The sequence below is a fragment of the Drosophila hydei genome, unplaced genomic scaffold (assembly GCF_003285905.1).
Source record: "Drosophila hydei strain 15085-1641.00,03,60 unplaced genomic scaffold, DhydRS2 tig00000063-arrow-pilon, whole genome shotgun sequence".
Classification (NCBI taxonomy): Eukaryota; Metazoa; Arthropoda; class Insecta; order Diptera; family Drosophilidae; genus Drosophila; species Drosophila hydei.
This window is the reverse complement of record NW_022045657.1, coordinates 4170624-4314802: the sequence shown is the minus strand read 5'-3', so window position 1 is coordinate 4314802 and position 144179 is coordinate 4170624. Positions and strand designations below refer to the sequence as shown.

Here is a 144179-nt window from a genome sequence, read left to right as displayed (position 1 = left end):
ACTCGCTTTCCTCCCCAAAGGAAAGAGCATTTGCTTTTCGATGGTTGAGTCGCTTGCTTAGGGGTTTTTTGTTTTTGCGGTTGCTTTTGTCCAATAATTTGGTCTATCTAATGGCAGCACAAAATGCATTTTGCAACGTATCTGTAGCTTGGCAAATGGCCTTAGTCGCTTAGTTTGCTCTCTGCGCCAGTTAGCCCCAAATTCCACAGCTGCCGCTGCCATTCGCCACCATTCCGCCCCCTGCTGTGCTGAGTCTGTGCATAAAATAACAATATAATGCTGTGGCCTGAGTGCCAGAGAGTTCTTCCATTTTTGTAGCAAAGCCAGGCAAGTAGCGACTAGAATTCGACTTATTATGCATTAGCAGATGTCAAATTTGTTGCCAGTTTGTGCCACTGAAAGCAACAAAAATATATATACATTTTGTTTTTTTTTTCTATATAAATAGTTCAGCTTACTTTTTGTTGGCAAAGCTTTATGGCTTATAGCTCTTTTTGATCTGCTTGCTTTATGCTGTGTCTCGACAGATGCAGACGTCTGATGTGTGTCTAATATAATATGATATCAAAGTTATAAATCGTTGTGCGTTTTGTGCGCTTATCTGCTTTGCATTTAGTTAATTAGTTTGCTGGCGCTTTAAATCATATAATTCATAAGCCCTATGGACAAGTTGACAATGCTGTTGTCCAACAAAAATGCCTAACCGCCTACGCGGACTTCGACCTTTGTCCTTCGGTGGACAGCCTGCTTGTTCCAATTACGATAATTGTCGCGTTCATTTTTCATTTGACAACGTGAGACAGCTACACTTACAGTTACAGCCTTGACAACTTTCGCGCTATGACAGTTGCCATAAGCAGAGAAGAAAAGAAATTATATTATATATTAACTCGGTGAGAAGAAATCACCCCCGCATACATACATGTATACAGAGCGATGCAATAATGTTTGTAATAATTCATTAAGAGTTGGTTCATTTGTCATATTGATCGTACGCCAAGTGCAGCGGCAACGGCAACGACAACGGCAACGGCAACGGCAACGGAAACGGAAACGATGGTGGGCAAGTGAAAGCTCTCATTACCCATACATTACCCCACTTATGCTCGCATACCCCATTATAATAAATATTTGATTACATTTTATACTTTGCGAGGCTTTAAGTTGCAAGCTTGTTTCAGCTGCCTTTACTGCTACAGCGTTGACCCAGTTGGCCAGAAGCTGAGCTGAACTCGAATCAACTCGACTGAACTAAAGGTAGAGAAGAGCAAATTGAATGGCTTTGCCCTGAACTCCAGATAAGCAGCTGTAGTTCAATGTACTTTTCTCTGCCTACATATTAAATTAGCCGAGGGCGGTTAGCTGAGTTGTAAAAGCTGAAGCACTGATCTCGCAGTAAATATTTATAGAAAATAGAGTTTGCCTAATTTCCTGATTTACAGGTCATCCGTGCAAAAGATAAGGCTAGAAAATGGCAATTTTCTTAATTTGAGATCAAATTGAGTATACTTTAATATATTTATTTGATGATATTGATATTTTCTGGCTGAATCATGACATTCTCGGCAGCCCATGCAAATTGTCTCTTGGCTCTTGGTTCGTATCACACATTGAAGAAAGAAAAAACACGTAGACTTCATGTCAATGCATTATTAAGACAACTGTGGAGCCGTTGCAGTTGCATGTAGCTGGCATCCGACTGACATGCGAGTTGGCCGAAATATGCAAAAGTGCAACGTTTTGTGGCACACTTGGCTCGGACTTGCATGTGTGGAGCTCGCGTCTAATCCCAATGCAATCACTCCTGCACCCCCAGGCTATGCTTGTGGTCAAAGTGCGCTCAACGCATCTCGACTCGGGTTGAGTTCAGTTTAAGTGTTGAACGCTTTTAGACTGACTTGTTGGTGTTGTTGTCAATCACTTTGCAATTTGCAAAATGCACTTCCAACATCACAAAACCGTTAAAGTAGTAGAAAAGCTGGCAATTGCCCAACACTGCCTGCTCATATGATAAATGAGTAGTTGCAACTTTATTGCAGGCATCCAGCTCTATTTTAGAAGCCGTTGGCTAGTAACTACTCCAAGGCATACTTCATTTCACTATCACTTGAGCGCTGACAAGCGACGAGTGTCGACCTGTCGTGTCGTGTTGCATGCCACTCGAAGTGTGGGCCGCTCGGGCTGTTGCTTTTTTCAGCAATTGTCACCGGTCGGGCTGGGAGCGGCTGCCAAAGTCTAGACAAGCGCCTGCTCGGTGCCTGCTAGGCTTTAGTTTGCTGTTCCGAACAAAGCCAGACACCTTTGTATCAGTCAAGTGGTTTTGGCTCGACGGAAGTGCTGTCAAAGCAAGCGCAGATCCCAGATTAGTTAAAGGCCCCATGTGTGTTTATATCCGAGTGTGGGGACGAAAAAATTAATGTGTCGACAGCACGACCCAGCCAACTTTACTCCTAACTATTATACTACTATATCTTCTATACCTTTTGCTGTGCTAGAAGTGAACAACAATTCATTTGGGGCGTTGGCGTGTAGTTTAAAGTTTGACGCGTCGCTTGACACTTAGACAGCAACAACTCATCAACGTCATGAGCAGGGGCGAAAAAAGCGCTGCAAAAACTGAAATAAAGTGAAAACTGTGAAACAATATTAGTCGTTACACAGTTGGGAGACGGCATCGTTTTTGGATGGGTTACTCCTGCATCCACACACACAGACATGTGTGTGAGAGCGAGTGTAAAATGTCTGTCAGTTACAGCAGGCGAGAGCAAGCGACACTTTCCAGCAGCATGCAAACACCGACTGGAGGAAACACTAGAATCAGCTGCCGACTTTTAGGCGCTGCGACAATGAGCCCACAAAAAGGGCTCATCAAGTCAGGCGTCCCAGCTTATTAATGTGGCATTACGTTGATCTCGCAAGTTGCTGATAGTGACAGGTTAGAAAGTTCAAATGCAGTTGCTCTACGTGATTGAAAGTGGTTAACGAACGTTACTTAATAACGTTAACGTGATAGTTAATATAATTGAATATTTCTTGGACTTATGACTAAATTCGAAGTCTTTTGACTTCCACCTGTATAAAAAAGGGTAAAAGGGAATATAAATAGACATTTATTACATAAGTGAACAAGGAAACTGACCAATAAATTTAACACTTTTTAAAACCTCTCTAAATAATTTAAATCTAGCAGGTCACAAACTTTGCCACCTGCCCCCAAACATAATAAACTGTAAATTGACGTTGTCTTGAGACCTATAAAATATGTATAATACGCGCAGCTATTGGCTACAAGAAAAAAAAACAGGAATTTCTTGGCATTTTTTGAAACGCCCCGTAAATAATTATTGTTAGTGGAGGTTCTGTCAGGTCGTGCGACGACTGTTGACATTTGTGTCTCTGCTGGATTGTCAGCTTATTTGACTTGGTCTTGGGGTAGGCTGGTCGTAAGGCTGCATGTCAAGGGTGAGGCGTGGGGCACAGGGCTGGTCTGGCTGGGTCGCTTAGTCTGCAATTTGAGCTGTGCCTTGTGACATCTACTGGGAGTTGTTGTAGTTGTTGTGCCTGCAACAGAGACGTCAATTTTTTTTCGTTGCTGTAGCTGCTTCGCTCATTGTTGTTGTCGTCTTGCTTGCGCGCTGCCATTAAGTTTTATTTAATTCTGACTTTTGTTTGACTGTTTTTCTTAGCTGCGCTGGTAGTTCCTTTTTATTGTTGCGACAGTTTTTGCTAACAAATTGCTTAGCGTCAAGTGTCATGTAATTACGCTCCTACACACCAATACACACACATCCATTCACACACATGTGCACACACATGAGGCGAATAGCCAGAGGGAGGTGTGGAACAACATGTTGTTATTAGATTGCTGCCAGCAAGTCGCTTGGGAAAGTTGCTTTTAATTTTCTTTCGCTTTTGCAATTGTTGCTTGTCATGTTCACTGCTGCCCCTGTTGTTGATGTTGTTGTTGTATCCGTTTTGTGGCCCATAAATTAATGCCATAATAATAGTTGGCCGTTTTACTGTTGGCTAATGATGCTGAACTTGAATCCAGCTGTGTCCCGCCGCCAGCTGCTAATTATGCGTGGATTTGTGCTCTGACCTCAATTGGGAATTGGCTAATGATAGTTCAATACAAAAACATAGCCGCACAGCAAGTACCAAGCGCTACGACCCAGATCATTTCGTTCAATATTGTTTTACGTTGAGGTTAAGTATTTAGTAACTGTATTAAGTATTATTATTGCCTGTGTTCGCAACTAATTGATTAAATGCTTCATTCAATTTTTCTTGAAATATTTTTTATTATAACTGCAAGAAATTAATGCACATTATAGTATATTGTATATCATAGCAAGAAATTAATGCACATTATAGTATATTGTATATCATAGTTTATTTATATTTTTACATAAATTATATTTATTTACGAGTACTTATTGAATTCTTTTGATAATCTTCTTTTTTAATTTTAATTGGTTTTGTTTTTAATTTAATTATAACAATTATCATAATTCACTATTTTATGATTTATTTCTTTTAGTAAGAATTCAAAATATCAATAAAAACTTGATACTTTTTTTATAACATAATACTTAAAAAAAAAAGAAGCATAAGCAGATGGAAGATATATATTCCAGGTCAAAGGCTGACTACCTAGTTGCTGATTAAAGTTATATAGCTGCAAGACAAAAAGTTGCAACAAATTTAATTAAAAAAATATATAAGAATAATTTTATAAAATAATAAATTTAATTTTTGAGAGAAAGTTTAAGTTGAAGTTCTACATACATATTCTACTAGATCCGTGCATTTTATTTCACACTATCAGCTCTTGTCTATTGAGAACTGAAATATGCCAGCTTACGCTCTGTATGCAAATTTGTTCAGAAAATTCGTTAAAAATTACAGACTAGAACTAGAATTTGTATTTTTTACTTAAATAACAACGCACACTTCCAAATGCTGCACTAAAATGTTGGGTGGCTGGGTTGGGGCAGGTTGGCTATAGTCTAAACTGTTTGCGCGTCCCTGGCCACATAATTAGAGCTTCGCTGTAGCCGTGGCGCCATTTTAGAATTGGCGCATAAAATGTCAATTTGATGTCATTGGATCAACTTAAATGCGCTGCCCAGAATGACGGTAGCTGTTGCAGTGTTGCTCTGTTGCTCGGGGTCCGATGTACTGACTTTGCCCATGTGTCCTGCCTGGCAATTTACAATGCCCAGAAATGATTTCCCGGCTGATGTTGTTGTTGCGGTTGCTGCACTTGCGGGTTAATTTTGGCATCGCGTTTCGCGGTGACCTCGCAACTTTTCCATATGGAGCAACGGCAGTTGCCACACCCACAACTGGTTCGCTGTGTTCCGGCGGCTGTTCAGCCCGTCTGTGTGTCTATGACTCTGTGATGTGTTGGTGCTTCATTTTGGAAAGCTGCCCTGTGTTGTGGCCGTGTGTTGACATTCATGTTGTCGCTGTGCAGCTACTGCTGCTCTGTCATGTGTTGGGCGGGGTCTGGTGGCTACCTGTGCAAATACGTGTTTATGTTATGCCTGCCACAGCAGCAACACATCAGCTACAGCAACATCAACCGTAGTATCAGCAGCAACAGCAACTGCTGCCGGCCTCGTCAGCAGATTAGTTTGCTTAAATTGATGGCAACTTAGCGCTCATAACAAGGACCCCGTTTCGCCTATGTTGCTTGTTTCGCCTATGGGTGTTAAAATGTTTGCGCTGCATACCTTGAGGTGCCACCGAATGTGCCAAGTGGGTCAGCGTTGCCAACCAGCGTCCAGAAATCACTTCAAAATGCAACCATTTGAGTGGCTCACTGTGCGCTGTGCAGCTTAATTAAATGATATGGCCAGTGCATTAATCAATTGTTTTTTGTTGAGCTAGCGTCGTACTGTTTTCTATATAAACTTCGCTTATTTCCCACGTGTCCTGCACAGTGTGAGTGTGTGCGCGTGTGTAAGCCACGCCCACCACACACATGCATAATTTACCATTCTTATGGCGTTTTGGCATAACTTTTGCTTACTTTAAATAAATCAACGTTGGCCATGTGAGCGCCAGTGCACAGCGCGGCTTTGAATAACTTTTTTGATATATGAACAGTACTCCAGCGACAGAGTTTTGGGGGCATTACAGCAGCAGCAGAAGCAGCACCAGCACCTGTAGGGAGACTCGTAAAGTATGCAACAGTTAATAAAAAATGGGTATCAAGATACACATATACACACACACATGCATATGCAGGTGGACTAGGTGAATTGCTCTTCAAACATTTTTCCTTGTAAAAAGGAAACAAATTGATTGTTTCAGAATTGATTAAAGTGAGTAAATTCAGTTTTGAATAGCATACAATAGTTACCAACACCCAGAAAATGTTGTAAGTAAGAAAAACGATGCTTATCTCTTATATTTTGAGGTGAATTTTAATTTTTGAGCTTCAATTATAAATAAACAAACGATGCTTATCTCATATATAATATATTTTGAAGTGAATATAATTGTTTGAGTTTCCATTATGTATACGCTTAGAATTCAGTTTGAGTTGTTATTTAAAATGGAATTCATAATTTGTGTTGATACTTGCAGCAATATAATATAAATAGTAGAGAATAAATATATTTTATTATTTAGAACTTTACAAACTTGCTTCAATAAAATATCTAAAATTATTTCTGTGAAGTGCTGCTTATAAACTATTACAAATGTAAACATTAGTTTGATTGAGTGATTTGCTGAATGGATTCGGAGTTTTAAAATAATTTAGATTTTATTTAAATTTAATTTAAACTTATCAAAATAATGATGACAGATAAGCGTTGATTGTTGGTTAGTATAAGCCATTGGGGAACGATGAGTCAAAATTAAGCTTACTATATTTTTTGCTTGATTTTTCAAACAAAATAAATTTGCAGCTCATGTTTTAAGTTCATTTATAATACTTTTTTTTATTAACAAAATATAATTTTATAGGCCGCCTCCATCTAAACCAAATTCTTTGGCCTCACACTTTAAGATGCTGCCGCGATTCGGACAGCTTAATTAATTTGTGTAAAATTTATAGAAAATTTTAAAAGCTGCGCCAAATTATTCATTGGGCAGCTTCGGTTGCTCATCAGAAATTTACAGCTTGTGCACTTTTTTAGTCCAAAAATAAGCCCGGCAGGCCCGGTAACAACGGCTATTTATAAAATGTAATTTTCGTACAAGCGGCCAAGATTTTGGCACTGACCCAAAACGTGGCCGATGGCCGTGCTACTACTTATCAGGACTCATCGGCCTTTTGATGGGCAACAGCACCAGTTGTGTGTCCAGCCTGGTTTGAGGCTTAATACAAGTTTCAGCTTCTACTCCGCCTGCATGGCTCTCTGTGAGCATCTGCCGTTTGCGTTCCTTTGGGGTGGGTAACTTTTCATTTGTGTCTCGGGCGCACAGGTTGACACTCGGTGTCAAATGATGTGTCAAAATGTGCGCAATTTACCGTATGCTCAGACCTATCTCGTATACAATGCACACCCAAGACCCAACTTGGACTAGGAACCGTGCACGAGCATGGCTCTGGTGTTAAATGTGTGCGGGATTAATAGCCGCCACACGCTGTTGAGTGGGTGACAGGGTGGTCCTGATACCTAGATGCAATGCGGCACGTGGCAATCGACTTCTTAAATAACAGGCACAGTTGATGATATAAAAGGCTTGGAGATATGTTTCTTAAGATATACAACAAAATTAATTCAATCTTAGTGTCAGATGAAGGTAAATTATCAGTGAAAGAACGAAGCGTCTTCGTAACAGTAACAGTAACAGTAACAGTAACAGTAACAGTAACAGTAACAGTAACAGTAACAGTAACAGTAACAGTAACAGTAACAGTAACAGTAACAGTAACAGTAACAGTAATAGTAACAGTAACAGTAACAGTAACAGTAACAGTAACAGTAACAGTAACAGTAACAGTAACAGTAACAGTAACAGTAACAGTAACAGTAACAGTAACAGTAACAGTAACAGTAACAGTAACAGTAACAGTAACAGTAACAGTCCAAAACATATTTGTGTACTTATGTGAAGTTAAAACTTAACTAGAGACAGCACTTCCCATCAAAAAGGTCTCATGTGGTGTGATGCCATCATGGCACCCCGAGGTCGTAAATGTTTTGTCAGCTTTAATAGGCATAATTTCAGGGCGAGAGAATTTTGCACGGCACGTGTAATTGCCCCCAACACTTATGTTTGTGTGCCCTATTCTGGCCATATCTCTATTACCATATTTGGCTCTCTGCTTTTGACTGACAGAAGTATGTTTTATAAATTATGCTCAGCTATTTGGGGAAAATTAAAAAGCACACGGCACATGGCACATTTTTAAATGCATGCACGTGCATGTTGTCGTCACCTTTCTGTCCTCGGTCTGCACTCTTTGGCAACCCCTTGCCAGACATTCATCTGATGCTGCTGCTGCTGCTTTGTAACCGGCGTCAATTTTTCACATAAAGTTTGGCAAACGCTTGACTTGCATATAAATGACTTGGCCGTATTTGTAAGCTGCTTTGGGGGAACTGATGAAGCCTGGGAACTCTGGTTCTTTAGGGAGCAGCATTCGAGTTGTCAACTCTTTCAACGTGTTTTACATTTAAAGCGGCAGAAAGAAAAATGCGAAGGTAAAGGTACAAAAATAATTTCATTTTGCGTAACGTGTGTGTGTGCTGTAAGCAGAGTACTGAGAAGCTCATAGGAAGGCGTACAGTAAGGCCTTGATGCGCCATTTTTCGTAGCATTTCGGTTAACTAGAAAACGTAGTGCGGTATGTTTGGCATAAATTTACTATGTGCTCTGACTATAGTGTTGACTTAATTTTTCAAAAATGCCTAAATAAAATAAATCAAGTATAAACTTCTTTAAGCGTTTATATTTTGTTTTTTTTTTATAATATTTTTTTTTTCAAATGTTTTTTTTTTTCTTTTGTTCAATATCAAAGCCATAAGGGATCAACGTATCATTCTTTGTGTAGCGCAGCACAAAGTGCGCTAAAAGCAGCGTCTAAAGTGAAAAATACTTTCGCAACGTGCTGCCATTTGCAACTAAAATAAATAGATAAGTAAACATATATTTACGTCTGCACTTCCGGTACATTATTCATAAATAGTATGTGTATTACGTGAGTATGTGTATGTGTATGTGAGGTTTGATTATATATACATATTCAGTATTTGTTAGCGATCAAATTTGACGTGCACTTATATACAAATTGGCATATGTATGGTTAGCACTCCATGCACGTCGCTTTCCATGCATAAATATGTTTTTAACAGCTATTGAATTACATTTGCGCATATTACGCATACGTCACGTCGCACGCAGCTCAGACTCGAGCCATATGCATGGGAGACGGTAGTTCCAGTAACGACAGAACTTAATCAAACAAAATTTTCATTAAATGCAATGAATAAACGTTTTCGCCTCTTTTTCCCAATGTAATTTTCTTTGATAGACAAATTTTTCGATTTGTCTCCGTGTGTGTGTTAGTGGGTGGCAGGGCGTGGCAGCTGCGAGACCGGCATCTGCCTGTGTCAGCATTATCAGGCTGATCAAAAGGCAGACTCGCATTTGTCATCCATCAAAGTTAAATCACACTTTTTATTATTTCTGCCACTCGATGGCATAAAATATGCCAATCGACCAACAACAACAAATCCGCAGATGAAGCCCCAAAGCGCCTAAATACGCGTAAAAATTGTTTGTGGCACTCTTGCTTGGATATAAAATATGTTCAATTTCTGTTTGGATGATTGTGGTTGGCTGTCTGCCTGGGTCTGTGTGTGTGTGCGAATGACAGAGCTGCAAATTATCAATAAATAAATAAAATTACGCGCACTTTGGCTTAGCGTTTGGATTTCATTTTGATGTCTGGCATATGATTGCTTTTAATTTTTGATATAGATATATATATTTTTTTATTTTTTTAAGGGCCAACAGATTAGCTTCCAGAATTGCTGGAATGAATAAAATTTGGAAAATGTTTTATTTGTACATATTTTTGTTTATTAAGCGAGGAGTGTCTAGGGCTCAATGATGCACAAGCTGAATGTAATCAAGACGCGTTTCAATTATAATATGAATATCATTTTTGATTTAGTTGCTCTGTAGTTTTGACACTAATATCCATTTATTAAAGCTTGCTTAAAATGAGAGATATTTGATTTTTGTTTAGATTCTAACATACAAGTCTGAATTCAGTTTTTTTGTTGTTAATAAATCATATATAGTTATAAAAAATTATACAAATATTTCTTAATCTTATATGTTATTATAGCATGTTATAACAGCACAGACAAAAACCTTTTTCAGCTTCTAGCAATTCAGTGAAAACATAATTATTCGCTTCTAGTGAATAGCTTCTGGCTAAAAACTGTAAAAATATTATTTGAAGCGTAGGCGCTTATCTGAAATAGCTAATTTTCTTAAGAGTGAAGCAAGTTGTTGGTAAACTTAAGCTTAAGCGCCTCAAGCAATATGAATATATCAATTCTGGTATTAATTCTCGAAAGTAGTTTGCTTAGTATTAAGCGAATTAATTATGCAGGAAATCCCTTGATAATTATGCTTGGGAAATTGCATTTGGACAGGATGAACTATCATTAGGCCATAATTGATGGCTGCGTGTTTATCGTTGGCTAAACCGCGCTGTCCAGCGCTGGCTGCATCCAATAGCTTGACATTCATTATGTTTGGCATTGTTTGCTGGCCGAACTCAAGGCAAGCATATTAATTGCTCATAAACAAAACGGCAGCGCCCCTGTCAGTGTGTTTCAGATGGCTTGTTTATTATTCAATGGCACTCGCCGCTAAGCAATTACGCGTTGTTGTGCGCCATAAACACCTAAAGGCTTAGACTGCAAAATCAAATCACACACACACACACACAGACTAACACGTCTGGTGCGCTGAACTGAATTTAGCTGAGCTGAGCTGTCAGCAACTTTCTGTTTTGTGTGAAACTTTGTTTAGCTTTTTTATGTGCCTCGTGTCTCTTTCGGGCATGTGTTTTGTATCTGTCTCTCTCTCTTTCTCTCTCTGTATGTATGTGTATCGACGGGCTTCTGCGATTCCTGATTTTCCCATGCCTTTTCAATTTCTTGATGCCGCCGACTCTTTTAGCAGCGTTATCAAAATTTATTGAGCGCTGTCATGAAGCTGTCAAAGTCGATATCAAAAACATTTGATTTTTGACTTTATTTTGGCAGCCAGCAGCAACAAGCACAGCTACAGCTACAGCCCAGACCGTTTCGTCCTGTCCCGTCCCTGAAGTCATTGGTAGCGGTCCTAGGGCATTTGCGATCCACGCACATTAGAACCACGCGCCGTATGTGATTTTTGTTTTTGCCCAAAAGCCAAAAGAAAGAAATAATCATAATAAAAAAGCACATAAAAAAGTCGTGAGCGTGGCAGCTGAAAATTTTCATGCGCTCCCTAAGCGCTCGAGATTGATAAATTAATGATTGCCAAGTCGAGGACAAAGTCGTCAAAAGGCGAAACAGTGAAGCGCGTAAGGCTTCAAAGGTGCCGTTGAGCGTTGAAATATTTGGATGAAGTTGGGAGTGGCCAGCCACACAAAAGCCAACCCATACCTTCCATTGAATCGGTTTATGTGAAATCAATTTATGCGAACAGGTTGCATAAAACAAATTCTCAAGAATTTCGCCAAGTTTTCATATTGAAATTTCAATTATTTGCGCGCCTGCTAGATAAATTTTGTATATGACATACAGAAGTCGAAAAAAACTCGAAAAGAAAAATAATAAATTACTGTATTTATAGAAGAAGCAACAAGCTCTAAGAATATATTTGGTGAAGTTCTATCAAAAAAAAATATAAAATAAAAATATTTTCAATGAATTTAAAAATACTTATATAAATTTATTCTTCTTTTTGCTGAATATCTTATCGAAATTCTAGAGAATATCCTTTCGGGAATATCTAAAGTCACATGATTTGCAGCTATTGTAAGCTTTTAGTCGCATATGAATTTCCGAGCAGCACCCCCTAATGAATATTAATGGCTGAACTGGCCAGGAGACTGACTGCTTGGCATACCTGTGCCTATTTATTAAAGCGCCAAGCTACTTGTCTTATCAGTTGTGCAGACTTGTGAGTTGGACTATTAACAAAACAAATACAGTTGGCGCATGAAAGGCTGCACGGCGGCTGACCACAGTATAATAGGCCTTAGGCCAGCGGCCACTCTTGCTTGGCGGTGGGTTTTTGCCCACTTGAATCAGTGAACATGGCGGATTAATGTCATTTATCACGCGCGTGTGGCGGTTGTATTCGAAATGTGCAAAATAAATAAAGGACTCCGTGTACCACCATGCTACCCTCCCCCCTTTTCCAAGCCGCCGCTTCAGCTCCTCAGACCCTCAGCCGTAATGCGCATGGCACGCTCAACTTTAATGCGGAGATTAGGGCACAGTTGTTGCTGCGGTCTGTATACAAAAGGGATAATGACAAATAATCAAGGATAAACGCTTTTGATTGATCTTTAATGGCAGTTGTTATTCGTGGTCGTTTGACAGCACAACCAATTGTAAATGTAAATCATATTAACTTCAACCTACCATATAAAATTGTCAGTCGGGTGGTTGGTTATCCCGATACATAGACATATGTATATATATAAATAGTCCTAGATATATGTTGTATATATGTATATATATATATTTATATATATATATATATATATATATATATATATATATATATATATATATATATATATATATATATATATATATATATATATATTCTTTCTCACTGTTAAGCCTGCACACACGCATCTGATGTGCTTGCTGCCACATTTCCTCACAATTGTGCTGCGTGGCTGCAAATGCTTTTAAATATATCAAAGACAGGCAGAAAATAAATAACAAGAGGGAAAAAATTAAAGGGCAAGGCAACGACAAGCGCTTGCCCTGTAAATACATAAAATGTTTTATAATAAATATACTTAAAATATATTTTAATCAATATTATCAATTGTATTTCAGTTTTGAGGCTGTATGAAATGTTAAAAAAATAGTTATATCTTTTTCAGTTTACTGTGTCTATAAATATTATTCTGAAAGTCTAAAGTCTAGAAGACTAATGACTAAGTTAATTATATCGTGCAATTTGTAACATTTTTCAATTCTCTCAAACCGCATCAAATAAGACAGACGCCCGACTGAATACATGTGTACGTGTAGCATACCAAATCAAATTGGGCAACAGTTCGTACAATTCTTTTGTAACGTGCCGTTTGATAAAATAGTATTAGTACAGAATTTTCATGGAAACGGCAATTGAGTCGAATTTCGAAGGAACAGCAGCAGGAGCTGGCATCGAAGCAGTCAAAGGCAAAGAATGGCAGCGAAATAAAGCAATTAAGCGGCTTACAAATGTCGGCAACTGACAATGAGATGAGAGAACGTCACAGCATTGGCCTCAAATAAGCCTGACAAGCAAAAAGAAATTAAGAAAACGGCAGCAAATTAATTTACATGTGCGATTCATCAATCAACAGCGGCAAGAAAGGGGCGGCGTAGGACGAAATTGAGTCCAGCATAGAGTTCAGCTTCAGTTTCAAGCAATTCAAGTCCGAAGATGCGCAGCCGTTCAACGTCAGCAAAAGTCATAAATAGCCATGTGTGTGTGTATTTGTTAGTGTGTGTAGCAGGCCGTGTGTTGATTGATGATAAATACTCGATGCCCCTACAATGGCTACTTAAGATAAAGCGTTTAAATGCGCCGCATATGAAAAGATGCAACATGAAAAGTGAAAAGGATCTGCTCATATCCATAGCAACCCACTGTGCTTTGGCAAGCGCCTGCCTAAGGGTCTCTCTTTTTGTGCTCAGCTTTATTATTATGTAATGCCCGGTCAAAGTCTACGGACAATCATTATAAATGACCCTTGGCGCGGATTGTTGCCTTTGGCCAGTTGCGTCGCCCTCGTTGTCCTTGTCAGCTTTGCTGCATTGTCTGCCAGCGATAACATTTATGCTATTACATAAATAAATATATAAATAAATCAGTATTAGTGTAACCTCTCTCTGTTGCTATGTGTTTAAATGTTTAATATTTCATTTAAGTGGGGCTAATAAAAAGTATATAGGAAAACATTTTGTTGTTGAGCCACGATTTGAAAGGGTTTTTCTTTTTAAATGTAAAATAATTGAATGATGCTAGTTGAAATTCGTATTTGTTACATAAGAAATTCATGGAATTACAAATTGAGAGTTATTAGTCTTCCCATAGCTGGAAGTTATTAAAACATATAAGAACCTGTGGCGCTCTGGCAATATATACTTCTATATTAAATAAAAAATATATAGCATATTCCTAAACTTATATATTTCTATAGCTTTAAATATATCGCTGACAATTGTATTATTTAAGACTTTTTAGTTTTTCTGTTGATTTCATTTGTATGTTTTCTATAAATCGAATTTTAGTTTTACTTACTCCTGACTGTATTGTGAATGAAGTCTGTGGCAGAGGAATGACTTTTACTTAACACATATTTATATTGCTCATTTGTATAATGCGTCTGGTTGCAAATAATTGGTGACGGAATTCTCTAGGGAGTCTACGTGGCACCAACAAGCATGTGGGCTACGCCTTTGAAGCTTAGCCTGCACTGAAGCCGCTGCGGCAAGGCGACGTCTCCGCATACGCCGAGCTAAAGGTCACAGACATTTCAAGCGTTTCATTGTCGTTTAATTTTGTTGTTTGCTTCACTCTCAAATGTCGTTGTTGTCCAGAGCTCACATGCATGCGAATGCAAGTCAGCTAGGTCGTGGCAAGCACTCGGGCTTGAGGGTCGAGTCAGAGCCTGTCAGACCGCGTCGCTGCTCGCCAGACGATGCCTTTTGACGTCGCTTTGTCAACGCCTGTTAGCAAATTTCATTCACATAGAGCTTGACACTCACAGTCACATACGTATTCGTATTCACATTCATGATTCCTATTCACATGACTCTCACATTTGTGCCAATAGGCCCCGCTGCTATTCACAGAGCGCAAATTAAAAATGGCCCCCGCTCATGACCTGAGAACGTCGCTGTTTCGTTGCTCGTATTTGCATAACATTGCCGGGCTCCCACGTGTTCCATTCATAAATTAAAATGGAAAATTTCTGTAGTGTACTTTGTGCTTGGGGGCCAACAGGCCAGCAGCCCTCAGCCGGCAGCTACCAATAATAGCTGTGCCTGATGCTAAATACCTAGCTGCCGCTGTGTTTGTGTATGTGTGTGTGTGTGTGTGGCAGGCGAGGAGTACAACAAGTTAATTATGGATGCATGTTGCAGTCGCGGGGCCGGGTTGCCATAAATTCCGTGGGCTTCTGCGGGCGCTCTGACGACATTTAATGAGTGTGCAAATATTGGCTGCACCTCTATGAGTGTGTGCCTGTATGTATGTATGTATGTATGTGTGTGTGTGCGTTTACACTTTGAAGTTTTGCAGGTAAATGCTGGGCAACTATTTGAGTATGAAACTTTCTTCAGCTTGTTGTTGAAGTTGTCAATTAAACTCTGTTTCAACTCGCACGCGAACGTAACTTGCCAAGCATTTTTGATCAATGAGAAGTGCTCTCAAGTGCAGCGCTCTAAGCACTTCACATAAGCTTTGATTTTACGGAGTGTTATTTGAAATGATACATTTTGGAAGGCTGAGTACGCAGCTTGGGTAGACAATGAAAATCACTGTACTATCTCAAATATATGAACTTCTTTTTAGTTGCGAATTGCTCTCTGATTGAATATCTTCAACTGACTGTAGCTTAGGGAAATTATTGAATATCAAATGTCTTGGTTTGTGGTTCAATTGCATTTTCAATTTTCATATACATTTTTCCATTTCTTTGCTTGTTAAAATAATATTCTCTGCTCGAATTTCAAGTTAACAGGATTCGATGATGCTGCATAAATATAAATTTCTAAAATATTCTCCAGCTTACATATTTGAATGGAAACGCAGCACTGGGCCTAATTGTATTAAGGGCCAGTAACCTATTTGTGTTTAAAGCCAACCACATGCCAAGTGGGCATCAAATCAGCAGTACCCTGTGTGCATTGAAACGAAAGTGTTTTGTATTTGTTGGATGCTGCCATTGAAAGCCTAACCGGTTGCCCGGGGCAGCGGCAAGCTTCGTATTTCTATTAAATTGTAGTTATATATTTCGAGTGATATGCGAAGTATAGAGCTACAAATTGAATTTAGTAAAGGGTGGGCTGAGTTTTTCCGAGCGAGCAGTGCTGCTGCACAAGAAATTAGCGTAAATTACAAGAAAATCATGCATACGGCAAAAAACATTAAACCATAAGCAAAAAGCAAGTCAGAGCAGCTGAAGTGTGGCACATTCATTGCGCCCCGCCCGCATGTTGTAGTTACAACTACTGCGATGAGGGGCACAAAAAACTTGTGAGTGTTTGTCATATGCCAACACTTTGAGCTCAGCAAAGTATGCTATGCTTTTTGCAGCCCTTTTGTTGTGTGCCTGCGTGCGTGTCTGCGTATGTGTGTGTGTGTGCGACTAATTTGCGCATAATTAAATATAAATTGTATACGCCGACTGTTTGTTTTTGCCGACTCGTTTTCTGCACTTGCTGGCAACAAGCAATGGGCGTAAATATATTAAACAAATTGCAGGGCGATGCGCGTTACGTATACGCCCTGTATGCCGCGATTGTAGTCGCTGTTGCTTTTGAGCTTTGGCAACTGACACAGCGTCGACAACTTGTCGAGAGGGTTCAGCAAAAATAGAAAATTAGAGTCACAGAGAGACAGAGCGAAAGAGAGAGAGAGAGAGGGAGAGAGAGACAGTGAGAGCGAGAGGAATGCGCGTATAGCAAGCCAAGAGCAATTGCAACTGTTTTGGCAACAGCACAAAGAAAAAGTAATTATTTACGCTCTTCAACAGACGACGACGGTGGCGGCAACGATGGCGACAACAACTTCCGCTCTTGTTGTTCTAGCTGCTGCTGTTGTTGTCGTTGTCAGCGTTGGCGTCGCGTCAACAGCAATTTATTTGAGTGTGAAAAAGATGAATTAATTTTACAGCATTGTGCAGCACAATTAAAAATTATTTGCTCTGCTCAGCTCGTCGGTCCACTCGTCTACTGGCAGACCATAGCTTAATTGCTGTAAAGTTGTTGTGGCATAGCGAGGTTCTTGTATCCCAGGATTGCCTATGCTGCTGCTGCTGCTGTTGCCCTGCAGCAATTTATGTTTGCCAACTGGCCCAAGGGCCGCTTTTGGACTCCACTCGGAGGCATCGTTTTTGGTTTTTTCCTCTCTTCCTTAGCTTTTTTCATTGTCGAGCGGCTGCTGCTGCTGTTGTTGCTATCCCTTCGCCTTCTATTGTTGGCTTTTGTTTGTGGTTGATGATGAGAAAAGTTTTTGCCTGCTGGCAGCTGAAGTGTTGGCGACGTTGACGTCGACGTCGGCATGTTTTATGCATTTTCTTATGACTTTACTTTTGGCGGAGATTTGTGCGTTTGCCCTCTCCCAAAAACCTCACTTACTTTTGTGGCCAGTCGCTTGGCAGAAGAGCGTGTGAATTATTATGTACATTTGAAATGTGTGCAGCACGCCAAAAAAACAACAGCAACAGCAACGGCAATGGCAGCGGCAATAATATCTAAAACAGTAACAACAATTACGGGAACAACTAAAAGCAATGCCGTAAATTTGTTTTGCTGCCAAGTCTACAATGAGAGGGGCACGCAGCACAGTGTCTAGGGACAGGCGGGCTTTGCCGGACAGGAGGGGGCGGTGCGTTAAGCAAAGTGAATCCCCAAATAAAAACTATGACCTGTTCGCCATGTTGTAAAGTTTTTTGTGTTTTTTTTTTTGTGGGTAGGCGGTTGCCCGGACATTTGTCATTTTGGACCAACAGGGGAGGCAGTGCCAGTCATGCTGGCACATAACTTAATTAAAGTAAAAGTGTCAGGGGACATAAGAAGTTGTAATTAGTTGGGCGACCGAGTGTTTATAATAAACTCGAGCTTAAAATTGTGAAGGCGACTCGACTTTGATTTGAATAACATCGAAAGCACAATATCATATTATTTTAATTAATGGAGGCTGTATTTGAGCATTATATTAAAGAAGCAGGGGATTCTATATTCAACAATATAGATATTACTATACCTTGAAGCTTATCAGTATGCTTGGCCGAATGGTCGCCAAAACTTATCAGAACTAGAGAAGCGTTTTACTCTGACAAATTCTTAATTGTTTCTAATTTAGTTATGCATTTTCCTTACTAAAGACCTGGCTTACCTTAACTCTTGAGCTGTTGGGATCACGACCACAAATTTTGCAATATATTTAGCATATGTTATTACATTATTACCATGCTTTAATATATACTCCATAGATTAAAGTTATTGTTTGAGTTGAAGCGACCTGCGCAAGCAGCAGCAAGCTAAATATGAACTTTGCTTGTTAGTTGTTGGTCGAATGATTCATTGGTTCATTAACTTCATTGTCGTCGCTTCCTTAATAACTTATGCATTATGTCTGCTGTTCGTTGGTGAGAGGGCGACTTCATAAGAAATGTTGCACACTTCCGCACAGTGAAGACTCTTGTGCTGCCTCGTCTGCTGTTCCTGTCTCGCTCGCTTTTGTTTGCCAGTTTATAGATTAAAGTCTGTTCCAGTAGACTGCCACTAACGATAAGATGTTGAAATCGCGAATTTCAGTGAAACAGGTCGCCCAAACAGTGTCCTGCAGCTGCTTAGTGCTCATTTCCTTGAGGAAGCGGCCACAGTGTGTTAAGAGCCAAACTTATTTATTTCATTTCATAGCGCGTCATTTTTTTCAAGTTTTATTTCTTTTGATCGTTTTTTCCCCCTACTGCTGTTGTGTGCTTGTTGCGCTCAAGTTGACTTCCTTTGCACTTTGGAAACAAGTTTTGAAAAACAGGATTTAACAATGGAAAATTACATTCAGCAGCAGGACCTGCCGCGTGCCGCTGAGCCGAAAGCAAAAACAACGGAAACAGCGAAGCGAAAAGACGAAGGACACGAGCTGGTCCAAGAAAACATGAATAAATGAAATGCGCTAACTTTGCCGGAATGAAACAAAGGAAAACTAAACAGGGGGTAAACGCCCAGTTGCAGTGGGCACCATGCTGCATAGGCTCAACAACTGCAAGAGGATTGAGAAAAGAAGAGAATCAGGCAGTGAGAGGAACGGAGGGAGGAGGCTAGGACAGAAACTGCAGCTAGCTTCCGTTTCCGGTTAGCGTTGATTGAGGTCTCTAATAATGCATTTAAGTAGCGTGAAAAAATACTAATTGAAAGAGAAGAAAATGAGTTAAATTTCCACAAGGCGACATGGCCACAGTGCACACTCACAGCATAAAATCTGGCAACCACAATAAGAGATTGTTACGCCTGCATAGTTTTGAAAACTACTTAAAATTAATGAATGAACCGTGACACATTCAAACCGCTTGGCTGACAGCATAAAAACATCACGCGACCAAAGCAAAAACTCGTTAAGCATGTGTGTAAGAGCTTTAAGTGTGTGTGTGTGTATGTGCGGGCTGTGGGGACTCATATTGAGCGCATTAAAAATTAGAGCATTGTAAAACATGAAAATGTTATCATTATAAAATAGACAAAGGGCGCAACGTCGCATTGACTAGAGCCAGGGGATCCAAAGGGTTGGCAGTGGCTGGCTGCCTACTTTTACGCTTGCCAGGGGCTGTCATGAATTAGCAGAAATTCTGTTCTGCCAGACAATTTACTTGGTAGCACAATGAAGTTGTTAGCATGTGCGTGTGCGCCGCATAAATGCCGTGAATATTATTTTTATATATTAAGCTGCGAACACATAGCGCATATAAATTGTGTATACGACGTGTGTACACACACTGAAACATTCAAAAAAGTGTCAAGTCATTAAGTTTATATTATTCATAATATTTATTTATATATACGCATATATGTATATATATAGTTAAAGTACAAATAAGCGGAACCCACATGAATGTCGTTACCCAACCACATGTTTAAATTTCACTGCACAGTTCTCTGTGCTAAAGGCCAATGGGAAATTGGCTGAGAGTGTATAAAAAGCGTAAGACACAAAACAGTTAAAGCTGATTAATGATATTTTTAAATGATTTATGGCATAATAACAGCAAAGTTTGAGATAAACTTAAAAAATAAATATAAATGCAAAAGGAATTCGAGATTCATAGACATTTCACAATACGATATTCTATATATATATATTTACATCAAAAGATGTATATAAATTGGAATATTTCAAATGATTTTGAAAGTCGAAGGTCTGATCGTGACGTTCAAGTGTTGCAGCCAATTGGCTAGCGGGTCTAACGACAACATTCACAATATGCCCGCTGTTTGTGGAAAGCAGCACGTCAAGCTAAACGCTATTTCACACGCCTCTTGTTTTAAAGCGTCACAACCCCTTACTACCCAATTCAAGCACTTACTCTGTGCCACGCCCTTGCTCCCATGCAGCCCCTGTCTAGGGAGAGACGCTCGCATTGCCTTTCGCAGCTGCTTGGCAGTGGCTGGCTGCTGTGTTAAGCAAAACAAATGAGTTAAAGGGTTTTTACTTGCTGTGTGCTGGCAGCTAACTGGTTACGCCCCCTTGGCCCACAACAAACTTATTGTGCATGGTCTGGTGGGCAAGTCCTTTTGCGCCACCGCCTCACCCCTCACCCCTCAATCCAACAATCCTTAGCCTTTGGCTTCGGTAACGGCAGCTCGCATAATGTGTGCCTCAACATAATGTGCACATTAGTGTTCACACAGTTATAGATGTGTGTCTATGTGTGTCTGTGCGACTGTCCTTGAGTGTGTATGTGTGTGTGCGAGTTGCATGTTTATGGGCGTCTCCTTGTAAGCGTGAAGCAGCAGCAGCAACAGCAGCAGAGCCGAATGAAAAAAAATCACATACAAAATATGTGGCAGGGAATCATGGCACATGTGCAACAGCAACGACAGCAGCAGCAACAGCAGCAACCGCATCCGCCGCATTTGTGAGCTAATGACATTATAAACATGAAAACTCCATTAATATTTTTTGCTGATTATGATGTTACTGTTTGTTGTAGCTGTTGCTACTTTTTATGCTGCTCGGCTGCTGCGGCTGCCTCTCCCTTTCTTCTCTTTTCGCTGGCAACAAAAATTGTACTCTTTTTTATAGCGACTCATGTGAATAGGCCAGCAGTTAGAACCGAGCGACGAATGACATTTCTCTCACTTTACCTTACCTTTTACGTTTTCATAATTTATTTCATTTATTTGCACGCACAGCACGCGAACGCTGACAACGACCTGGCGGTGTTTGACTACGATTTCAACTCCTTGGACGCGTTGCGAGCATGTCCTGGCCGCCTGCCTGCCAAGCTCTAAAAGTATTTTGATGCTTGACAATTTTTTCAAATTAAAAAAGCTAGCAAGCGCTTAGTTTTTTTCTCTTACTCGAGACAAGACGTCAGGTGCTTAACTCATTTTTCGCCTGAATTTTCGTTTAAGTTTGTTTCTCGTAGGCTGCTTAGTGCTGATATGCAGAGGAGCGCTCCATATACCCGCTGAAACATACTAAATACGCGCTGAAATACTTAAAGTGGTTGCACGTCGTAAATATTATATTTAAAATATTATTCACATATAAATATCTTTTTTTTTTTAAAATAATATTACTGTTTTATATAAATTATTTTTACTGGCATTCATTGACGTGAGTTGAAAGGTAAATTATTGAGAAATAAGTCAACTATATGTGGGAGAAAAAAAATTTTCTTAAATTAATCCTAAGCTTTATAAATATTTCATACTTAAATGCACTGCCTATCACCTGTTTTGTTTGCGAAAAGTAAGAATTGAGTGAAGGCATTTAATATTTGATCGAAAATATATCGTTAGAATTAATAGGCCATTGGGTGGACAAGTAGCCAAAGCATAAGCTCAACTGTAATATGGAAAGGCACCAGACAACCAGCCGACCTGCTCGAGGGCTGGCAGTTGAATTTTGTGAAACGCTTTTCATACAACTACAAATTGAAACTGCCCTTTGGTTGAGGCTGTGATTGAATTGGTTGCGGAATTGGGCTGCTTTTCGCCTTGTGCTGAAATCTCTAGTTAATAACTTTGAAAGCGTGCAACGAGCAGCCGATTGATATTTGAGTTGAAACCTTCAGTCGTCTGCTGGTTTTGAAATCACTGAGCGGTTAGGCAATGCCGGGCCCTGCATGGAAGCTTCATTGGCGTTTTTATTACATTTTCATTGCGTTTCCTCAGATTTGCACACACAAAGCGACAGCCCAAATGCACAGGCAGTAAGTTGCACTCTATTACGCGGTTTTTAATATAAAAAAGCAGAACCGAAGAGGGACAAAGAGTGTAAGAGACGACTAAAGACAGAGCGAGGGAGATGAAGGACGCTGCAGGGGGCTTTACTTAGGGTTTTACTGCATTTCCTTAAGGAAAAAGGCAATTTACTGTTTTGAAAAGGCAGCAGCTGCAATTGTTGTTGCTTTGTGCGTTTTCGATAATAGCAATTGAGTATTGCATTCGCTTTGATTTGCTTTCGGCTTGCTCGCATTTCGCAATCGCATTTGCCATTTCCTCTGCGTGCGTATGTGTATGTGTATTTTTTTCGCTATTGTATTGCTCCTGTTGCAAAGCTTTTGTTTGCATTGCTCTGCTTGGCTTCGTTCGGCTTGGCTTGTGGCTGTTAGCGGCTTATGCGGCTTGCCCTTGCCACGCACCACCTCGCCTCGCATCGCATCACCCAGCTTTCTATGGCAATGTTTGAGAAATGTTATAAAGGCTTGGGGATTTGCGGTTTGTGTTATTGCCGTTGCCACCTTGCCGTTGCCGCTTGCAACTTGCGCTTGGCATATAGTGTGTTGCGCAGCTTTTGCCAATGTACTTGAGCTAAAGCCACATTAAGCATACGCACTTTTCAACTACCACAAAATTCACGAATTTCAACTGTAACAAATTGGAGTTTTTCATTGAAAACTGGGAGCTTGTTTTAGCAGCCGATTTGATTATAATTTAGTTGCCAAAGATACAAATAAATTACGAAGCAAAGCTTATTAAGAATTTAAATTACGAACTCTACAAGAGATGTCTCATGTACATTTCAAACTTTCATATATTAGTTCGAATTAATTAAATTAATATCTGTTGAATAGATAAGCTCAACAGAGGTTTCACTACGAATATATGTAGTAGGCAGACGTCCTGTTGCGTCAGTGAATATTATGCATTAACTAGCCACAATGCATTGGTGTTGACAGCTGCTGCTAATTGCAACTTTTCACGCTCAGTGCAAGTCCTCATGCTTGACAGTAAAGCTGTCGCCTTAGGCAACGGTCCTCCTGCTTCACCACCACCACAAGCTGCTTCCATAATAACTAAGACGCATTGCGTCAGCCACAAGCATTAATACAGTTTGAGCTGTGGTAAGTTGGCTTGATGTTGTCGTTACAGTTGATGTTACTGCCCCTGCTGCTGCTGCTGCATTTGTGCGTGTGGTCAGGGCGTGCCAACTGCAGCAGTCGCTGCAATAATTGTTATCGCTGCAGCAAGCTGAAGTTATGTCTTGGCTTTGGTTTTTATATGTAGCGTGCTCTACTCCAAAATTCTCCACAATTTGTATTGCATTGGCTTCTGCGTTTATGTGTGCGTGCTGAGAGCTAAGCATGCATGTGCGGCATTGATGTGGCACCTATTGGAAATCGCTTTCTGAGAAATATGCGAGTTGCATGGCAAATCAGTACCGAAAGCGAGTAAAGCTTGAAAATGTCAGATTATATAAATGGAAAATTCTCAAATGAATAAGCAAAAGAAAACTATGAACTACAGCGAATTATCGATATTGAAAGCTCATAATCAATTTGTGAACAAGTTTGGACTACATAGAATTCTTTCTGCATTTCCAGGCTGAAAAATATTATTCTCTGTTATGTTACAATGTGGGAGGTATGAATTTAAATATTTACAAACTATAACTTGCTTTTACATAAATTATTAAAATATATTTTTAAATAAATATTAGATATTTGATATGAATTTAAAATAGTACAATTGTTGATGAAATGGCAAATACTTAGGACTAATTTTCATTGAAATGATTACTTCACAATCCCACAAGTTATATATACTAATTACCTCATGCTGTGCATTTATATTTGAAGCCAACAAGACTTGAACTTGTCAGTTGATTCAGCCGCAATTAGCTTTCTCATGGAGCTCGAATTCAGCCTGCAATTGAAACACGAAACACGACCATAAATGGCTTTTATAAGCTTTGTGCTGAGAGGCACCTGCCCCCAGTTATCGCCCACTAAAATGCTGAGGCATGAAAACTGAATCTAAATCAAAAGGAGCTTCATAAAGAGGCCAAGTGAGCGAGTCATCTGCACCTACAACAACGCCCTGCAGCAGGTCAATTGAGCTTTGCTGTTCCACTTTCTTTGCCCGCCCCTAACTCGACTCGAGCGCAGCGGGTCGCCTTTTTTCTTTTTTTTTATTATTTATATACATATATATAAATATATGTATATGTATATGTATATGTATATGTATACGTATGTATGTATATGTGTAGCAGGACTAAATGCTGGACAACACAATTCATTGTGTGGCATGTCCCGCTGGTAGTTGCTGCCAGCCTTTGCACAATATCATGCACGACCATCTGCAGCACCACCAGCACCACCCACAACGAATATTTTGGCCTTTTGGTCATAGTGTTTTCTATATGTATGTGCGTGTGTGAATCTGTGTGCTTCGTTTTTTTTGACCGCCTTTCTGGCTTTGCCCATTTTTGATCTGCTGTAGTAGCTGCTTGAGCTGCGGTTCGCTTTGGTTTGCAGCCATTTTGGTTTTATTGCGCGCTTTTTGTTGTTGTTATTTTTTTTTTTATATATTTACAGAGCTTATCTTTGACCACACGTATGTTGGCAGAGCAAAATTGTTTTTGAAATTGAAAAATTGCAATACAAGCTGAGCTCGGGGGTCAGCCATAGAGTCGCTGTAATACAAAATAATGCCATGACTGCCCTGGCGTAGCCAGTGCAACACTATGCCGCCTCCTGCTCCGCCACTTCATCACTTCTCCATTTCCCCACTCTCTCTATCTCTCACACGCCTACTCTCTGCAGCGGCATATTTCTTTTTAGTTTTTTTTTCGTGGCGGTGTTCGCTTTTATTTTCTTTGTTTAGCATTTTCATTTTTCTGGAAGCGAGCGCTTATACTTTTATGATAGAGTATAGCAGGCCACATATTTATATAACATTTATATATATATATATATGCCGGTGGTTTTCCATATAGAGGACTGCTCGGAGAATGCTTTGTGCGCCGTGCGGGCTCTTTCAAGGATCTGCTGCAGGTACTTAAAAAGCTACCTGCCTTCCTTGGCTTCAAGTTGTGCACATATTTAAATTATGTGCTCTAAAATATATACATATATATACATGCATAGAAAGCTACACAGTCATTCATTTATATATAAGTGTATGAAAATATACATTCAGATAAGCTAGCAGCATTAATAAGTAATAGCTAGAAGCGCAACACTGAAGTGTTATTAGCCGTTTAATGAAATAATCCCCTATTATAATCATAAACTCCAGTGTTGCGGTCATCATTGGGGCATCTTTAAAGGGCATTTCTGTTTGGGAAGGCTTTTGTAAATAGCTTGGAATTAGTTGTCTGATCTATTAAGTGTACATCTAATTTCATGGAAAGTGGCCATTGAAACATGCTAAGAATATAAATAGATCGAGAATTCAAATTAAAGCAGAGCATGCGAGATTGACTGCTATATTTTAAGCTCTTAGAATACAGTTGTGTCAAATTGAATATTTTTTAAATAAATAAACGAACAAGAAAATGAATTCAGGCTATGCAAAATGGGCAAGTTGTACAGCCGATGGAATTGCCTTAGTTAACATAATCAGCATTAAAATGAATTAATTTTTTAGATGCTCAATTGAAACCAAGGAAGTGCCCCAAATCCGGATTCATTCCAACATCATGCAGTGATCGAGTTCTGCGTTCGCGTGCAAGGATTGAAAGGCAGGAAACTAAAGAATCAACAGCTATAGCAAAAGCAGTTGTCAGCAGACAGGAAATTAGCAAATCTGCTCTACTGATCTATCTGGACTTAAGTCAGCCAACAGCCATTGTATGCAGTGAACCAGTAGCTGCAGCTGCAGTCGATGAAGATATTGAACTGAAAAAGCGCCTGGACACTTTTCTGGGACTCAATCAGGCACGCCGTCTACTTTATACTCCTTGGGAAGCATTTGACGACTTAGAAGACAATGATGTGGTGCAGGATAAGGACGTGAGGCCAGAGCTACCAAAGCTCGAGCGACAACTATTGTCTCGCGTAGGGCTGGAGCTGAAGTTATTGCCTTCGCTTAAGCAGAAACTATTTGTGGAAAATGTACAGCGTCTCAATGCTAACTACTTTCAGCAGCAAACACCGAGGCAGCTCAAAGAGCCAATCGATCTGAGTGAGCTGCCCGACGAGGAGCAACGCACTCGAATCTGTCGCGAGCATAAAGCACAGGTGGAACAAATCCAGAAGCAAGAGCAGGACCTATACTGCTATAGTTTTCTCAGCTCTCTAAGTCGTGAGTAACTATTTCGAAGAATATTGAGTTGGGCTGAGATTGTTTCTGCAGCGGAGACACCTCTATCCATGTGTCATCCACTTTCGCTTACCTATCGCCAGCAGAGCTTTGACAACTGCAAAGCAGCTCTGGCCAAGTCTTTGTTTGGCCTGCTCAATCACTTGATCTTCCATTGTGGCCTGCGGCAGAGGATTGAGTGGCAGCAGCTTAGAAGACAACCCGGCTGCTGTGTGCTGAGCATTGGAACTGACTTAAGGCGCCGAGCACGGTTCAAGCTCTCTCCGCATATACGAGAGACAGGCGCACTTGTTGAAACGCTACTGCATGAGATGTGCCATGCAGCAGCCTTTGTCTACAATGGAGAAATGGCGCATGGCCTTAACACGTGCAAGTGGTAGGTGCAACAATCATTTGCTATTCTAATTAGCTACTCTCGTAATTCACTTAGGGCATACCGTGCCAAGTCCTTGCTGCCTCAGCTGCCTTTGATTAGCGACTGCGCTGCCAGCTGTACGTACACTTGTCGCCTGTGCCGGCGCAGCGCTTGTGGCAACATTCGATTCCGTGGCAAGCAGCAGTTGCTCCGCTGCTTCTACTGCCAATTCGAATTGTTCGTCAGCGACTGCAGTGCGGACAGCGCACACGAGCTGCGACTCACTGCTCAGCCGGATACGTCCTACACGATCTACATACGCACTCACTATATGCAGTGTAACCAGAGAGGACACAGCTCTAAGATGCGGTCACTCAATGCTCAGTATTCCCGCACGACGAAGCTGTAAATGTTCATTTAATATTTTTGCTAAATTTGTTTCTTTATTTCTTTTATATTTATATATTTCAATAATTTTATTTTCTTGGAGAGATACTGTTTGATTACATTCAAGCAAGGCAAACAGTTGTCTTATTGAAACAATAGTCGATGTTAATTTTGGTTTTGGTTTATGAAAGCTACGCTAAATATGTAAATAATTTCCTACCAAATGTGGAACATTTTCCATTCAAAAATATAATTGACTATTAAGAGTTCAGCACAAAATTAATTTAGCATTTTTCAAAAATCAATTTGTTTAGATTGGTCATGCTTTTGTAAAGCCTAATTATTTAAAGTCGCATAATCGCTTCACGTAAACACACACACACGCAGACTTGTATGCATACAAACCGTATCAGATATATACCGAAATTGTGAAACCACATGCATTTTGGCTTTAGTGTAAACATGGATATTCAGAGCAGAATTTTTAGGGAAATCAATTCGCTGACAATTTGTTGATGGTTTTTCGGCCGTGGCTAAAAATGAATATCCAATGTCGATGAATAGAGGCAAACATAGGTCGAATTTTAATGTTTGGGCGTGTGCATTTATGTAAATTAAAAATAATTTTAATTACGTTTGCGCATGAAAATTGCAAATTGCAACATTCGCGACGAGCAACGCGCAACATGCAACGCTCCATGCCCATAATTATGCAATGATTATTCGATGCGCACATCCGCCCAGGTTTGAGGACCACCCTGATTTGGCATTATGTTCTAAGCCCCGGCATTTTAGCAAATTGCTACACTATGCGCTTTGCTCTCTCTGTGTGTGCGTGTGTGTGTGTGTGTGTGTATGTGTGTGTGTGTGTGTTGAGAGATAACCGGTAACATGTCAAAGGCGACAAAGCATAACGAAATTAATTGTGCGCATTAAAAGGGATTGCGCAAACATTAAAAGGGATTGCAAAAGCAAAAAAAAAAAAATAAAATAAAATGAGCAAAAAATACATTAACATCTACAGACTAACCAAATGCGATAATCAGCATTTCCATTTAATATTAGTTATAAGCCGTTTTTTTCTTGTACTTCTATCCTCACTGCGGACTTACAATATTATTCTGTGTATAATTGGCCACATAATGGATTAAACTTGTCTACAGGTTGTAATCAAAAATTTATTTAAGTAGCTATTCGACTTTTAATTAATAATTAAGTTTTGTTTTCAATTAAAAATATAAAACAGAAATGCTGAAATTATATATTTGATATGCTTTATTTATATAGTAATGTAATAAGATAACATAATTTAACGTAATATATTTTTGCTAAAAAGAGTATTCAATGTTTTTAAGGAGTTTAAATTATAATAAAGCCAAGAAATGTATTTCGTATTTCGAGTTCCATGTGATTTCGGAGGGTCGTCGTCTATTTAGAAGATCATCCTTACTTGATATGCGACAATTCTATTTATTATATTTATTACTTATCTTTTATTTTAAATATATTTGCGATAAAATAAACTAAGTGCACAATCAGCTTGAGGAATGATTTGATCACAACATTTCAGTAATTAATAAATGTATTCTACACTGTCGTGTAGAATTATACAAATGTTTTGTTAAACCAAACAAAATTACCAACTTAAAGCTGTAAGCCTCTAAAAATGCATTATTTACTTAGCTATATAAATGAATTTCAAAATTTAATATTTAACGCAGTTTCCTGTCAGTAGTTGTTCCTTTAGAAAATGATTTATTTTGGTTTTGTTTCTATTGTTCGTTAACGGCATGAGATGTCGGAAAGATCATTGCATGGCTATTTAGCAACTTGATGTTATAGTTTCTCAATTAAGCAGTCGAGTCTAGAGGCTGTGATGAAAATTGACTGATTGTAAGCGGATATGCAGCTTCTCACTGTTGCGTACTGCTGAGAGCATCTATTTGACTGCAGCAATTGCTCTTGACTGTGCAACAGTTGGTACTGTTTGCTTGCACAAGTGTGAGGCGATGCGCAAAGGATGTGCCCAACCGTGGCGAATCATAGCCAACGAGAAGGCTATAGAGTGCCAACTATAAATGTGAATGGCAGTTGAAACAATATAAACGTCGGCATCGCAAGACAGCAGCGGCCTCTGTCCTCTCTGCCAAGCCCTCTACTCTCACAGTGTGTGCTGACAATTGGGGCTTGCCCGCCAATTAACGCATTGCGATCGCTGCATAATGTGCACACGTCTCACTGTCCCTCTGAGTGTGCGTGTGCGTATGCATATTATCTGCATTTCTGTGTGCACGCCACTGGGTGTGTGTATGTATGTGTGTGTAGACGCCATACACTGTCTGTTTTCACAAGGGAATGCAATTTAAATTGCATTAAAATTGATTGAATTCATGGAGCGCGTTCCACCAGAGTCTATCTGTGTGTGCGTGAATATATGTGTGCGTGTATGTGTGACTCTTATGCTGCCACGCATAGCGCACGTTTGTTTTGTGCACAGTTAAGTGGGCAGGCGTGCTTAAAAGGTGGCTTATGCACAGATATCTTTACAGAGACACAATACAGAGCCTCTGCAAATGACAAGTTCTTTAAAGTTAACTAGTGTTTTTATTATCATGCAATTGGCTTACTTTACAAATGTAATTAATTTTTTTAAGGTCAATTCCTTGAGTTGCAAGTCAAATGCCTTCATCATTTATAGACTTCATGTTTATTGTGCATATTAATTGACTTAATATATGGCTACATTTAAATTTAAATTATTAATATAATATAATATATATTATATAACAAGTACAATTTTTAGTTTATTATTATATTGTTCAAGCACTTTTCCCATAAAATCGAGACTAGGGCCATACTGTGGTCAGCATAGATCGCTGTGACTCAAAATATATATAATTCTTCTGTAATAATATTAACAATATTAACACAGATTGTATGTGAATTAACCGAAAGGAAAAATTGATTTGAGTTCTTTACTTAACTTATATGTATAATGTATATATACATAAAAAATATATATGACTTACTTACATTTAAAACAGAAATACTGTATTTATTATATAATTATTAATTGTATCAATAAGTATAAAAGCAGTCAAAGAGCCGGCAGTAGATCTCTGATCTGAGAGCGCAGCAAAGGTTGCAGTCAGGTAAACACAAAAAAAGAAAAGGGATGTTGAAATATTTATTTACATATATTATGCGCACACTTTAAAATGTATATTAATTTCATGGCCGACAAAAAATCAATTGCAATAAATATTAACGCAGCTCGCATAAATTTGCTGCTTTAAATCTTTTAGCATTATTTTCATTTTAATTTTTTTCCGCTAGCCAACTCAACAAAGGCTGCAATTAATTTGCCAGCGTTTGGCTGGATTACAGGTTGGTTAAAATGAGTAAGTAGGGGCGTGGCAGGAATGGATATGGGTCTGGTTATGGGTGTCAGCCATTGAGCCAATAAGCATATGGCATTTATTTGCAGCTATTTGTTGCGGGTTTTTGATTTTGCTGCTGTTGCTGCTGCTGCAGCACGACAATTAATGCGCATTAATGAATTATTAATTTGTTCGTGGCACTGCCACTGCGCTCGAAAGTATGCAATTAAATTCTATTTGTTAATTTATGGCTGCCGCCAAATATGCATTGATTATGCAAATGGAATTGGGCCCGCGTTGCTGGTCGCGCACGGCCCAGGTCTTAATCGAGCCTTTATCTCACACGCACACACATACGCAGAGACGTTCGATTAAAGCCTTTTGGATAACCTGTTAATAGTAAATTGCACCTTTGATGCTTATATATAAATATATATATATATATATATATATATATAAATATATATATATATATATATATACTTCAACTGCCTTAATGGCCAAAGTGACGTTGCGTTTAATTCATTATAATTAGAGTTAATCTCGCGCTTAATTACATTTGATTGCCTCTGTTGGCTTTGTTGTTGTTGCTGCTGTAGCTGTACTTCGCCAGCAATGACCTAATGAGCTCTAATGAATAAATAGCCAGCCGATTGTGCGACAATCCGATAACGGATTGAAAACAAGGCACCACTCCTCCATAAACTTGTTCAAAATAGTGAATTGTCATAGACGTGGCTTTGGACTTATGTAAATAATTAATTGGAAGAGGATACTCACTACTGCATCATGAATCATATTAAAATATTACCTCAAAGTTCATACATAATGCATAACTGACTTTGACCCTTTTCTCTCTCACAATTGTGTATAACCATTTAAAAAGACGACGATGAAACGACTCAGCATACACAACAGGCTTGAGTATCTGCCTAATTCTAATGGCATTTGGGCAATGCACTGCATGAATGTTCGTTTACCCAAAGAGTTGACTCAAATATCTTAACTTTACAAATTAATATTTAATACTTAAGTAATAAACTGTCTTTAAATATTTTATATATATTTTTATAATTGTTATTTATAAGCCAATTAATAGTGATAAAACCCAGAATGTGAGTGGAGACTAAAACAGGTTTAGGGACTGGCTTTATTATCATATGCTTTGGCATAGAAAAATGCTTTTGCAGTTAAGTGCATAATGCTGGGGCTCAAGGTTGACGCTCCCTACTCCCTGTCCACTGACCAGCTGGCAGTTAGGCCATTAGCTTTTAGCGCTGTTTCGTAATCTTTTCGCAAATAGAAGCAAGCAGAAGTTTGAAAGTTGTGTTTGTATTGCTGGTGGGTGGCTGTAAGCTGACACTCGAAAGTGCAACATCGATAACTTTTGGCCAGAGTTTTTCGGAGCTTCCTTTGTCGTCAACGTGGCGACCATAAAATTCCTCCAGCTGCACTGCCCAACTAAAAGTTGCTTAGTGCTAAAACATTTGTAGGTGTAGCCGCCGTGTCCGATGCTTCTTCTTGAGCGTGTTCTTCTTCAGATGCTGCTGCTGTTTACTGCTAAGTTACATGTGGTCGTACGTATCTACGTATCTCTTATTCACATGGCCACATTGAAATTGTAAATTCGTTGTTGCTCTTATGCGAAGCAAAACGAAAAACGAGTAGAAAAATCAACAAACATAAGGCAATGTGCGAATGTGCTCTTCCTGCTGTTGTTTTTCTTGTTGTTTGTTAGCTCAAAAAAACTGTTACTTGTTTTTTCAGGCAACCATTTTGCTTACTTTAGTATATATCTACAAATACACACACACACACATACATTTAGCTGAAAGGTAAGAAAGAATAGGCAAAGAATAACACAGTATATAGCCAACTCTCTCCATCTCTCTTTCTCCTTTTTTGCAATATATTTGTCTGGATAATGGCAAGAACGCGAGACGCCGACTCGTTCCGTAAAATATATGCCACTCGTATTTGTTTATACAAATTTAATGAATACACATTGTACGTATAAGCATCACATATAGATGGTTCTATATTTGTATCCATGCCTGTATGGCGGCATGTTTTGATATCGTCTTCTACAATGAGTACGATTACAACTCGACTCGACTGCAGAAACTACTTTGCATATTTACAAATTTAAGATGCGAATATCTGCGGGGCGCTTAAGAGTAATATATTACTCTACTCCTATAGAAATTGACTTCGAAGATGAAAGTCTTGTATTTGTTAGAGTTAATGAAACTATCATAATATTTACTATATTTATGCAGACACAAACATATTAATTAATAAGCTCGCAAAATGCATAAATGTCCTTCATGCCGATCTATATAATATTTTAATATATGTTTATCTTATGTATTTATACCTATGAATAGAGAACTCTGTTCAATTTGCTTATGGCCCTCACTCTTGTTCTCTCTTTCTTTCTCTTTTTTCTGTCTTGCTTTCTCTTAGTCCTCTTTTCTCTCTTTCAGATTGTTTCTCTGTCTCAGACTCTCTCCCTTTCTCTCTTTTTTGTTTCTCCTTCTCACACAATTGCTATCTCTGTCTGTCTCACTCTCGCTCTCTTTGTCTTCCTTTTTTAATTCATTTTAATTATTTTTCGGTCTGCATACGTATTTTATATTCTCTCTCTCTTTCTCTTGTTAACACGTTCGTTGCGATGTTCGTAATTTTTAATAAAGCTTCCAGTTTTTCGCTGTTATTTTGCTTATTTATAATTAATTTCCTCTGAATATACTTAAATTTTTGTGCTAGTCTCGAATGGAATAGCTATTTTGAGTGCTTACAAAATATTTCATTATTATTCTAACATACAAATATTGCAGCTTAAATAGTTCACTGCTAACTAACCTCGAAAAGCAGTTTTGGTTAGTCGCAAAAACTTGGCAGCGCGAAGGAATTTTTTGTTAATTTTCTGAACACGTTTTACGGAAAAACCCAAAAAACTGTTGCAAGCGAAAACAAATAAAAACTCGTGGCAGCTGGAGAAAAAAAGAATTTACAGTAACTAAGAGCGTAGTTTGTTTATGTTAAATGCGCGACGCAGCTCAGTGTGTGTGGGCGAGTGTGACAAAAGTTTTGTTTAGCTTAACGCGTGTCCTTGTGGCATGTGGAGTTGTTGGTGTTGTTGCAGCTGCTTCGTTCAGTTGCAGTTTTTGTTACTTTAAACAAAGACCGCAAGCGAGGCGAGTTGACTGACAGCCAACTGCCAACTACGAACTGCGCGCAGCGTGTTGCAAGTTGCGCTTTGCAAGTTCCCAGTTACCAGTTGCAAGCAGCGAGCACAAACTTTGCGTTTTGCTTAAGTGACGACGTGCGACAAGGGGCAAGCCTGACCAACTATATTCGAATTTTTTTATCGGTTTTTGGCCTAGACTTTTAATATTTAGGCAAGTCAACCAACAAGTTTGACGGAATGACTAACGGCCAATATCTGCAGCAACAGCAACAGCAGCAAGCAGACTAGTGTTTCTTGCATTATAAGGACTTGCCACACCACGTGCATGAATGGTTCACCAACGAGGAGTCACTCGTTGCTGTTGCTTTTCCAAAGATGCTTATGCTATTGTCGCTTTAAGCCTGCGACCAAGCGACACAGCTGCAAAGCTATAGAAACTTTCGTATATCCATATTTATAGCTATGGAATTATTATAGTTGAGGAAAATTATTTTATGCAATTCAATAATTATTGTTTAATCAGGTTCTTAATGTTCACTTGAATAATGACAAATATATTATGTTGTGCCTCAAATGTATGTTCCATAAGTTTCATAAAAAGCTTTAAGCGCTGGCTTTAGCTAATATAAATACAATAGTAATTTAGAACAAATAATTCTTTATAAGTTTTTATAATTAAATTAAAATAACTTAATATTTAAAATTTTTAAAAATTTTCTTAATATACAAAATTATCTCTATATATCTCTTTTGCTCTGTCTCAGTCTCTTTTCTTTTGTTTTTCTCTTCATTAATCTTTTTCACCAATATTTCTCTCTCTTTTATTATCTGCCATTTTTCTTTCTTTACCTCTCTCTCCTCTCTTTTTCTCTTTGCCCATCTCTCTCTCTTTCTCGTTGACTTCCTTTCTCTGTCTTTGACTCTCTCTCTCACTCTGTTTTGCTTTCTCTTTTTCTTTCTCTTTCTCTCTCTCAATTTCTCTCTCACTCTTTGTATCTCTCCCCCTCACTCTCTCTGTCTCCCTCTCTCTCTATTTCTTATTTCTTTATCTTGCTCTTTATATCTCTCATAGCTGGCATTCTACAATTCTCTCATTGCTGTCCATGCGTGATCTCTCTTCCCCTCTCTTGCTTCCTTTTCAATATGTTTTGAATAATTTAAATGAGAAAAGTTTTAAGTTCTAGCTAGCGAGTTAATTTATAATTAAATGAAATGAAAACTTGAGTTTTGACTTCAAATACCCATAACATAATTTTCATATTAAAAGCAGATTATTTACACCTAGAAGACAAACACAACAAAAGAAAAGGATGTGCTTCCGCTGTGCTGACCAAACGAGCATCCTTTCACTAAACGAACTCTTGTGGGTGTTTTTGGGTGTATGTGTATGTGTGGAGGTGTGTGTAAGTCGAATATTTGCTGTGCTTCACATAAATAACTTTCAATAGATACTAAATAATTAAATTATAACTTTTTAGCAGAGTTTCTATTCAGGTCCTATGAGTCTCCTGCAGAGCGTTTCATCTGTATTTGTGGAATTAGGGGGAGTGTGTATGTGTGGGCATGGTCAGTCGAATATCTTGGTCAGTTTGATGTGTTGCGGCTGTAATTAGAAGCTTGATTTATTAGTAAAAAGGTTTTTTGAGAAGGGCCATATCTATTAGTAATATATAATGCCGGATCCATTAGCTCTTCATCAATAGGCCCGTAAGCGTGTTCGAATCACTTTAAAGAAAAGCCAGTTGCTCTAGAGTTAGCTGTTTTAATTAGGTGTTTGCTTTAATTATGGACCAATTAGGTTTCGCGTCGTTAAGCATTGATTGCGTAGCCTGCGTAATTAGCAGACCCCTGCACACACACACATAAGCTTACTCATATGTAATTGTATATTTCTCTTTGTTAACGTTGCATAAGTGCGTCTAATTATGTAATTGTTAGTTTAATGTTTCACTATAAGTATAAGTTGGACAAGGCATTTGTGACTTGAAATTACCCTATGATTATTTCAATTAAGTTAAGTTAAGTCAATTTGAAGTATAAGCGAGACATATTAGTATCAATCAATCAGGTAATACGATCGGTCGAATGAAATGTGTTAGTCGATGCAGATGATAGTTTTCTGTTTTCTAATCATAAATTAAGGGTAATAAGGTATTACTGTCTTGGTTTAACTTTAAGTTAACAAATATTTTCCTTTAAAGGTCCAGGCATGAAACTTACCGGGTATGAGAATAATCTTAGCGTTGTCTATCCACATAATGTTAAATGCCTATGCCTATAAAAATTGTGCTCGTATTTTGTATAATTTCTTCTACAGTAAAGACTGTCAAGGTCTACACATTAATTATATATCACCTCTAAATTTGAAGCCTTTAAAATATACAAACATACATATCATATAAGAAAAGTACCACTCCACCTTTTCTTCAAGGATCCATTTTTTACAGGGTATTCAAATTGCGTCAAACAACCTTTGAGCTAAGTCAACTTTTAATGACAACATGTTTAACTGCGCTTAGCCGTTAACTTTCGCAGTCAGGCAGTCTGTTAACCAGACTGTCAGTCATTCGAGCAGTCAGTCATGCTGTCATTCTGTCAGTGATTCTGTTTATCACTCTGTGCGTGCGGCAGCCGCTGGCCACCAAAACCGCCGTCTCATGATTTAAATTTAATGTAACTTTTGCTTTACAGCCAAACTGACGTAACAGTGACAACAACAACAACATCATCAACAGCAACAGCAACAACAAAGGCAAGAGCTAACGTGAAAGCTATAAAGTCATGTGCAGCAGCAGCACCACATCCGGCGGTACTGGATCAGGACTCAGGACTTTTGCCAGCTATTTGGTCACTGCACTTAGGGCACTTCCTTTGCTCACACCAGCAGCAGCAATAACAGCAACAACTCATCGCATTGCTGGTGTTTCAAAGGGGTATCGGGAGTGTGTGTATGTGGCGTGCAGGTTTGGTTTTTTTGCCTCCCCCACAGCTGCGCGCTTTACTTTGTGCTGGGGCTGATGAAATGCCATGCTTAGCGGTTGAGCGCTGAGATTTTCCCGCAGCTGAAGCCCCTGAACTCATCAGAAGAGTAGTAGAAGAAGTATTAGAAGAGTAGCACCCATGCGTCCGTGTTTGTGTGTGGGGAATTTCAATTAGTTGCACTTAATTCTTTACGCATATTTCATTTTAGTCCCAAATAGTTTCATTATCAATATATTTTTGAATGCTTAAGCATGTTTTTAAAGCTTTCATTGGACGTTGCATGAATACAGCCTGCAAGCAGTAAAGGTTAAAGGCTAACAAAACAGAAAGAAATCACTGAAACTGGTAAATGACAGAAAAAAAATCAAACACTCAATATGCCCACGCATCTGAGCTTTGTTTGAGTGGTATAAGAGTTAAACCGTTACGCAGCGCTCCAAAAGGGTTGTTCAAAATGAATGCAATCCACAAAGCTGTGTTCCACAGCGGAGCTGTGGCGCATGCGCTAGTTCGAAAACTCGGCGTGAGAGCGTTCGTGTGGCGCTCTCGCCTCGGCTGCGGCTGTGCCTGCTTCGGCTTTGGCTTCGGCTTCGGCTTGGACCATGCCTCTTGTAAACCGTTACACGCACCCACTGCCGTAATGGGGGCCAGTCGTAAGTATATAGTACGATAGTTTTTCGGCTTGTGCCTTTTTTGGCATATTTCGAATCATAAAGAAAATCTTATTAATGAATGGGGGGCTTAGTGAAGCGAATTGGGAAGGTGCAAAAGGTAGAAGCCGAAGGGAAGGATAACTGCGACAGGGAAAGCGGAGCTGCAAATGGGAGAAGTGAGAGATAAAATTCAGCCGAAACTCATAAAAAATATTTATTTGTGTTTGATCTAACAGTATTAATTAGGGTTTAGAATTTCTTTTGTTTTCTTTCAGCAAAAAATTTTTTTTATATATAATCTTTATATCATCTTTGTAGACCCTGTTCTTGGGTAAGGTCGTGATATTGGGTGCACGCAATGTTAAGGGCTCGCTTTGATGTCACTTTTGGTGCAGCACACAACATAATTTTCGACTTGTGAACGAACTAGTTGCAGCTGTCGAGTGATTTGTGCGTCTCTTTGAAAATTTGAGAGAGCCGGACTCCTGAATTACATTCGTGTTAATGGTAATAGGATCCACTAGTCGTGTCATTGGATGTTGTTTCAGATGTTGTAGTATAAGAACAAATTTTGCATTGAGGTAGGCCGGTCCTCGGTGTCCTGAACCTAATAGATAAATAAAATTTATGTGTTATTATTATTATTATGGAAAATTCATAATTATCTTTCTACGATTTAAAAGCTAGATTTTGTACAATTCCTGACATTGCCCAAAGTATATATATATTTTCTATTATATACGATATTTTATTAATTGTTCAATGGTGTCAAAAACAATTCAAGCTGAAGCTTACAATCCACAAACAGCACTCGCTGTCCACACGAAATACGGAATAATGGTTACAGCGCTTCGGCACGCAGTATTTAAAGCTTCGCCAATATGCAGCGTAAAGCGTGGCACAGTTACAAGTCCACCCCAAGCCTACTCCAACACGAAGCCGCCCCAAACGCCGCCCGCTTCATACACCCTCACACTGAATGCTCGCTCTCTCCCACTCAACGATGCCATTCGCAGCGTCGATTCGTTGTTTCGTGCTTTTCGAACTTGCGCGAGTGAGCCGAAAGCGAAGACGAAAACGAGTCGAACGAGCAGCAACTGGCAGCCCCATAGCCATAGCCAAGTCAAAGACAAAGCCGCAGCCGCGCGTCGTCCGTTCGAATTGCACGAATGGCAATGAATGAAACTCGGTTTAGTACTGAAAAGGTCGTGGATTTGTGTAGTTGTCGTAAGCGCTGCGCTGCGCTCTGTTCGGTCGTGCCGTGCTCTAACGCTCACACACAGAATATTCAAACTGTCGTCGCGTCTTTTTAACGTCAAAGCGCGTTAAACGTTATAGGCTGTGCTCTGCTGTCCAATAGCCGAGAACCCTGTAAATCGAGTGTGCGAAATCAGTGTTGCAAAATCATTAATAACGATTGTGATTGATTGTTGCACGTGTGCATATTTGTGTATGTGAGAGTGTCTAAGTGGCCAGCTCTGTGAGGGTGTAGCAAGTGCACATGCTAAAGCCAAACATTCATTTTCTTACACTTTTTCTCGGTGTTGTTATGCAAATTACGTCCGACGCTCGCTTCGGGCAACAACAATAACTGGGCTTATGAGTGTGTGTGTGTGTGTCTGGGGTGTGCGAGTTCTTGTGAGTGTGGGGCGCACCCACAATGCATAAATCAAAATACACATTATTGAGTCATAAATAAAGTTCGCATCGCCCGCGCTTCGCTACTTTAAATAAAGCCGAGGGCAACAAACGCTCCGCCGCCCCCTTCGCCAACTCTCGCTGGCAGCCGCCAAATACTTTGCCATATTTTTTGCTCAATTGTTTGCTATTGATCCTTGTTGGCTCGTCGCCTCGCCCCCTCGACAGACATTTGCCTCGCTTGCTACGCCTGCCCAATTGATGATGCGTGCGTCTCGTTTGTTGCATAAAACTTGCTCAATGCTTACACGCCCTCAAAAGCAGCAACAGCAGAAACAACAACACTCGCAGCCAAATCGACAGCAGCATCAAGCATAAAAACAACAACAACAACTACGCTCAGCACAAGAGTCCCTCGGGCTGGTTTTATTACAAAAGTCGTAAAAAGCGCCCAAAAAAAAAAACAAAACCTAAGAGAAGTAAGCGCCACTGAAAAGGATACAACGCGGCATCCTATGTAAGTGCATGCACCCAGCATATTATATATATGTACATAAATAAATATATACAAATATATTTATTTATTTATATAACAAATAATATATGTATATTTCTTAGTTGCATATTCCAAATTATCCTGTCTACAGAATATTGACAATGCTTCCGAATAAGTATGCAGCACACACTCAGGCACTGCCTCGAGTCAAATATGCTGAAGCGAAATATAGACTAGAAGAGATTAACTGTAAATTGAGTGTTGAATAGCGACCAATATGAAGAGAGTGCTGTAAAGTGGGCTACTTCAGACTCTTATCGCTTTTAAATTTAATTCCTATCGAGTAGAAGGTAAGCTACCCAAGTCCCTTGGAACTCTTCAAATACCTTTAAGGGTGTATAAATGAATCAAAAGCTACTTAGGTATGAAATGCATTGAGTCGGCTCTGTAGTTCTTAAAGAGACTTATAAAGCTTAGGTTGCATCTCTCCTAGAGCAACTGCAGAGATGCCTAATATATAGAATATGACTAACATAAATATCATAAGAATTATAAAGTTATTTCAAGGCAAGTCAAAGTTAAAGTCGGATAAGTAAAGAAATAATCTGAAAGGTATGCATAGGACTGAAATCCAATTTTTACTGTAAAGGAAGACTATAATAAATGGAAATAATTGCCTGACAAAATGTTAGGGTTTTTATATTACTTGCTATAATAATTCAAATATAATTATTAACAAATAAATAATATATATAAGACATATGTGAGTAATTCAAATAATGAAATTATTTTTAAATGAATTGTTAAATTGTTTGCATGGATTTTAGCATATTTTAGTTATAAAAGAATTTGGTGAATCGCCTACAAGTATCTTACGAACAACGTTCTTTTCAAAGCACATATATTCTTAGATGTGGAAAGTGATTTTAGCTAAGACATATTACAACAATTGCCGAAGGCAGAAGACCCAACGGAAACTTTCATCACATATGAGCTTCTTACCCGAGTGGAAGCCTTAAAAGGTAGTCATTGCACAAAACTTTAGTTAATTTTAAAGTTGGCTCCACGATGCCTTAGTTCTACTTCCTATAAGGTTTTCGCATTTTCTGCCATAGTTTTAATCATCTTTGTGACTGCGCACACTTGGCGTATGCGCTATTTGTGCGAGTTTCTGTGTCAGTCTGTCACTGCATCGAATTGAGTCGGGGCGTGCGAATTTGTGGCAGCTATTTTTTTCGTATCATGTTCTTGTTTCTTTAATGCGTGAGTCGTCGGCGTCTGGATGAAAAAGTAAGCCATGAAAATCATATTAAAACGCTGTCTGTGCAGTGTCCTACTTTTTTATGGCTGCTGCGTGAAAGTTGTGCTCTGACTGTGGCTGTGGCTCTCCATATATTGTTGCTATTTCACTTTTGCTGAGCACACACACACGCAAATACGGACACAAAGACAGACACACATGGTGTGTGTTTGCATTGCTGCTGGCGCTTGCCAAATGCGCTTTGTGTTGGCGCCATTGTCAACATGCTGGGGATATTTTTGCATTTTTTTCGGCTCAGTCAGCGCAACGTGGCTTGGCAGGCGGCCAGCGTCAGTGGCAGCGTCAGTAAGAGGACATGCAGGACATACCCTGCGTCGTCGTCTCTGATTTTGTTGCTTAAATTATTAAAATACCGCTGAAACTTGCACATAAATCACATAACTGGCCAAAGGAACAACCTGGCGTATGCGCAACTTTAATGCAAAGCTGCGCCCGGATTCTGGGCGCGGGTGCTTGGAGGCTTAAACTTTGTGCCAAAACGGGGCACATAACTTGAGAGCAAGTTTAATGCAGCATGTAAATATTGTCGTGGCACACGAAAACTTTCACTTTGCTTTCCTTTTGTTGACAAGCCTCGAGGATGAGGACGATAAGGATGTGTGGCCCAGTACCCAGCGGCGCAGGGAATAGAGAGAGAGAGGGCGCGAGAGATTTATGTGCGATGGGATATGTTGACACGTGTGCTGACCGAAACTGAAAACTTTTACAATTAATTTGAATAGCTGATGAGCCATGCGAGCGGTTGCCTCTAAAATCGATAGTCAAGCAAGTTCATGAGTGCCCCGCTCAGAGCTGACTGTGAGTTCTGTTTAGCCAGTTGGCTGCTTAGCTGCTTAGCTGCTTAACTTACCCAGTAATAAAGAACCCGCTGAGCAGCGCAATTGCGAATGCTTCAAAAGTCAATTGTTTCCCGGGACTATCACGTTACACAGCGCCAGCTACACAATGGCAAGCAGCAAAGGCAACTGAAAGTGAGCTTAAAGCGAAAGAAGTGACTATCAGAATACCCTGTAACTAGATAAGTAGTAGAAACTTGTAAATTATGAGAAATAGAAACTGAAAAATATTTCTCGAGAGAAAGATTATGAAAGATATAACTATTATTAACTAATAATAATAATAATAACTAATAACTATTATTAGACACTACTAAAATATATTTCAAAATCGATACATACAAATATAATAGATCTCTTGTCTCTGATCAGATCTTAATTGTACAGCTATTTAGGAATAGAAGTCTATAGCACATTACTTAGATGCTTCATCATATTAGCTCAAGAGCTCTAAGCTGTTTCGAATGTTCGTCAATTGTAAATGCGCCTTGCTACTTATACCCCTTTTTATTAATTGTGTGTGCATAGGGTATTCAAAACAGCAACAAAGAACCGGCAACAGAAATCAAAGTGGTAGATATAAGCAAATAATCCATCAAGTGGTATTAACTTGAAACAATAAATTTCACACAGTTGCCGAGTTGAGCTTTGCACGGGCAAATGTGGGCGTGGCAATTGGCTTACTCGCTCGCTGCAAATCCGAGCTACTGCTCAACCTCAACCAGGACGGCACTTGAAGTGCTTGCCTAATCAGGTTTCAAATGGCTAAGCATACCAACACACTCATACACACACCCACTCACTCACACACGTATTCCGATTCTCGGCTCGTGATTGCGCTTGTACAGTCAAGCAGCAGGTGCTTCAGGTAGCGTTTTCTCGGATTGGTAATCAAAGCTGCTTGGGGCTTAAAATCTGCGCTTTGATTGTAGTTTCTCTTATAATGAGAAGTCGTTGTCGCTGACTGTCCTGGCGGCATTTGTATACCTTGCACTCATTGTAAAAGGCAATTCAGGGTATAACGGTTCTGCTAAAATGTGCGTAAAAGGTAGAAGCAGGCGTGGCTTTATCTCATCTCAGAGCCTATGGGAGCAAGAGTTGCATTTTTTTGTGAGCTTAAAAATAGAGTCTAGAGCTATAATCTCAAAATTTTGCATTTGGTTTTATGCGTTGCTTAATTTATTTATCTTTTGGATATCGGCCCACGAACGAATCAGGGTATCTGCTGTTTGATCATTGACGACGGTCATTGCCTATGCTTTTTAGTCTAGACATTCGACATGTTCTTTATGTTTCCCTTAAAAAAGTTTTTTATTTTCTTTTATTTTTGTAGTCAGTTCGAGTTTCCGTTTAATACGTGTTTCTACTGCTGCGTGTATTTTCGAATGTTCATAGATAGTCAAGAAAAAAAACTTCTGATTGAGAATAAGTCACTTTTTGTGTAGCTGAAAATGCTTAAATATACTTACTGTACTTTGAAATATTTATGTTAAACAATTTGCTAAAAATATTTTTATGTACGTAAATTATCCAGATTTGTTGTTGTTAAGCTATTTGCAAAGCTTTGTCTTCATTGAGAAAATTCAGTAATTTTATTTATGCTTTTCCTGTCATCCTGCCATTTGAGCGTATCTGAATTATTTTTATGTAAATATTTAGGATTATTAAATGTAAACGGAAGTTTGACATTTCAACATGAACAAGTATAATTCTCTGAAGAACTTGATTGAAGGTTTAAATATAGCTGAAGTGGATTTATTAGGCTCTGAAGTGGATTTATTATTATATTCATAATTTACTCGACAAATTAATTTTAATTGAATTATGATTACTCAATTATTTGAATTAAATATTTATTAAATGTTTAAAAATTCTTTTAAGTATCTTATTGCATATGAAATAGGTATAACCGAGAAAATTAGCAGTCTTAATTGATTTTACGTAGAGATATTATTTTACAGTTTTAATCTTTATTGTCGTAGATATAATTATTATTTTAATTTGTTCGTTTTGTTCTTTATAGTTATGTAATAAAGAATCGTTTCGCCCACTTTTTGATTGAGGCCAAATTAATGAGGGCTGCTTGCCAATACCTGCGCGGTGGCCTTTAAATCTATCTGTGTGGGCAGTTGTTGGCCTGGGTTACTGAAATTGCAGTCATTTTTTGAATTTCTGTGCTTGTTACGCACACACACACACACACGGACACACACATACACCGTTTGGCCTTTCGAATTGTTGTGCTTGGATTTCACTTGGATTAGGAGGAATGGCCTGTCATTGTCTTTGATTGGGAATGCGAATGGCAAACGTTGGTCGAGGCTTTTCAATAGAAATTCGAATTCTTCTTTCACTTTCGAATCAAAAATCAACAGTATTGCGAGGCTTTAGAAGTTAACTTGACTCGCCATTAGCCCGCAAACAGTCTGTGATATTCTTAATGTTGGCCCAGGCGATGCGAATAAGGCAAAAAACAGGAAAATGAAAATATATAAAAATAACAAAAATGAAGAAGCGAAAAACAGCGACAGCACCAGTTAGCAGCAGTAGTATCAGTGAAAATGGCAGCTGCAACTCTAAACTGTGAACTCATTCAGATACTCGACCCAAATCAGCGCCCAGCTAACAACCACACCAGCGGCAATAAAATGCCAAGAAATGCAACAGCAGAAAAACATAGGTCAGCCAGCAGCTGTCTCACTCTCTCTTTCTCTGCCTCTCTCCATCCCTCGCTTTTTCTCTCACCTACACTCTTAACCAACTTGCAGCCCAAGTTTGCTAACCGACTTTGCTGGTCAGCCGCATTTATATATACATATAGACATTGGTACCTGATACAATGGGTATATAAGTTGAATTAGTTAGCAAAAGTCCTGTGCAAACAAATTTTAAAGGCATTAAGTCTAAAGGAAAGCGAAGAAACAGCAACTCTTATATAACCAAAAACTTAAAAACATTGAGAAGCTTTACAGTTACTAATAGTAGTTAAAGCTTTGCATTAAAGAACGTGTAAATAAATTTAAAGAAATCACTTTCAAGCTTATTTATTTTATTCATGATGATTCTGGAGAAATAAATAAAGAGCTCAAGTTGATTGGGAACGCAAATACTTACAATAAATGTAATATATTGTATAGATTAACTGAGCTATATGTTTTTGACAGCATTACCGTGCATATATAACTTCACATAGTATTGTGTACAGGGTATATGCTCGGCTAATATATTTTCAAGCTGCAACTGTGCGGCACGCTTTAGTGACTTTTCCTTTTTGCGGTCTGTTTCCCTGTTTGCTTTCAGCGAGCTTCTTCATGGCTGCTGCGCGCCGCTTCTCTCTGCATTTACCACTGCCATTGTGGGCGCATAATAGCCAGAAATTAAATCAGCTAGCGCGTGGGCAACTTAAAATAATAGCCATTGCTTATATTTAAGTAGGAAAAACGAAGTGAAATATGTACGTTACTTGTATATACGAAACAGCTGCTGCTACGGCTGCTCCTTCAGTCTCAACTGCAACTTCAGTTCTTTATAATTTTTATTTTGCTCTTTTGTTTGCTGTTTTCATTCAAGCCGCCTGCCTATGTATTTCCGTTTCCGCTTGGCCCGACGTGCTGCATTTTTTATGAGCATTTTTTACTCTTGAAACTTGCTATTTCCTAGGTGGATTCTCCCTCGCTCTGCATTCCGCTCAGCCTAAGACATTGGCTCAATATTTGTGTATACGAGCCCCAACCACTATTAATTCGAACAGCATGTTTTTTTTGCAGTGCGCAATGTTTAACACACTATATTATCAATACTACTAAAGATAACACATACCAATGCATTTCGTCTCAAAGAGAATTTTATTCTCTTCACGACGAAAAAAAAAGTTTTGCTCTATTTCCAACAACAACAAAAATATGAGTAATTTATTCAAACGGTTTGCTTAAGAGATAAGAAAAAAGTGACCACTATTAATTCGAACGCGGCGTAAGCTTACCTTAATCTCAAGAAGAGCAAAACAAAAGCAACTAATGTAACGGAATCATTATCTAGTTATGATCTGCAAATAATGTCACAATACAGCATGCAAAAAAATTTTAGAATTGCTGCAGATCAGTAGAAGTTTAGCAACGATGGTTCGTGGTAAACCTATTTCTAAAGAAATCAGAGTATTGATTAGGGATTATTTTAAATCTGGAAAGACACTTACGGAGATAAGCAAGCAATTAAATTTGCCTAAGTCGTCTGTGCATGGGGTGATACAAATTTTCAAAAAAAATGGGAATATTGAAAATAACATTGCGAATAGAGGCCGAACATCAGCAATAACACCCCGCGACAAAAGACAACTGGCCAAAATTGTTAAGGCTGATCGTCGCCAATCTTTGAGAAATTTGGCTTCTAAGTGGTCGCAGACAATTGGCAAAACTGTCAAGCGAGAGTGGACGCGACAGCAATTAAAAAGTATTGGATATGGTTTTTATAAAGTATGTTTTGTTATTACCTGTGCATCGTACCCAATAACTTACTCGTAATCTTACTCGTAGGCCAAGGAAAAACCCTTGCTTACGCTTCGTCAAAAAAAGAAGCGTTTGCAATGGGCTCGGGAAAGGATGTCTTGGACTCAAAGGCAATGGGATACCATCATATTCAGCGATGAAGCTAAATTTGATGTTAGTGTCGGCGATACGAGAAAACGCGTCATCCGTAAGAGGTCAGAAACATACCATAAAGACTGCCTTAAAAGAACAACAAAGTTTCCTGCGAGCACTATGGTATGGGGATGTATGTCTGCCAAAGGATTAGGAAAACTTCATTTCATTGAAGGGACAGTTAATGCTGAAAAATATATTAATATTTTACAAGATAGTTTGTTGCCATCAATACCAAAACTATCAGATTGCGGTGAATTCACTTTTCAGCAGGACGGAGCATCATCGCACACAGCCAAGCGAACCAAAAATTGGCTGCAATATAATCAAATGGAGGTTTTAGATTGGCCATCAAATAGTCCAGATCTAAGCCCAATTGAAAATATTTGGTGGCTAATGAAAAACCAGCTTCGAAATGAGCCACAAAGGAATATTTCTGACTTGAAAATCAAGTTGCAAGAGATGTGGGACTCAATTTCTCAAGAGCATTGCAAAAATTTGTTAAGCTCAATGCCAAAACGAGTTAAATGCGTAATGCAGGCCAAGGGCGACGTTACACAATTCTAATATTAATTAAATTATTGTTTTAAGTATGATAGTAAATCACATTACGCCGCGTTCGAATTAATAGTGGTCACTTTTTTCTTATCTCTTAAGCAAACCGTTTGAATAAATTACTCATATTTTTGTTGTTGTTGGAAATAGAGCAAAACTTTTTTTTTCGTCGTGAAGAGAATAAAATTCTCTTTGAGACGAAATGCATTGGTATGTGTTATCTTTAGTAGTATTGATAATATAGTGTGTTAAACATTGCGCACTGCAAAAAAAACATGCTGTTCGAATTAATAGTGGTTGGGGCTCGTAGCTAAAGCTATAGCTGTCTATAATTTGTGCCAGATGTACATTTGATTGCCCGTTCTCTACGCTCTCCCTGTAATTTGTTGCCTGCTCGCATGTAAGCGATATTTATTTGTACTGGCTGCCAGTTGTCTGACACCTGCTGCCAGATACTAATAATAACAATTAACAAAGCGAACTAACGTCTATTTAGGTGTGTGTGTGCGTCTAGCCCTCAATCTGAACCCATGTTGTTATTGATTAATGGCTTTCCTAGGGCCTGAAATCGCTACTTAATCTAATTGTTTGTATGCCTCTAGAGTTGACAATGCGATTATCGTACACACACACACACGCAGTCAACAAATGATGTATAAGTGATTAGCATGCATTTTTTTTGTATACAATCTGTTTGTTAGTGGTTTATTATTTATTAAATTGGTAATGAACCGTGCTATTGCTCGAGTAAATTATTATTGAGCAATGCTCCTATTCGAATTTGGATATATGGGATTTGTGATTTTTAATTAATTATTGCGTCAGAGTATAGAATACACATACGAATATCTGAATAATATATTATCGAAAATTTTTCTCAAAGTATATTAAAATCGAAATGAATGTACTGTAACAATTACCAAACCATTTGGCCATAGTAAATCGTGTAAATATCATTCATTATCAGTATAATTTATGTAAAGCTTACGTAGCTTAACTGTGATAAGCGGTTCGAGCTAGTCAATATTATTATTAGAATTATAAATTGCTCAAATGCTCCTAACGTAATAAAAGCAAATGTATAGAATATAGCTTACCTTGTTAATAAATAAATTAAATTCGTAAAATAAATCCTTTCCATTAATGCCGAAATTATCATATTCAACAATAATTCAGTTAAATGTTCTCAATAAACTGTATGTAGAACTTTCACATAATTGTACGATTATAACTAAAAGCATATAATTATAATTGTAAAAGCTTGAACCACAGGTGTGTCAATTGGCTTCCGTCTATTCTATTTTAATTGATATTTTGGAAGCTTTTAGAAGTATTGATTGATTTTATAAAAATGCAAGGGCATGTAGGGGAGATCAACATATGAAAGGGACCAATAATAAAAAGGGCATTCAATTATCTAAAAAGCAAAGCCGAAATGCTATGAAAATTAATTTGACATCTTTGACATTTTGGGCAAACACAAATATCGGAATCAAAGGCAGAACAACAACAGAAATAATAAATAGGACATATTCTAGATGAGTTGATGAAGTAACAGTGTGTGTATGTGTACTTGCTGTGTGTGTGTGTGAGTGATTTCTGAAGCAAGCCAAGCAAACATTTGGCTGGTAAATAAATATTATATGTGTATATACTATATAGAGGAGCATGTTACGGGAAGTGGCGTGACAGTCGCTTAACTCTTTAATCAGCATTGCTTTATATACTACTTGCTCCCAGCTTGCCTTTCAGTTACTCATTTTCAAGGCGAATGCGCATATTTTTCTCTTTTTTTGTTGGTATTTTTTCTTGTTTTTTTGGCATAATTTGCGCAACAGTCACGCAAACTTGTGCGTCTTAAGTGTGTTTGGTTATATATTGGTGTATGGATATGTGTGTGTGTGTGTGTGTGTGTGTGTGAGTGTTGTTGTGTGTTTGTTTGTCACGCATAAAACGCTGACAGCAAGGCAAACAGATGGCTATTAAAAGCAAACACACGTAAAAAACTAAAAACGATTCGAGCCTAAAAGTATGCAGCAGCAAAGTCGTGCAAGGACGCAGAATGTGTGTGGAAAATAAAAAGAAAAGGATTTAAGCAAGGCAAACAGCAAAAGCCACAAATGATAATCAGCGTTGCATAAGGCTCATCATGATGATGACGTGTACAAAGCGAGTAAAGAAGCGAGAGAGCATAATGAACTTTCGATTACCGAATAGTAAATGCTCTTTCTGACTTCTATATTATTATGAAGGTCATATTTGCCAGTTGTATTTATAATTGTTTATATTTGCTTTAACTTGATTCTTAATATATATTTCCTATTTGATTGTTTCATTTCTCTATTTGTTTTTTGTTATAGGTAAAATTCTATTCGATTTGTTGATTTGAAAATTCTTTTTGTTTGCTTTGCAATCTTTGATTTGTCGAAATGCATGAGATATATTTACTACCCGCGGCTTAATAGAGTATGTTGCTGATAGTAACAGATATTTCCTGTCTGCGCTTTAAGATTTCCTAGACACACACGCACAGGCACAAACACACATATCCTCACATGCTGAAATTGAAAGCCCATTGCATGTCAGCGACCCCTTGCCACGCCCCTCTCGCGAGCTACGCTTATGTGACGAGCATACGAAAAGTTTGCGCCTCATATGAAAATGATGCCAACACACGCAGCATAGGTGTGTGTGTGTGTGGATGTGAGGGTCTTCGTATTGGCTTGCTGCTGCCTTTTGATATTTCCTTTTTAGATTTTTTTGCGCAATTTAGCGCGCCATCAAATTGAAGTAGAAGTTGGCTGTGGCGCGTATGCCAATGGCAAAAGTTATATAAATCTATGTCGGGCTGTGTGTGTATATTTATGTGTGTGCTAAATTATTTGCCTAGCAATTTGACTTCCTCACCTCTCAGACAGTAGCCTAACTATTTTGTAAAAAATGATCTCAAACTTTAACATTTTTTTTTGTGGCTTGCTTTCATTTTGGCCATAATTAACAGCTCAAATATTGCCTAGACAGGCTAAACTTTGTAGTTTGAAATTTATGACATGAGCACTTAAAATGTCAAAGCGAACTTTGCATAAAAAATGAGTGCTGTCCACTTTTTTTGATGAGCTATACCTAAGCTAAGAGCAGATTAGGCACATAAATTGCGCGTTGGCTTAATATATATTATGATACATATATGTATATCGGCCTATGAAATAGAAAGGTAAATAATAGTTCTGTTGCTCGGGCAACTTTCGATAAGGCATATAAATAAAGTAATTTAGACTGTAATACCAATAAATAGCATATGTTAATATATAGATATATATATATATATATATATATATATATATATATATAATATGTATTTATATATATAAAAGAAAAACTAAAGAAATGGAAAAGTTGGATAAACTTTTCTCAGTACTGGCAAAAATCGAAGCGTAATCAAAGCGCTCGAATGCAAACAAATGCCTAACTAAATAAGTGTGTGGGCTTGTGCGCTATATAGTGTAGGAGTGCCTCTTTGTGTGTGTGTGTATGTGTGTGTGGTGGAGGCGCGTGTGCGGCGTAACCGGAAACAACAACCAGTTACGTGACTTTTATATTTTGAACGCATTTTTGCTAAGTCTGATAGGATTTGCATGAAGTGCGATGGACGGAGAGAGGGCCAGCATGACTTTGAGAGCAAATAGAGAAAAAGAACTACAGAAGAGAGAAAGAGAGAGTGAGAGAGTAAGAAAGAGAAGACAACCTTTCCGTGCGGCGTACGCTGCAGCAGAAGGTCAAGATAGTGTCGTCTGCAACGCATGCTTAGACACGACTGTTGTCGTTAGGGTATCCAATTATTCGACTAATTAAAAAAATGCCTGCGCACAGCAACTCAATTAGGCCAAATTGGCGTGTCATTAATGTCAATTGGCTGTGGAGTGGGGTGGTGGGTGGAGGGTGCTGTGTGCTCACAGTGTGGCAAATGACAATGAATAGGCGAATTGCAAATGGCAAACAAGAAAATTAGCGCATGACTTTCGCGCGTAAAATGGAAAATCATTGCAGCAACACCTGCCACTTCAGGCAAGCAGCTCACACATACGGACACACAGACGCTTAAACACATACACTCACAAAGGCATTACGTGATTTTCGTTTATGATTTCTGCTTACAGCTTAAGCACTTCCGTTTCCGCCACAATGAACACAGCAAGCTGCCGCCATTTTGACTGCAAAGCGCACACCCACAGACACCGTTACACACACTCATAGCCACACACACATACTTACATATGAGCGTGGCCCTTGTCTTTGCCATAAAAATGAATATTTATGCTTCACATTTAGGCGACATAAACATGCTGATATATAAGTATTATATATGCATGGCCATGATCTGTAGCGGAGTGTGTGTGTGTATGTATTATACAGTTGGCATGCATCAAATCGCATCGATTATTGTATACGTGGCATGTGAAGCCAAATACTATGGTATGCAGCATCTCAGGGGCCTTAGCACGTGGCGCTGCGTCATTTGTCATGGCCAACAGCAACAGCAGCAGCAGCAGCCTTTGGAGGGTGTGGCGATTTATCATATTTACTTTAGATATATTCAGCAATAGAGTATAGAGAAATAGTGAAAAGGGACAAACAGAGAGAGAGAGAGAGAGACAGGGATAGAGAGGTAGATTGTCAGATGTAGGTTGCAGCACAGGTGCAAGAGTTCAGCGTCGTAACGCAATTTGTTGCTTAGCTGTCGAGCAGTTTTATGATGGCACGAGTAATAGGCGAACTGCCAGGTGGACAGTCGGGAGTCGGGAGAGAGAGCAAGCACTCGTTAGTATTTAAGTGTAGTTGTAATGCATATGTGTGCTTACCTTACAAACTGGCTGCAGCCGACTGAGTGCGTTCGCTTGTGTGTATGAGTGCTAAGTCGCATTTAAGTGCTTTGCATAATATTCGAAAGTAAAGTAAACTTACGTAAAGTGAAGCTCATCATATCGTTTTATACTAGAAGTAAAGTACGAATACTTCAATGCTCATCACAAAGTCGAAGCAATCCTTCATAGTTTAATGAAGGCAAGCGCAACTTTAATGAATTAATAATATTAATTAAATGAAGAAAATTTTTTTGAAATACTTAATAAGCCGATAAAGACTTGAATTTAAATAATTTTCTATCTAATAATATACATGAATTCATATTTAATTTGTAAAATTTATAATACTCATTCCAAGTTAAATACTCGGAATCCACACATTTAATTTCAAATCCCTTTTCAAATCGGATTGCTGCTCATCTTGTGTCTGCTTCAAAGGTTTTTAGCACGGACTTGTGCGAATTATCAGCACTAATCACTTGCCATAGACACACACAAGTACAGCTGTATATAAGCCAGGCAAAGCAAGCCAATTTCATATACCACATAATAATGCGGCTGTCATTTTGGAATTTAGATTTGTTAATGAAATGCCATTTTGAAATTGATTTAAAGTCTTAGCTGAAACTATAAATTCAACCAGCCCCAGATATACACACACACACATAGATAACCAAACGCACGCACAGAGTGATTGATGCGTTAACATTAATAAAAATCAGCAAACAAATCGCATAAATTATTTATGAAAGATATTAGCTTGCCTCTGGGCTCTCGTTGCTTCTACTGCTGCTGCGGCTGCTTCTGCTGCCGCCGTCTAATTTTCAAACGAAAAGCGCACATCAAACGCTTAATTGCGCACACAAAATGGCGTCGAGCACATGGAACCATTTCCTGCAATGCCATTGCCCGCAGCTATTTGAACAAGCTGCAAAACCAAGAAAGAAATTCTTTCTCCGAATACACCGAAACGTTTTGAACCCTTTCAAATTGGATTCATACTTAAAAAGTTCCTTATTGAAACATCAAAGATTATACTTATTTTGATTTGAATATATCTTGTATAACAACTTATAGGCTCTTATATTCATACCAAAATATTTGTCGAGAACATAAATTATATTCTAAATCAAGTCATATTTAGCACAAAAAATACCTTTGGATTTATTCAATATTAACTTTAAAAATATCCCTTTTAATCGACATATATAAAATCTCCAAAAATTTGAATATGTACCTGGAAATTAAGGAGGTATATTGACTAAGCGGCAGGGTATATCAAAATCAGATATGACATAAATCAAAAAAAAGAAAATATATTGCTGTGGAAAAAAAACATATAAATAAGTGACTGTAATCAGTGGATGGGAAGCAGAATAAACTCCAATGTTGTGCTACAGTTGATTGCTTTATGTGTGTGCGTATGAAATAATATAGACGATTAAGCGCTATGCGAGCCACATACGACACACTCACACACACATACGCACCCTGAGAATTGGCAGTGAATGGCAATGTGTTTGCATATTGAGTGCTTGAGACGATTTGTGGCCTTTAATGTGGCAGCGTGGCGCTACATAAGTATACGGTAAATGTAAGTGTAATGCTGATGTATAAGTACGTTCTGCGTGTGTCATCCTGCCAATGAGTGTGTGTGTGATTTGATCGTCAGGCACGCATAAATGGCAAGAGCTTTGTGAATCCTGCGTACGGAGGCGGCGTCTGCTCGCCGCTGCTTATTTATTTATTTGCTGCTTGAGAGCTGCCTGTGTGTATGGGTGTGTTGAGGTACGCTTTAATCGAATCAATAATTCAATTTGCGGCATAATTTTCGACGCTGATTTTGATTGATTTACATTCATTGCAGTTGGGGCGCGGCACAAGCGACACAAGCGGCGTATGCGCAATGCGCCAAAACCAAATCCAAAGTATCATGTGACACTTTTTGTTGTCGAGTTGAATCGTTTTCTAAAGCGGCCCTCAACAAAAATGAATTTGTTTGCTTAATGTGATCGATGTCTTTGTGGTTGTTGTCGCTGTGCGAGCAGCGAAAAGTTAAAAGGAAAAAATACGAAATACTGAAGAAAAGTGGGCGATGCTTTTTGTGCGATTCGGGCGCTTGTTAGTCTGAGGCGCAGGCAGCACCTACATCAAAGCACATTAGTTTGTATGGGCGCACAAATTGGTTAGGCAGGCACTTTACACACCAGCACACCCATACACCCACACACATGCGAGCTCACACACACAGCTGCATGCATATCAGCATCTAAATCTGCCGTGTGCTCCATTTTTCGTTTGGCAAAAACAAAAGCTGACGAATATAACAGCGTTAAAGTGGGCTAACGTTGAGTGCAAAAGTCCCTCCTCCCACCTTATTTGTACCACCTGCGCTCGTCGCCGCAAGCCATTGCAAGAGCCGTTTTAGAGAGATGTGAGTGGTGTGGGCTGGAGCAAGGGGCTTCGAGATAGCGCCTGATAGGTAACGCTGGTTTTGACGGCGGCACTTTTTGTCTATGCCCAATCAAGGCTGAAGTCCATGTCACTCCAGGCGAAGCAGCCTTTGCTGCCGCGTGTCGCAGCTCATGCTATCATGTTCCACATTCAACCGGCGGCCATTTGGTTAGCTTTGACATATGACAAAAGCAACAATTTACACCGTTGTATACCGTTGTATTTCGTTGCCTACGTCGCTGGGATTGGGATGAGTGCAAAGCTCATTTGGCTTAGACGCCACTTGCTTAATTAAACATACCGGGAACATCTAGAACCGTAGGCTCCAGTTGCCAGCGCAACCCGACTTGCCCGTCTGCTACGCCCCAATATTAAGCAAATCATTCAAATTTAATGGGTAAAAGTTTGGCGCTACGCCCCTCATAATTGCAAAATCAATGAAATTCGAAACAAATTTGCTATCCACTAATTACACAAAGTTTCCTCAACAGCTGCTAATTATTATCTCAATCTAAATATAGATTTAATTGAAATTCTGCCTCATAGCATGCGCAGAAAACTTGTAGTTAAATGCTACATCGAACTGAAGAGCCTTTCAATCAGTCAAGAGTCGATGCTGCTAAACCAAACGATTTAATATCTCTGACAAGAAAAGCGACAAACAAACTGAGAGCTTGCTGCTGCTTGACAAATAAAAATCGATTTTGTTTTGTCGCTGGCAGCAATTGAGAAGGGGGACACAAATAAAATAAAGGACACGTAACATGGAGCGAGACAGATTGAAAGACAAAGCTAATAAAAAAAGGCAGCGCTAGCACAAGATGCCAGCAACAGTAAAGGCAGTCAGGGAGTTGCGGCTGCAGGATATCGCAACGTACACATAGACAGCATTCAATGTTTCTATACTATTTGATGTTGTGTTAAGGCTTTGCGTCCTGTTTGCCATGCTCCCAGTTGCCAGACAGTAAATACATACACAAATAGACACACAGCCACAGCCACAGCCACGGCCACAGCCATTTGAGCTGTTGCAAAGCGCCAAAGGTCATGGAATTTATTTATTAGCGATTGCAGATAAAACTGCGCACAAATGTATTAACTAATTGACAATGACCGTTGACTGGTGCACTGTGGGGCGAAATCTGGATACTGATACCAAATTCGGGTTCCTTTTTGGACAGTGATTAATGAAACCGTAATGCATCCCAAATACTTTAATCAACATCTTCAAATGAAAACTCTTAGCGACATTCAATGTTACCTTTTTATTTATTTATTCAAATTAATTTATATAATACGTCTTTTGTGTGACCTTGAAGTGTGCGTATACAAGAGACATTTGCTTCACAAATTTTCTTTAAAACCATGTAGCCTGTAAGCAACGAGTTCAATATTTGCATTTTGATGTAGATTGAGAGTGGATTGGCACCATTCATCTTATGATATTAGTAATTTGGTTTTTTTTACTTGCAATTTCTTTAAGCGATGCTTAGAAATATCTGCTCATACGGGTGACCCACAAAATATAAGAGTTTAAAGAACTGTTCTAAAGAGAAATATTTATTATTTTTGTTGAGTCGTTAATTCCTATTGATCTACTGATATAGACTGTGTATTTGCATATTTACTTTCTTATTATTAAAATTGATGTTAAAATAAAATAAAATATGCCATAAAATAAAAATAAATAAGATAAATTTTAATTAAATGACTTTACTGATCAACAAATGATCTACCAATGTTTTGTGATTAAGTTGGTTAACTGCAATGTGCAAGACAAATTGAGTCGCATTGGTCATTAGTTTAGTTGGCAATTACATATCGATATGAATATACAGAAAATAAGAGAGAGATAGTGATTACGTAGAGCTCATGCTTCAGTGACACTTCACTAGCTCACTGTAATTAATGACAATGTTCACTTCTCGTTCGATTCCACTTATTCGACTAATGGCATCATCTACAAGCATATTCTTTTCTTTGCACACGTCACATATAGTTGCCTGAAACTATCGACTATTTCAATGTCGACCTCATTAGTAATTGCAAAATTATATCACTGCCTGAATATAGAGTTTCGCAAAGCGTAACTTTTGAGAGCAACGGAAGCGGTTGTGCTCTGACTGATGTCTAGTTATATGATCGCCTAAACGTAAACTTCAAAGACAATCACCAAAGTTCAGCGAGATATTGAAACTTAATAAACAGTATGCAGGAGTGCATCGTGGTTGGGGTTGAATTTGAGCCAGCAAAAAGTGCAACCAAATGTATTTTAGGCAGATGGGAATGTGTGCTCTATGTGTTCGCATGCAAAATATGATCCTTAAGCCGCGTGACTAGTTTCAAAGGCTTACAACCTGTACTTTGGCAGCCGAGAGTGCCTGCCAATGGCCACCAACAATGGTGCACATAGCTAGCTGACAGGGCAGAGAAGCTACGTTGTGCGTGGGCATGGCACAGCCGTTTACATCTATTTAGCCTATGTAAAATAAGTTGCGTAAATCCCAACACGAGAACGCACTTGCCTCAACCGACTAAACGTGCAGCAGCCACAGCAGCCGCAGCAACAAATTAGCCAAAAAACAGAAGCAAAAAATAAAAAGTTATATATAAAATAAAGGGCATATAAATAAAGGGCAGAACGAGATGAAGGAAAGATGGGATAGAGAGAGAGAGAGAGAGAGAGAGCGAGAGTGAGTGAGACAGAGAGAGAGAGAGAGAAAGAGAAAGAGAGAGAGAGAGAAGAGTGCGCACACTGGGGAAGAAAAACGAAAGCAGCTTAAACGACGGCTGCTCAACTATGCGCTTAACACGGGACGTATGTGTAATAAACCAGCACTAACACATGTCCCAGCTCTACTGCATACACACACGTAGACGAATGTGTCGCCTTGCCTTTTGGGAAATTAAAGCGTGTGGGGCAAAAAGTGCCAGGCTTCATGTTAATTTTCATTAAAATTATATTAACTTGTAACGTGGCTGCTGCTACTGTCGTACCACATAGCACACAGCACACAGCACACAGCACACAGCACACAGCACACAGAACTCAGGACGCAGCGTGGCTCAGGCTGGCGACAATTTTTTTAGTGTCCTTGCAAGTTTCATACGTGTGGTTGTGTGTGTGTGCAAATCCTGCGGGACACTTAAAATATTTAAATGCGCAAAATAATAAATTAGCAATTTTCCAAACTAAACGACAAACACAAAAACTTTGCCACTGCCCCAATTTTTGGCTTCAGCCATATCACATGTCCTTTGCTATCCTGGTCATTGGTCCGCTTGCCCCTTTCTCGCTCTGGTCAAGTCCTTGCCCAAAGCTGTCTGACACATTACATGACAGCACAGGATCTGAGTGGCCCAACTAGGTCAGCTGCACAATTATTCCCCCGGTAATTAGTAAATAATAAAGTCATTAGTTTCATAATCAAACTGAGCTCGCTTGAGTTATTTATATGTAAATGTGATAAAACACACAACGGAGAGAAATAGAGAGGAAAAGAGAACGAGTCCTTTGCAGCGAATTGGGAATTAATAAAAAGGGAATAGGCTTATTTTTAAAGCATAATATAAAATTAATGGGTTGCTTTACAAGCATGTTAGAGCCGAGAATTGCAAAAAAAAAATATAGAAAGAGAACTTAAAAAGATTTTTAATGATATCAAATATTATATAAGCATATTAATTTCCAGTTTCATTTTTGAGTTGTAAATGTTACTTTGAAATAGTATTATAAATTAAAAATAAATGCATAATACCTTGTAAATAAAGTTACTTTATAGTAATCGCTTTGCTCGGCTTTGGCAAAATATTGTTAGCGATAAATGCAGATAGCTGCTGGGGTCCCAACACATCTGTCATGATTGTCATGGTCTAAGCCAGAAGACGCCAACTTGGATGGATAAACGCGTGTAGACAGCCTGGACGCTAGTATGGCTTTAATAATGTCCTAGGTGTTTGTTTGATGGCTATGGCTAACGTGCGCTTTATGAGTCCTTCGCTGGCAATGGCCATTTATTATGTTGGCATATAAACAATATTTTATTTAACATCATTGTCAGCCTGCCAGTGCGTGCGAGTGTGTGAGAGTGTTTGCAAGTAGAAGACTATAAAAATTGTCAGCTTGGCTTCTCTGCGCCACTGTGCACTGTGCTGTGAATTATTTCACGCTTTGCTTTATTATAAAACACTTTTATGTTTATGTCTTCATATAACCCAAGCATTTTGAGTGTCGTTGCACACACTCGCTCTCTGACACACACACAGACACACACATAGCTGCCTTACATACACTGATGCCCACCGCAGCTTCCGTTTCCGTTGCGACATGCGGCATTGTTTCTGCTGTGCGCCTTGACTTTGCTCTTGCTGTTTGGCTGCCTTTTCACAGCGGCTGCCATTTGCGCTGTAAACATAAATTTGATGCGGCCAGCACATGAAGCATTTTGTGGCAGCCACTGCGTGACAATAAAGCGCATCATAATAATAACCGAGACACACAAACCTATCAAAATCAATGGGCGCGTCAGTCTGGCTAGAAGAGCAAAGCGCTTTAGCGTACAGTATATATATGTCTAGATAGATATATATTGTATGTCTAGAGTGTACACGAGACACTGTAGCAGGAGTGGAAAGCGAGTGCGAAGTATTAACTGTCTAAAGGGCAGATGGCTGCACATAAAAACTCGCGCCAGTTAATTAAAACAAAACATTTTCAATTATAAGCGCGTGGAGCAAAGCTAGCGGGAGGAACTGCAGCTGCTGCTGCACACAGGCAGACATAGCACATGCACACACAGATTTTAACAAAACAAGCTGCATCCACGTTTGGGTGCGCAAGTTTGCTTGTTATTGAAAAATGAAAAAAAATGCAGCATACTTATGTGGGCAACAGCAACGACAACAGCAACAGCTGCTGTTTGCGTAGGTATGTGTGTTAGCATGCGTGTGTGCATGCAATGGAAAGAGTTATTGTCATTGCAGCTGTTGCTCCCGCTGATGTTATTGTTTTTATTGTAGTTGTTTTCACAGCACGATGTCAACAGGCAACAGACAACAGCCCCATAATATATTTAAATCAAAATACTTAAACTCAAAGTGCACTTCTGCTTTGTAAATCAACTTTAATTTAATTATGAAAAATAAACTGAAAAACATAAACAAGACATAAGAAACAAACTATCCTTACTAAATAATTTTTCGATCATATTCATAAAATTAATGCTAAATGTTCAACAATAAATGCTAAATGTTCAATCGATTTACACACATTAAATTCACTTTGCCATTTTCTCAGAAATTCATTCGCATTTCATTTCAACTGCCGAGAACACAATTCCAGTTTATATTTCTAGTTAGTTTGCTGAAAGTGTAACAATCAATCAATGAGCGAAAACAATCAACATGATTAACTCGTGTTCATTTTAATTAGTTGCACTCACACACACGTGATGGCATGTGTGAAAAAGTTGTTAGCACGTTGTTCGCATACCGCATACAATTGTTTTGCTTTTGGCCATGTGTGCTGTTTAGATTAATGGGTCTAGTCAGCCCCAGTACTGGGCCATGTCCACGTGCACGTCGTTTATCGGCCAGAGCCATCGTTCCACGTCCATTAGGTAAACATCAGTCAGCATACATACATATTTATATGTATATATATGTATGTAAGTCCGATTTTGTCGCAGACTCATAATTTGTAACGTACGTTTTTGGCTTAATCACAGAAAAGCCACAAAATAATCCCAAAAGAGTCCAAAAGTTGAGCTCGGTTGCATATTAAAAAATAAAAAGACATAAATAGCGTCTAAGTGCGCCATAGATAAACTCTGAGCCACAGACAGTCCCCTCCCTATATAAACAAGCCACCCAATCACTCCTGCCACCCTGCCACCCTCCGACCTTCTCGCTCTCCCTGACTCACTCGCTCGTTTGCGCTGACTGTCTGTGTGGAAGACGCAGACAAATTATGGACAAATTACGTCGACCTGGAAATGAGCAACGGCCATGTCGCGACCATGGAGCTCCTGCTTCATTATATGCGCCGCAATAGAAGCGCCCTTATTGTCGCACACCTTCCGCCCCTCCTCATACCTCCTTTTGCACCCACCCGTCACTTCCCTTAGCCCCGTTTTGTTGGTGTGCGTTTGTCGACTGTTTGGCTTTGGCTTTGGCCTGGCTATATTTAAACCGTAGGAAGTCAGCGCCAGGACTTTGCTCAGTCGGCTGGTTAGCTCTATTTTTTCAGCTCATATGTGCATTGGGTGTATGTGTGTGCCTGTGTGTGCTTGTGTATGCGTGTATGCGTGTATGTGTGTCTGTGGTGGCGTTTTTTGCCACAACCATTTCCGCTCGTTTGTCGCCATTTTTATAAAGCGATTCTTTGGCTCTGTCAAGTTGTTGATTTCTTTGCTTTTTTTTTAGTATTTTACTCATTCCGCTGCTCAATAGCCACACCCACACCTACAACGCCCCATGCACTGTTACTTTTTTAATTTAACAACATGACAAATATTTAGGTCGCTGCCACGCCCATTCGGTACTGCGCTTAATATTAAAAATGCAATTCAACATACAGTTCTTCAACGCAGGAGGTACACAGAGAGAAAATCAAGAAGGAACTTCATGAAAATTTTCGAACGAAACGATTTTTCGGTATTTTCGCGCGTTTTCTTTTTTTGTTTTTTTTTTCGTGTCAGGGCACATTTTATATTATTTAGTGAAACTCACTTGAGCGTATAGTCAAAATGAATGGGGGCGTGGCCGAAGCAGGCCGACCAGCTCGCGGCAACGGATAAGCCATGTCGGCCTTTTACCGGAAATTGAGGCAGCAACGGCGCAAAAAGGGAGCAAAGTAAAATTGTTTCAGTTGCAGCAGCTGCAGGTGCAACATTTGCAGCTGAGTTTTCGGATTTTTTTCTCCATCATCATTTTTGTTGGCTCCATTTTGGACAAAATGCTTAAGTTGAGTCCACGATGGGGCGAGGGCGTTGTAAATAAAAGCCATGAAATATTCACGAGACAGGCTTTTAAAATATTGCTTATAATTGTATGCTCCAGCCATGGGTAGACCAGCATGAAGAAAAAGAGAAGCAGAGGCCATTGAATACTGCGAATAAGGCCATGCGGGCTGAATTTAATTGAAGTGGCCCCGAGCGTTCGCATCCTTCATAGAGCAGCCCTAACGAACAAATTACTGGCAAAGGCAATCAATCTTTATTAATCTCTACGCATAGTTTTTGAACCATTTATCAAATTAAATACGTGCATTCTATAAAATGTATCTCAACATAATTTAAAAATACTTCAAAGGACACTATATTTGTCAGTCATGGCGAATGCGCAAAGCAAGCTGCCAAAAAATGTAAATATGCCAATCCAAGAAGAAGCAGCAAAGGAAAACCTCAACGAGTCAACGTCACGAGCACGAAAAGCCAATGACAAATCGTAGCATTTGTCAGTTTGAAAAGCATGTCAAGCGACTAAATTACCGTTGTATTCCCGTTTGTCTATCTCTCTTGCACAGACACACTCAGTTAGTCTCTCTCTTTCTCTCTCTCTCTTTGGTTCTCCAATGCTTGCGTATTGATTTCGCTATTTTTCAAAAAGTTTCCTTGGCTTTCCTATGCTGCACATAGCAGCTTTTTGCATCGCCATGTCGCTGACTTTGCTTTGTTATAAAATTCAACCGCAATTCATTTGAATTCAATTGTAACAACAAAGCGTATGTGTGTGTACGAAAGTGTGTGTGTGTGTGTGTGTGTATTGCACTTCCGGCATAGCTGCTAGCATACACAAAAAGCCATAGCAGCTGTGTCAACTGTCGGCGCTCCAGCTAAAGGTCTTGCATTATGCATTTTGCTAGCAAAATTTAATGTGATTTAGACATTCAGAGTCAGAGACGCACGTCGAGGGGCATAGTAAGCGATGCCCGCATATCAGAGCCAAAATGCTTGAGGGGTCATGAGCTAAGTTTATTGTGCACATTTAAATGAAATTGCTGCGCTCAATTTATGCGCTAAACGCCAGAAGGCATTCGCCGCACACCAACCAAGCCACACACACACAGCCATTCACAGAGACACTCACAGCTATACACTGGCAGAAAAAAACGTTGGAGTAGGCCACACATACCACTGCACTCGCTGCTCATTCATTTCAATTCGTTTTTTTCTCGCTTTTTTGCCTTTTTGTTAGGCGCAATAGTTTTATGAATATCGTTTTGCTTTTTTACTTTACTTGTTATTATTTGTGGTGTTGTTTTTGCTGTTTTGTTGCTTGCTAGTTTGTTTGGCTGCAATGTGTGCATATTGTTGGCATAATTGAATGCTTTTTGCTACAGCCAAGTTGGCTGCACTTTTTGCTTTTTTGCTTCTGCCTGAGCTAAAGTCTAATATGATTTTTGTTGACTCTTTAACAGGCGATTCGAATGCAACTGGCTCAGTGACTAAACGAATTGCTTTAGAATAATATTAATAAATGTTTCTCGGAGCATATACAACTAGCTGTGCTGGTGTAGTTTGAGTAGTTTGTTGAGCTTGAGAAATAAATAAAGAACTCAAATCTTTAATGCCCTCTTTCTGACGGAATACTTACTCAGCTCGGATAGAGACCGAAGATTTAAAATTATCTTACTCTTTATATGAACATAAAATAGCACATTTTGAAAAGTAAAATGAACTCTACTTAATTAAGTCCTGGTTACGAATTGAAAAGCAGCTGCTAATCGCGCCAGTGCTTGAGCTTATCTTTTTAATCATTATATTTTGTGGCTTTGGCTGAACTTTTGCCCTCGCAGTTCGTACTAGTTGCAAATAAGTAGCACTAGTTTGACACTAGTTAGCAACTAACAACTACTTAGCCGCAAGTTCGCAGCTCCTCGCAATCTCACTCAATAAACACTTGCACAGCTCTTAATAACCCAATGCAAACTTAGTCAAGGCAGCACAACTTGGCTGTTGGAGAAAATAGGTGTGGGTGTGTGTGTGTGTGTGATACTTGATGCCAGTCGAAAGTTGGGGATGTGAACTTGGGGTTGCGACGTGGCAGTCACCGGAATGTCATGCAAGTTTATCAGCTTGTTCGAGCTGCGTGTTAAACAAAAAACGTGGCGAAACTTTCAAGTCAAAGTTTTCATGACTCCTTTGTCAATTACCTGTAGTTGGCAGGCAGAGCCTGTCAGCTGGATAGGCTTACCGCAAACAGAGAAGATGTACACACTCATATATAAACAAGCAGGGAAAATTGAGAGGCGGAGAGCACACTACACATGAGCATGTGCCTGAGTACCTGAGCACAATTTGAACCTATTGACATTTCGATTGCGTTTAACTGGGATAACTTCATCTGGCATGTTTACATGGCACGTGCGACCACACAGCCAGCTGGGCTCCAGCGTCCTACTCAATTAATGCGCTGAAAGTTTCCTATACTTTTCTTTTTTTTTGTTTCATCCTATTCATTTGCTTGGGCCAGGCCGAGCTGGTATATAATTTACGAGGCAGCCTTGTGTGTGATGGCCGAACGTGGCTAATCTATCATTATTGATTGGCATCGAGCTTTTCCACTCGACATTCCTTGGCATTCTGTAATGGCCGGCAAATGTTTGTACATTTATTAATAGTTGAATTCCCAAATGATTTTTTCTGAAATTTCTAAACTAACCACAGGAATCCATTTTATTCTAATTGCAGTTGCGGACTATCGTACAACTTTTGCGCACACTGTGGCATAAATAATTCCATTGCCAGTATATTATAAGGATTTCCAATACAATTCCAAGCAGAAAAGATACTTCGCACAGATACAGACTTAGAGATACCGACAGAGACAGAGAGAGAGACGTAAAGTGCAAAATGTGCAACACGTGCGCGCTTTCATTTTAAATATTTATAAACGCACACATACTCAGCTCGACTGCGAGAGTGTGTATGTGTGTGGATGTAGGTGTGTGGAAGGAGGCGTGCCACTAAAGTTGCGCCGACGCCTCGTCAAATTCTATTAAATATTCATCTTAACGGTTATATGCTTTGACAAAAACAACACAACAACAACAAAATATTAACAGCAACAACGCCAAAAGCAAACACTGTATAAAGGACAAACAACAACATCAGCTGAAAAAGGGCGAATGTTTGTAAATATTTAAATGAATTTATGTGCAACGCAAAAGTTTTTAATTAAGTGAAAAAATTAAAGCAACAACAAAAAGGATTGAAGCCAAGCTAAGTAAAGAACACAAAAATCATTACACAGCCAACAAGAACAACAAGCACGGAAAGTGTCACCAACACACGTACATAAAGCCAGCAAATCATTTGGTCCGCTCTTCTGTGTGTGCGTGTGTGTGAGTGTGTGTATATTTGAAATTATGTTTGCATAAAGCGAAGCAAATTTATTTGCATTTTTTATGCCCATGTAGCCGCTCTCCACCTGTACAGTACCACATACCACACACCACATACATAGAGAATTGACGTGTTACATTTACATTTGCCATTTGGCACAGTGAGTGAATAAAACAAAGGAGACAAGCAACCAAAATGGAGTCCAACACAATGAAATGCACACCGCTCATTTTGTGCCTGCTCATTGGCACTCTGCATCTCAATGGCATCGAAGCACACGAGCATAGCGATGGCTACAGGCCAGGTAAGCATACACAATGCCTATAATAAACCTAAACATATACTGACAGATAATTCTTAAACTACATAAATATATCGAATCTTGAGTTGACATCGACAAATTTTGTATACCTAAAGAACAATTTTTCTTCTTTTATTTGATGCTACAAAAATAGTATAAATTACATTATGAATTATTTTTGATATTTGTATTTAAAGCCACATGAATAACTAATTATTTGTATTTAAATACTAAACAAATATTAAAAATATTATGATTATGTTTGAGATTTGTTTTGAAAGCCACATGAATAACAATTTTATTTGTCTTTAACTGGTAAAAAAAATATAAATAATAATTTGAATAAAATTAATTTAATATTATAATCACTTTTTTATTTGTCTTTAACTAACGATATTAATATTTAATATATTTCAAATATAAAAATATTTAGAAAACCAGTTTCAGTTTTTACAAATATTATTATATATAACCCTTTAACCAGAACCAGAATCGTTAACCAGAAACATTTGGAGTATTTAAAAGTTCTTTTAACTTAATATAAATAAAACATAATATTCTCATAAATGCAAAAGATACAGAGTCTAAATCAAGATCTAATCAATATAATAATTAACAATAAATAATATTTATACAAATATTATTAGCATATTATTATATATATTATTATTATATTATTATATATAATATATTCAATAATAATATATATACAAATATGATCAGCATAGATTGATATACACTACTTGATATTCAACCAACTCATTCTATTGTAATACTAATTTATTCATTGTAAATCATTGCCTTTGTGAATCTGATTTACCAACAAATCACAATGTATATGTACATATATATGTTAAGCTCTCATCTATATGTGCGTGGCATACATCAGCGCAGCTTATTTCGTAGGGTATCCGTAGATCAGGTATTGTCGATTCATTTAATTTTTACCATATTTTAATTAAAATAACTTATTCAAACTGCTCTACATTTGATTAATTTTCATTATTTGTGTACATTGGCTCTGTGTACAATATGTTCTTGAATATTATACCCTGATCCCATTAAAAATGCCAAATCAGGGTATAATGGTTTCGTGCAAATGTATGTAACAGGCAGAAGGAGGCGTGCCAGACCCTATAAAGCATATATATTCTTGATCAGGACGACAAGCCGAGTCGATTGAGTCCTGTCCGTCTGTCCGTCCGTCCGTCTGTCCGTCTGTCCGTATGTGTGAACGCGTGGATCTCAGCATCTATAAGAGCTAGAGACTTGAAATAGCAGGTCAAGTTTGTTTCAAATATTCGATAACTATTCGCATTTAATTGTTATCGAGTAAAAACATTATTGAAATGCAGTAAATAAATTATATCTCGAACGTCTTAAGAGCTAGAGCTTCCAAATTTTGTATTTAGTCTTATGTATATTTTATGCAATTTTGATTTTTGTTGGATTTTGGATACCGGCTCCAAATTCCCCCAAATTCTTAGAATTTAAGTTTAGTTGGAACAAGGGCCATTATATGAAGGCGTTTGCATTTCAACCAAGCCAATAGGATATGTAGGGCATATGCTGAAAATTTCATTAAAATCTATTAAGTAAAACAGAAGTTATTAAACAAAACGTTTGGCCAATTTGCAAAAGCACATTTCAGCAGCGCCACGCGCACGCATTTTTCCTATGCGTGTGCACACATTCATTCAAATGCGTGTATTCTTTTCTATTCCAAGAATTGAAATTGCGATTGAATTGTGCTGAATATTAGCTGCTACTTATGCTCAAATTTGCAACAGTTCATATGAGAAGGACGGTGGCGGCGTTGGTAGAGGCGCCGCTCGCATGCAGCTTGGTTCAGGTTCGAGACCAGTGGAGATGAAATGTTTTTTATTGTTTTATTTTTTTTTTTAGTTATGAAGTGGCGGTGTTGGTAGAGTTTGTGCACGTTGCGCAAATAATCCGGGTTCGAAACCTGGTCTCGCAATGTCGATTTTTATTTGTTTTCTTTTTTTTTTTAATACTCGATACAAACTACGGAAAATATTACAAAACTCAAAGGACTGGGATCAGGGTATCTCCTAGTCGGGCACCCCGACTAGAGCTTTCTTACTTGTTTATTGTTTTATTTTTATTTTTTAATTATGAAGTGGCGGTGTTGGTAGAGTTGGTGCACGTTGCGCAAAAATTCCGGGTTCGAAACCTGGTCTCTCGATGTCGATTTTTATTTGTTTTCTTTTTTTTTGAATACTCGATACAAACTACGGAAAATTAAAAAAAAACTCAGAGGACTGGGATCAGGGTATCTCCTAGTCGGGCACCCCGACTAGAGCTTTCTTACTTGTTTAATAAGAATTTAAGCCTAGTTCGCACATTGCTGGAATGTAAATCCCTTGAATTTCATTTGAAAGGCATGTTTTTGGTTCGGCTTTGGCTGACAATGAAAGCAGTAAGCATTTAGCAAATTAAGTTTAATTATCCTGCAGAAAGATAAAATTTTAATTGCTCATTTGAAACTTTGCTTGAGGCTTTTTTGTTGGCTGTTGAAGGAGAGCAACAAAATTTGAAATAACATAAGTGGGCGTCATGCGTTTAAAAGTCTATAAAAAGTAAACTTTTGAAATTATCAGAAAATAAAACAGAATTCTGGCAGTGAAGGCAGTTTGAGAGCTAAGCTTCTATATGGATATATTACGAAAAAGTTTTATCTGGGCTGAATATCATATAGCCGAAACCTTATGAATCGAGACGAGGGTTGATAAGTTAACATTCATGTTTCTGATGTGGATAACATTGAAAGTATTTATTTTTCCATTTACCGGTACGTTGTATGACTGTTCGATTAAATATCGATGTTCGATTTCACGCAGATGCATATGCAATTTTTCTTTTTTCCCAACTTTATTTTTGCTGGAATTATTTGAATGGCAAATAGCATTCGTTCATTTATCTTTCATGAGCGATTTCTCAATTAAAAAATGACACGAACAAATGTGAATTATTTATATATGAATAAAAGAAAAGAATATTTTAACATATATGCTTATATATATAATTAAAATGCGCGAAATTATTATTGGCTTTTATTAAATGCAGCACTTAACTTCAGTTTGCAGTGTGGTGAAGCAGAGCTTTGTTTTTATGCTTGCCACTGCTTGAAAAGGTGGTCATAATTTTTACTCTTCAATTTCCCGTATATATATATATATATATATATATATATATATATGTGTGTAAATGAGCCAAAGTTTTGCTGCACGAAAATGTTAAATTAATAAATATAAAATTATTCAATTTATACAACTTCATTATTAACTTTTTTCGTATCCAAGAGGCGACATGTGCACCAGGCTTGTTTATGGCTCTTGTTGTTATTGTTTAATTTAATTTAATTTTTTGTTTTTATTTTTAAAGGTTTTTGTTGCTGCTTCATAGTCGCAAATGCAAAGCGTCACCTGCGTCACCTGGTTCATTGGGCGCCCACTGAGTCGGGCCAAGCCACGTCTGGCTGTATCCCTGCGGTGGCTACTTTGCCAGTGTTGCATAAATTCTCATTTTTATGTGTCTGCTGTTGGACTTTACATTAGCTTCTGCCATGGCTCGTTGTTCTTGTTTTTGCTGTTGCTGTTGCTGCTGATTATCCCCAGAGTGCTATATAAAAATTTGTGCGCTCGCATTTTGTTGTTGATCTCTTATTTTCGTTGCATGTATAAATTTATTGCGTTGTTCACATTTTCGAGCGCCCAGGGAGTTTATAAAATGAAATGAAGTAAAGTAAAATTGAGTTAGGCCAATAATTTATAGAACCGCATGCATAAGTGAACTGTATTCTGAGTTCGCTTTAAGCTTTCGTTGAGCATTTGTTGGTTCTGCTTAAAGCAGTTGTGCATTTGACACTTTTTTTTGGGGAAATCGCTTTAATGTCATTACACAACGCTCGTCGCTCGAGCGCTTACATAATAATTAGTAAAATAAATTTCACCTAAATACACAGAAGTGTAGCGAAGCGCAGCCCCAAGCGAGAGCAGGAAGAGGGAGAAAGAGGTTTAGGGGACAACGGCAAAGAGTAAACACAAGCATTTCCGGAACCAGGCAACAGCCAGGTAGCCCACGTGGAGGACAAAAAAGGTGCAGCAAATAGCCACGTCAAACGCACGTTCGGGCTTCACTTAGAGCTTGGTATAAGTCCTCAACGTTTGCAAATTATTTTCCATCATTTTTCACGCAAAAAGCGCACAAATTTGTACGTTTGCGGATACCGGAACCGGCTCGGCGGGGGCCCTCCGTGAGCAAGATGTGAATGTCGACAGAGACACAGCGTTCTCTTGTCAACAGGCCACGTTCGTGCTCGTTTCCTTGTCGGTGTCGGTATCAGTGTTCGCATTGCTGCCATCGGAGGCAGAAGGCGGCGGGCGGCTGGCCAGGACAGCTGCTTCGCAGAACTGCCAGCACCAAGGAGACACGCTCTAAATGAAATCTAATTAAAGTCTGCACTAAACGTGCAGCTGACATTGCAGTTGAAATTGATATTTTTTTTAAATGCTGCTTATGCAAAGCACTTTATATTTCTCTATAAGTTGAAAACTCTTTTGATATTAGATATAAACATGGCTTAGTTTAATTTGTGCTTCAGAAAAAGCTGTGTAGAAACCGTGAATCATAGAACGAATTATTGATATTACTATCAATCGTTCTTAACGCAATTAGAACTAGACATCCTTGATCCCAGCATTTCAAATTCAGAGCTATTTTTAGAGCTACTTTGAAGAGCAGCTAGATAAAGTTTAAAACGAACTGTGGGGCTATGTGGTTACTTTTACTGAGATATAAATAACATCATCAAATATTTGATGAACAATCAGAAATAAAATGATTTCAAGTTGTTTCTGCCCTTTACAGGCAGTTCCTGTCTCGCCCATAAATAGAAAAGCGTTGGGGTGTGGCTGTATGTAGTGACCACATCAATAGCAAATGCTTCAGAGCTTAAAACAAATCTAAACACACAAAAAAGTGCACAGCGACTTCAGCTGATAGATAGGGATAAGGATAGCAATAGATACATAGACTACCTGGGGCAGCTGGCATAACATGCGATTTCTAATTCAATTTCGGTGACAGCACATAAATAAAAGAAACATTTGGAGTTGAAGCGGTAGCAGCAGCAGCAGCAGCAGCAGCAGCAGCAGCCACCAGCACAGCAAACGAACCAAAAACTGTAAAAGCAATTTCTTGACAAAATAAAAGGCGCACAAATGTCACATTTCCCAGGCCAAATACAACCACAACTGCAGAACTGAGTTTTGTACATCACGACGAGTGGCAGCGGAAGAAGAAGAGAATTGCGACGAATCGTTTACCAATTTTCTGACTGCTGCAAATCAAACAAAAAAACAAAAACGAAAAAAATACAAATTGAAAATACAAGAAAGCAAGAAACAGAATCAGCAGCAGCAGAAGCAACTGAAAAACTTTTTAAATTAACTAAAATACACATACATACACACCACAGCAAGCGGGGCAGAGAAGAGACCGAGTGAAAGAGACAAAGAGGTAGAGAGAGAAAGAGAGAGCGTGCGAGACACATTGTCGCTGGTGTTGGCATTTGGTTTGAGTATTTTAGAGGAAAGTGGAAAACTTTTAGTGGCATGTTTACAAAATAAACTTCAACTTGCAAAACGACCAACGAAAAATGAGCGAGAAGAAAGAAAAGAAGAGAGAAACGAAACCAAAAAAACTGATTGCTACGAAGCAAAAAAGTGAGAAGAAGAAGATTATTATGGGTCGGCCTTGTTTCCCTTATAGTCAAGTTAGCCCCCATTATTATTGTATATGACATAACGACTATGACGGCCATCAGCTGACACATATTTCCATTGCAAGGTGAAACACACACACGTAGTCACACACTCACTGGCTTACCACTTCGCTTCGAAAAAAGTTTTTGGCAACTTTTTGTTTTGTTTGTTGTCATTGTGGGCCAAAAATTACATTTTGGCTTTGTTGCGCTGTCGCTGTTGCTTTTTGTGCTGACAGTTGGCAAACAAAGCATAATTTTTAATCTGAATCTGGCCACGCAAACATTGTTACATATGCCATACACGCACACACACACACTCACTCACACATACACCCCACATATATAAATAAGCATACAGCGACTGGCACACCTGCACCTGGCTTTTAGCCTGATTGCTGATAGCCAACAACAAGAAAAAAATTATGATCACATGGAATTGGACTTGATTCCCCAAAACAATTTTGCAGCTCTCTGCAAATTGCGCATACGCAGCGTGTGCCACATGCACGCGTCGTGCCGTTCATCCGCCAGAACTAGGCACTTTTTTCTGTTCTGCTTCCTGTTTCGACCAACTGAAACGTGACAATATCATCAAGTGTGCGCCTTTTCATCGACACTGCCGATGCGTGTTTGTTGATTTTGCATTTCGTAGTTTCCGTGAAGCTTGCACGTATTTTAACAGCTTGATACTTGCCACACATCATCAGGCATAGCCCATAAATTCAGCTGAGTGCAACAACTGCCATTGCTTTGGAAACGTGACTTTTATCGTGAAAACAAATTTAAAAGGTCTTCAAAGAATTAGCGGGCGCTAATCAAATATAACAAATTTAAAAATACATTGCAAACCAGAAATTTATATGTAAATATATTTAGCATTTAATTTATGATACATCTTAAAGAATGGACATTAGAGGAAAATTGATACTGGAGTCCTGCTTAAGAAAGCATTAAAGCGATATTTAACCGTTGCTAGTTTAGTTTACAATATAAATTAAGTTTAAGCTTTAACGTTATGAACATTTTGAATTTGAGATTCGTTGTCTTGAGTTAAATCAGTTAAGTTGTTAAGCGTACATTAATGAAAGCCGCGTTTCTTGATTTAGAAGGCAATATATATAATTACTTCACATCTTTCATTGCTCAGAGTATTCATAAACAAAGTCTATCGAAAATTGTATATTGCCAGCGTTTTCTAAAATAAAAAAATAATAATAATATAATTTCACTTGAAATAAGCTTTCAAATTTGCCGCTCAACTTTGACAGTTAATGGCCGTGGGGCAGCCATCAAACTGACAGTTATGGGGTTGGCTTCACATCGAGGGCGCCTTTGGGTATATTAATATGTAGTTTGTATGTTTGGGGCAGCCGGGAATTGTTTTTGTTCAACTGACATTTAATGACCACATACAACATGCTATTTGCGGCGTGGTAGCATTTAAAATTCAAGTTCATCGTGTGAGGGCTGCATATTTAAATTGACAACAGCTGTTGCTGACAACTAGCCAGACAGACAGAGGCCCAAAATCCACAATGAAAGGCGAAACGGCACCAAAACAAACCCTCGCCAGACATTAAAAAGCATTCAGTGGCATATCCGATGTATATATCCGGCTGCGTAGCATTAATCAGCAGGCAACGTGCTGTAGAGACATTGTCAAAGCTTTTGGTATTTGCAAATTTCTTAACACGAAATTAGTCGCAATAAACAAGGCTAACAAACAAGCTGTGTGTAGCAGCCGGCAGCTGGCAGCAGGCACTGGCTGGCGTCTAATCGAAAGCAAATAAAATGCATTGCATACCTGCATACCATAAACTGTCACTTGCATTGTGTGGCAGACCCAGACCTGGCAGACGGTATGTGGCATGCAATCCAGACGACACGCCTCCAGCCCACACCCAATCAACCAATGTCTGCCCGTCCGTCTGTCTGTCTGCATGTCTATCTGTCTGTCTGTCTGTCTGCCTTACCCTGACAAGCTATAGCTCAGTGTGTCTGTGTGTTAGGCTATCTGTGTATCTTTGCATCTGTATGTGTGTGTGTGTGTGCGTCTGGTTGTGTGGTATTTTGAATGCACCGTCGCCTACCAATGCCAGCTGTAGCCTTGCGGGGACTCGGGGCACGGCTATTAGCCAGCGTCGCTGTATGTTTTACCATAATTTGCCAGCAGTTTCAGTTGGAGGCAACTGACACCGGCATGCGCCATCGTTTGTCGTCTCTTATCGAACGGCATATAAGAGTGTGGCTTGCATGTCACACTCGGCTGGAACCCACAATGGCAGCACCCAAGCCCTTGTCTGCAACAATTATAAATGGAAAATGGAAAACCTGGCGTCCCTGAGCTGCATATAGAAATTAAAATTGTTTACCCAAGACATTAATGTGCCACCTATTTACACGTCTCGTGCTGAATGCGCCTCCAAATAGTTACAACGAATTGCTTTTAGGCGACAACAATCGCACTTTTTATGTAATTGTCAACAAGCATACGGCAAATTGTATGAATTGAACATACGACTGGGAATAGTTGCAGTAGATATAATTTGGTTTTACTTTCCGTTTGTATATTTTCAGCCGTTGTATGGCCAGAGAGCTACATTTGATTGCAATCAGCTTAGAAGTGAAAGTAGCTCTGACATGCATGTTAAATATTTTTATTTAGTAAAAAAGTAAGGCCAACACATTGCTAGATATGACTTAAAGTATATTTAAATTGAAACTTGTAACATTTTAAAGTCGGCTTAACATCTTTACTTACGAGCGCTGACATTTCAAATGTTAATGTCAGAATATCAGTTAGCTCTAAACTAAGCTCAAACTTGCTTGGATGACAGCACTGATCTAAGCGAAACTCAGACGTGTGAGCTATAACCTCTTATGATGAACCTTTATGTATGAGTTCAAACATCTAAAGATAAAATGTTTCTCTGCGTAGTCTACCCGTAGTTGGCGAGATCGGTTGCTCTGAAGAGCGACATCGCTTATTTAAAATTCTTATAAACTTACTTATGCCTATTGAATTAGTTTCTCAGCTTTTACTATTTCCCCATTCTCGATCTGGTTGACATTGGGGATGGTCGTAAATTCCTCAGTGCTCTCGCTGAACTACCGCTTAGTGGCGTCTGGGGCTTCATGCTTATGCCATGAACTTATAATTTATTTCGATAGTTCCGAGTGCAATAAAATTATATTATGCAGAAATTCTTCTTGAATTGGAGCTAAGGAAGTTTATGTAAATATTTCAAGTAATATGATTACTTACCTTTAAATTTTCGCGCTTATGACTACCTTAGTTAGCAAAAATCCCGCATTACATCTCATCTGAATTGCTCTCGAGTTGCCATGTGCACACATGGCGTTAAATAAAGAGGAAACGAGTACAATAGGGAGTTGGGTGCAAAACAACCACACGAAAGACGTAAGGAACGCCAACAAAAATAATTGAAAAGGTTTCATTGTGCACACATTTCCACGTGTACTGCTTTTTGGCTAGGGTCGGATGACGCAGCAGTTTCATTTACTAACCGCGTATACCTACACGTATACACACACAGGCATAACACATAAATAACAAGGATCAAGCGCTAATCCAATGGCAGCGCCAAAGAGCGCTGCGAAAGGGGTACGCGTTGTCACAGCCAGCTTTCAGTGTCAGCGAGTGTGGCGCTTTAAATACTTTGATTTCATTTTTCATTTCAGCTAACACACACACACACTCACAAAAATATATATATGTATATATATATCCATGGGGAGCGACAATTGTCAGATGTGTATGCCAGCTAAATGAGATGTTGCCAGCTGAATTGGCTCCTGGTGCTCGGCTCAATTCAATCACGAGCTACTTACAGACAAAGTCATTACTCGACATTGCTTGTGTAATGAATTTGAGCGTGTGTGTGCGTGTGTGGTGCATACCTTTTTTGGGATCGAGCGACTGCTTAGCAATGCGAGCACACTTTAACTCACCTGTGGACCCGGTTACCCTTGCGAATTTGGTGTTGCGGTAGAAATAAGCAGGATTAAGTGCGCTTAAAACCAACTCTACGCAAAAAAGTGTCTCCGCTCGGTAAAGTCAGAGTGGAAAAATATGGCAACAAATCTCGACTGTGGCTACATGTCATTGTCCTTGCCAAGGCATGTGGCACTTTCTTGATTACGGAACACGAAATTCGCTGCGCTTAACGCATACGTCACGTAGAACAGCAAAGTATAAGAAGACATTAAAGCTGGCCAAGTTAAACGAATAAAATCATTCGACTTATAAATATTTATATCCTAAATGTGGAACTTTGTGCGAAGGGGCGCTCTTGAAGGTGCCAAAAAAGAAAGTGAAAAGTTAATTAAGAAACAATTCACATGCCACGCTTGTGCTGAGCATTTAGTTTTTTAGGTGCTCAACAGAGTTGACTTCTATATATTTTTTTGTCTATCTGTTTAATAATTCTTGAATATGTAGAAAGACTTTACCTGCAAGTAATTGATAGTTAAACTCAATTGCAATGGTATAACATAAATAAAAAATCTTTAAAAAGGTTTATTTTGCTTAGACATATCTTGTTGATAACAGCAATAATATTAATAATAAAAAATATACAATATATAACATGTAATAATTGTTTGCCTTTTTCTATAGGACCGATAGAAAATCCATTTTGCTTTCTAACTGTGTTAAGCACCGTATATAGTTGCGTCATAAATAGGTATTTAGCTATTCAGTCGTGCTGCTTGGGCTACTCTGGCACGCCTGGAACGCAATGGATTCTCAGATTTGCCATTGCCTGCTTAGTGGCGCTAATGCGTGCGAATGGCCTGCGGTGGTCGTGCGGTGGCAAACAACAGGCACAAATTGCCGTTACGCGCTTCAGTTGAGCAGCTTAAAGCTTAAGTCAACATAACCAGGATGGACTGAGCCCAAATTCCTTGAAGCCTTTGTGCAAAGCCGAAACGAAGAAAAAATAAACGAAAGCGCTACGCACATTTTTTTCGTACTTGGACTCTTCGGCATCTTAAGCATTTTTCAGCTGCCTCTTAAAGGTGCTTTTTTAGGTGTGTGTGTGCGTCTGTGTATGTGTGTGCATGCCTGCGAAAATTGCTTTCTGCCGCTATTGCCTGTTTTATTTTATTTATTTACTTTCCACAAACACAGAGATATTTAGGCACTGGAAAGACTTTGAGTGTGGGCGGTTTTTGGCTGGTCGAAAGGTGAGCTTTGCTTTTGTTGTGGTGCGCTGCCCGTTTGCTGATTGAATTTTCCAAGCGAGTAATTTTTAAATTGTGCCTTGCTCAAAAGATAATTCAATTTTAGTTTACAATTTCTATTACCCACAAGTTGCTCGGTCGTCGCCACAGGCGCAAATATTTCTTGGTGGATGTTGGCTGACTAGAAAGTCTATTTATGCGCATATTTATACCACAGGCTGCTCAATTATCCGTCTGATTTATGAGCTCAAAATTAATGCCAATTGTTGCTGTGGTCGAATTTCAGCTAACTGCTTTGGCCTTGGGCCAACAAGCTAAGCATATGGCAGGTAAATATTAAAGTGTCTTAACTATTCTTCAAGTATATGCAACAGTTTGAAGTGCGTAAGCTTCTTAAATGCAGTACAAGTGAACATGCCTTTTCATTTCCTGAGCTCCTTTCTCAAACCAGCTCGAGTCCTAGCTGACTTAGCTTGCAGCATTTTCAACTGCATAGTCTGGCAGTGCAGTAACATGCGCTTATCAATGACAATCGTTAAATGTCATGTTCAATGCGTAAATGCAGACTCACACACACAAAATACATCAATTTGTATGCATTATGCTTGCCTGGAGATAGAGCCAGAAGCTAGGGCAGAGGCAGCATCAGGAAAGATACTCTAGCTGCTACGAGCGTCAGTTAAGAGCTGCAAACTAAGCCAAAAATGCCACAAAACATTTACCATATATCATGCATTTTTACGTACACTTTTAGCCACTTTTGGAGCGTGTGTCTGTGTGTATCTGTTACTGCAAGGGCAAGTGCTTGACTGCCATTCTGCTCGCTGTCCTTGTTCAACGTTCTTGTATGCGAAACTCGTAATTTACACATGTACTTGGCGCCACAGCAGCAGTGGCAGCAGCATCTAGAGCAGCAACAACAACTGTTTTATCTGGCAGAAGCGAGCTGAGCTTGGCCCTGAACTCAGTCTGCCTGCTTGGCTACGCGGCGTATGCGTAATATGCACCTCAACTTTATGCTGCAGTTTTCCGATTGTCTCTGTTGCCGTAGTATACTTTTTTTGAAGCTTTATCATTTATGTGTTTACCTGATCCGAGCTGCTTTAGCAACAGATTTAAGCATAATCGATTTCTTTGGCATCCTCAATAGCAAATTTCACTCTAAGGCGCTTTTGTTCGCTATCCCAAACAACTTGCCGTTTCATTATATCTGTGTGTGTTAAGTTGTGTGCTTGTATTAGTTAAGCTGTTTATAGTCTTGCCATTGCTGTTGTGGTTGTTGTTGTTGTTGTTGCTGCTGTTGTTACTGTTACAGCCGTTGTGCAGTATTCTCCAAACAATTTACTTCTAAATTGATGAAATAAATTTTCCCTTACACTTACTTCTGTGTACTACATTTGCTTTTGGTGTATGTGTGTGCCTGTGTCTTTCTTATTCTCTTTGTTGTGCCTCAATTTAATTTTTTAAAGTTGGTTTTCGGTTGTTTTTTCTGCTTCCTATTTTTGTATAATATTTATAAAGTCAAAACAGCGTAGCTGGCTTCTAGTCTCAATCCTACTCCGAGCTAACTGGCATCTATAATTGATGGTCAAGCTTGGACCTGTGCATATTTAATACTTTGAATCTTATCCTTGAAGGCATATACTTATGAGTACCAATGAAGCTGTTGCCGGTTTTAAATTTCTCAAAGATATAAGGAAAGTAAGCCTAACCTTTATTTTGTACCGTTTCTCAATAAGTTAAGCTTAACAAGCGACTGCCGAGCTTTTAATTTTTGCTGTTACATTACCAAGTGCTGCTGTTGCATCGTGAAGCGCTTCACTGGCAATAAATGACCCTTGAGATTTTGAATGCCTGACCAGTATACCCTCTATTTATATGATATATATATATGTATATGTAGGCCTTGGTACACTTCATTAGCATGCTGGCAACAGTTTCGAGCGCTTCAGCCACTTCAGTTTTGCCTGGGCAGCTGTTCATTGCCATTGCGGCTGCATCCTTGGCTGCCTGCAATTTTTGTAGTGCTTGTAAATTACCCTCGAGTGACATAAGTCGTCATCATCATCATCAGCATCAGGTAGCAGCAAGCGCAGAGAACCGTTGACTAGCTGTATTAGCTCGTCTGATGCTCGGACATGTCCGTCGTATCTTCACTTTATGGCAAGTTATTTTTTTGCAGCTACTTTGCTCCTAATGACTGCGCGGCATTCATCTTGACCAGAAGCTGGCTGTCTGCTCTGGCTCCTTCTTGCAGACTGTGTACCTGCAGACACATTCAACTGATCTGCACTAAATACCCCACATGTGCATAGGCAGGCTTTCACCTAGCTATTTATGTCCGTCCATTTCGACTTTATCTGTAGAATTTTTAATGATTTCTCTCGCATTTGTTTGGCCGTCTTTTGTTGTCAGCTTCTTTGTTGGCAAACATTTTTCTTGTCCTACACTTTAAGCTGGCCATTATTAAAATACGAGCTGATAACAATTTAGCCGCAAGCTGAAAGTCAAACACAAGACAACACACACACGCACACGCCCGCACACACAGACTTACTTATATGCTGGCATTTGCTTAGCTTTTGCTGTCTGGTCGTGTCCTTTTGGTGCGTTGAACTTGTCTTCTTTCTATGCATAAGTTTTCGGGTCTAAATTTGCCGCGTTGGCAATTTTCAACTGCCTCTGGATATCTGTCTGAGTGCCTTTTGCAAGGTCAGCAAGAAAAGCCCTCGCCATCTCTGCCTTTCTGTCAGGCAAACGCTTTCGTTCCCTTTCCCACTTAAAGTTGCGCTCTTTTGGGCAGCCTTTAAATTGGCTGTTGGCCAACCACACAACGTGATTAAACCAATAATTGAACTAATTCGGACAATTTTATATAAAAAAATATTCATGTGTGTATATACAAATATGATATCCTTCATGGTTTTAAAACAACCATAAACAACCCGCAAAATTGTCAATTAAAACGTTACGATGACAAAAGGTTGCGAATAGCCAGTAGCGCGCTGCGTATGCGAAATATCGCAGTCTTTTTTAAATTTTTAATCAACTGCTGTACAGCGGAAACTTTTATGCGTGGCACGACCACAACAAAGTGTTAGACAGGTTAATTGATACGTAGACACCGCGCACAAGCTCCTAGCCGTGCGACTGACTCTCTCATATATATGCATGCCTGTGCGAGGCAAACCTTTTGAAATATTAATGAAATCAATTTCGGGGCTAGAGCTGGAAGCTGCCACAGATTGCCAGAGGGCATTGCCACCGAAAGTGTGAGCCGTTTCATATGTGTGTGAGTGTGTGTGTGAATGTGTTGGTTATGCGTGCGATTACATCAAAATACGATATGGCTATGGTTATGGCAAGCTCTCTGGTTTAAGTTGGGCAGCGGTCATACCTTGATAAATGATAATAGCAGACCTAAAGGGAAATACACCCTTTTGCGATGCTATTAAATTTCATATTTAAGTAAAACACGCAGAACACGTGATACGGAATAAGTTGTATTTCGAAATCGAAAAAGTTCTTTCTCTTTAAATTGGCTAGCCAAAAAAAAAACTTATTTATTTATTCGAGTATTTCTTGCTAGTCTTGGGTGAACAAGTAATTAATTTGTAGCTCAAAGCTGGAACTGAAAGCACAGCAATGCAATAGAATTGATAACTTTTCTATTCACTTTTGTTATTTGACTTGAATGAGAAAAATATTAATGAATTTTGGTATGTGTTGAAAATACTAAGAACTAATACTTTGGCTCTTAAAGTATATGTAAAAAAATAAATAAACTTTAGGCTGCTTTAGTTTAGATATTATTATATATGAACTATGGGCTTTAAGTATGGTATGGTCCACTGTTATCCTTGGCTCTGAGTCCTTCTCCCGCTGTCGGCGAATATACTGCATAGCCGTTGCCTGTCAGATTTGTGCTACTTTTATGTGCTGTTACCTGACGGTGCAGTCTGCCTTACGTCCAGCTAAGAGGCTATTTGGGATGGCTTTGTGTGCAACTATGAGGCTATTTGGAATGTCTTTATGCATGTGTGTGACATAGTTTCACAGAGGCTGGCCGAAGTTCAAGCACCTTAAATAAGTGCGATTTATCAGAATGAGAAGTCAGCCATATGTTTGCCACAAAATTCCATTTGAAAATGGTCATCAGCTGTTGCCAAATTAGCCACAGCTAGCGTGAGAGATAGAAAGGACTGAGATGGAAAAGTGCGGCTACCGAGGACCTTGATGATAGCCTTTCACATTGAAATTGAAAAGGGGTTGGCAGTTGTGGCAAAGTGGCCGCCAACACAGCTGTTGCCCCTGCTTTCTCTGCCTCTGTCTCTGCCTTCTGTTGCTGCTGCTGCTGCTGCTGCTGTGGCTAAGCGCAAAATTAAGCAAATTAAAAACCGCACACAGAGCACCAGCTGCATAAATCATGTGTGTGCTTGCGTGAGTGTGTCCTGTCTGAACTACTCATGTGTAAGTGTTGGCAGACCCTTTACAGTATGTAAGCTAAGTATGTGTGCGCTAAGAACCGCAGCCCAGGGTCACCTATGGCTCACATAACAGAGCACACAAAAATGCCATTGAAAAATGTTCGCTTTGCTGGCCATTTTCAGATTTTTATCAGGCCTCTCAACTCGTGTACGTCCCGCGGTCCATGAAATTCCGTACAAAATCAGCGCTAAAAGCCGTTGACGTGCCACTTTTTTTCTTTTCTTTTTTTTTTTGTGTGGTTTTATTTTTGTTTTGAAAGCAACCAAAAGGCTGCCAAAAACATTTAAATTAAAATTCAGCGCAAAATAAAACCGTGCACAAGAATAACAACAAACAGGAAATGCGTGGCTGATAGCTAAACGAAGCTGAAATACTCTTAAAGATGACATGAGAGACAGTTAGGGAGAGAGAGCAAAGAGCTGTGAGTGAGTGTTGTGAGTGTAGCGCCCGCTTACTTATATACTTTTCCGAATCAAAACGTTTCAAGGTAGATTTTAGAGACAAAGTCGAAACATTGAAATATCGAAATGAGAAAATTCAAAATAGTGAAACGAAACAGTCTAACACTGGAGCTCTGTCAAGCTTATCCGTTCAAAAAGGTAGAGTCAGCGTTCAAGAGACACGCGGATAGACAATAAAGTGCACATTGATTTATAGCCAGCGTTACAAGCAGATTAAAATCTGAGCCTTGACCCTGTGCCCGTGCAGGGTATATTAAAATGTTTCACAAAGTGAGTAGAGAATTTGCCATGGCCTCGGATGTGGCAAGAGCGGCAACAGCATTAACTGTTATTGTCGCGCGTGGCTGCGGCAGGCAGAGGAGTGAAGCATTTGGCCATTCGGGCATTGGTTGTGGGTTTTAGGCCGAAATATGCGCAAAGTGTAAGCCGTTTAGCGCTCTTTGATGGCCTGCCAGCTGCAGTTGAAAATTTATAGCACGATTTTAGGCTGAATGTTTAGCAGGCGTCAACGCGCCGGCAATAGCCTACAATTGGGCAATTTCCAAAGGCTGCCGCCTAACAAATGACAGTTTAAAGTGCGTGACACATACAATCGCACACTCTGATGTACACACACACAGACACACACGCACTGGTCTCCTGTTGCTAGTCACGTTGGCTGCAGGCAAAGCTCTTTGGGTGCATGTTTAATGGCATTTGTTGCTAATCAATGAATAATTTATGGGCCAAGGTTTTGCTGCCTTCTGGCATTAAGCCAACAACAACAGCAACAGCAACAACAACAATCAATACACACGCACACACATAACTGCAGCTCTGGCTGCTTGTGGTGCGTGCCGTACGCCGTGTAAAATTATGCTTTAAACTATTTGCCAGGACTTTTGACTGTTTCTTATTGTTGCTGTTGTAGTTGGCTGGTGTTGCACCGTCCAATGCTGTTCGTGTTAGTGTTTGGTGCCAGCTTACACATTCCCATCGCTTGTTTCTACTAATGCCTTCAGGTTATTGTTGTTGTCGTTGTTGTTGCGGCGTTTGTTGTGTCGCATTTAATATGCAATTTTTAATAGCGCAATTATAATTTGCATGTTGTAACAGTTTTTTTTCTCATGGCATAGCACAGCACTCTAAAGCATTTATATATATTTAAATCTTATAGAATGAGGCACACGCGTACTACCAACTGGGACAAGTTTTTGTGTTGCAGGTCGATATCAGTATAGAGAGCATAGTTGCTGAAACGTTGTTAATTTATTTATATATATTTATAGTACATTTAATATTTATGTATATATTTATTGCTTTGGTATTATATTTTAATGTAAAAAAAATAAAAGTCCACTTTATTTAATTTGGAATAGCTTTTTTGATTTTGTTGACAAGTTTAATTTTCTTCATAAATTATCCAATCAAATTATCTTTTTTTTAAATAGTTTTTACAAACAAAATAAATAACGACACATTTAATTATAAGGTAAACCTTTTGAGCCCGCATAGCATGTGTATTTATATTTTTAAAGTTTACCGGCTACTGAAAAGTTCATTGTATGCGGCTGAAAGCGATGGCATCGCTAGTTGGCAATTGACATAGCCCGAAGAGTGTCTCTTGTGGTGTGCATAAAAATTTTCCGCCAATTAATCTTGATAAGGGCTTTTCAGCAATCGCAATAAACACGGCAATAATCATAACTAACACAAAAGACAACAACTGCCCGGCCAACTACAAAGCACAGATAATTTGGCCAAGTCGAAAACAAAAAACTTTCACATGCCCTACGATGGGGGAGCGCTCACATGTAGGGCATTTAACCGTTAGATAAATGTTGACGAGGTCAATGGGCGTAAAACGGAGTTATGGTCGGGAATCAGTCGGGGCCCAGCGACACGTACAAATAAAATAGATGCCAGGACAACTTTTGGGCCATTAGCTGAGCGTATTTAAAGGGGAGCCAGAGAGACAGAGAGAGAGAGTGTATAAGATATGGAAACACAGAGAGAGAGAGAGACAGACAAGGAGAGAGAAGACGAGAGTTTGGTAGCTACACGGACATTACGTGCCTAGCCAATAATCTCTGTCAACATCAATTTGGTGTGGGCCTGAGCAACTGAAACTAATTAAATGGTGTCCCATAAATTGCACATTAAACCAAATTTATTGCATGCCCGAAATCGAAATTATTGCCAAAGTCGCGAGACGTTTAATAAACTTGGCCAGCAATTTGGCCCGCAAGCTGGCATACGTGTCGCGATCGTAGCATACTTTACAGCGCAACCAAATTGTGATTTATACGCCAGCTTATCAGACTTGCGACCGAGTTGTTGGCAGAACCGCCACACCGGCTGCCTTAAAGTCAAAATATTGCCATAAAGAGCAAATGCGGGCTAGTTAGCAAGCTTTTCACTTTGCTGGCTTTCGTCTTGTTTCACCTTTTTGCTTTGATTTCTTGAAGTTTTCTTTTCGTCATTTGGCATTAGCACAGCTCTTGTTAACTCAACAACAATTTGTGCTAACGATGTCCGTGAGCAATGGAAAAAACTGCCATGGAACCTGGCACGTGGCCGCAGTGATCCGTAACTGTGTTTGGTCGGTCGATAGTAGCTAAGCCCTCGGATTGCCCACGTGTCATGTTTGTGGGATTGATTTTTACTTCAACCTGGTTGGCTCTCCTTTTGTGTTTTATTGTAAGATTATTTTAATGATTTTTTTGCTTGTTCGCAATCATAACTTGCTTTTTGTGCTGCATTCAGCTTGATTTCTGGCTAGCAGCAAAGTTGGAAACAGTTTGCTAAGCTTCAGAGGCAAAATGTTTGACGTTATCATTCAAATGCAGCCCTTGGTTGGCTCGACTGCTCCTGCTGCTGTCTGCGGTTGAAACCTACAACTGTCAATTGCTGCAGCTGACAGACTTACGCCTTGACTCCTGCATTTTTTAACCTCTGATATTTTGGCTACAATCTTGGAAAGACAATAGTACCAATAATAATAGCGAGCTTAAAATAATAATTGCATTAACGTTTAAAAGAAAAGATGCAATTTCATTCCTTCTTTCATGTGTACAATTCGTTTAACAATAGAAGTTGCTTGCTTTAAGTATTTTCAAATTGAATTCACTTTAAGCTCATTGGCTGAGAAAATATTTTAATCCCAAGATGAAATATATGTCTTAGCTTTAAGCCAACTTCACAAAAGTGGACCACACTTTCTTATTTATTTATGATTTATCTTTCCTTTAAAAGCAGACCCGCAAACGTGTTCACATTTCCTCATTTTAGCTAACCAGAACGACCTTAAAGCAATTTGACTTTGCGCAAATCCAACTTATCACGCATTCGCCCAGTTATCCAATATCAGCTGCTCGTTTGGCTTGTATATATTTTTTTCCGTCCTCCGACTGGAGTTTGCTCTGCAACTATTCTGCTGCTGCTGAGAACATTTGCACAACTTGATGCAGGCCAATGTGGTTTTCATTCTGCCATGTGGCAAATGCGACACAAAGTTGCTGCATGCCGCTCGTTGGTTGCGTGCGACAACCGATAGAGCATAGACATGGCAGCCATGCTGCATTTTCTTTTTTTCTCTTCTTTTTGCTACAAGCAAATCCAACTCTACGTTGCTGCTGCTCTAAAAACATTGTCACGTGGTTTTTGTATTTAGTTGCATCGCCCATTCAGCAGGGACTCAGGGCTGCCAAGGGCATGAGCATGAGGATGCCATGGCCAGATTGCTTACCTGACTGCCAGTCGCTGCTGTCGCTTTGCACGGGCGAATGCTTTCCTTCTTCCTAAACTGCAACAGTACAGAGTGGGCGGCTGTTACCTCTTGCAGCGCCCTTTGCAGAGCCAATGCAATAAATTCTATTCTACGTTTCGTGTTTCGCATTGTCAGACGGCGCCATTGTGCTACAACTTTATATTGCTGGTATTTGTATGCGTGTTGGCAATCGTTGCTGTTGTTCTTGCAGTAGTTGTTGTTGCTGTTGATGTCCTTGCTGTAGTTGTTGCTGTTGCTGCTTTTGTTGTTAGGGAAATTGAAATAAATGTGTGTGTAAATGCGTCAAAATGAAGTTCTGAAAATGTTTTTGCCAGTGACAAGTGTCAATTAGAAAATGTTCAATTACATTAAAGCAGACAACAGCAGCCACAACAACAATAGTGCCCGGCTATAATAACAAACTACAGCAGCAGCAACTCCAACAATAGGCAGATCAAGTGGTTCTTTGGACCAGGCAGCCACTACTTGAGGCCATTGTCATTTGGATTTTCATTGTTGTATCTTGCTCAGTACAAAGATAAACCAAAGCAAACGGAGACAGTGAGCGATAGAGAGAAAGACAGGGAAAGAGAGAGATGGACAAAGTTGGAGATACAGATACAGGACACGACACGGACAAGTTGCCAGATAAATGTAATTAGTCGCACCCAGAGTTGGCTCTAACAAGAGTTGGGCTTGAATAAATGCACAGACTTGGCATAAAATACACTGAGGAGCAACGCCGGACCACAAATTGGACTATTAACTAACAGACTTAACAGAGATATTGTTATGTTCTTGGCAGATATATGAAGATAATTGAAAGAAGTTAATTCATAGATAAAACAAAAAATATTCTTAAGCTTTTTAATTGCTCACAAAATTATAAAAAAATATATACTTTTTCGAAGTATTTTAAATATTTGAGCTCTGCTAAAAAGCTTTTCTACTCACACTTCTGTTCGCTAATATTCAGTTGTAATATTTTTCAAATTTCCATTTCCATAAGCATCTGTTTAATTTGGTGGTTAGCATGGCGTATGCTTAATATGCCATACCTACACTTCATAAACGGTCTGCTAATTAAATAAGTAAAATATTAATTAATAAATGTTGGCGTCTGCTTGGCGAGGAGCAACAACAGCAGCAACAGCATCAGCCTTAAATCTTATAACTTGACGTTGCAGGTCTTGCAATTAAGCAAATGATAAATCTATCATTATGTGGGCACTGTGGACTTGTAAGGGGTCAAGCGAAGGGATAAATGTAATTGTTGCGTGCGGTCAGTAGGCCACAAGTTGTTTGCTATTGTTGTTCGCTGCGTGTTCGTCTGGCTGTGTCAAGCGCATGTCCAGCTGCGTTTAACATGACGAATACGCGATAATTCCCCACGCTCTATTGAGCTGCCTGCAACGGGGCTGCAACATATTCGCTGGTATTTATAATCTGCTCATTATTTGTATTTAAATAGGCACCCTCCCTGATGCCCACAACGATTCCATCTAATGCCCATCTGTTATGTGTTTGGTTGCCGTAGCTTTTGTTGCCATTGTTGTTGTCTGGCTGCTTGGCTGGCCAACAACAAATTGAAGGGAAATGATTCCATTTCATGCTAGATTAAACATGTGTCCACATAATTTATCGATTATTTATCATGTGGTCGCCCGTTTGTTTGTGGACAAACTGACGCACCGTCTGCTGGGCACAGCCGAAAGTACTGTAAGTGTGTGTTTATCTGAGTGTGTGCGCGTTCTTGTATCGGAGTGGGTCTGGCTGGGTGTGGGCGTAGGCCTTTGCCATGATATTGCGCACACAAGTGCAAAATTAGAAACAAAAGCTTAGCCCAAGGCGCTTTCAGGCTATTTACTTCATGTGATTCCCAGCGCAGTTGTTAGCTCGCAGCAAACAGTTCGCAGTTCGCTGCTCGTAGTTCTTGTGGGCGCTGTAGCTCGCTTTTTCTATGCTGTACGCATTGCATTTTTAACGTGCACACGCAGTATTGAAAAACATGAAAATGGCAGCCATTTTGTAATCCGCATGCGGCTGGGTAATCACCTCATCCAGCTTCCCTCACGTGCGGCGGCGTTTGGCCGGGTTTTTGCGGCACATTGGCGCATTATGTGGCCAGCTCTATGGATGTTGTGATTTTGTTGTTGTTGTTTTTATTTCCAGCCTTTTTTCTACTATTTTTCTTGTTTTTTATTTGGTGCTGGTCACTCGATCGATACTTTAAAGCTTAGCCAAATGGCGTGGCTGTGTTAAGCGCATGAAACTATTCCAGCGAGAGGACCGCAATTGCCAGCTTTAGCTGTTCTAAACGCATTATGGCACAGCCACAGCCACAGCCACAGCTGTCATGGTTTTATCTAATTTGCCAAAAATAGTTTGCATTGACGGAAGTGTGGCTTCCAATTGATTGTTTCATCTGTGGCTTTATATTAAAGTATAAAAATGTATAGCAAATTTAAAGAAAACGAACAGTTCTGACTTAGGGAAGTAAACATAACGAAACTCATTTGAATTTGTAGCAATATTATTTAACTATAAATATCATTTATTTCTGCCTTTTCAGATGGGGATATTCTGCGAGTTCTTGTTAATAATTCGGCTCAAATTAAATGCGATGTGGGCTCCAGCTTACCAGAAGACAAAGTCCTGCTGGTTGTTTGGTACAAAAACAATTTGCCCATTTACAGGTAGGTTCATTAAGGCACAGCTTATATGTTAAGTAATGCTTATACACTTATTATGTTGCTTAGCTATGACACACGTGGCGCTCACGCAGGCACGCCTTCGCATTGGAGAGATGAGGAAGTACTTGAAGATCGGGCTGTCTTTCGCACTCACAAGGAACCCGCGGAATTGATTATAAATCCGGTGAAGGTAAGCCCAAGCCCAAAAACGACAAAAGCCAAAGGGTCAACAATACAACATTCCCTAATTGAATTTTTCATTCTGCCCCACAACACAATAGGAAAAGGATGCGGGCAATTTTCGCTGTCGCGTGGACTTTAAGCTATCGCAAACCAGGAACAGCAACGTCAACTTGGAAGTCGTGGGTGAGTATACAATATTGGGAAAATAATATTTTCGTGTTAACCGTAATAATAATTCATCTATATATATATAATATTTAAAATGTTTCTTTGAATACAAATCTAAAGTTTTCTATATAATTTATTTCTTTAAATTTTCTTTGATTAAGAGTTTTTTGATATTATTTTATATTTATAAATAAAATATAATAGATTTATTATCTCGATTTTCGAATTATTTTTAAATCGAATTAGACTTTTTATGAATAATTAAAAAAATTGAATGTTAAGCGTCTGTTGCGATCAAGTGAACAAATTATTTGATGTGCGCAAAGGAGTTATTTTATTTCTTAATTTGAATCGAGCTTTAGTAAAATTAATGAAATTTAAGAAACTAAAAACTAACTTTTGTTCATTAAGTTATATATATAATATTGATAAATATATGATATTGATATAAAATGATATTTATATGTTATTTTAAATGGCTTTCTCTTGATGTTGAAAAAGTAAAATAAATTTGAAATTCTGGCAATTTACTGTTATAAATATTTATTTTATGTAAATTATTTGCCTGTTGACACGTCAAGTGGTACAAAAAAAGTGTAATTAACAATTATTGCCTTTTTTGTGCTGTGGACAGCACACATAAATTAGCTGAAATGATTTTTGGTTAGCCGCAAAGCAAACAATTTAATATGCAAATCGATGTGCGTGTGTAAATATAGCATATCCTAAATGCATGTGGATCTATGTAAATATTAACTGTAGGGAAATTTCCTTTGATGTTGCGTAACGCACAAATTGTATGTGATTTGCGGCTGGCGAATGTTTTCAAAATGTCAATTTGGGTCTTTGGCTTAGTCTTAATTGATTGGGCAAATGGATGCGCCATACAACTAATTGGTCAATTTCTATTTCCTATTTTTAGTGCCCCCACAGCAACCGAATATTTACAATGAGCGTCGCATGCGCATCGATTCCCGTGCAGGTCCCTACGAGGAGGGCGGCAGCCTGGAAGTGACCTGCGTCGTCTATGGCGGTAAGTAGCCAAGTTTTTGGGCATTAAGAATCCACATAGAACTTTTCCCGGGGCTGCCTTTGTGAATTGCAATAAGCAATTAAACTTTACAAGCATCGTTAAAACATAAATTTTCGCGAACGAAACTTATCACAAATTAAAATCTCGCTTGTGAAATGAAAAACAATTCGCTAAAGGTGGGGCGGGAGAAGGTGTCCTGGTGCTCCAAACAATGGGCCGCGGTATAAACAACAAATAATAAATAAGGTAAATAGCATTGTAATTGTAAGAGTGAGCCCAACAAAAGTCAACGAACATAAAAACTCAATTGAAAGCAAATGGCAAATTCCAAAGTCATTTTCTCAAATATATATACAACGCGCACAAAAGGATTAAAAATTATCGAGCTGTTTGGCGCAGAGGCAGAGAGAGAATGAGAGAAAAGAGAAGGAAGCGGACAAAGGAGACGGAAACAAATAGAAAAGAAAGAAAAATCTGCCTTTGAGCATAGCCAAACAATTGTTAAGCAAATAAAAGGAAGCAGCTGGCGGGCGACAGGCAACAGGCTTTTCTAGCATTGAAAACATAAGCGACAGGCTGACAACTGGCAGTACAAACAAACCAACACACAAACATATGTGCCGCACAACACTTAAGTCAATTGTTGATAACGAAAACCAACGAAAAAAAAGAAAACAAAATGCCAATAGTGAAAAAGAAAACTCGACGCTGGGCAATGTGGGCCTTGTGTTTCAGGCTGCAATCAAACAACAATGGGTTACACTCGCAGTAAGTATGTCACACTCAACACAGCAACAAAAACAACAATAACAACGAGAGGAAGAACAACAGCAATCGCGTGCTTTATCGCTGCGGACTGCGAACTGCGAGCCACGAACTGGCGAAACTCTCTGGGCAAAACGGAAGCGAAACCACTTTGAATGGTTTGCCATGTCAACGTTGACATAAAATAAATCACTAGCAAGAAAACTGCACTCCAGACGGCCAACTGCCAACTGGCAACTGGCAACCGAGCTTAACCGAACGAGTTGCCCTAGCCCCTCTTTAAGCTCCGATACAACCACAAAAAATTGGGCACTCTAACTGTTGTGTGTGCCAATTAAGCAAAGCCAAGAAATTGTTGCTAAACGACCAATGCGACCATATAAAAGTACAAATGTGAATACATATTGCAAGAGTTGGAAGCAGATGGATGCAGTAGGAAGGGCAGCCTGCGCTAAAAGTGGGTTTGAACCTGCCAGGAGAAGCACTTGGTCAAGCCGGCTGAGAGCCAAGCTAAAGTAATTTTGAAAGTGAATAACAAATGAACAGCCAATGGAGCATTATAAATATTAATGAACTGAAATTCGAACTTTTTTTAATGGAGTATGAGAAATAATTAGTGGACATCAATAATATATATGACCGCTAAATTGTAGTAATGTTTCGTGTGGATGTGACAGAAAACAAAGCATATTTAATTATAGTAAACTTTAAGAATATTTAAATATATAAAGTAACACTTCTGCTACTAAGACTTCTCTCCAGTCATTAAAATATTTGAGTATATATCTAGAATACACTTAATTTGACAGCTTGCTATACCACACACCCAGGCCAGGCTCATAAAGCTCGCTAATTTGCAAGAAAAAATGATGTGTCAATTTGAAAATCTATGCAATTAAATGCTGAACAGAAGCCGGAAATAAATTACTGGCAATATGCTCAGCTGGCAATCAGGAAAGACAGCACAAAGGGAACAAATTCGAAACCGGCGCTCAACATGCAAAGTCCATTACAAAAATTGCAATTGTGTGTGGGTTACAGTTACAGTTACAGAACGATAAAAAAAAAAACAAAAAAGAAATAATAAAAAGGGGAAGCTTCACAATGAAGAAAAAAGCAGTTGCCACTTAAAGAAGTGCAATCACCAGAAGTAAGTCGAAGCGAAGCAGTTGGTTGATGGGGCTGGCAATGAGCGCGCGCCTATCCAAGTAATTTGGACTGCTCGGGTCGCTTAGGGGTGTGCGAAATCGGGAAAGTAGCACTAAATTTTATTGCAGTTAGAAGTGGATGGGGCCATGGAATAGACCGAATAGACCCGACACTGGCAACAGTTGCAAATGAGCGCGACACGCCAACGGCCGCCAAATGCTAGAGTAGAAATAAAGTTATAAAGCCGTACACTCTGTGTGGGTTGTAAAAATTACCAAGCGCCGCTCTCCTCTGCAACCATTAGGGATCATAGAGCATAAGCTCACAGCTCAGCGCTGTGACTAGATGGCAACGCCACTAAAAGAACTACGGCGAGGGCCCAACTGCTAATGCATAATATTTCGCGTTGCCTACTTTTTGGCACGCCATGAATTTAACACACGCTGTGTGTGTGTGTGTGTGAGTGAGTGTGTGTAGCAAACGGAAGTGCAGGCGTTTTCCGCTTTTGCCAAAGTGCGCCGCTGACATAGTAAAAATATTCTTTTCTTTTTTGTTGTTATGTTTCCCACACTCTTACACACTCCTGCTGTTGCTGCTGCTGCTGGCCCTGTTTGCAGGTGTTGTTACTGTGGACAGGTTGTTGGCTACAAAATTGTGTGCATTTTTATTAAAATTTTTCTTCTATTTTGCCATATTTTGTGCACGGAAATGTAACAATACGGCTAACCTGGCAAGAAATTGTTTACCACAAAGCGAAGGCAACTAAAAAAGAAAGGAAACAGAAACACGGAACGGAATGAGAGGAAGAGGGAGAGAAAGAGAGCGTAAAAGGACTCCCTTATAAAATGCATGCTACAAATTTTGCAACTGCTTTGAATAATATTTCATACACTTTGCACTTATTACGATGGCCTTTAAATATACCATCATTCTCATTGGTAAATTTTGTGGCTTTAACCGCCGCCAGCTGCATTACCTAAAGTGGGCGTGGCGCGCTTGGAGGGCAGTCACATGAAGTAAAATTTGTTTACCATTTAGAGAATGAAGTGATATTAAAATGGAAGTCTATAAAATAGCAGCAGTAATGGCTTAGTAAAGTGTATTTTTATGGAGAAACTTTAAGCTTAACGCAATGGGTATGAATGGAAGTAAGAACAAGGAAAGAGGTTGCTCGGCTTAGTAGATAATTAAAATATTACCAAATTCCCGATAGAAATATATTAAAAAATTTTCAATGCAGTTTTTAAGGCGAATATTGGAATGGCTTACTCCAGCAGCCCTTCAGCGTCGCACTTGAAAGAGATTTGCTTTTCACTCCACACTGTTCTGTTAGTTAGCTCTTCTGCTAGCGGTCGCAATTCGCATTAAAATTCAGCAAAGTTTTCGACCCCATGCAGATGTCTGTTATTGTACCAGCTAAATGCGGCAACACTCACTGCGCAGCGGGAGGGAAAGTTGCCACGCCCCTGCCTTTTTTCGCCCTCCAACTCTGTTGAACAAATGACAACTTAGCAATTCAAGAAGAGATTGAATGCAAGTTGTTTCCTGCTTGGCTAGCGGCTCTTAAAGCGATGGCAGCAGTCTTTAAGTTTATTTTACAGCTTCCTCAATGGCTGTTGGCTGGGCACAAAAAGCCAAATGCCAAACACCAGACAAACAGAAACAGAAATACAAATACACACAAGCACTGTGAGACAAAGGGAGAGGGTGAGAGAACCGAAAGTGTAGAAAAGACAACAGCATAAAAAATATTTATGTGGCAGTGCACTTTTGTTACTATCAGCGGCAGCAGCAGCAGCAGTTGTTTTTGTTGTTGTTTCACTCGCTTTTCTATCTGAGACACAGTCACATATATATGTATAAGTTAATGTTTTGTGCCTTCTGCTCTCGGCTGGTGCTGCTAGTATCACCCACGTAGCAGATGCAAAAGATGCAAAGATATGCAAAGCTAAACAAGCAAATATTTCAGAATTGCATAACTAAGGCAAGTCCACACATGCACACTGACGTACGTGTGACTCTCTCTTTTTTCTCCCACTTTCGCATTCTAATGCTATCCATGAGCGAATAGCACAATGAGCAACGAAAACACAGCCAAGGGACGCGTGCCTTGCGCTTAAAAGTATGCAAAGACTTTAAGTTCGTCTGAAGTTTGCATAACTACCATAAAAAAAAGAGGAGAAAAGAAAAAACTGGCACCCATTTGAATACTGCCGCTCATTAGGGCCGAATGGCGGGGGCTGAACGGCGGCGGAGGTGTTTGCACTGGGCGTGACAAAGCAATGTTAAAATGTCGCTGCTGGCACAAAAACCCGCTTTAGCCTGCTCTAAAAATATAGCTGCACTTGCAAGAACTAAAAAAATGAAATAGAAATTAAGGCTAGGTGGAAGAGAGTTCATACCTCCAAGATACTCTGTACAAAGTAATACAAACAGCAAATAAGAATTTCTAACGTCTGAGTGACTAATGAATGCTCACTAGATAAACAGCAAAGATTCTCTACACAGAATCACCCAATAGTTGAGCATGCTCTCAGTGGAACGTTGTCTACTTACAGGGTATATGTGGAAAAACGTAAATCTGCAAACATGCTATATATGTGTGTGTTCATTGCAATGCAAGTCAGCTGCTGTGCCAGGCATGAAAGGCACATAGAGAGCACATATTCATACATACACACACACGGGTGTGTTTGTCGACGTGTGTGTGTGTGTGCATGTTTGTGTGTTGGCACCTTGTGTTCAAATTAGACAAGCTGAAAACAGCTGGCACGACTTTAAAATGAAAGCGCAAGTTGAGCCAAGCGATAAACACGACAAATGCTGCCCATAAAAGACAATGGCTAAGGGGTTTGGGCGAGGCTGTGAGCGGGGCAAAACAAACGTCTGGACGCTAATTAAATTTGCACTCCTCGCTGGTCGGAGGCGTCGGGGTAGGCTAAGAAGTAAAAGTGAGTCCAAGGCAAATTAGTTAAATTTATGTGCGAACTGCACGCACATTGCCCCAGCCAAGAGAGCAGCACGTGGCCAGCCTGCAGCACTCACTTCAATTGCTTTCAGCTAGCGAAACGGAAAGAAAAACTGCATTGCCAAATCAAATTTGGTCGTTCGCCATTTTTGTTGCTGCTTTATTGCCCGTTGTACTATCTGCCTCTCGCTCGCTTCGTATCGAGTGCTCTCTTTCTTTGTTGCTGTTCCAGGAAGGCTAATAAATCACAGGCGACCATTAAGCCGCATACTACATATGCGCTAATCTACTAACACACACATATGCAGACAAATGCTGCGACCTCAAAACACACATGTGCATGGCTGTGTATGCGTGTGTGTGTGTGTCTATGTGTGTGCATTCGTTTGAGTGTGTGAAATATTTTCATAAACAACATAAAACTCGACCAAATGGCAGTTATTAATCAAAGTAATGTGCGTTTATTTGTATGTGTGTGGGTGTTTGTGTGTGAGTATGCGTGTGGCATTTTTCATAGGTATCAAGTGCAGTTAGTTTTGCTCAATTTCCAGGTGGATTTAATGGCACTTGGCAACATAGGACAACAACAGCACGTTTAGCTGGCAATATTTGTGCACATTAAATAAATATACTCGAATAATATATTAAATATAATGATAGTCAAGCAGCCTAGTTGAATATAAGAAACACCAACTAGACTACACGCTGCAAAACGAAGCCACGAAAGCTGTCGGGGAAAATAATCATAGAGTCTCATAAAATGAAGTGCCAAAGAGTTCAGCTCGGAAGTTTCTTGAAGTCTTTGACAGAGCTAAATAGCTGCACAAATAAAGTCTTCAGATTACATCACATGTAAGCAAATTCGTCAAGATGATAGCACAGCTAATTATAGTACCATTACAGCACACAACAAGTGCTCAGTGGGGTTCATAGGTGATTTCACTAACAAATTCTTGACTCAGCTACCTTTCGTACAGTGTATATATTATTTCTCTTTTTTTGCTGAGCTGTAGATCTGGCCTGGCCGCCGCTATTAAATTAATGTGCGCTCATATACGCACACAAAAGCTAATTTCAGTGCTTGATTAAGTTGGAGTCGTTAAGAATGGCCAAGTGCCACACGCTGTGTATGAGTAATGTGTGTAGACTTAAGTGCCACAGCAGCGACAATGCTGATAGCATCTAGCTAGCTGACGAGCGTAACATAGGACTAAATTGGAGACACAAATCAATGAGTAATTACTACTACAATTGCAGGCGAAGCGAACAAATAGCAATTGCCACAGGTGCCCAACATATTTATTCATATTTCATGCAAGGCTTAAGACAAAAGGCTGTCATATGAGTTCAGTCTAAAGCCGACACTTCAATATTTACATTTTTCAGCTTAAGCAAAGGTGCTTCAACCTTCAATTATTCATATTTGTCAAATCAAATCCCTGCAACTATTAATTACTTAGTATTACATATGCGCAATGAATGTCGAAAAACGACATTCAATGAAAGTTACGACAATTTTCAAGTTTTCTCATTCGCTTGTGTATGTATTTGCTTTGAAAATCCTTACAGGCTCGCCGCCGCCTACTGTCACCTGGCTGATGAATGGACAGCTGCAGAATAGCGTCGTCGATTACACCTACGACGGCACCATCAACAGCAAATTGGTGGTGCGCAACTTGTCTCGCATCCACCAGCATGCGGTCTACACGTGTCAGGCGAGCAATTTCCACAAGAAATACGTGGCCACCAACATAACTATTGAGCTCTATCGTGAGTATTCTCAGAAATACACAATATATAACTTTAGCTATGACTACATATAATCCTTTTATATATAATTATGTGTGCTCTGACTGCGGGTTGGGCCACTTTCAACTGTGAATTAAATTGAAAATTTTTAAATTGAGTTTCAAGTGCTTGCAGGCGTCAACAACAACAGCAACAACAACCTCAACAACAACTATACGAAATATGGTGCTAAAAACGGTTTGGCAAACAGTTTATTTAATTTTTATTTTCCCTTTTTTGTTCGGCTCAACCTGCAGCACGGTTTTAAGCGTTGCGATAAAACTTTTAACAAATAGCTGTGCAGATAAAACCCATTCACAGCCAACACGGAAAAAAGGAATAGTCGAAAGGCACAAAAAAATATAATAGATAATAAAATAGCTTATGTAAATATTAAAAATAAAAACCATCAAACCAACAAAAAGCAACAACAAATTCTCTTTCGTGCGTCTGTTCGATAGAGCTGAACTCTACTCACGCATGGTGGCAGCTGTTTTTAGGTTGGACATATTTTGTTTTGCCAAAACATTTGTCGAACTTAACTCAAACATACAGAGAGAAAAAGAGAGAGAGAAAGAGCGAGAGAGAAGCAGTTAGACACACATAGGCATGCATAAATTTGTTTTATCCAAGTGAATTTCCAAACGGATTTATTGTTTCGCGAACATTTTTTTAATTGCATTTTCGCGCGACACTGAATCGCATTGCAAATTTTGAAATTGATTTAAATTGCAACCAATTTGTGTCTATCTGTGTGTGAATGGGAGAAGTTCAGGGATTGATCCTGTAAGCCTTATTAGTATTTACTCACTTTGATGCAATCAGAACGGTGTAAAATGCTGAAGTGCACTTTGCTTTTGCGCAATTTGTAAACTCGATTTTCTCTGTTCTTATTATACAACTGTGCGTGCTTGAATTTTCCAACAGGATTAAGTTCTACACCCGACATCAATAAAGTTTTCAGTTTGTTTCATACGAACTTAATAATATATAGTAATTAAATTCTATGGATTTTTAATTTAATGAATTTCCATTAATTTATTCCGAGAAATGCCACACATATTAATTTTTGTAATGCATTTAAAGAGCTCTGATGCCCAGCTTTTCTGCGAATTTTCATAATTTTTACAAGTTACTAAGACTTAATTTTAATGGCTTTATATATATTTTTTTTGTATTTTAAGCTAGTCTCAAACGAAAATCTCTTAAGATGTCAAGTTCTTCCTTGCTTAACTTTCTTGCACTTCTGCAACTTTCAGTACTTAGCATTATTTAGTCATTTACTTGGCTAACCGCCAACAAATGCCGTTTCTATATTTTTGAATGGCTCGCTATTAATAATACTTTCATGTAAAGTGCCAAATAAATAATGAAACTTTTGCTAAACAATACCCAAAGCCCTGGCACAGCTCCTGTTGCATTGCGCCAGCTCAAACTCCAGCTATTGCCATTGCCTTTGCCAAATATTAGGCCCCAGGCATTGCGCTAACAGCTAAAGATTGCCCATTGAATTTTATGGCCCTTTGGTGTCCCCCTCCGTCTCTCTCTCTCCCTCTCTGTGGGCCAAGCAGAAAAGCAATTGCTGTCAATTTTTACTTAGGCCTGGGCTAATAAAAGTAAAAATGTTTTGCGACAACAGATGGTGATGCGCATATTTGATATTATTGCGCACAGACAAACACACTCACACATATACGTGCGTACGTGTAACAAGAATGCCGCACTTAGACAGCATAAAATTTAACACGTCAATAATAAAAGCGTTGAAATTATTGGCTAAATGCGCTCAAGAATGTGGGCAACAAGAGGAACAACAACGACAGCAGTGTCATTGACTCCTCGAATCGTGTTAATTAATATGGCACACAAGTGGGTTTATACAGGCATTGATATGTAGGTCCATACACGGCCAAGCATATTAGTTTTATGTGCTAGCACTTGACCTTGGCTAACAGGCATTGGGTAGAAAGGAAAACTGTGTCTTGGCTTGTTGCGTGGCCACCGAAATTTGTTTGGTTCTTTGCCCTGTGCGTGTCGCTGCCAGGCAAAAAGTTTTGAATAATAAGTATGACCTTAATTAGGTAATTTTATGGCCACTAACAATTAGATTACTAATGTCACGACTCTCACACGAGCATCGAGCCAAACATCAGGCGGCATATCCAGCTCATTAGCGCACATTTTAAGTAGTTCACATTCATATAAAAAAATTAAGAAAGAACCGCTGATGAGCTGTGAATTATTTTGTTTATTTCGTTACATATTCTAACAGATTCACTTTAATTGTATAATTGCATAGTTCGTCTTATAATAACCGTAAGAGCTACAGAGAGCTTGTATTTACTTGAGATAAACATTTACTTTTTAGATAAACACTTGAACAATTCGTTTTGAGTTAACAAATTGAATGAAATATAAATGCCCAATTATTAAAAAAGCTCGTTTGCATAATTAATGAAGCTCAGCCAGTGCAGACGCCTTTCGTTAGAGGTTTAATTAAACATTTTAATGGTTTTCCAATGCAAATGAACATAATTAATTAAATTACAATCAAGTGTAAAAGAAAATTAAAAAGTAAAAACTATGAGTGAAACACACACAGACTAACATTTGAGCAAGTGTTGCTTCAATAAAAACATAATTATGAGAAAAAACCAATTCACGAACACAATATATCATACACATAAAAATGCGGTTGCATTAAAATATTTTCATTTCGTTTTGTATTTTTATTGCATTTTGGCTTAACTGCAATAGCATGCCTTTAAATTAATGCAAAAAACACGCGGCAACCGCAGTAAATGAAAAAACAACAGAAATTGCAATGAAAAAGTTTATATAGAATGTAAAACAAATATTCAACAGAAAACGATATGGTTCGTTAGCCAAAGATTAAATACGCTTACGCATGATAAAACACGAAAAAATAAAAAATCAACTCTTAGATCGTTAATTTTACCTGATTACAGACTGAGCTGAAAGACTTAATGGCGATCTTAATACTTTGAGACTTGCCAGTTAATATATTAAGTTCTAATTTTTTATTCATATAAACTAGTTTCCAAACAAGTTTCAAACGTACTTTCATGAGAGGGTATTAATACCAATCAAGCGTTCGACCAGGTCAGGTAAACAGTAATGTGTCCTTCGACTGATATTTATTTAAATTACACTCTGCATTTCGAGCTATTTTTATTTATTATTTAAACTGCATTTATTAAAACATTAAACAAGCGAAAACAGAATAATAAAACTGTACATAAATTGGTTTTCTAGGTAATATTATGGTAACAATGGTAAATGCGATAATGAACCTGGCCACATTACGTGACCGTGTTTACATTCATTTCATGAATGATTTTAGCAAATTAAAATACACGCACTTGTGCATAAACAAATCCACAATTTGAATTTAAGTGAGATTTTTATTTTATCATCTAACAACATTTCACATTATGCATCAAATATATATATATGATATTCTTGTATAGTAGTTTTTTTTTCAATTTAATTTGGAGCTGATTATATAATGTCGTTTGACAGCAGTGCAATATTTATTTATTGATTTGATAAAACGATTCAATCTATATATTACATAATATTTATAAAACAACTGCTTTCATTTACAATCTGAAACATCTGCCTGCTTCATGGTTCAATAATCCATCTATGAGCTCTGATTTTGTTTAGCATACTTATATTGCAAGCTGTTTATATTTTCATGTGTGTCCAAACTTTGCGCAAGTAAATAAGCAAATATATATGATAAATACCTTAGGCTATGAGTTTTAAAAATTTGTATAAATATTGCTGGCTCTGGAGTGTAGGAGCTGAGCAGATTACCTGTTTGGCTATTTGGATCAAGTCCCAGATAAATGATGTTAAGAGTGACTCAGATGCCATTTATAAGTATATGGTATAAATTTGTTTAAATTTTAAGGATATATCATTAAGTCCCATAGTATTTTTTTACTGAAAGCTTATAAGGCAACGTTATCAAAGAGAATCAGTTTCTGACCACTATTATATTGAAGCTCCATATTTATTTAAGTATATGTATGTTCCGTATTGCCATGCATCTGCCTACATATATACTCGGATTGTTATTGTTACACCCGTTCGAAATGTGTCTGCTGTGGTTGTTGTTGTTGTGCTGCTGTTGTTGTTGCTGTCATTCAGTATACCATTGTTGAATGGGAGCTGCAATTGTAATTCGCTGCAATTAATTTTAATTGCGTTGGTTGTCCATTTTCATTGCGTTTTCGATTTTTCACACACAATTTGAATAAATAAACAAAAATCGCAAAAAAGAAGGAATTAAAATATACATATGTATAAAATAATGCTTAAACGGCATTTAAACACATAAATTAACTTTAAATATTAATGGATGCAAATACATACACTCAAACCCACACACACACGTGCATTTGTGTATTTGCAGTGCGCCCACTTCTGGTAGAAATCAGCTTCAACAATCAGCCCATGTCAGCTGACCGTAAATACGAGATTGAGTGCCAGGCAATTGGATCAAGGCCGCCGGCAAAAATAACCTGGTGGATGGGCAACCTGGAGATGCACGGCCATAGCCAGAAGGTGAGTTTGCATTACATCAAGTGAACTAAATACATGTCAAAATGCAACGCTCTGTCTATCGAAGGTCACCGAGGATGGCAATGCAAGCACCTCTATACTTACGATAACCCCAACGCGGGAGGATCATGGTAAGGCGTTGTCCTGTCGCGCCACCAACGAACTGGTGCGCAATGGCATACGAGAGACGGCCATGAAATTGAATGTGTTCTGTAAGTATTTCAAGCTCTTGTCACTCGATATATGTTCACATAATGCAACATCAATTTGATAAAGTTGTATGTGTTTCTTATCGTCAAAATCAAAATACATAAATGTAAAGTGCACCGAGTCCAGAGGTTTTCATCTTCAACTTTAGCATAACTAATCAAAGACAATATTGACATTACCTTGCTGACAGTCGTCCCATTTGCATGCAATGCAGCTAATCAGCTAGTCAGATGCTGACCTGATGATGCACAATGTGTCAGTTGTCTGACCTCTTTCAGTAAGATATTATTGAATTCAAACAAATGGGCTAATATCGCCCCAGTTCAACTCAAAGTGAATAAAACTTGAGGTCTGCCGAAGGGGGCTGTGGCAGTGATCCCTTTAAAATAATTACACGCATGTTGAACACGCGCTGTACTTTATGGCTGTCAGTGGCACATAAACTAGCAGAGGTGGGGCTTGCGCTGGGAAAACAATCGGCGGCAGTGCCATAAAGTGTGCCAAGCGCTTATCACCCGTGTCCTCAGAATCAATACTGATTTGCATATAAATATCGTAGACATGAGGGTTTCGGTTTATTTTTTTTTGCTCGCGGCTTTCAGCCCGAATGTCAAGCGCTTGTTTTATGGGCCAAGTCAACAACATGCGCTCAAAGTTTGTTAATAAAATTTCTATGTCAAGATATTAAAAAGGCAACTTGCGCTCTACCAGATGGCTCTATACGAGTGCTCTTGGCATAGTGTCAGCTCAAAGTCTTTGACCCAAGCCCAAATACCCGGGCATATATGCATATATAAAGTATATGTAGGAGCACTCTCCTTTATGTTTCAATAGTCTCAAGAATTTTGCCAACGTTGTCGTGTTCGTTGTCGCTGTCGTTAGGCAAACAGTTGCCACGTCTATTATCTAAGAGTTTTTGCGCATCGTTCCCCATTGCCAGGGAAACTTTACTCCTTTCAGCGGTAGCAGCTCCTGCTGCCGCAGGAGCATTTGAAGCTGTCTACGTGGCCGCCTTGAAGCAGACTCTCAATTTTACGCGCGTCGCTTGCTGATATAAAAAATTAGATAACAATTTCAATTTCCATGCTCATTTACATGTTTATAGCGTGCTTAAAATATTTTGGGACCTCTTCCCACCCCGTGTCTCGCCTCTGGTTCCTGTGATTTCCTCTCACTTGCAAAGATTTTGTGTCTTCTTTAAGCGCGCTGCTTGTTTGTACTGAGGGGTAAATTGAAAAGTTACCCTGCACTTTGCTGCAAATGAGCAGCCAATAATTGTGCCATTATTCCACATTATATAAGAATTGTCATAAAACGAAGTTATCTAAAATTTTATGAAATCTCTCCGTTGTACCTTGACCCAAAAAAGGAAAAACAGAAAACTCCGACAGCGTGAAGCTTAGCAAAAGATTTAATTTTCCGCACAATCAACTTGTATTAAAAATGAAAATTAAATGAAACGGAAACCACTAAAAATTAAAGTCATATCCGCAATAAAAATAATGACGCAGCAGCTACCCGAAAGCAGCAAACTAAGCTGCCGAAATATGGACAATGTCCATGCCTCAACTAAGTATGCGCGCGCCGCAGTAGCCTTCCAAAGAGGGAAGTTCCGCAAAAGCTGACTGCGAACATGTGCTGACAGGGTGAAAATTATGAAAGCTCATCGGCTAGGGTGGGTAATAATGTTATAAATAAAGCATCCATTCAACTTTACAGCGATAGCGGAACTTTTAAAGAGCTCAATATGTTTTTCAATTTGATTTTTACTGCATTAGCAACTAGATTGGCATATCCACAAGAAAGCGATGACGGCTACACTGATTACTCTTTGAAAAAGTATTTATATATGTGCTTTGGCTTACAGATTTCGTTGAAAAGGACAGAAAACTGTAGTCAAATGCCAATCAATGAACTGTAGCCATGTATGCCGATGAGAAGTTCCAGTGGAAAGTCAATCAAGTTGCATGGCTTTTTTAGTTTCAGACCATAAAAACCCTTTTAGTTGACTGTATGTACATCAACGTTAGAATGAGATTTAAGACTTCTACTATTATTTTCCAGCTTAAGTCGAGTGTATATTTTTTTAATGAAAAGTTAATTCACTTAACACTAAAAATATATAGTTTTAAGATACTTTCTCTGTCATAATACATTATGCTCACCGCCAAAAGTTTCCTGCTAGTGCAGATGTACATTATTTTTAAAACTATACACAGTGCACATGTGCCACTGGCAATTAATTTAACTCTAAGCCAATTTTTCTCAGATTCACTCGGTCGAGCCTGGACAGAAGTACGTTTCAGTTAATGTAATTTATATGTCTAGTGCGGAGAAAAGAGAAATGAGCAGCACGGGCGGAGCGAGTGGAATCAATTTAAGGGCTGCTAACGAGCAGTTGTTCAACTTTTTACCCAACAGACAATGACAGGCCTCACGCACAAGAAGCAAAATGAGCAGCAGGAAACAGGGGTAGGAGCAGGAGCAGGAGCAGATGCAGGAGCAACGACTAGCTAAAGCAGCCGGAGGAGGCAGCACATTGGCAATGTCTGCTACAAACTGTGGCAGCGGCATTCAAAAGTCGTTACGTTAAGCTGCAGTTACGGGTTTCGGGTTTGCTTTGCTTTTGTGCTGTTGCAGTTGGACTGTGAGTCATAAAATGCATTAGCCAAGTAAAGTTGGCCAGTTTGGGCTGCTGCTGCTGCTGACCAGCTTGGCCAGTGACAGTTATTACCACTTAAGCCCATCTAACCGCAACAGTGTGGCCGACCAGTCAGCTAACCTCCTAAGCCAGTGCTCGAGGCAAGTATTGTGCTTCCCCATACGGACAGACGGCCATTCGCAACAAACTGGGCTTAAAGTCAACGTTAATGAACTTGTTGAGCAGCAGGCAAAAAGGTCTTTAAATTATGCAAACAACTTTTGCCTTTGTCTCTGCCACATTCTCTCTGTCTGTATCGCAGCCTTTGTCACTTTTTTTGCCCAAGTTCTCTAGCTGGCTGTCATTCGTTGGGCTTAGGCGAGCGATTTTCATTTTCATTAACAAGTCTTTGCAGAGCGAAATCGGCTTAAAGAAACTTGTTTATAAAACGTGGCAAAAGAAAACAGTAAGCACAACCCAAGACCAAACTACAACAACAATGCGCAAAATAATAAGAAACCATTGCCAAGGAAGGTAATGGCAAAGGGTGGGGGCGTGGCACGTACTCCTACGAAGCGACACTAATCACAGATAAGCGCAGATTAACCCCATTTCTCTTTTTTTTGTTGTCCGCTTCTGAGTTTTCCTTTGCGCATTTCTTCCATTCTCAACGCTTGCTTATTTTTTTGACTGTGCTAAACTTGGCTCAAAGTAAAACAACAGCAAATTGCAGTTGATAGGCTGACTCAAGACCAAGCACATAAAAAACTACACACATAAGTAAAATGCAAATGTAGCTATGAAGATGTATATACATATATTAAGAGTCAGTTGGTCATGGCTGTATTCATATTGCTTTCTTCTATTGCAGTTATACCCACCTTGCAACTGGACCTGGGCTCAAATCTAAATCCGGAGGATATCGAGGAAGGCGATGATGTTTATTTCGAATGTAAAGTGCATGCAAATCCTGCTGCTTATAAAGTCGTCTGGAAGCATAATGTAAGTAGCAAAAACTCTTTTCAAATCCAAAGATTTATCAAGACTTATCGACTGAGGGAAGCACAAAAAAAAGGGGAGCATATGAAAGTAAGAACTATTTGTAAATGCAGCTCCGTGAAATTTTTAAGAAACGGTTTGTTTATGTATTCATGTCATTTGTGCAACTCATTTGTACCAGCCCAAAATATGGGCTGAATAGATTGACCTTCAAGTGCTCTTCAAGTGGCTTGAGACAATTGTGGATACGGAAACGAGGCTTGTACTTCCGGCAATTCCCCTGGCATTGGCGTGCCATCAATGCGAGTGTGTGAGTGCCTATGTATCTGTGTGTGTGAGCGTGTTTGTATGGTCTGTAAAGGGCAGACCGCCACTAAATTATAATGAAACCAAAATTAAGTGAGCATTTTTACTGAATTATTGGCCAATTATTTTAAGGCAATCGAGTCAAGTGGCCCAGTCGATTGCAGCTCAAGTTCCTCTTCAAGTGCCCCCAAATGTGCAAAAGTTTGCGTGGCAAATCATTTGTTTATTAGTTTAATAAGTACTCAACAAAAACTTTAGCAGGCTGGCATAAGTAAAGACAATAGATAGCGAGCAAGTGCAAGAACAACTTGAACAACAAGCAAATAAATAATATTCAATGTGCTCGAGTCACAGCAAGTGAATCAAGTGTATGAATAATATGAATGCTAATTGAATTCATTAGATGGCACAGCAGCAACAAAAACCAACGACAACACAGCTGAGTACGTGGCAAACAACATCGAAGGCAACAACAACAGCAACAACAATCAGGCATAACTTTGCCAAATGATTATAATAAATAAACAAGAACAAGGACTCGGCCAAAAAGTTTTCAGTGGGCCATAGGCAGCACACAAAAGCAGCCAACACAAATGTACCATAGGCTTAAAGTTCAGCCAGCAAAGGGAGACAACAGATGAATAATGAAAAGAGATGGAAGAGCATCTATAAGTGCACAATATATAGCTAAAGAGCAATACAACAACAAAGTTGGCAAAGCACAACAGAAATAGTCCAAAAAAATATATATTTATGTCTGTCAATCAATGCTTGAACAAGGCAACAAATATATTACGCAAATACTCAGGACATTAAAAGTGTGTGGCCAAAAAAAGAAGATTCAAAGCTATATTTAAATACAAGAAATTAATATCGTCTAGAAACTTTTTATCAGACTTTTATGCTATTTCATATTTGTAAATTTAAGATACAAAAAAATTGTATTCCTTACACATGTTTTTAAAAGGCTTACACGACATAAATGCGCGCAGCAAGGCAGTCAGGGAGAGAGAGAAAATAAGAGAACGCACATGCAAATTGCAGCTCATGTCTCTGTTGACAAGGCTAACAAGAAAACTAAACAGTTAGTTAGTTAGTTGCCAGCCAATTGACTTGCTCAACGTCATAACAATAAAAGCTGAGTGCGAAGCAAAAAGCGCAAACGGAAATGAAATGGAAATGAGGGAACGGGGACGTAGAGTGGTAGAGACAGATCCCGAGAGGGAGAGACTCAAAAAGTGGCTAGATACAATTGGCCATGCATTCAGTTTCTTTATGTGTACGCTTGGTTGAGTCGAGCACACATGGCGTATGCGTAATGAGTTCAAGGCAAACCGACGTTCAGTTAGTGTTATCACTAGACAAGAACAAAAGCAGAAAACCAAGACAGAGCGAAAGTCAAATGCAAGCTAAGTGCAGACATGTCAATTGCTAAATTGAACACAACAATTTCAATGCAATTAAAATAAACCTAAAAAAATTTGAGTGCTATTATTTTGTGTTCATTGACCGACAGCTAACAGACTTTCCTCAATAATAAACTAGATGGATTATGCTATTCAATTTATCATTTTGCATTGAATGCAATTTGCTTAATCAAATGTCTTCAACCACAAGTTATTTTGCGCAACGTTAACTATGAAATTGTTAAGCTTTCAGCCAAACATATATATAGCTGTAATATGTGTGTGCGTATGTGTGTGTGTGTGTAAACAATGTCAGAGGACAACTGTGTTAAATTGTTGTTGCTGTCGCTTTGTCTTTGCCAGTTATTATTCAATTATGCATGCCAACAATTAACGATGAGCTGGCAAATTAAATTAACAATTAGTTTTATTAAACTTGAAGCAAAACTTTTACCTCTTTGACTTTATGTGGTGCGTATCTATGTGCGTGTGTGTGTGTGCGGTAAACTTTTGCATGCTCATTAAGAAACTGGCAACAACTTTGATCGAAGACGCTGCCAGCGCAACCGACCAGCAATCGTTGTGTGGAGGGTAAAAACGCAAGAGCCGACTCCTGCAAGCTTCTGGCAGTAAAAGTTATTTAACCTCCGAGCACATACGAACGCGTCTTTATGTGTGTGTGAGTGTGGGTAAGTGAGTTATTTGTGCAAATGGAAGTGCTGAAATAGCAAATAAAAACGGAAAATTTGATTAGAGAGGCACCAGGCAACATTCTAATTCATACTGGCAGGCAAAGCATTTTTAGCTACAGGAAGTATTTAACGCTCAATGAGTAAAGAGAAAATATACAAAGTAAAACAAATATCAAGCTAATGTGTGTGAGCCAAATAAATTGTCTATTTATAATAGATACAATTTTTTAGCTATAAAAGAATTTGCTAAATTCAAAATCCAATTAAAATTCAATACATATGTTGAGAGTGTTTTGTGAATTTTGAATGGAGTGAAATGTGCAATGAATCTAGTTCAAACGCTAACAGATGTGTAGCTGATGCGAAGGCAAGGAAAATGTTGTCAAAGTCGTAGAAGCCAACGCAATCAGCCTGGCCATTAAGTAAATGGTCAACACTAATTGGGTATTTATTGTAGACGTAGAAGCGGCAGCAGAAGAAGCGAATGCCAGGCAAACACAAACATGTCAAGGCGCTTGTCTCTGCAGACAGACAAATAAAATGGCAGCGCATAAAATGTGTCATTAGCAATGAGGAGTAGAGGGGCAGCTGGCAAAAAGGGTTGTGCGGCTAGCAGCAAACTGAGCAGAACGGAAAAGCCAGTGCGGAAAAGCTGCTGAGGATGTGCCTTCAACTATTGAAATAATCCTCAACTGAGACGGAATGTAGTAGAATCCACTTTTTTTATTTGTTTACTTATTCACTTTTATTTTATTTTTTTCTCTTTCGCTTTGTTTGTTTTCTGTGTGACAACCTTGAACTTTATTTACTTTTGTGTGCCTGGCGACATTTTTATTTGTTTTATGACAACAGCAACAACAAGAATAACAACAGCAGTCGTTGATAAAACGCGCCAACAAATGGCAGCCAACGTCTTGGGGGCTATTTAAGTGAGCCCCGCGGGAGCAGTGCGAATAGGGTTCAAGCGGGTATGAGCGCTAAGCAGGCTTTAAGGCCATGACTAGTTCTGAGTGTATTTGTCTGCTTAGGGCCAGCACTGGTCGCTGAGAGCTTGGACTTTAAATGGCGGGTTTTTAAAATAAATATTAAGTATACGACCGGTTGGCTGTAACGTAAAGAACGAGAACAATTATCCAACCTATCAGTTATACAAGCTTACAAGAATATATATATATGTAAAAATATAATATCAAATTTATGTATATATACTGTGGCAGCATTGTGTAGTCTGACGGACTGAGCAATCTGGCTGATCCACTATGATGCATTGTGTCTCCACTGCCAATGCCATTGTTTGGCCTGTGTCAAACAGTCAGACAACCGGTCAGACAAAGCACGCGACCAAGCATAAATACACACACACACATACACCTACTGGCACATTCATTGGAATCAAAGCTGTGGCCCAGCTCTCCGAAAAGTAGGCAACACTATTATTAAAGTGTTGCCACATTGCATTGTTTGCCAGCGCTTATTGTATGCTATTTGCACACATTCTCAAATGTATTTGTACCACATTCTACTTATGCTTACACATACCTATGTGTATTTGTGTGTGTGTATGCTAAGGTCACACTGGCATTGTTCGCCTTGCCGTTTGTTGGTCTGCCATTTTGACTTTTGTCGACAATTTATACACACATTTTTATTTATTTCAATGCTGTTATTGCTTTTGTTGCCATTGTTCTTGGTGTTGTTGTGCGAGGCGAAAGTGCGAATTTGTTTTGCTGCTAAATGGCACAAGGCTCTGGGGAAATGCGTCAAAATCTTGCCGAGTGCCAGCGCATTGGGAGCGCCAAACCAACATCAGTAATAGGCGTGGCCCCTCAGCTGCCAGCGTTCTATACTTATATATGAGTAGCACATACAGGTCAAGTGTCTCAGTACATGTGTGTGAAATTTAAGTAAATATTGGGTGATTTTCAAATGCCAAACACGTCTCACACACTGACGTCCAATACTCTAATGAAGCAACTCGCGTATGACGGCGCGCCAAATTTTTAGAGGGTTAGGTTCTGTAATAAATGAATGTTCCGCTGACCTTCTGCCCAAGAGGCAGGCTTGACCAGAATAGCAATTTTTTTTCCAATTGGAGGAGATTTGCGAAGCACTAATAATTTATATGGCATTGCTGAAAAATCGATTCAAAATGTATAGCAATATAATAAAAATGAAATGAGAAATTGGGATTTAAAAAACATTTATTTTCGGTTGTAAATTAACTTTTCAGCAAAGATTCAATTTTGTTTTTGTATAATTTTTAAGTTGAAACCATTGATCAGTTTTTAATAGCTATACCATAAATATAAATTTGATTGCATAATCAGAAACCATACAACAAATTTAAATTTAATTAAGTAGAATTACAAATTTGCATTGGCTTCGGTCTTGATGGGCTGACAAATTTTTAATTAAGCTGCTTAAAGCTCCGCAACGGCAATGGACCGTTGCTTATACGTAAGGCCCCTAATTGACTTGTTCGATACTTATCTCTATTCTATTCTGCTTTCTTGTGTTTGACTGACAGACAGAAACAAAAGAAAGTGCTGATTAGCACAAATATGAACCTAACAATCAATATGAATAACTTGTTGATGACGTGCGACTAATGATCATTTCAAATTCACCTTTCGTTTGCAGCACCAAATCATTCAGCATAATCAGCGGGCTGGTGTCATTGTGAGCAGCGGAGATCTGGCGCTGCAGGGCGTCACCCGTCACCAGGCTGGGAACTACACGTGCACCGCCTCCAACGTTGAGGGCGACGGCGATTCGAACATAGTCGAGCTGAAAGTGATGTGTAAGTACAAGAGCTCAATAGATTTGCTAGACCTTAAATTATGTGAGCAGCAAGAGTAGAAAACGCATTGTGCTCTAACTGCGTTTCATTTATTTAGGATTTCGTTGAATTGATTGCGAGTATATAAAACGTTGTGCTTGTTCTCGACAATTGCATGTCAAGCTTTATGGGGCACGTGTTGAGTTTTATTTAGCACTTTGAAACGAAAGGAGGGAAGGAGAAGAAAAGCAAGCCAAAAGTTATAGCTTTGTGCAATGCTGCGTATGCGCAACATTTTAAGCTTGGCCCACATTTGACATGTGTGTGCCTCGATTTGCATGGTTCTGGTGGCATTGTTATTGTGGCTGGGGTCATAAAAAATACGCTCTGAATGGTTGCGCTGTACCATCATTCTTTCAGCACTTGGCTAAACGTACGATTTGAGCCATTAACAAACATTCACAGCTCTTAAATGCCAGCTGGCTATTAAATTGAATCCCGTTTGTATGCTGCTACTGTTGCCGTTTACAATATTGGCAGGGTGCTGCCATGTGGCGCGGCAGCAGGAAAGGACGCTGCACTATTTAGGCTTTTGGTAAGAACCTTTGACACACAAAAAGGTAGCATTATTGAGTAGTCGAGTGGTTGGATGGTTGAGCGGGCGAGTGGTGAATTGTTTGCTCGTGCGGACTTCTTGCAGTTTTATTGCGTATACGCCCCCGTTATTGTGTCCCACTCGAATGCCTTTTATATTGTTGGCCTTTTGTGTTCAACTGCAACTGCATCCGTAACTGAAGCTGATTCGAGTTCGGTTTTGCTTTTAACCTAACCATCTTGGCCTAGCTCGTGCTCACTATTGCGGCTGCCAACTCTGATTTCTTTTAACTAGAATACAATAACCAAAACTTCCCCTGGCCCAGCCAACCAACCAACCAGCTAGCTGACTAGGGAGTGCTTGCCAAGCACGCTCCTTAGCCAACAAAAAGCCTTTTGCCTGGCTTCCCGCTTTTTGTTCACATTCAGTTATTTTCTCATTGAATGGCCGTATTTCCTTTTCCTTCCTATCAGTCAGCCCACAATACGGAAAGCCTTTACATGAGCTAACAGATTTGTGTCAATCTTTGTATTTTATTCAAAACTTGCAAGGGCTTCAACGTTTTTTTAGAATTTAATTTCGAAATATTCAACTTGTTTCAAAAGGCTGTGTTTAAATAATAAAATTTGTTCAATGGTTTCAAAATCTATATAAATGAAATTTATAATTGTGCATCTGCTTTGGTCACATACCAGCTCTTATAATTTATTACATAGCTTCTTCGTTGCCCTCAATCATCAGATTTAATCCGCAACTAGAATTTTCTGCACAATTTGATTGTTGAAGGTGATGAACTTGCAATTAAAAACAGGAAAGACGCCTCCCGTTAATTATTTTTCTTTTTTCAGCAATTCTGAACACAGAAACTTACTCCCTGCTCAATTTTGTTGTTATGCTTTGCTTTTGTTTCGTGCTCCATTTCCTCTTATTGTGTTTTCACTGTGGCTATTTTGTTAACTCTTCTATAGTTCTGTACTCTTTCTTGCAAGTGCCTTAATTCTATAACGAAGTTTGTAAAGTCCATTTCTATAGTCAAATCCAATTTATATATGGATATATTTTATCAATATAGCAAGCTTAACGGATAAAAGCCTGCGAGTTTATTTAGCTGAGGTACTTCGCAGTATAGTATAGTGGAGCACAAAATGAAGTTGAGCTTGTGCCAACGTACTTGCAAGGGTATTTAATCTGCACCACTATGTCGAGAGTTGGTTTTTCTTCTTATTTGCTGTTTTTTCATTCTTGCCTTTGTTTTAAGTGAGGCCCCGCTGATCCTCTTTTCCGCAATTGTCTCTGGTGGTGCATCGTTTTTCGTCACCCAAAGTGTGGCTGCACACCGCTTCGTTCCATTGTGGATTGGAATAGCCACAGTCAAAAACCCAATTTGTTACCCAATGCCTGCCGCTTGGACTTCTACTTGACACTGTTAAATGGAAATTTGTTTACAGCTGGATTCTAGCTTTAGTTTTTACGACAACAACAGCAACATCAACAAAAACTCGAACAGTATTGCGAGTTGTCAAATTGTGCTATAAATTGTGCAATCGCAGTGCTCAATGCAGCTGCAGCTGAAGCTTTGCTTGCCCAAGGATTAGAAGAAATTGAATTTTTGTAGCTGCTTCGTTGAAGGCTCAAAACTTTCGTTTCGGCCAAGTTTTTCTTTCTGTTAACGTTTGTGCAGCTTTCTGTTGCGCCTCGCTTTGCTTTCTTTCTGTTGCTGTGTCGGACTCTGTTTAGTGAGTTGCTTTAATGGGCAACATGGCAGCTCGCATGCACAGTCTGCATGGGATGCAAAGGGAGTCTCTATCCTTACTGCTTTTTGTGCTGGCAAACTTTTCTACTTAGGATTTGAGTGCGGTTTTTGGGAATGGCCTAGGGGCATTGAAGCGGGCGGGGCAGAGGCGTAGCATGCAAAAACAAAAAGCCCCGTCAAGCTCTCCAACTGTAGAATGTGCACTCGAACTGCTTGGGCTTTATTGCATTAAGTTTGGCAAAGCAATGCGATTATTGATTGGCAGCAGTGGCCGCCGACGAACAGCAAAATGCACTTGACAAACATCAAAGTTTCTAACTTTTGCTTTATCTCATGCTTTCTCTCTCTCTCTCTCTCTCTGTAGATAAACCAATTTGCCGGCCTGATCAAAAGAAAATCTATGGCGTGGCCCGCAGCGAATCAGCTGAAATCGTGTGCGAAGTAGACGCCTTTCCGCCACCCGAGAACTTCAAGTGGTCCTTCAACAACACCGCGGAGACCTTCGATATGCCTCAAAGCGGCTTCCGGCCCCATTCGGCGCAGGGTTCCACGCTCACCTATACGCCGGTTAAGGTAAGTGCACATTGATAAGCATAATGTAACAGATATTGAAATATATATACGACCAATATGTTTGACCCTAAGTCAGAATGACTGACAGTGCCCTTAACCATTGTTAATTTGTGCCTGTGTCTAATTTGTGTTCCGTTTGCATCACGAAAATGACAGAGCAGCATGTACTTTCATTCTAAGCATGGGAACAGCCAACTGTCTGCGTGTGTGTTTTTATGGTCGATTTAAGCGTGGGCGATGTGTACGCTCTGATCGATACTTGTCTTTCAGCTTTGATTTTTCGCTTACTTTACAATTGAATTTTACGTGTTCGTCGCTGTGAAATTGTTATTGACATTTTTGAAATTTGGCCAAATTGTAGACGAAAAGGCCAACGCGTGGCGTTCAATTAAATGCTAAAATTTTAATTAATAGGCAGCAGACGATGTCATGTTGTTGTTGTGGCTCGTGTGCGTGTCATGCTGTCAAACAAAATGCAAAGCCAACACTAGCACACAACCAGTAAACTGTGGATGGCGGTAGCTGGGGTTTGGCCATGGGGTCTGAACAATTTTTAATTAAAAATTCTATTAGTACAGCTTTCTAATTAATATCGATGCCAATAGCAGCAGCAACTGCAAAGGCCACAGATTAGTTCATGATATTAAAGCCATTGCCACTTTTGCTTAAATGGCAATCAGCAGTATAGTTGAGAGACAACAAAAGTCGAAAGCAATCAACTCACCGCATTGCGAACACTCTTTGCCTCCACATGACTGACAATTGGCCAACATTTCCGTTCAAAATGGACAACGTTAGCGTCATCGATATGACCCATTGTGATGGCAATTGTCGATTGGCAACGGCGATTGCATTTTGACGTTTTGCACTTTGCTGCCACCCTGCCATTTGAACAGCCAAATTGGCTATCAATGAGCAGCCTTCCTTCAATGGCAACAAATTGTAACCGAAAGCGCCTGATACCCAAATGCGAATACAAGTGTTTTTTTGGCCGTCTGCAGTCGAGCAGCTACTGCTACTATTATGCCTTGGCTCAGTCCGATGGGGTGCCAAAACAAAAAGAAATCTGAATTGCAATCAGAGCACTGACAATTAGGTTAGCTCAAGGCTATCTCGAAATCAGAGTTAAGCATGGTTGCTGGCTAGTTATGCCCACTTGTAGTGAGATCATATAGATCTACTGTGAACTTAACGAGAGTAGAATTCAGAGAGAATTCAGTCCAGTTCTCAAAGTGACAGTGCCTTTATCGTCATGATTATCAGTCAGCCAAGTTCAGTTCTCTGCTTCTTCTTGTTGGATATAGCGAATTGATTGTGAGAGAAGCAACAAGACCAACTGAAACACAAAAGTACTTAGAAATTAAAACTAATTGTAATTCTTTGGATGGGCCACCTTAAAGTGCTGAATAACATTACACTCCCTGATATTTAGGTAGTTTATGGTATTTCGAATTTAGTATGCTCGGGCTGCTAGTTGCCAAAAGAAATATTTCGCTAGTCAAACGGTATTCAAATGAGTTCCGTTCACAGACAGTTGCCCGGCGTTGATTGTACCAAACACAAACAGAAGAAGCAGTCAGTCAAAGGCACACACACATACACACATACAGACATAAATCATTTAGCTCAATTGAATATGAAAAATCCCTTCCGTTCTGTTGTCATATATGCTGTTTCCGGTTTCCGCAACCACAGCTCAAGCTTCGTCGCTGTCCTTGTTGTCCTTTGGGCTGATTTTCTTTTATTTTCTTTTTTTTTCGCAAATATATTTCCTTTTTTTTCTGTGTGTGATTTGCTCAAAGGCAGGCAGCAGCCAACAGCTCATTAATTTTGCGCCATGCTTTGGCATTTCCCACTCCATCACTCAGCTCATGCTTGACTCTTGCAATCTCTTTGGCCCTCTCCCTCCCACTCTATATTTTTCTTTTTCTCTCTCAGTTTGTCTATTTTGCATGTGTGAGTAGTTGTGCCTGGGTCTTCCTAGACATTTGCCGCTGCACACACACACTCATACGATATGAAAATAGCTCAGAAAATTTGTCGAAAATTTCGCACACAGCATGGCTGGCCAGAAAACTCATTAAAATGTCACTGAAATGTTCAAATTTTAATTAAAATACATAAACAATAACATTTATTTTTCGGGCTGTCAGCACTAGACAAGAATGCAATAAAAGTGCAGGCCAAAGATAGGCAAAAAATCACAGACTCTGCCTTAAAGCCAAATTGAATGGGCGTGTGTACAACCGACAGCGTACGCGTGTTTGTCTAGTTTCCAGCAATGATTTAGATAGGGTGTGTCTGCTGGCTGAGCGCTGTACAACTGTAATAATATTTACGTTTAGCTGCGGCAACATTAAAATAATATAAACAACTGAGAATAATGATAATAAAATAATATATGCACATAGTTGGGCATAAATTTGCAATATACACACGCACAAACGAGCTGGAAAGCGTGTGCTATGCAGTCGAAATTCTCATTGGCTCTAAATTTATCAAGCATCAACTTAGCAGCCCCAAAAAATATGCTACGCTTTATAGCTTGCATTATTCTCTCTTGTATTTTCTTACAATTTGTGTATGCAATTTGTATATTGCAAATTTGTTAGTGCTTAACATGCAGCATATGTATCTGTCTCGGGTTGTGTGTTGCCTGCGGTTACACACACTTGTACACAGCTGTGTAGGTGTTGATGCGCAGTGTTGGCAGCTGCCTAGTTGCCGCCTTTGTGATCACACTTTTATACAGCACAATACAACTGCATGTCATATAAATTCCATATATATTTATATATAAACTCGTATATGCTTCTTTTCATTTTCATAAATTTATCATAAATTTGCATAAATACTCTGAATGCACCTGACATAAACACAGTGTTCATATGAGACATAAAATTCCTTTCAGCACTGTCTCTCTTTAATTTTCAAACATTCGGTTGCTCCTGTTAGTGAGAGACATTATTTAATAGTAAATTAAACCTTACATATTTTTTAACGAGCTAAAATTTACCTTCAATTAATAGCTGAAATTGCTTTCGTCTTAAAGCCATGTTTAACATTTTCATTTAAAGGTTTACTGCAGTCCATTAATAAATTTGTACTTTTGACCGCTATAAACGAATCTGTTTTAGTTTCTTGAAGTTCTCCTGCAAGTTTACCAGTGGCTTTTCATTTTCGTCAAGCTTTTCTCAGTGCTTAAATTAAAGAAAACTTTGAACTTTTCTTTTTATTCGACTGCCCCCATTCCTTTGCCCCAATTAAAATGGCAAGAGCGCCTGCTTCTGAATTTTCCGGAGAGCTGAGGCCCGGGGTATAAAATATAAATGCACCCTCCGACTGATAAATAAGCTGCAATTTGAGTTGACATTTTGAAGCGTGCTGGACGCTGAGGAAAGTGATTTTAATTTTTAATGAGTTCAAGACGCCCAGTGCTGATTAAGTGCGTTTATTTTTCCAGCTAACAATTCCCAAGGTAAATAGAACCTGCCAAGGCAAGCTGCTATCCATGTATGAGGGTCTATGTGTCTGTTTCTGTGCAAACAAATCAATCGTCTTGAATGTTGTTGTTCATTTGACCGTAATATGGTTGGAGGATTTCATTAGCACAACATTTGACACAACACAAACACACGCAAAGAATCAACAATGGGCCCGCAGGGCGTGGCCACTTATCAGGTTCAACATAGCCAAACACATGGCATACATTATAGCCATGTTAACATAGTTTCCTTGTGGGCCCCGCCAATCACTGACACGAAGAAATATGTACCCAAATAGCCAGCCACAAAATGCTTCATTTGTTTTTACGGCCAAGTTGGGAAAACTTTCCTATCCTCTTCTTCTTCTTCTTCTTAGCCAGTAGATACTGCCCACACTCTTAGCTTAGAGTTACCGGCTCTGTGTGTGTGCGCGCTTTCATTGACATGAAATTATATTAATGAAAGACTTATTGACAGCTGTGATCAATCAGGCGGCTTGACAAGCACATTACGTATACGCCGCCGGACCACAATGCAGAACAGGACGCAACTTTAACGACATTGTTGTGTATTTTATTTATTATATAATGGGGGTTTATAATACAATTGCATAATGCAACATCAACCCATATAGCAATTAACTGCTGAGAGCAACTGCAAATATCAAAAAGGTAGATTAATTAACTAAAAATTGAGAAAGTAGAGCGTTATAATTTAATTAATTGCCTTTAAAGCCATATTATAAATCCCTTTGTATGCGCTATAACAATTTTTCTCTTTTTAATTGTTTCCTGCAGGAAATGGACTTTGGCACCATCATGTGCTGGGCGGACAACAATGTGGGCCAACAAAAGGAGCCCTGCGTATTCCATTTGATAGCCGCGGGAAAGCCGGAAGCTCCCACCAATTGCACCGTGGTCAATCAAACGTCCGATTCATTGGAGGTCTATTGCCTCGAAGGTGAGAACACAGCCAGAACTCAAAGGCAGCCCAGAAATGCCAGCCAATTTGCCAGCTTTTATAATTGCTGATGAGCCAATCAATAGTCGAAAAACCGAAGTCCATACACAATGTATATACATATATATACATATATATATATTTATTTATTTATATATGTATGTGTGTATGAGGTAAAAATATGTTAGCCACAAATCAAGCAGTGTGCTGCACGGCCAGTTAAATGACCAGAAGAGAGTTTGAGCAGCATTGCGAAAAGCATGGTACATGTGTATGAGCAAGTTGTTGTGTTTCCTGCAGCGCTTTTTAGACTCATTTAAAATACATGAGCAACTTAAGTGCACTTTGGCAGCAGCCAATGCGAATGAGAATGCGAGTTTGTGCCTCGGGGTGTATGTGTGTGTGTGTGAAACTTCCTTCGAGATAGAACAGAATAATAAAAATGCAATGAAAGCATAAAGCTAGAGAAGGCAACACGCTGAGAGATCCACACAGAAAATGTTTTGAAATAAGAGCAGATTGCAGTTGATGCTAGAAAAGAGAATGCCTGGGAAAAGTTGCTAAGTTCCAAAAACCAAAGCAGCTGAAATAAATATAGCCAAAGCATAAAATGATGAAGTAGTTGCACACAGTACTTCTAGTGGATCCAGCAACAGAGACAGACTGGAGTTAAGTACAAATTTGTACATACAAAATGTTTTGGCTTGTTATGCAACTTGCTGGTAGTAAAAGTAAATGGAAAAGCAGCAGCAGCAGCAGCACAGTAGTAAATGCAAAAGGCGAAAACTTTAAATACAAATTCAATTCGCATATTTTATGCGCTACGGAAATGCAAAAGTGAGAGATAGAGTGAGTGAGTCAGAAGAAACTGCCAGCAAAGCGCAAAATAAGCAGCACAAATTGTTGCTGCCGAGTTCAAAGTTCAGTTCCGCAGCGCTGCATATTAGCAGACTGAAGACGTCGAGCGCCAGACGGACAAATGGAGCCAGACAGAGGACAGCAGTCGAGAAATGTCCTCACAAATTGAAATTGTAAGAGTCGAGTTTATGATGCATTTATGCGGCCCTCGGAAGCAAAGCGAATACCAGAACCACCAACAACAAGTAAGAAAGCTCTAGTCGGGGTGCCCGACTAGGAGATACCTTCGAACCCGGATTATTTACGCAACGTGCACAAACTCTACCAACACCGCCACTTCATAATTAAAAAAAAAATAAAACAATAAAAAATTTTTCATCCCCACTGATCTCGAACCGGGACCAATCTACATACGAGCCGCGCCTCTACCAACGCAACCACTGCCTTTCTTAAGCAAGCTGTTGCAAATTTAAACATAAGTAGCAGCTAATATTCAGCACAATTCAATCGCAATTTCAATTCTTGGAATAGAAAAGAATGCACGCATTTGAATGTATGTGTGCACACGCATAGGAAAAATGCGTGCGCGTGGCGCTGCTGACATGTGCTTTTGCAAATTGGCTAAGCGTTTTGTTTAATAACTTCTGTTTTACTTAATAGATTTTAATGAAATTTTCAGCATATGATCTACATACCCTATTGGCTTGGTCGAGATGCAAACGATTTCACATAATGGCCCTAGTTCCAACTAAACTTAAATTCTAAGAATTTGGGGGAATTTGGAGCCGGCATCCAAAATCTAACAAAAATCAAAATTGCATAAAATATACATAAGACTAAATACAAAATTAGGAGGCTCTAGCTCTTAAGACTTTTGAGATATAATTTATTTACTGCATTTCAATAATGTTTTTATTCGATAACAATTAAATGCGAATATTTATCGAATATTTGAAACAAACTTGACCTGCGCGTGCTATACACGGACCTACAAAAAATGCTGAGATCCACGCGTTCACACATACGGACAGACGGACAGACGGACGGACGGACAGACGGACAGACGGACAGACGGACGGACAGACAGACGGACAGGGCTCAATCGACTCGGCTTGTCATCCTGATCAAGAATATATACACTTTATGAGGTCTGCCACGCCTCCGTCTGCCTGTTACATACATTTGCACAAAACCATTATACCCTGATTTCCCATTTTTAATGGGATCAGGGTATAAAAAGCAGCAACAACAGCAGCAGCGTAAGCATACCGAGCCGGCTGCTGAAAGTGCAACAAAAAGCGCATAACTGCTTACTTAATGGCACATTCCCCATTACTGTTCGCCATCTTGACAATCCTACTGCTTAGCCTGGCTAATACCTCCACTACCGCGACAGCATTCTAACCATAAATGTCACTTGCTTCAAGCCGTAGCTCAGCTCGCTACATGATTAAATTAAGTAGTCAGGAAAATTTAGTTTTATAACATTTTATTAATATTTTTGTAAGATTTCACTATGGAGATAGATTTATAAATAGTCTTTCTTAAAGTTCTTTCTTAAAGCCTCAAATAGCTCGGCGCTTTAAGGTCGGCTTTTCAAGCATTTTATGTACATTTCGCAGACGCTTGGACCCCGCAGCCCTGCTAATTTAGTGGCTGCACATTATTATCATAGTCATCAGCATCATTAAAACTTTAACGCAACTTGGTAAGCAACAAGAGCAACACAGCCAACTCAGCAGCAGCAGCAGCAGCAACAAAACACGATACTTTTTATATTGCACTCAACATTAAAGCAAATGACGTGGTGTCCCAGCCCAGACCAGGGCGAAGCCGAAGCCCCTACGTTGGCTTGTTTTTTTCTTTATAATAGCTCAACTTAAGCTGCGGTCGCTGGACGTTTCGACTTTAATAAGCCAGCACGCAAGTTGGCCAACTTGCCGCAGCAAAAGGCGATGAGGTGAACTTGCCTCGAATTCAATTGAATGCGCTCTGCTGCTGCTCACAGACAACTTGAGGGCAAGTTGCCTGCCCCAGGACGCCTCTCAGCTAACCATTTCAGCTGGCTCTCTCTCTCTGCATCGTTCTCTGTCTTTGCTTTTTTCTTCTGCTCTCTGAGCGAAACAAAACAACGAGGCAACTAACCAAACTCATCAAGCGTCGGTTTAATATAATAAAATTTCAGTTTATAACATTTTGCTCGCTGCCGCTGCGGCCGCTGCTGTTGCTGCTGCCGTTGCTTTATTATTTTCACTCGTCTTGGGCAATTTTCATTGTAGCCTGGTCCAAGTAAATAAAATTAACCCATTACAATGAAGTTTTTTGTTGTTGTTGCCTGACTTGGCTTGGCTTGGCCCGATGCTGCGGCAAATTTCATTAGCTAAACGTTTTAAAGTGCGCACAAAATGCTTTCGGTATGGCTATGGCCAAGCCACGAGCGACCCCTGGCCACAAACAATGATGCCACACAAAGGCCTTTGAAGCAAAGGCGAAGCACATTCTTTTGACTCTATTTTCGTGCAGCCTTTGTGCTCAGAGCCACCATCAACTGCGCCCACCCCCACCACCACCCATAGCAACATACAGCAGCAGACAGGCAAAATAAGTACAACAATGCCGGCTAAATTCATAGCAACATATAAAACATTTTACACAACAATTTATCCTTGAGTTGGCATACCCCTTTCTCTCTCTCTCTCTCGCTATGCCTCTCTCTCTCTCTCTCCCTTTCTCCTTCTGTTTCGACGTTACCCCGCTGACCAACTCCAGCTGTAGTTGAGTGGGTGGTGGCAGCAACCTTTTCAAGCGCCGCCTTTATTACCAAATATTTTAACATTTTTCGCAAGTGTTTTAAGCCGACTTTTGTGTCTAGAGCGAAGTACCATTTGAGTAGCAGCAACAACAACAGCAAACACGGTAGCGACAGCGACAGCAACAACTTTAGCCGCTTATATTTCGACAAAGGGTGCTACATTTGCAAATGGTGGGCGGGGCACAAAATCCTCACTCAAGTGGGCGGCCAGTTCTTTTGTGGTGTTATTAAATGGCATTTAAAATGAAGCTTTAGATTACTTTCAGCATTTTTGTGAACTTCACTTGGGTCCCACACACAAAATAGGGGCAGGCCTGAAGGCGCGACAAAATGTTAGCACAGATAATGCAAAAGACAGTAAAAAGGGTATATTTTCAAGTGTTCATCATTTCATTACGCCGTTTAGTTGTAAATGCCAAAGAACTGGCTCCATGATTAGCAAGAAATTATAATTATTCCAAATTATCAAAAACACTTGAGTGCTGGGAGTAGATAAAAAAGTTTCACAGTGTCATCGTCTGCAATCTCCTTCTATAATATATTTATATCTATAAGCATTGTCCGTCATAAAGGGTATAAAGGGTAGCATCCAAATTGACGATCAGATCATGAGAATGGTTTTTATGATTATGATCACATCATTGTGTAGAAATGGAACTGTGGTCTTTCTTAACATCTGATTCTTAATCATATATATTTTATCTATCCACTAAATACTAATCTTTTTTTGCAGGTTTTGATGGTGGCATGCGTCAATGGTTCATGATGGAAATCTACGATCAACACAGTGGCATCCTTCAGGCCAATATCAGTGCCAAGTTTGCGGTGTTTAGCGTCAGCGGCTTGGATGCGGGTCGTCTATTTCGTATCTATATCTATGCTGCGAATGGACGCGGCCGCAGCGAACCCGTACCCGTGGATGGATACACTCTGAAGGCGGTCGAGAAGCAAACTGGTGAGTACAAGTGCACAGGGGAAAATGGGCCAAAATGGCATGCGTTGCGCTAGGCAGTTGTCAAAGACACCAGAATTTCTAATGCATTTTTATGTGCCGCGTGAATTTGGCATTTATGAATTTTTTATGTTAATGTTTTTCGCATTAGCAAATGTTTATCGACACGAATTCCGACTGTCCTGACAGTTGCATAACTTTGCATGAGATTTAGCACGTATAAAAGTGGAATTTAAAGCTGAGTTAGAGATTTCTTTGAGCTTTCTTTCTCGGGCCGTCTTGCAATTTAATTACGCTAAACTGCTCAATGAATTGTAAATTCCTCAGCGCTACAAGGAAAACTTTTGCCTTGCATTTGCCTCAGCCACACAAAGAAATAAAGGAACATTGCCAGAAATTATGCAGATGCCTGAGTAGCGAAAAAATATGAAGAAGAAATTATATAAAATGATTAACATTAATGAATTGTCTTTAGAAGGTTTTCGCCTGGTATGAAATGAAACGCCGCGCAAAAGCAAATTGTAATACTAATTAGCTGAAGCAAAATGCCGTAAAGCAAAGTTTAGACGAGCTTTTTCCATTCGCTGGGCCAAATGAGCTTGGGCTATGGGGGCGTAGTACTTGGTAAAGGCAAAGTCATTTTTTCCTTTTTTTTTTTGGGTAAACAACTTGAGACGTCGTTTTAATTTTTCATAAAGTCACAACAAAAGTGTAAAAGAAAAATGGACAAGTATGATGAGGGCATTTCAAATGCCAGTTGGCAGTTCGAAACATTGAATACCCTTTCTGAGTGCTGATTAAATTGAAATAATTTGTATAAAATGCGATATAAAACAAAGAATACATTTTAATTGGAATGAAAAGTGTTCTGACTTTTGTAGGAATTTATGAAGTCGATTACGGATAAAACGTTTCATCATGCCTTATCAAATTGCTTGAACGACTTGAAAAGGATTCTAAAGAATAGATTTTAATTATTTATTATTTTTCCGAATATATATTTAATAAAACCAATATTCATTGTACATTTAATAACTTTAAATGTCATTAGATATAGACTGTCAATATTTTAATATATATCAAGACCTGAAATTGAGATACCCTTCTGCGGGTAGTGCGAAATAAAAATTAGCATTTAGCCGTTTTATTAATGGGCAACTGTTTCGGGATGTTGCTTAGCGACGCTGTGCCTAATTAGACATTAAAACGAATCCGAATTAAACATTATTTCAATTTAATATTTTGTTTTCTTTTTTTGTTTTGTTGTCTTTAAGTCTCTAACTCACTCTCTTTCACGTTTTGCAGTTGCATTGACTTCGTACAAGGGCAGCAGCCAGGGCACTAGCAGCTTTGAGCTGACACCCATCCTATCTATTGGCATTTTTGTGGGCATTCTGGTGGCTCTGATCTGCATCGGAATTGGCACCATTGCGGCGTTGAAGCTGCGCTCGCACAAGCATCAACAGCAGCAGAAGTTCGCACATTCGAATGCGAAATTCTCACGTCCGGGCAATTTGCAAATTAAGGATAAGATCTCATTGCCATTGAGCCACTCCGAGGAGATGTACGACGAGAAGAATCCTGATGTCGTTCCCTACAACGAGGGTAAGTGCAATTGCAATCCCGGCCAATCTTCCGGTTGCCTCAAGATAAATGCGTCCGTTGGCTCCGGCTCTGTAATTTATGAGCGTTAGCAAAATAAAAAGGGGCTTAAGAACAAGCCGGCTGCCAGCCAGCCTAGCCAAACAAACATGTTCAACAGCATGTGAGTGGGTGGAAGTATGTGTTTGAGGGGCAAGACGGGCCAACATTTTTGTGCCAGCGTTGAAATATTTAAATGACAGCTAATTGCTGGCAGGCTGGTCTCAGCTGCCTTTTCCATGTGTTTGTTTGCTCATGTGTCTGCAGTCAAGTGCCAGCCCCACTTTTGTCCCTCTCGCACTCTCTCTCTCTCTCTCTCTGTGCGCCTTAAGCTATGCAGAACTTTAAGTTGGTGGAGATTTCGGCCAGTACACACGTCCTTAGCTTGATTAATGGCAATCAAGAAATCAGCGGCAGCTTTACCAGCTCAACAATTTAATCAATTTTCCTAACGTTCAGCAATTTGATGGCAAATGCCGAAAAGAAAATTGAGCGTTGCTTCAACGAAAATCACTAACAGATTTCCTCAAAAGAGGGCGGCACACGGCAGTTGGCCAGAGCCAAAAACTTTTGCCTCTTGCGCCACTTAGCAACAACACCAACAAGCCGAAACTTTTTACGAAGCCAACGTTCTCTCTTTTCTTCTCTCTTCCCCTGCTCTCGCTTCGTCTTCCAATTCAGTTGATGGCGAATATAAACAAAAATCAGCAACACAAACGCCATCGGGACATCTTTCAACAACCAGCGAGGCGGAAATCAGCTGCAAGCCAGGCGCTACAGCTGGCGTCGGCGCTACCGTTGGCGCAAGCTGCTCAACAGACAGCGGCGCTTATCAGAGCAGCAAGGTAAGTTGACGTTAGCTGATGAGCGAAAATTGAGTGTGGTTAGAATAGACTCATAGAAACTGTGCTAAGATTTCAGTTTAGAAGTCCAAATATTTCTATGTTTGCTAAATATCAAATTTTAAATTTTATTAAAACAAACGCAACTGCTTTAAAGGACGATGAGCTGCACTATGCGGAACTTTCGTTGAACAGCGCCAGCACCTCCAAGAAAAGCCAACCCGTTTTGCCAATCCAACAGCAGAAGCAGCCACAACAACAGCAAAAGCAAAAGCAGCAGCAGCAGCCGCAGCAATCGCAGTCGCAGTCGCAGTCGCAGTCGCAACCAGTCATGGGTGGCACCTTGCCACATGGATCGAGTATGCGCAAGCTGTTGCCCAACATACCGGCCACGGCAACGCTGCAGCGCCATAAGCCAAATGCGGGCGGACTGCAGAATCCGCATCAGCATGCACCGCCGCATTCGTACGACTATTTCGAGGAGCCCACGATATATGCACAGATTGATGCATATAAGACACGGGCCGGTGCTGCAGCTGTCATGCAGGTGGACACAGCGACTGGATCGGCATTTGGGCCATGCGTCTCATCGCCAGGATCGCAAGGGACGCCCTCAACCGTGTCTCCGGGCACGGTGCAAATGTATACGTTGCCCTCCCATCCCGGTGGCTATCACACGCTGCCGCATAATCACCATCAGCAGCAGCAGCCGCAAAACTCCGCCTCCATGATGCAAATGATGCATCAACAGTTGCAGCATCATCCAGCTGGCAACATGCCCATGCCACCTTCCTACCAGCAACATCAGCAGCAACAGCAACAGCAACAACAGCAGCAGCAGCAACTGGCACACGGCCAAATGCTCGTCTCGAGCAATAGCAGCGGACTGGCCTCAACGGCAGCCATAGCCAGTCCCAGCAGCTCCCTCTCCGGCCTCTCAGGCGTGGGCAAGTCCTACTCACGCGAAATAGTTACAGTCCGTACTCCATTAATGTACTCGCAGCAGGAGAGCTGCGTCTAAGCCCAGATCCTGTGCAATTGTGAGCTCCTTGAGGTTTGTGTCTAGGCTAAGCGTTGCCAAACAAAGCGAATTGAAAGCTAAAATTTGAACTGTAAACTAAATCTTCAAGCATTGTATTACTTAAACATACAAAAATGATAGGCGGACCGCCATTTGCCAGTTTTCCCCATTTACGAATAAAACGAAGCCGAATAACTCCATACTTATAACTTATAATTAAATATTTAAGAGCATGCCGTAAATTCGATTATGAAGCCACATAGATAAGGGCAACCATAAAACTTGACCGCAGAGCTACGAAACGTTACCAATGCACATATTAATAACATTTCTTTGCCAGCATACTGAATAGTGGAAAACATGTTACTGTAATTTACAACAAATGAAAATTAATACCAAAACTTCATAAGTAAATTGTGGGTAATGCATACTGATACTGACTGAGCTACACAGCTTTGCTACATATTTCGTTCACTCTTGTTTCATACAGAAAACCAACTCTGCAACAGCAGCAAATAAAATGAACTCCAATTGAAAACGCATCACAAAAATGTTCCTTCCTTACAGTAAGTACTCACACATGACAGCCACAGACGACAGCCAACAAAACCATATATTTATCTAAAAATTAATATCATAAATGCAAAAATATTTTGCACATTGACTTTGTAAATGTATGTAAATGTTTAACGAAATATATTCAAATACCAACTTAAGAAGTAAGCAGAACAATTTATATAGAAACTAAGCTCAATATGCATAAACCTTTTAGCAGTAATCACTTGAAGCTCACGAAATACAACAGAAACAGAAGTAAATCAACTTTTTGGCAATTATATTAAAAGAAGAAATTATAAATGAAATCTATTACAAAAAATTAAAATCACATAGAAAAAAACATTAATCGAAAAACAAAACACACAATGAAGTTAGTGGCAATTAGATTAGCATAAATTAGTAGTTCATAATGACTGTAAATGGCTAAAAATTAAAAGAATCTGATTGTTTTAATCAATGTGTCGTAAGTGTAAAGTAAATTAGTTGCATATTCAAATTTCAAAACTCAAAAGACTAAAAACTTGAAAAACATCTTATTAAGAGCTCTAAAAGCAATGTAAAAATTGCATTTTTTGAATATACATATAATAATTATCTATAAATAAAAGAAACAAAAAAAATATATATGTGTAGATATATATATATATATATATATATATATATATATATATATATATATATAGAAATATATTTATATCAGTGTATTTCAAGCACCCTGTATATTTATTGTTGCAACTCTAAATTTGAATTATAAAAAACAGAATAAAAAAAATAAAAAAAATCTTTAAACTCTTTAGGATAATTTGTAAAAAAAACAAAACTGTTGTCGAGCAGGGCAAATATTAAGTAACGAAAAAATGAGAAAAAAATATATTATAGATATATAAATGTGTTTTACAAGTGATGTCTCTTAAACCAATTTAATAAATGAATAATATAAATAATCAGAATTGGATCTTTGGCTAAGTGTATGTATGTAAGAATTCCAGAATGAACTTAGTTTAGCTAATTGGATAATAAATTAATGTAAACTAAATGTAAAAGAAAAAATTATGAAACAGAAAGCAAATAAGATATAAATGTATGTAATTCTAAGCACTCAAAGAGCAAATGAAATCCAAGATAACAAGTGAAAACGATAAGATGTCCCCCATACCAAAATACAAGGAATACAATAAATAAACTGAAAAATTAAATAAATTCAAAAATAAATTCGAAAAATTTTAAAAAAAATTCAACCAATTGCAATTTTACTTAATTTCATTTTTCATCTCATAAGTCCTTAAAATATTTTCTATCAGACACGAGCAGAACGTGAGGACTCCTGGGGTTGGGGTAAGTTCAACCTTGGCTGGCACAAGGCTGCCGGAATATTTTGTTGCAGCTATTTGGCCATTTAGGGCCGCTATTTGGCAACAATTTTAATGCACACACAAATTGACAATGCAACGTTGGCAGCGTCAAGGGACCTGTCGCCTGCATCTTTGGCTGTAGCTTGCAACGCGGTTGCTGAATTTGCCTCAAGGGCAGCTGGAGCCAAATAGCCTTTTCAAATTGTGCACTCAAATGGACACAGCGAGGACAGCTGGCGACGACGAGCACAAGCTCACTGTGTGTCTGCCTCTCTGTCTGTGCAAACATGTGTGCGTATGTGTAACGAGGATGAAAGAGGGAGAGAGAGGGAGCTATGTAAGGACATTTCTTACAGTGAGCTTTTTGCAATTTGGTTTTCTTCTTTTTTTTATGATTTTTGGATAGGGGGAATCCGGGGATGGTGAAACGTTTGCATGTGCACTGAAGCGTAGATCTAAAGAAATGAAAAAGCAGCGCATGCAGAGACATCACTTAGATTTGTGGCTTGAAAAGCAACGACAATGTCAAATGGTCATGTTTGACAACTTTTCATGCCTCCTCTCGCCCTCTCACTCCATCTCTCTTTCTTTACAACTTTCTAGCTGATGCGTTACTTTGTCACGCTGCTCAAAATTAACAAGGAAACCTAAAAGTGACATGCAGCAAAGTCCAAGTAAATACAGCAGCCAGGGAAATCATTGCTGCAAATGTAGACATGGTCGCTCTTGCACTTACTACTCAAATTACACTTCCCCGTCAGCCAACGTATGCGTCTACTGCAACAATATTTTTGCCTGCATTGATGTTCTTCATACGGGCGACTGGCTTCAAATTAAAACTTGAAATGCTCGCTCAATTAACTGGCAATGTCCAGATGATTTGAAATTGCTATTTAATGTCCACTTTTCGGGGTGCAACAATTCTATGGTGCATGTATGACATTTTATACATTGTAATATAAGAGTAAAGTGGATGTAGAACAGATGCTGGCCATTGCTTAAATGAATAGTCAATTAAATGATCATGTTACTGAGGCTTTAGCATATCTCTTTATACAGAATATTTGAATATATACATCTCTTGAAATAATTAAAATACTTTTACTGAACGATTGAAGTTTACTCAAACTGTTGAACGGAAGTTTGTTTCATATTAGCAAAAAGTAGGAATCGAAACCTACTTCATCATTTAATATTTCTACATCGCTGCCTTTTGCAAGAATATTTACTTATTTATCTACGGAGCCCTGCTTACCAAGCCGTCTCTCGGTTAAAGCTGTTTACCTGAGCTGAAGAAATCCTCATTTATATATTGCTAAATCAGTTGGAGCTTAAGCTCAAATTTGATGCATGTAACAATCGCGCCATTGCTGCAGCGGTCCATCACTGTCTCAGTGAAAAATAAAAACAAATAAATAAAAAACAACAACTCCGAACTTGTTTGGTGAGTCCTTTAGTCGGTCGCTCGGTGTAACTCATCCATTGATATCTGCTGGCCATTTGTTAAGCAATGCATGTAACTCATTCGGAGAGGGCATGCATCAATCTGAGAACGCAAAATACGCTCGTATTTGTTATATTTGACGGGGCATTAACAAAAAAAAAAAACAGGACAGCGTGGCGTATGCGCTATATTCATATATGAGATATCTGGGGAATTGGCTGGGATTGGAGATTATTGCAGCACCAATAGCAGGTAAATGACATCGCAGCTGGAAACCGCTCGAGTTCAGTGCTTGTGCCTGTGTCATATCAGCATGTGGGGCACAACAATCTCATTAACATTATTTTATAGCAGTAGCAAACTTTCAATCAATTTCCGCAGCAATATCCGCCAGCCACACAAGGCGCCCAGCAAAATCTCAAGCTGCGTCTCATGTGCAGTGCACTGCAGTGCTGCCTGAAAATGCACTCAACACACTTTGCGTCAAAGCCATTGTCGTTGATGTTGTTGTTGTTGTTGTTATTGTCGTTAGTCTTATTGTTATTATTGCTATAGCTGTTGTTGCCACTGCCGCTGCTGCTCCTGCTACTGGTGTTGTGTGTCAGCAGCGCCCAAGTGACAGCATTGTTTTGGGCCCTGACGCAGCTGATGCTACAAGAAATGCACGCTTTGAAGTAAACAAGCAATTTTGTGAAGCAGCAACAGCGGGAGACCCAGCCAACCCCTCCCTGGCAACCCGTAGCAACCGACCAAGAATGTATGCAAAGAGTCTAACTTGCAACATGGCCTGTGTCGACAACAGTCGAGTTCGTACTCGTACTCCCGGCTGTCAACTGTCAATGCACTCTCGACTCGTCGACTTGCTGCTCCTTTTGCTGCATTTTTTATGCTGCGTCGCTCTTTGACTTTGCCGCTTTTGTTTGGCTGCAGCCGCCCTATCAGCTATGAATTATTTTTGCATTTGTGTTGTACGCTGACAATGATGGGGCACATCCCAGACGCTGACAACAATGTCATCAACATAATCATCAGCCATCAAGTTAAGCAGCGTTCCTATATGCACATATATGTATATATATATATATATTTATATGGATCCGCTTGCTATGAAAAAATGTATGCTGGAACAGCCTCTCGTTCTCTTCAAGGCCACTTTGACTTGAGGCGTAATTAATATTACGCATACGACAGGAGAAGCACAGAGCAGTGAGCAGCAGGGCTGTCTGCTGGCTTTGGCTTTACAAAGCGTCAAGCTTTGCACAGGCTCCGGTGACAAATGTTTGGCCATAAATTACAGTTATGCATGCTATAAATATTCAAATAACATGACCAGCACCCAAATGCTCTTACAGCGACTAGCTAACTAATGATCTATTAGCCAAAACTGGAAGTTCCTGTTTGGTTTCGTTTCGTTTCTGTCCCCGATACTCATCTCCGTTGCGTGTCTTATTAGTTCACAAAGGCGAGCACGTTTCAAGTTTTATGGCAAGCAGAGTTTGACAGCAGACATTTGTCATCGGTCTAGCTATGATTGTAACTTATACGAGCAGATTCCCAACAAATTGTTCAATCTGTACATCAAATATGATTGAAACGATTTGTTGACCCTTGTGACCAAAAATTACTCAATTAATGGCATTCTCGAGAGCGTTCGGCGCAGCAGCTAACTCGTCGAATAAGCTCTCTTACGTTTTATCTATGTGAAGTTCTATTCTGCTGCGCTCTTTGACATGCCTTTGCCTCTCTCTCATTCATAAATGAGTCAGAGTTGCCGTAGAAGGAATCTTTCCGCCTGCTTTCAACATAGAGGAGCTTTAAAGGGCTGCAGGGTAAATAATTGATTTTTTGATAATAATGTTTAAATAATTTGTTATTTTCATAATTAAATAGGAGTTAAATTCTGGCTAAGATAAAGACAATAATATTTATGTCACATGTCTTACTCTCACCGCTTAGCATATTTTCATTTCGTTATATAATATATCTTAGTCTCAACTTTATCATACTGGTAAATTCTTCAACTCACTTCTATAATATAATCAGACTCCATCCAGTTGCTTAGCCAAAAACCAATAAAATCATTTCAAATTCATAATTTTCAAACGGTTCCATTAATTTCTAAGACAAACTTGATCTATTTCGTGTCAAAACTTAGCGCTGCTTTCATAGTTGCGATAACTAGAGAAAATCCTATGGAAAGTTCATCTGGTAACTGACAATCATTTATTGCCAGCGCTGCTAGCTTGTGTAATGGGACATGGGCGACAGTTTCGGACAATGCTCGAATTACGAGTATCATGCCGCAGAAACGGAGGCGAAACAAAAGTGCAAATCTAACTAAAAACTCGACAATAACAATGGGCAAAAGTATTTCAAAAACTTTAGCGATGCCGAAGCAGCAGAAAAGTTTCGCGCAAAACATTTTATTGCACTCTACAGAAAGTGCATATTACGTATACGCCACCGACCCAACAGAGACAAAGCCAACTCGGACCAGCCCAAGACCGGGCGGGGCCGCACAGATTACGTGGGAAGCTGGGCGCTCCGTCTAGTGAGTGGCTCCCAAAGCAAACGTAAAATATGAAATATATTTCAACTTCTGCACTGCAAACAAAATACAAAAATGTCTGTGGCATCGTTGGCGCAGCGCATGCTGTTGCAAATATGCGGCAAGATGCGCAGTTGCAGCAGGCATCTTGAACATGCAGCACGCAAGCAGCAGGAGAAGCAGGGAATGCGAATTCACCAAATATGCAATGACAACAGGACGCGCTGCATGACGATGAAAATGGATAAAAGCAGACACACATAACATAAAGAATAATATGCCTTTAATGATCATTTCTACATATTCAAAACATAAGTATTAGCTAAGTACTTTGTTGTCACAGTTGAAACTCATTTTAGGAGATACTTTAAAGCCGTTGTTTGCTAATGGCAAACGGTTTGCACTCTGTCATTAGTTTGCTTATTTCTGGCTCCAATTTCGATTTGAAGCTCAGCTTCTGAGTGCACGGCGTGCGGATGACAAGTGCAAATGCCAGCAGTATTGGGGCTTACGGCTTCTGAAATTGCCATGACACTAATGCACGGGCTTGACGCTGGCGGTGCTGGCATTCGACTGGCTGTTGACAGCGCTCCCAAACAACAAATGGATGTTGCCATTGCCATGCTGCAAAACTGGATTACGTTGCCAATGGTCGCCACTTCACGGGTAAATGCCAATAACTTATATTCTCGGGAGCAGCATTTGGGAATCGCATGTCACAAGTCGAAGTGCAACTATTAAGTGAAATATCAAATGAACTGACAATTATCGTTGCGTTGAGTTCGCCGAGAAGTTGAAGGTAGCAACGTATAATTTTAGATTGGGCTAGAGAGTACCGCTTGGCTTATAATAATAATATTATTTTCATTAAATACATTTTTAATTAAATAAATTCGTTTTTATTATTCTTTTAATTTTTATTTTCTGCATTTTTTTTTTGCACATATATGTGCCCACATTTGCTTTATAACACTTCTCAGGTCTCCTCATCATGCTGCCCTTTACATTTATTATTTAACCCTCGAACGTAATAGCTGTTTCCTGTAGATAAGATCAGTTAATTGAACTTTTAAAGATTTGTTTAATAGTTAATATATAATTGTATATCACAATTGTTTATTCTACTAATTCATTTATTTACTTTTTAATTTCTCTTGTAATTATTTGAAAAATTTTTTTAAATATATGAACACAGTTTTCGGATTATATTTGCCATAATTAGAGCACACTTCCCATTCGGGTTATACAAATAATTTGCTTATGCAGCAGGCGAAGTGTTGTCCTGGCGGCAATACTGTGCGTATGCGTGTTTTAATTGATGGTCAACTTCCGCAGCTGACTGTGTGCGTTAAATGCACTGTTAGCCGCAACTCTTGCAGTTTTGCGCAATGTTTAATTAATTATCAATTAATGCGTTACAAACCGCAGCATTAATTTCATACGCCGCGTTGCACAGCCGCAGATGAGGCAGTGCAAGCAACAACAACAGTGGCATCGCAGCAATTGATTATATGCAAATCTATCAGGCAATTGCCGAACATCGATTTCTTATTAACACTTAACTATCAGAATGAGAGCATTTAAATGTGGTCGTTGTTATTATAATTGGTTTCGTGCGCACATCTCTTGCACTTGGACCGCCAGCCAAATATTTTATTTTGTTCCTATATGCGTAAAACTGTGAATCAAGCCGTCACAGCATTTCAATTTGATTTAAGCTGATTTCGCAATAATCCACTACACATTTATTTCTTTTATTATAGTTGCTATATATCCCAGCAAAGGCTAAACCCTACTGTTGAGCTACTCATTTTTCGGGTAGCTTCAAGTAAATGCAAGAAAAATTTATGAAATATACATATTCATATATATTAGTAGGCAGATATTCTGTCTGCTAATATATATGCGTATATAGGATTGTACATAGATAACTTATAAAATTGTTGAAGCTGTCGACGCTCATTTATACTAAACGAACGAGATCGTGAATGATCAAACCGAGTCGACATACGAACGAACACGCATGTACTGACAAGACCGATAATATAATGATTGGCCGGAATCAAATATAAGTCTTTTACAAAGCTGGTCTCTCGCTAATCTACAGCTGCTGCTTTTAAAAACAAATCTTGAAAACAAAATTAAATAAATTTGATATTACATTTGGAATAAGATTGAGCAAAAGCCGGATTTGTACGTACAGACGGGTAACAACTAATTTTACTATTTGAAAATCTTAACAAGTAAACTTAAGTTGAAATAATTGAGAAAACAAAAGAGTTAAAAATACCTTAAAAATAATAATAAATATCAATAATAAATATCAATTTAACTACTTCATTAATTCTTCCTTTAACAAACATAATAATTACATAAATAACGTATTAGTTATAAAATGTTATATTAATTTTAAGTATAAGCAGGAAACACTCTCGTCTTATTTCCAATTACTTTGCAATCGTTGAGTTGTCTTGATGTAGATTTAATATGCATCTTCTTGGTTACTTTTCCGAAACCCTAAGCAGATCCAGATATTTATGGGTGGCCCAAATGTCCAGAGCAGCGCCAGAGCGCAAATGCCTTCGCCTCGCTCTAGCTCGAGTTGTGTGCCAGCATTATTTCTCAATGTTCTTGTTTTTGTTATTTTCACTCAAAGTCAACTCATTTTTTCTCATCTAATGCTCGCCTGGGATCAATTTGCCATGTAAACAATTTATTGACTGTTTGTTTAGTGCGCTTTTGGGAAACTTGCGCTAAACTTTCGTTTGGCCAAGTAAACAACTGCAAAATCGACTCGATCGACCAAAATTGCGTTTAAGCTATCTGAATTTTAAAGACCAAAAATTCATTAGTATACAATTTTTCTTGATTTTTTTTTTTGTATCTGCGTTAATTAAGCGCCACAACATCTCAGCTTGACCGCAACAGAAGCCTCCAATTAATTTTAATTACAGTTTCGCGTAGGGTGCAAAGGCATTGGTAATGGAAAAGGCAAAGGCAAGTGCAAAGGCAAAGGCAAAGGCAACGGCAAAGGCAGAAAACGATAAACGCCAAAGATGCAGCACCAGCAAAGAGAAACAGCTAACTGTTTGTATTTTCACACCTTTTGGCCAGCAAATGCGCTGTGAAGATGCTGCTGAGCAGAAACTACAACAACAATAGCAACGAGAAATCTACTTGTCCTAACCGCAACTTTTTGCACAGTTTGAGTCTTGGGTTCTCTGCTGGCTTTCTATATATTTCTTGTATCTTTTTTCAAGGCACGTTTTTTATTTTTCTTTGCCTTTGCTGTCTCTAGCCGGTTCTAAGATTTCTTTTCTACATTTGCTTACACTAATTATGACCCCAGGTAACTGCCGGCTGATTGTTTGCCATGGCAGCGGTGCATGTAATTAGTGATTAAATGGCTGCCCAGAGGTCAGACCAAGCGGGGGTCGTGTCGTCCGTTCTAGGTATTATTGCGACAGCCTCATTATCAAGTGGTTTGGTCTGCATTTACAAGGCTGCCCAAGTGCTTCGACATAAAACCAAACGAGATGACACCAATGGCCCGCAGCTTTCTCACTACTGCTCTAGCTGTAAGCGCTACTAAGTAAGCTCAACTTACACGAGTTAAAGGTGTTCTAGGAATTTACACTAAATAAAAATGCTAGCGACATTCTACAATGCAAAAAGACTTAAGAGTTGATCTGAATAAAGCAAATTTATTTTAAAAAGTAGAGATTTTTATAAATCTCAGTTAAGTTTATGTAATAAAAACACCAGGCATAGAGTTAAGAAGAAAAACAAAAGCATTTGGATTAGCCACTTTGATGACCATCAAAAGAGAATTGCAAGAGCTAGATAAGCATGACGAGCCACAATGAGAACAGATTGCGGCTAGAAAAAATAAGATGGTACAAAAAAGTCAGCATCATAAGGCATTTTAATTCATAAGCTGACATTTGTCTCGGTCGCCGCCTGCTGCCTGGCTGACTGACTCGAAGTGAAATGAAAGAGATATTTTATGCTCATTTACATGATATTTTCATTATGCGCCGCACACTAGAGCTTATGCAGTGGACAAAGGGGAGAGAGCGAGAAAACGATGCAGCAAGAAAGAGAGAGATAGAGAAAAAAAAAACAGGGAGTGAGAAAACCAACAACAAATTCACGTTCGTTTATCATCGCGTCGGAGTTGGCATCATGCTCGACTATGATGTTGATGTTGATGAGCAGCCAGTCTGATGGAGACGAAGACAAGCTTGGGGTGTAGAATGAGAACGGGAACAGGACGACTGACGACGACAAAGCGTGTGACAGCATTTTGCATACGCTGATGAATCCATCATCTTTACTCAACGTCACATCATCAAATCCGCGGCGCTTAGTTTGACTTTGTGTATGTGTGTGCGTACATGATACGAGAGCTGATGTCTGTGTGTGCGTGTTGCTACTATGTGTGCAGCCTTAAACTACATTGCAGCTGGCGCGCTGCATACTTTGAGGCTCAGCCAACGCCCGCATATATGCAAATAGAGAGCCCCAACTCGATGGTATGAGGGCTACATCAAGCACTCAGTATCGAGCAACAGCCTGTCTGGCAGGTTGGCAATCTGACTGGCTATCTGTCTGCTATGCGTCCATTGGTTGAGGTCCAGTCTCTGGATGGACCGGTGGGCAGGCGCTTTTGATTTGCAGCTCACGGCGCCTAGCGTGTTGTTTACGCGACGTATACGTGATGGCATTTCAAGTGCATCCCTTTAATTGTTAAACGCAGCGACCGGTCGGAGGGCCAGCGCGACTCCCGGCAACAACGGGACGCACATAGCAGCTATTATCCTCCTCTATGTTGACAAAGTGGCCGGCAGTGCACCCCACGTACACGCCTTGGTACTTAAGGGGATTTGCTTAATTGAAACGAATACCAGGGCGAGAGACCAAAGATGGTGCCAGAGAAAAGCGACGCCGACCAATGCCAAAATGAAAATGTAAAGCTCACATAAATACTGCGAGTGTGAGGCTGGGGATTGCAAAGAATGCTAAAATAAGTCTAACAAAAAATTGCACTTGGGCAGCCAATGAACAAGAGCAACACCCAAGTGAGCGCCAAGCCAATGCAAGCTGGGCCAATTGTTCCGATTGTTGCCTAATGCTGAAAGCTGTCAGGGCTGCCTAGGCCTTGTTCACAGCACCTTTCAACGCCTACCCGCCTTCCAACTACAACATATGTGCAACAGATCTAACAAATTTGTTCCATTTGCTTAATTAGAAAGAGCTTATGGGTTGTCAAGGTTTTCTTATAAAGAAACGAATCTGTCTCAGTCATGAACATTAACAGCGAAAGCTGGGAAAGCTTCTTACAAAGGACAAGATATAATTGTGAATGCCTAAAAGAAAATCAAGCTAGGTTTGCCTGCAGAAATAAAAATTGTTAATTCGAAGCAAAGCTTACTTCTAATTAAGCAAAATTCTCGGAAAAAACCATACTGGTATATTTAAAGAACTTTTTAAGCAAAGTAATAAATAAGCAAACAAAATTACTTTTATATTTTCAGGTAGGTTTTTAATCTGACATTGACCTTTGATATTTTGGAGAGAAAAGAGCTACAAGTACGTGGCTTTTAAATTTATGGAAAAGGTTACAAGTGTCACTTACCCAATCTCTTAAGCCACCGAATTGACATTATAACTAATTTAAAGTAAATTAAAATGTCCAAAAATTCAACCAGCCTCCTTAACATGATACAAATATTATGGCACAAAACACGAAAAAGGCCAGAAAACAAAAAAAATAAAGCAACCCAAGCAAACAAACAAATAACTGAAAGACAACAGTGAAGAGTCAACTTGATGACTTCAGATTGAAATTGAAACTGTAAGACGAGGAGCGAAGGATGAAAAAATCAAGCAGAGAGACAGCAGAGTAGGATGCTTGCATGTGGGTGGCTGGTAAGTGGGCTTGACAGTCAGTTGACTTGATAGCCTGGTCAGCTGGTTGTGCGTGCGCGTCTATGTGTGCGAGTGGACCAACTGTAAAGGTCTTTAATTAAATTACGAGTCGACGGCACGCAAAAGCAACTTTGATCCCTTTTAACATAAACTCTATTCGTCGTGCTCCCTCAATTACTCTCTTGCGCCGACGCTCGACGAGTATTTGGTGAACTTGTGCAAGACTTGCGTTTGTAATTTTGTTGCTTTTCACTTTTCAAGAAAAGTTGTCCATATTTTTTCTTTGGTTTTACTCAGCCTACAGTGGCTGGCTTTTCATTACTTTTGCCAGTCGCCAGTTTTGCAGTTTGTTGGTTTTTGTTTTTGTTTTTGTTTCTGTTTTTGTCAGGCTTTTCATTTATGAGAAGCAAACTTTGCCAACTTCAACTTCGACGAGCGACGTGTGGCCCAAGAAAAGTGCAAAGTGTAAGTGAAAATTCATTCGTTCGCCAAGTGAAAGTCAAACGGCATAAATAAACAGTACAAATGTCACTCCACAGCTGGCTGCAAATGGTAATGGTCAATGTTAGTCAAGGAATTGGGCGACGAAAATGGAAATTACGAAGCAAATGTAAATCAAAATGAAAATGTTAATTTCATAATGTTACCTGCCCAACTTTTTGCTCCTAATTGCAACGCTAATTAATAACCTGCAATCGTACTCCACACACAAATTTTACTTGTGTCGCCCGACTCATTTGTATTCATTTAAGTTTCACTTTGCAGACCACTTCAAATTGCATTATAAAAAGAATGAATGATTGAAGAATGAAATGCTTCTGTTTTTGAAATGTGCCTCGTCCTTTGAAAACGCGACACAAAAATCGCAATATGACACTAGATTGTACACCAATTGATGTGCGTTTGACTGCCTGGAATTTGGCCTGTTATAGCATGCAACGAGCTCTACCATTGGCCACGAAGCGTATGATTTACATTAAGCCAGCAAAAGAAGGAGACGTTGCAAAGTAGCAAAAGACTCAAAAAGCAAAGCTGATTGCAGCATTAATTGGGATTGTGAGAATCAGGCCAAGACCGAACGGGCTCCGGCACACAGTCGGTAACCCGCCTGCAAGGCCCCTTTATCGTTGCTCTCTGACAAAGTTCGTATTGAAGAGTACATGGAGTGACAAAGGCATCTGCCAAATGGGCTTTAACCACATGCCCTTTCAATTTGCTTCTTTTGCAACTCCATTTTGGGTTTATCCGCCACAAGACCATCGCCTCGTCATATACATATATGTACATAAAGTACACTAAAAGAATTTTTGAAGTACTTGCAGTAATTACTAAAGATAGCCGCCACTATTTTTTTTGTTTTGAAGTGCAAGTATTTCAATTGATAGGCAAATTTTTCTTAAGATATTTTTTTATATATATACAGAGATAAGTAGAAAATTGATTAATAACTGTATCAACATACATAGGTATTTTTTTAATTTTCAGCTACAAGAACTATTTTAACTATTGAGCGGCTTTTTCAATTGTACCTCATTAATAATGGCTAAGAAGAGCTTCGGCCGCAGCGTTCTCTCATTATGCGCTACATTTAAAGGATGCTCACTTAAAGCGGGAACAGAAATGTCGTCGCTGCTGCGGCTGCTGCAAGAGACAAAAGGAAATTTAAATAAAAAATGCTCATGCCAAACATATAAAAGGCACATAAATCGAAATCTGTCACAAAGAACATGCGCAGCCAATAAATTTTCTTATCTCAATAGCAGCGACAAGCGTTAAGGAGAAAGAACGCGCAGAGTGGGCTGCCGAGGGAGGCTAATTGGGGGCTGGCTTGTGGCAAGGGGCGTGGTCGTTGGCTGCAGTTGAACATGTTGCATATGCAATGCAGTCGTAGCATCAGCATGTCCCTCTTTCACTCTCTCTGTGTGTGTGAATACGTGTGTGTATGTGTGAGTGTGTTTTATGCTTTTCATCTGCGGCAGTATTTGCTTGCTTTTGTTGCTGCTGTCACATTGGCGCGCAAATTGAAATTATTGCACTGGCATGCGCTGTGATTAATATTTCTTTTTATTTGCAGAATTTTTTATTTCCTTTTTTCGGTTTTTTTATTTTTATTAATTTCTTTATTGTGAGACAGCCAAATGTCTGCAATGTTCATGCCATTTGCGTCAATATTTAAATAATTTAATTCATTAGAATTGGGATAACAAAGCATACATTTATTAATTATGTTCAATTAAATATTTTACAAGTCTGATTAATTATTTAAATTAATGTTTTTTCTATCATTTTCCAGACAATTAAAACTTTTTTTTTTTTTTGATATTTTTAGGAATTTTTTTAAAATAAAAATAAATACTTACGACATATTAACTTTTATTATATGATAATGCAATATAATAAATATTTAAATTAAACCGAAATATATATTTATATATAGTGAATATGAAACCCCAAAAACTTTAAAATTCATATTTTTTCGCCAAAGTTCTGTAATGGAAAAGATCAAGTTTCTAATAAATTTGGCACAGAGTCTGTAGTTACACACTTTGATATCCATAAATCACACATATAATGTAATTATGTAAATCTAAAAAAATATATGACCAGGCGAAGTTGTAGGCTTCATCATTGCCTCAGACTAGCCCGGATCCCTGCCTATGCCATTGAGGCTGCCCAGGCGACCTGCCCCCTGTCCACTCCCCCAAGGATGGCAGACATAACTGCAAAACTAAAACTCAACCGAAAATTCAGGCACGTGTTTGGCTTGCCGAAATCTACATAAGCTGGCTGGCAGCCAATTTAGTAGAGGGCTAACTAGCCAGTAAGTCAGACAGTTTGGCCATCGTCCTGCCAAGAAATGTGTGGCTAAACGTTTGGCTCGCTCGCATTAAAAAAAGAGCACGTCGAAAAAAATCAGAAAAATAGCCGGTTAAAAAATCTGTTTTGCCAGCATTTGCATGGCATGCGTCGTCGTATCCCTAGCTTTTTTGCGGCCATTTTGCATAACTTGCCAACACACACACACGCATTTAGTTATTGGGCATAGGATAAATATATATATACATCTGTATATTTCAAGTTTTCGGTTCGTTGAGTTTCTGTGATTTTGACAGCCAGCCACAAGTGCGAGCTACCAACTGAAAAGTTAAAAAAAGGAAGATATATGCATAAATTCAGACATATTCCTGGTATAGGTATACACAAAAAGGCAGAAATTCGCATATTTGTCGGCTTGGGAGATGTCACTTGACTGTCGAAAAATATTAAAGCATTTTGCAAGACATTAGAAGCTTCATGTTAGGCTCCGCAATATGGTCAAGATGCGTGGAAATTTCTTTAGCAAGTTTTTGTTTTTTTTTTTTTTTTGGCTATTACTACTGTTGTTGTTTGTCTTCATCATCGCATTGTTTATTACATTTGCATATTACTTATTATTTATTTACATTCGCATACATATTTTTATGACTTCCTCTTGCGGCCACGAAACGCGCACACTTCAGCTTGCTGATTGTTGGGTGTATGTATGTGTGAGTGTGTGTTCGGGGCCACGCCTAGCGGCTGCCCAGGCACATAAACCGTCCGTCGGCTTGAAGTGCTTATTTCATTAGCTATTCTCTTGAATTTCATTTTTTAAGAAAGGACAGCACAGAACTCACAGAAAAATATGTTGTAGCTGGAAAAAAAGAAGCTGGCTATGCAGAGGCAACGCTTTAACTACCGGAAATTTCTTTGTACTGCTTTTCATGCTCATTTGTAGGCAACCACGCCTCCTACCTCGCCTCAACTCAATAGCCCAACAACCCAACCTGGCGTACAGTCAGGCACCCCGAACACGCGCGCCCACACTCACAACCGCCCAATTTTTCGCTGTTGACAATTTTGGCGGTTGTTGTGGCAACACGTGACTGGGATGCGTAACACCAGCAGCACCAACGGCAACAGCAACAGCAACAGCAACAAATACAACAACTGCTTGAACTGTAAAAAGTTGCTCCAAGTCGAACTGTGGCTGCGACTGCGACGGCGACTGGGTTACTTTTTTCTCGAATTTTTTTTTCTTTGCTGTGACTCAAATTATTTGGTCTCGTCCTTGCCTCGTTTTCATTTTCATTCTCGTTTTCCTCCTGGAGCTGGTCTGTACTTTAAACTGGCTGCCACGGACCGTTGATCACATTGAAATCAGTTTCGAAATAATTCGCCGCTGAAATTCAATTTGTTATTTGTACATGGAGCCATTAACGCTTCGATGGCTTTGTTTGTGATTCTGTGTCGTCTTCACTCTGTTGTCCCACCAAAAGGAGACATTTTTATTTAGTCGTAAGTAAATTATATCATTCGATCTTATTATGCTCATCAATACAGCCTCAAAGTGTTCGCGAATATGAAATTATGCATAAAATATGTAATTGCCAAGAGCAGCACTCAGCTTTTGTGAATGCATAGAAATTATATTCAGTTGTATTTTCGCCATTCGAAATGCCTTTCAATATGTTATGTTATATTCTCTAAGAAAATACTTAACTGAATTTGTATGAAGCTTTTATTGCAAGATCTTCTTTCAATCTACTTTGCTACATAGCGAAACATGTAAATTTTTGTCAAGAAAATTAGCTATAAGATGAAGTAATGGCTTTCTAAAAGATAAGCTTTGAAACTAGACACAAAGATTGCTTTTTAAAATTGTGCTTAAAGAGAATAAATGTATATGAAGTTCGTTTGACAGTGTGTTGGAAAGGTGAGAGCAGACTTTGTTTCAACAGCTTTTCCCCCGACTTTCAATTCATATAACGCAGCTCATAAACACCTCGTCTTTGGTACCGAACTAATTTTATCTGTATTTTGGGTATCAACACTTTCTCGCTTAAGCATGTTAGCTGTATTTATTGATGGCTGAAATATGCTTACCACCTGCTGCGCTAGGCAATATAAGATGCGTCTAGACAGGAGTTAGACTTTTCATGAGAGACAGTTCAATTTGCATTTCATCAGCCAGGTCGAAGCAGTACAATGAACCTGTAAGTAAAAGTTCGTATTGAACGCATATTGCTCCCAAAGCTAGATCGTGCTGGAGCACGAGCTACTAAAGTCATCCACTTAGTTAACGACTAAGTGTAGTTGGCTATTAGTAAGTAGGGCCAAGCAGCTTGGTAAACATGACAAAAAAGAACCAAAAATTGCTGATGAGACAGAGCCTGTGTAGGCATAATTTATAGCTTCAATTGTCTAGTTGTGCTTGCCCAGTCAGTGGCTGACTAGCTTAAGGGGTCGTCGCTCGGACCCACAGATAACGAGACACGTCAATTCTCGCTAATAAACTCAAGAAGGATTATTTTGTGATTTATGAGCAGCTGCGCAGACGTTGCTCCAGGCGAGCGCCACGAATGGCCACTGCAAAGTCCACACTGAAATCTCCACAAAACTTGCCTGGCAACGACAAGAAGCAGAATAAGAAGAAGAGGAATGTTGCATATTTTGAACTGGAACTTTTACGTTAATTTGGCAGGCATATTAATTAATGTTGCCATAAATCTTTTCGCGCCACAATTTAATTGCAAATGTATCTCAGCTGAGCAAAAAAAAAAAAAATCTACTTACATTTTTATAAAATATTAAGAAACAATGACAGAAGTCTTGGAGAAGTAGAACTATATCTATGTAGCAGTGTTTACAGAAGAGCTCAATGGCAAAATAAAGAAATAAAATAAAGTTTTTCCAAGTTCTTTTAAAATTTATTTTATATAATTTATTTACTACGACTCGCACTTGCATAAGCTGCGACTAACTTTTACTCTTTACAAAAGCCTATACCTTGTCACATTTTCTATGTAACATAAAATATTACAGATAACCATATACATATTCATATATAGCTATAGTATGTGCAAGCAAGCGTATGTATTAGAAAGATGGGTAGAAAACAAGCTGTTAAAATAGCTGCCAGCCGCCAGCCGCCAGTCGCTCGGCGCTCGCCAAGCTAACAGACTGCACTGAAAGTAAGCCAAAGCAGCATTCAGAATATGACTTTTCCCCATGCCGAACTGACAGTTTCTTGCCTTGACTATAAAAATTGTTTGCTGAGGCATTAAATTGAATGAAAATTTATGATCTTTTCATATTTACTTATATGCTGCGGCCCAGCAGCTTGAAAGGAGCTGCGTGTGCCGCCGCTGGCAGAAACCTGTGTGTAGTCGGTCCTACTTAATGTGCACATATGTGTTTCTGTTACTACACATATATATATATATATATAAATATATATATATATATATATATATATATATATATATATATATATATATATATATATATATGTATTATCTATACATATTAATATATGTATATTATCAATTGGAACTTAAAGCTTCACATTGCTTCTTTAAAGTTGCAGCACAAATCAAACAAATTTGCCAAAGTCCACAAGGCATCAATCAAATCAAATTGGTATATGTGCAATTTATATACTTGAACATCTATATATCCAATAACTGACCTATAGCTGATGTCAGAGTGCAGCCTGCTATCATTTATCAAAGCAATTGGCAAACAAAGTTGTCCACGCTGACAATTGGTGGCATAGAGTCGAGCTGTCGCGTAATCTAGCTCAACTGCTAATCATTGCCATGATTTTCTTGGTTTTCATTTTATTTTGTTCTATCCCATTGTTTTTACAGGTGACAACATTCGGGAAATTCTAGGAATTTACTGCGAATGGAAGCGCGCCTAAGGAACTGTAAGAACGTGCTGGCTGCGTTCATCCTTGACAAGTCCCGGCCAGGACTTGGCCTTGGTCTGCTGGTAAGAAAGATTAATGATCTCTAGTGTTGTGGCAAAGCGAAGAGCATTAATTTTGCCGCAATATGCAAAAGACTACGTGCACAGCCGGTGTGTACATAATTTGTAGTTTGTCAACGACCAAGCGACAATTTCTACAAAGAGGCCTCGAACCAAAGCGCTGATGTCTATAAAAAGTGAAAGTAGTCACGGAAAACTGCATCTGAACACTCAATATACTCAATTCTAGTTAAATATGAAATATTGGACTTTCAAAATTTTATGTAACATTTTCTTGCTAATTTACTAAAGTAGTTGACTCAAGCAACAAATTGATGCTGCCTAATTGATTTCTATACTGATTCTTTATTCTCATGTTTGTTCAATCTGTGCGTGGACGAACCCCCTCAACTAGTTCAACCAGCTGAGATGCTTGTACTTACTTATCCACAAGGCACTCACACACAAGCTCACATAGAGCGGAAGGGAGAGAGTTGCTGAGGAAGAGTGAGTGGTAGATATACAATCTCATATGGCAAGTGGGTCCATAACTCTTGGTGTTGTCATGTTGGACATGAAAGAACCTGCCTGCCCGCATATTGCTTGACTCGACCTCAAGCTGAAGCTGGAGATAGAACTGCAGCTGCAGCTGCAGCTGGATCCGGAGCTTTAGGTTCAGTTTCAGCTTGGATTTTGGCTCGGCCTGTGCATGTTCACTTGTCAAAATGCGTTTGTTGCATGTAACTCAATGTCGGTTTAGAGCAGCAACCGAGCTGCGCTGCAGGCAACTGCGGCAGCTGCTTTATGCGCGCACCAACACAAATGCAATGCGACGCCCCATGCAACATGAAAGACAAGCGCAATGTCAAGCGAATAATAGCAAAAGACATGAGCAATGACAGCGACGACGACG

The 144179-nt window shown here is 39.2% G+C and overlaps 2 protein-coding genes across 2 annotated transcripts; both read left to right on the top strand.

Annotated features, from left to right (window-relative positions):
* The first annotated feature begins 25883 nt into the window (after positions 1 to 25883).
* LOC111600274 lies at positions 25884 to 27475 on the top strand. Its single transcript, XM_023316322.2, has 4 exons — positions 25884 to 25968; positions 26037 to 26693; positions 26745 to 27087; positions 27142 to 27475. The coding sequence occupies exons 1-4, from the start codon at positions 25965 to 25967 to the stop codon at positions 27473 to 27475; spliced, it is 1338 nt and encodes a 445-aa protein (XP_023172090.2). The 5' UTR covers positions 25884 to 25964.
* Positions 27476 to 64630: 37155 nt separating this feature from the next.
* LOC111600267 lies at positions 64631 to 125308 on the top strand. The gene is made up of 16 exons (XM_023316315.2): positions 64631 to 65110; positions 87370 to 87493; positions 87557 to 87680; positions 87772 to 87856; positions 88764 to 88874; positions 95326 to 95526; positions 99989 to 100140; positions 100205 to 100349; positions 103860 to 103990; positions 109032 to 109191; positions 111883 to 112091; positions 116374 to 116536; positions 120940 to 121161; positions 122464 to 122763; positions 123481 to 123644; positions 123799 to 125308. The coding sequence occupies exons 1-16, from the start codon at positions 65002 to 65004 to the stop codon at positions 124660 to 124662; spliced, it is 3264 nt and encodes a 1087-aa protein (XP_023172083.2). The 5' UTR covers positions 64631 to 65001; the 3' UTR covers positions 124663 to 125308.
* Positions 125309 to 144179: the final 18871 nt, after the last annotated feature.

Excerpts from the sequence above, each read along its gene's own strand:
- LOC111600274 (XM_023316322.2), top strand. Across the intron at positions 26,694-26,744 it reads TTTTCTCAGCTCTCTAAGTC|CGGAGACACCTCTATCCATG; the intron begins GTGAGTAACTAT and ends TTGTTTCTGCAG. Across the intron at positions 27,088-27,141 it reads GGCCTTAACACGTGCAAGTG|GGCATACCGTGCCAAGTCCT; the intron begins GTAGGTGCAACA and ends TAATTCACTTAG.
- LOC111600267 (XM_023316315.2), top strand. The coding sequence starts at position 65,002 with ATGGAGTCCAACACAATGAAATGCACACCGCTCATTTTGTGCCTGCTC. Across the intron at positions 87,857-88,763 it reads CGTCAACTTGGAAGTCGTGG|TGCCCCCACAGCAACCGAAT; the intron begins GTGAGTATACAA and ends TCCTATTTTTAG. Across the intron at positions 109,192-111,882 it reads AGTCGAGCTGAAAGTGATGT|ATAAACCAATTTGCCGGCCT; the intron begins GTAAGTACAAGA and ends CTCTCTCTGTAG.